Below are 144,179 nucleotides of genomic sequence, written 5' to 3'. Positions count from 1 at the left end.
TTTGCCTTGAGCCAGCTGCCAAAACTTGGACCACTGGCATGTCACTCATGGTTCGTCGTTTAAAATAGGACTGGTGTCATGAAGTCATTTTCGAGATAAGGGAGTGAACGCCCTCTTTGCCCACACCTATGATGGATGTTTATTACCTCTTCTTGCTGCCATAATGGTTTTTGGTGCTGAAAGTCCTATCTCTTGCCAGCAAGAAGGTCCAATTTTTCTGCCTCAACTTAACACTGACCAAAATGTCTAATTGCTCCATGATGTTTGGATTGAAGACACAGGCACCATTCAGCACTAGTGTAGAACATTATGACAGGGGCTCCTATAAAACTGTTAGTTAAAGATTGACTGGCAGCCACTGGGATAAAAATGACTCTTAAATAATATGTTTATGAGGTTGGTTTGGGGAAGCAAATTATTGGTGTTGAGGCTGGAGATCCAGTATAGATGAGACATTATAAACACCAGGGGACACTGTCTCCCAGGCTGCTGGGGCTGTCCTGAGAGCTGCCAACACATTAAGTAGGTCTCATTCAACATTATTTCTGACAATTGCTGTGACAACCTCTTGACACAACAAGGCGCTTAAAGCTTGTCTTTTTAAAAGTTTGGCATTTACACCATTTGATTTGAAGCAAAGACAGATGGAAAAAATGATACAATTACATGATTACATATTTGTAATTTTCTATATGAACATGATATTCTGTATTATGATAACTAATCCCTGAACAAATGCCAGTGTCACTTGTTTTTACACATTTATTATTTCTATCCTTTTGTTTTCCATCTTCTTACACCTGTCCATCCATTTTTACCCCATCAAAGTAACAGCAATTATGAATCACACAAGATCACTGTAGTAAAGAGCACTGATTAGTAAGATTTGTGTGTGTGTGTGTGTGTGTGTGTGTGTGTGTGTGTGTGTCATCAGGGAAGCTTTGTCAAAGTAGTCAGGCTGTTTGCTCAGTTTTAGCCACTGAATTGTCTAGACAAGTATGTCATGGATTGCGATGAAATTTTGTCCAGACATTCGTGATTCCCAGTGATCCCACCTTTTCCTCCAGTGGGACCATGAGTTTGACACTTTTCAAGTTTATTGGCAAGTCTTGACAACCATTGGATGGATTGTCACTTTGGTGATCAACTGACTTTTCCTTTAGCGCCACCTACATGTGAGACTTTTCACTTGCTCATGGCTCCCAGATGATCAATCCTAATGACTTTAGTGATCACCTGACTTTTCCTTTAGCTACATCATGAAGTGAACACTTGCGGTTTTAAGTGAAATGTCTCGACAACCATCTGAAGCATTACTATAAAATTAGCTGGCGATGTTCATGTTACCCTCAGGTTAAATTATATCACTTCAGTGTTCTCTTACTTTTCCACTAGCACCATCATTTGGTCAAACTCTGTTACTTGGAGATTTGGTTTATGCCAGAACACTTACACATGAATGACTTTGTCTTTAGTGCCAAATAGACAATGTTAGCTAATATGCTAGTATGCTAAAATAAGATGGTGTTAATGGAAAAGATCAGCATTGGTATGTTAAGATTGTCGTTGACATGTCAGCATCATGGATGTGGTTAGCATTTAGTTTAAAGCACTGCTGTGCAGCCTCATATAGCCACAAGCATGACTGTAGTAGCTAGCATGGTAGGCTCTTAATTTTGTCAACTTTTCAGTCAATAAAATGTTTAAAATGAATGCAGTTTTGCATAACCACAGATTGTGAATTCAAGATGCTGTGCAGTACAAGATTTCCATATGGTAATCTGTGGAAAATACTTTTCTCTACAATAAACATGCAAACAAAAAAATGTTCACCACCCTCTGTTTTCCATTCTTCCTTCAACTAAACATCCCTTTAGATTTCAGTGGGGGCCGGAATAAGTCCCTGGGGAGAGATTTTAATGTCCATAAATGAGTCAGATTTCGTGGCACGTACACTCTGTGTATTAGAGCACAGCACTGTAATTTAAACTATGCTTAGCAATTGAATATCAAAAGACTCTCAAACGCTTGCCAGATGCTGCCAGATGCATCAGATCTGCTTCCTCTGAGGAAGTGGAGGGAGACTTGTAGCTCCCAGCATCACTCTTCTAGTAGCAGTGTGGATTTCACTGACTGAGCCAAGCTTGGATTCTAAATGGCTCTGTGACTCCCTCCCTGCTCATTGCCAGGATTCTCCTGTGTTGGCAAGCTTGTGGCAGGGTTATTAGATAAGGAGACAGACTCTCTGGCCCCTCTTAACATCCCTCTCAGCAGGAGAAAATAAAATGATTTTACTCCCTCCTTGTTTACCCATAAGTGGAAATAGAACAAGACAACGAAATGACTACACACAGAGCAGCAGTGAGGCAGCAGACCTGTGATCCGGTGTCATCCGATTCAAGATTTAGGCTAAATGAGGTTTCAGTTTTTTTCATCTTGCAAGTGATTCACGTGGTCACATAATTGTTTAGCATGCATGTTATACAAGCCTTAGTAGTCACTAAGTGTCATCAAAAGAACGGCCTTCTCTATTGTGAAGTTCTGTTTTAAATATACTGATCATAGTTTCCACTTGGCTAACCACCTTTTATGAAAGTGTGTTAACCTACTTAACTGTGTCTGTGTTCTTTGGGTGCACCAGCTGCTCATTCAGCTTTAACACATTATTTAAATTGACATGACTTTTATGTTTTCAATTCTGTATACAAGGAATAGCACTAAAATGAAGTGAAATGAAACCTGATTTTCAATCTGTGTTTCAGCTGTAATATCCCAGCCTCCTGTAATTACCTGGAATGCCAGCTGCAGGCCTCCTGCTAATACAAAGCCTCAACAAACAGGCTTTCTCCTGACCCAGCTAGCCCTGGGACTAATTATCATCTTATGGAAATGTGGCTATTTCTGCAACTTCCATATCCCTAATTATTTCTGTTATTCCAATATCAGCCTGGCTTTGATGTCCCAAATCCTGTATTTAAATAGTGTAAGATTCCTATTCCTGTGCCCTCTGAGGATTGTTCATGTAAAATACATGGACTAAGAGTGGGTATTACCAGGGCCTCCAGGGGCTGGACATACCAGGTCCACAGCCTCCTTGTGTTTCTTTCTTTTTCCCTTGTTCTCTCCTCCTTATGGGGGCGTCTGCTGGGAGAAAAGGGACAGAGGTAATATGCATGTGAGTTATAAGAATATTGGGCTTGTGCAAATGCATCTTTGTCTGATATCTATAGTCGTGTTACCAAGGGAGGAGAATTGGGCTCACCAGAGCAGTCTGTAGGTTTTTATGAATCATTCCTCATCTCAAATATTATAACTTTTAAACTGACAAGGTGACCCATTAGAAGCAAGTGTTTTACATTGTTGTGACTGTCGTGGATGAACAGAAGATGTCTTTACAATTCAGAGATGCCTCATATTGTTCAGTGCACCGTATAATTTTAATTGATTGATCAAATTGTACAAACTTTTGGCACATTGTGAGTGAAAAGTGTCCAACAAAGACATCCATCATCAGTGCATAAAGAGAATGGTTTCATTAATTAGTAGGGTTAAATGGTATTGTACCATATGGTCCGGCGCCATCTTGGCAGACAATTTGTTGAGTGTGAAACTGACGTACAATCTTCTGAGAGAAATTCAACTCCCCCACGCCTCATGCTCATGCATGAGCTGCATTGTGACTTGATTCCATTCACCCGCACTGCAGGTTTGACAGAATCCCAGAAATGAACAACAGACATATGTGGAGTTATGACTGTGTGTGCTGCTCAGGATCAGCCCTGCTCTGGCACACGGGCTCCATTCTAAAAGATGAGTCTGTGTAAAACCATCATCATGTATTTTCATATAGATGAGCTATGGCTACCTGCGCTCCCAGCCATGCTTTTATTAATGGGGAGCTGTCAGGAGTGGGATGCTCTGCATATTCGCATATTAAACAGGCAGGGGGGGAGATGCCCGGTTTATTACCATTTGATATAAATCAGCTTAAAGCATCTCTCCACCTCCTGCTCCACCTCTTTTCTTCTGCTCTAAGGATGGTCTCCTCTGCATGTCCCCTCTTTCATTCCTCTGCAATACAAGTCTCTCTGTCTCTATTTGCCTCATCCAAGATATTCCTGCAACTGTTTCTTCTCATAACTATGATACATGAGAACCACAATACATTTTTGTAATAAGATACAGGACAACAACTCCCTCTCTGCTAAATGGTGTTTAGTCCTCCAGCCGCTTGCCTAAACAGAGTTGAACAGCATCCCAGCTGTCCTGATATAGTTGAGTTATGGGGACCGTGGCTACAGCGATTAAGCAGATGAAATTTAATCATAAAATTTCTTGAGACTGCCACTGTTTATGACTGTGTGCTTATTAAAATGCAACATGTTCCACTACATTTGGATTCATTTTCCTCATCGTGGCACTTTGCTGTTGCTATTTTGTTTTCTACTCCGGTTAAAGACATGGTGAGATGCTATATAATCAAGGGATAAACAAAAGTTACAAATAAAAATTACAGCATATTAAATGTCAGCAGTAGCACGAAACGCATTACAGTTCTCACAATTGAATGAAAAAGTGTGCTTCTGAATGAAAACATTGATTTTCTGTACCCTTGGTGATTTGTGGAAAACAGTCTTCAATATATTTGCAATTTGACTCCATTTCTCTTTTTTGAACAGATCATGATTTAGGATAACTGCTCAACACATTAGATGATTGATCAGAGTATCCTTTTCATTATTTTCTGTAGATTTTTTACTCAAGTAACCAGTAGGACTACTACCCCACACTGAAACAAAATAATATTAATCTGGTAGAGCTGCTACTTTCATTTACTGTAACCCTGCTCAGGGGATCCAAAGACTCCAAGGCTTCATACATCTCAAATAGCTTCATGTCTCGACACTCTTCCATCAGCTCCGTGTTTGCTTTTAATAAAGTGCAGAGTCTTACAGAGGCCTTTTGGAGATATGAGCCTAGAGAGTAAATGTAAGTTTAGCGTATACCTTACCCCGTGTTCCTCCTCATTCATAAATTCTTCATGCGCATCACATGTGACTTATGTGTCTTTTTTCTGAAAGGGAAATTAAAGGCTAAGTGGATTTGTGCGGGAACAATCAATTTAATTACTCAGGTTGTGACCACGCTGGTTTACAAAATACTCATCCTTCAAAAATGTCTCAGAATGACATCTCCACTATGGCAGTTTAGGCAAAGTACACAGAGCTTGTTTGGCTTCGGTGTTAAATGGAGCATTGTGCTGGCACCTGTCCCTAGGCAAGGCCTGGACCATGGCGTGCTTGCTCAGGCATGGCTATGACACTAAACAGTTTATTTCCTGGCACCTCTCCAGACGACCAAATTATAATCGCCATTTGAAAGAAAGGGAAAACAAGGCGAGCAGAGAAGAAAATATTCCTCATGAGAGGAGAGTGCAGGCCATGGCATGATGTGGCTCTAATCATATCTTTAGCCTGATAATGATCCTGACATGTTTTGTTATGGCCTGTGATACTGATGCCTCCACTGGCTTTAGGGCATATCACTGACAAATCACAGGGGAGGTATAACCTTTTCCTCTTTTTTATGTTTTGCGTTTTCTTCTCATGTGTTTGTCTCTCCACCATTTCCACTTTCAATCTCTCTCCCTGATACTCTCTATTGTCAGCTTGCCCTAATGAAAGATGGCCAATACAGTATGAATAGATTTCTGTCCACTAAAACTAAATTTGCCCTGTATTCAAGCAGTTCAAGATCACTTCACAATCTTTGTACAAATTTTCTTTGATCTTTGATTGACATGATTGACATAATATAAATGGGTTTCTCTCCATTGAGAATGCTGCTATGTGTGTCTTATCTGGGTCTCAGTGATGAAAGTTAAAAGATTAGGGACTCAAAGGGTCAGAAAGCCCTGGTGAAGACCGAGGCCTACATGCTCGATAAGAACGGCAACTCTTGCCAAATACCCTCCAAACAACAATGGTCTATAAATCATCGGCTGTGTCCTCTCCATCCCCCTTCCCCTTTTGCTCCTCTTTCTCAGGGCTATTTTGCTATACTCCAGGAACAAGAACATCTCCTATTTATTGGGAGAATTTCCCACAAGTATTATTAATTACACAACATGCTATTGGGTATGTGGGATTGATGCTTCTAGTGCCGTAGGTTCAACCACCGTGCCTCCTCTGACCTTGTCCGGTGAAGTAGATTTAAGGATATACAGTACCACTGGTGAGCCAAACAGCCCTATAAAATTAGACTCCATGATGACTTAGATTTGTAGTTTTTACATCCATTATTTTAATCCCATGAGCTCTCATCTATCCATGTGTCATTCAGTATTTCAATTTCTGCTTGTTTTTATAGCCCCCATCAACTCCATGTTCCACGTGTTAGATGTTCGGGGCTCTTGGAGAGAGCATTCTGTTCCGTGTGGTGGGCCACGGTGTCTAGCTTATGCATGTTTAATGTTGTTGAACATGAATGCACAGTCAGCCCGTCATAAACATGGCAGCTGGGACACATAAAAGGTCATAAAACTGTCAATGAAATTAGAGTGGCATGTCCACCAGTGCCAGTTTACCCACACAACACCTGCTTGGAGAAGAGGATGGGGACGAATATTTGCCATCACTATCAACCCCATGCCACAATGCAGCGCTGCACTGTCTGCCAATAAATGTACAGTTGAAGGATCGGTAATGGCTGTTTGTGCAACTCACAGCTCGTGACAGTTATAAGTGTTCCCAAGGAGACAGTATTGCATCACTGAAATGAATATGAATGCACTCCTTAAATGCGCGCAAATTATAACTTTTAAGCATTTTTCCGTAAGTAACTGCTGCATGCCAAGCACAGTCTCTATGGCTGAGTTACTTTGAAATCACAGAATTTGGTTGAATTTCATTGCGAAAAGATGTGTATTTAAATCTGTGGCAAAACAGATTAATTGTACCAAAGGGTCCTTTTTATCTTTCAACATGTGTGGGAGGACTTCAGAAAGTGCCCTCAAGTGTGATCTTCACTTTTTAGGTTAACTGTGTGTGCTTCCAGCTGCCACAGGGTAAAAATAACACTCTTCTTCTACACCATTATTCATTCAGCTCCATTAATCATTAGAGCATTATCTGGCATGTGAAAATTCACTTGCTGATAAGGAATGCATGACCCCAATATGAGATTTCCGGCTATTGTACAGCTAGACTAATTGATCGTGGTGCGTTTCTGGGACCGGCTCTCGGTCTGTCTCTCTCTCACTGATACTCTCGCTCACGCTCTCTCTCTCTTTCTCACTCTCCCCTGCAGTCGCCTCTTTTGATATATTTACTAAAGACTCTAAATCCGCCACAACATATATTATTACTTTAGGTGTACTTTTCTTAAACAAGGGAAAAACTGCCATTCTGTGAAGTCCTAAGGTATTTACAGTCCATCTCATTTCTCAGTTTTAAAGCTGGATGAATGCATACATTTGTTGCACCTTATTCCTCTACTTTCACTTTTGGACTGAGAGCTGTACTGTCATTGTGCAAAGAATAGTACACAAGGAAGAGTTTGATAACACAGCACATTTTCTTTGATAGACACGTTCTACAACATTTATTTGCAGCAGAAAATGGCTTTCGTCACCAGAAAAATTGGTTTGAAAGGTGTTGAACAACCATAGTTCACGCTCAAAAGGAAATCAGCAAATAGTTTTGTCCTTTTAGCCCTGCCAAAAACTCAGTAAGTATAAAGTGTCTGCCTTCAGCAGAGAAGGCCAGAGTTTGTGACCAGTCTCCAACCAACAATGAACAGTGGTTTTCGGGATCCTGATCAATGAAGCGCTCGCACAGTACGGCTCATTTCAACATGTACTGACAAATGGTCTGTTTTGCCTTGCCAGGTATATGAACTTGTCGGACTGAGACTATGCGGCTGCATAGTGTTTCATTGTCTAAGAGCTACCAGTACGTTGCTTCATTTCACGATGCAGGTTGTACTTACGGTTCACACTTGGTCGATTAAGCTCGTAGGTATTAATGATTAATAAACGTTGACATTTACCCCGCAATGTAGACGTAAAGAGACCGTTTTTGGAAGAAGGAAGAAAACACCTGTAATCTTGCTTATGTGTGTGATTCACATGTTCTGGGCTCGGTACGAAAGCTGTCAAAGGAAACTGACAGGAAAAGTGTGGTTACTTTCTGTCTTTGAACTTTCTATTATGTCAAAGGAAAATTACTGTTAATGTCACGGAGCTCTGTAATGTGTTACCACTGAAAGACAATTTCTTTTTTCCTCACATGACCTCATTCAAACATAAAAGTAGGTTTGTGCGAAAGTATATTCGTTCTGTTGATATATGTGGGTGGTCGCGTGTGAGTATAACATGATTACATAGCAACTCAGATTCTCCTGCTGACCACCCTTGTGGTCTTCACCCAGCCATGGCTACAGAGCAACCAATTTTATGTGGTTTGTGGTCAACAAACAGCCTTTGACCTCAGAGAAGTGGCAGGCATATCCATTGTGTGAGTTTGTGGGGGCAAGGGTGGGAACGTCAGACAGCCAGCTCTGATTGAGTTACTTTAGGCCTCAGCTCTATTACCGACTCCTCTCTTGTTTTGTTGAATTATTTAATAGGTGTCCACAGCATCCCAAGGACAGAGATCTAAGAGCTTAAATCACTGGACAACTCTTCATTTAAAAAAAAAGAACAAGGAGAAACTGCACACTGCAGTAACAAAAACATCCATTTTTCTATTGAAAATGAATTTTGACCCTTTGAGCTTTACAGGACATGAACTGTACAGAAAACAAACAAGAAAACTTGATACATGGTTTCCTGAAAAACTGCCAGAACTTTCTCCACATCAACCTAGTGAGAAAATTAAGTTCCTCGAATGTAAAAAAATAATAATTTTTCGTGCTTAAATGGAAGTAATTTTTTTTATCGTGTGTCAGCTAACAAGCATCCTCATCGCACAGTCGCGTATCTCTTACATTTGAAATGCAGTTGTAGTAATCTCCGCATCAAAGTAATCTTCTGTGAAGAAAACTTCTTTGAGAGACTGCTGCTCGATTGAGGGAGTCGGCTGATTTATGACATGGAGGCACCTTTCCAAGCAGGCCTATGAGTGTCCAAGAAAACTTTTCAACACATGGCTCAATTGCTTGCAGGTTAAATGACAGTGGAATAGCCAGGCTGTTAATTTTCTTAACAGATCCAGATGTTGGGAGTGTGACAGAGAGGGACTCAGGTTTCACGGACGCATGCGAGGAATAGTGTATCAGGGCTGCCTGAGCAGCTGCGTGTGCGTGTGTGTGTGTGTGTGTGTGTATAGTGATGCAGTGTGTATATACAGGATTGTTTGACTTTTTTTTCCCCTTTTATCAAACTGATTTTCCCTCTCTCTCCTCTCAGTAGAAGCATTTGTGAGCGTATCGGTACACATATTTTAGAGGCCATGCTTTATTTTCTTCAACACATCGGTGAGACATTATATGGCCATTCTTCTTCATGCATTCATCCAAGTTGAACTGAAGCAATGCATGTCTCAGTCTGCAAAAGCCTCCAATATAATGGCCATTTGCTGGTAATGGCAATGGATTACTTTATTGTATTCTGTTTATGATCTGCATTGATCGCTTTCCCTCTGCTCTGTGCACTGTGCAATGTCATTTGCCCACTCCGATTCATACATCCATTTTCCTGAGCAGTCCTTTTCAATATATATGAAGCATTTTCCCAGCTGCAAAACAGATCCTTGAAATCCTATTCGGAACATCAACATGGGACATTTCTGTAGTGAAGCCTGTGTGTAGACAGGCATGAAATAACATGGTTTAGATGTTTCATGTCCCACTAAAATTACATCATCAGACATGACTGTCCTTTGCTCCTGAGCTAAGTGACTAAAGCGTTGCTTCTTCCTTCATGTCTGCCTCATAGGCTTTACCATCTGTTCTCACTAAGTCTCTAAAAAGACAAAAATCAGCTCTTGTAATCAGTCCAGGTAACTCAAGTTGTGGTGAAACCCCTGTGTGGGTGGGCATGTTCATGAGGTGTGTGTACGTTTGAGTGAAGAGATTCACAAGGGTTTAACAGATTTCGCTGTCAGTGAAATGTCTACCATGAAACTTAGAAAAGTTGCAAAAATTCAAGTTTTTCTTTCATTTCAGGCTTCTTTTAATGTTCAAAGTCAGATGAGGAACACACAATTTGTATATTTTACATTTCTAAATAAAACTTTTGTTTTACTTGGCCTCCTTACAGTCATCTTGAAGAAGAATGGTGGATTGAAAAAACCCGACAATATTTATGACGAAGCAAAACAAAAAAAAGACATAAAACATGGGTCAAAACATAAAGAGTAAAGATTGTACAAAAACTGTAATTGGTTTTATTAAACATGCATCAATAAGTACACATTAACCTGTAAATTATGTTAAGAACATATATCCAAAATTGCTCATTCATGCTCTTTGTCTTCCAGAGTGACAGATGCCTTACATGAAGTAGTCTGGGCAGAGTGTGTGTTTGTGTGTGTGCATGCATGCTTGTCTGTGCATGCTTATGTGCATGCGTGTGTGTGTGTGTGTGTGTGTGTGTGTGTGTGTGTGTGTGTGTGTGTGTGTGTGTGTGTGTGTGTGTGTGTGTATATTTGTCTCATCTGTGTGACTGTCTGCACCCACGGCTGAGTGTCTGCATGTCTAGATGCATGTATGTATGTTGGCGTTTGGGTCGTCGGCTCCTGTTCATTATATTTTCATGAGTCATGCAGTATGAAGCCGACCATTCCCCCCATGCTCCCTGTTGCCCTCCAGTCCAATCCGCTCCTAGGCAGTAAGCTGCAGTACTCCCTACTGGCTGTATATCATCCCAACCTTCCCCTCGCTGGGTTTTCTGTTTGTTTTTCCAGATGCTCTCCCCCGTGTCTCCCTCAGAGACTATAAGGAAACGATTCTCAGAGCAGAGCAGTGCTGGACACACGACTTGGCTTCTTTAAAGGAGGGGGGAGGTGGCTGGGTTTTCTCTGAATCAATACAGTGGCTCTTCAATCTAAAGCAAAGAAGCTGAGTGGTCAGGAGATTGTTGCACATATGGTTGTTATGTACTAAGGTTAAGTGGATGCATGCACTGTACATATTGACAGTACAGAGTGCATATAACTCTAGTATAGTATATTCACCTAAGTCCTCTGCTTTGTGGGAGGCTGTAAAAATGGCACCACAGTGTGTCATGCAGAGATGAAAACAACAGATAAGGTCCGGTTTGTTCTGTCACAAGTGAATTCAGAGAAATCCTGCTCGTCATTTGTTTTGTCTTGGATCATCAGGGTAATGCTCCCGTTGTTAAGTAGCTCATCCCCACTTCACTCAATTCCTGCTTAGCACAGAGAGACACTCTGCAAGGTATTTATCTTTTCTCTAACTACAGTAGCCATCAGCTTAGTGCTTCATCTGATCAGGCTCCAAATGGTGTTGTTTTCAAATGGTTATTTATGCTCAAAGGCAGTCTTTGTGAACTCTGTGTTCATCTTTACTGCCTCCTCTGTTCGCTCCACAGTCACCATCACTGAAAATTTTCTTTCTTTTTTTTTTTTTTCTGATGAGCTCTTAATTCTGAGTAAGTAGTTTATCCTCAAGGAGGGATTTGTCACTGGCTGTGATTCCCTGGACACTTTTAGAAAACATATAATTATCATGAATGTGAATGGCCCTTTTATAGTCCATTTTATATTCTGAGCTGGTAGCAAGCGGCTGGCCGTGGTCGTTCACAGGGATCAAGACCGTAAAAACGCAAAGTTCACTGCTGCAGTTTTGATGAGACTATCGATGATGAACACGATATGATCTTCATGTGGACATACTCTGAAACGCGCTGATGAATTCTTTCTATTCATCATTTTCAGACATAATCATTGTGTTTTTTTTTTCTTTCACCAAACCCCTTTTTATGTCATAGTAAGGATCGGCAAAGTCTGCTTTCTCCACTGAGCAGCCCCACCTGGCCTATCTAAAGGCCACTAATAAAGCAGAGTTTAAGAGGCTCAGAAGTATCCTGCTGTAATACCATTAATTATTATTGGCATTTAAGAGGATGAGCGGGGCTGGTAGGTACACAGGGACATGCTTTTTACTGTACTGTGCACTCACAGGTTTACAGTGAGGCTCTGTCCTGCCCCTCCAGTGGCTCACAGTGATGAGTGTGGTGGAGAAGAATCAGAAGAGAGATAAACTGTACGTGTTTTTGACAAGCCCGTGCGCGTTTTGTTGAAGAGAAGGCTTCATATTCAATAAACTGGTCGTATAAAAGTCTCTGCTACTGGATTTTCAGCTGTATTTACAGCGCAGAAGCATGAAGAAGTTGGTTGTTAATAAAAGCACAGTCATTAGGTTAGATTTAATTAAAAAAGGCAGTGGTGTTACTTCATATTCCCCCTTCTCTCCCTGTTTCCCAGGAAATGATAAAGATTTAATCCAATTAGCTCGGCACTGTTTCACCAGACTGCAGAGGGGAATAGACTCTAATTGGGCTGAAGACAATTAGCTGAATTAATTCCAACAGAAGTCAGAGAATATTGTCAGATTTAAACAATATTCCCTCCGCCTGCCTCACCAGACGCTCTCTCATTTTATTTTATTCAAATAAGACGATGCAAGTTATGTTAAGCAGCAGCGTAACTGTGGTTCGTCTTCTTGTAGAGCAACTGCTTAGAACATATTTATTCATGCTGGTATGCTTTTCATTCCTACTGTAAATAATTATCTATGTAAACTTATTAGGACTCATAAAACAGATTCTTCGCGGCATATCAGGAGAGATGGATTTCAGTGTTCTGACGACCTTTGTATATAACAGCCACAATTGTATTATTTTTTCTCTAAATGATTCCTTCATTTCCCAATTAATTTAATTTTGTCCTCATTGGCTCCCAGCTCAGTGTCATACTCTTGGTGATGATGGAGCTGGACAGTTACTTAATGTCTAGCTTTCTCAGAGGGATGACACAGTGAGAGGGAATCAGGCACTGGTCCTGGATTTCAGAGCTTTTCCTCCCTCACCAGATCAACCACTCCAGTTAGGTGTAGCTCACAGCTGCTTTTGCACAGCAGAGGAATGGAAAGTAGACGGCAAACGAAGAGTGCGAATACATGACAAGGAGAGGAAGGGGGCACAGTAGGCTCTCGCTTGGATCAGAGATCAATAGAGATGGAGACGCGACGAGGTTCCCCGAGCGGTCAGGTTTACCTTCCCCCTCTTTTCTCTTCTAAACAAATGCATTTCAAACAGGCGCAGGGAGCACCCTTGCTAACAATGACAAACGACAGCACATGGAGTTTTCTCTCTCTATTAACATAAAGTAATATAAACCGAAGGACACTAGTCTATAGAGAGAGTTAGGGGCTAATGTTCCATATCAGATGTGGACAATGTCAGGACTGAATACAGATTAGGCTGTGTCCTTCTCTCCCGGGGGGAATTAAGGGGCTGACACCATTCTAGCTGCCAAGTGTATTATTATAACATGCTGGTGCCAGGCCTGTCTTCCCTGGACTATTAACCCCACTGTCCCCAAAGCACTTTCCCACTGTCCCTCAAAACCAAACCATCAGATAGCCTTTTGCCAGCCGCAGCTCCTTGTAGTTTCCCTCTTACCCCCACTCTGACCTGTTGTAAACTTCCTGATAAGGCTCTCCTCAGGTTCTGCACAATTCTTACACCAGCCCATGTAACCTCAGTGTATTTAATGTCTCTCACTCTCGTGAAAGTTAGAGACAGGTCATCAGTGTATGATGGGATCAGAGTTTGATGGGTGAAGTGACAGAGTGACTGAGCCTGTGCACTTTCAGAGAGCAGTAGGAGTGCAATGCTGTCAGCTTCATCTGTTTGCTGATGATAGATTGCTGTCCATTTTCAGTATTGGTAAGGCTCATTGCTCATGAGGTATCAGGTGGGTGGAAGGATTATCGGAATAGCGACGCTTTGAAGAAAGCGGAAGTTGAATATGTCCTGTCGCGGTTTCGTGGGTGTTTTTCTTATGCAATCTTTGTAGAAGTTGCTGGAAAACCATTCTGCATGTATCATTTGTATGTGTGTGAATGTGTGTGTTTGCAGTTTTATCAAGGTAAACTAGTTGACGTCAGGCCTATGAAGATATAGGTCTGTTTTTATGGATATACATGGCGTATGAACTCTGTTGGAAGATTAATGAAAGTGTTTTAAAACTGCCCCGATAATCAAGAAGCAGAAAGATGAAATTCATAAGAAGAGGATAAATGGAAAAACGCTTTTTTCCTTCCAGGAGCTTTTCTTCAATACTTATGGCCCAGAACTGCAGCTACAATGTAATGGGGAGGGGAGGCCAGCTGGAGCAGACCGGCACATGTGGACTCAGAGTAAATACCAAGACTGCAATTGTTATTCTAACAGTCATCCGTGCTGACTATTTTAAATATCTGGCAGAAGTAAATACTTTCTGGCATAAAATATCAGGTTTAATTTGAATTGATTTCATTGTGTTTGATTTGTTTTTTTCTTTTTTATTGTTGTCTCACCGAGAGAGGGAGAGAGAGAGAGCGAGAGAGAGAGTGAAAGAGAGGGAGGGAGTGAAAGAGAAAGAGAGAGTGACTATATATGTAGAGAGAGATGAAAAAAGCAACCATAGACAATTTTAGTTGAATAAGAAAATCTCTGCCTCATGCACTTCCTAGATTTAAGATTTTCTTTGTGATCGTCGACAGCTTATCAATAGTGGCATCTGTCTACCACATCCATGTTTCTACATTGCTATATGTAGCGCGCCTTTTTAGGTAGTGTAGCTGCTCATGGAAGGTATCTGCCGAACGTTGTTGTTTTCACGGGACTGCAGAGACATGGTGGCCTCTCCACACAGGAGCCAGTGTGGCTTCTGTTACCGCTTGTGTGTTTGGGCACTTTAATTGCCACCACACATGGAAACATATTACGCGGGGTGATGAGATGCTGGTACTGGAAAATTCCACGCAATAATGCCTGTGGGTGTCGGTGCCATGTGAGCGATAATGTGTGGGCAGAGGCTTATTTTCTCTTTAATACGGGCATGCCCACACTGGCACCCACAGAGCCCCCGTTTGAGCTCAATAATGAAAGAAACAAGCCGTCATGAAGGCTGGGGTTTGAGGTGTTGTTAAAGTCTTTGAGGTTTTCTCCCTGTGGGCCTCTGTCTGCTGCCCCGAATAAGAGGGGCTTTGTTAGATCAGCGACAGAGGCTTTGGTGAAGCTTGTTGGACAGGCCTTTCTCTGCTGGATTCTAGGCGGGCTCAATCCTGCCTGTAACTAGCCCATTTCAACTCTGTCTCACACTGTCTGACTCAGAGACAGAGAGACTGCACACAGGCACAGATGGACACCCACTCTCTTTTGAGATGTAGTTCTACCTGATGTAGTTCAGAAAGGTACAACATTGTTTTGATTAGGAGCAGTGATGTCACAGCTCAAGAGGGAACCCCACAAACATTTTTTTTTTCCCACTCTCCTCCACAGAGCATTCAATCTGTGCAGTGACCATTGGCTGTATAAAAAGATGGACGACATGACAGTTCCCCTAAAGTGAAGCCAAAACCTCTCAGTCACCCCCTGGTGGATGCCTGAAGTACAGGTCATGAATCCCACCCCCTTCATGTTACTGGATGGGACATGGGCCAAACTAAAAAATCGAAGTACACGTTCAATGCAAGTGTTTTTTCAAAAGGGTGGTGCGACGTCATGATGGACAGCTGAAGCCTGGTAGCGACTGAGTTGGGCGGGCGTAGGGGTGGGTCCTCGACACCACGGTTCCACCCCAGATCACTGCTGTGCAGACTGTCTCCAAATGACATCTCAGGTGCAAGATAGCAGCGCCCATAGTCGTGATATTCTGGCTACATTTTTGTGCAGTGGGAGGAACTGAAGACGTGACGTCCATCTTGGTCTGTGACAGTGACCAAAAGAAAGTGGAGAATATGCTGGTTTATCACAGTGTGGTACTGCTGGGCACAATTTTACTGTCTGAATGTAATCTTTAAATGTGCAAACCAAATGAGAAGAGACATCATTTGGTATTTTATGCAGTGCCTCCACTTATATAGAGTCTGCACAGTTTTTCCAATCTAAGCTGCTGAAGTTCTCTTCGTAGCCTCCCCTCTTCCTTCCCTTACTCCACTGGAGGGTCTTTCTCTCTCATTTAAACCTTCACCCCAGACCTGACATTGCCTGGACTGCACACACACCCCACCACATGCCCTCTGTCCAATCAAAGCATGGCTTACTGACCCATCTGTATCCCCTCTTGACCAATCAAAAGTGCCTGTGAACAGCCAACAGGAAGATGTCAGCATTCCTCTGCTCTCCTGGCAGGAAGTCAGTCTCCTTAAAAGCCTGCTGGGAAACGTTTTCCTTCTTCCCATCTTTTCCTTTTTCCCTCTCCTGACAAACAGTGATGAACAGGTCATTAGTATGGCTGCCACTCTGCCAAACAGAGCCTTCTTTGTCAACTCAGGGTCCCATGTGAGCAAGAGATCTTCCAGGGCATGTCATTCTTCATGCCCCCTCTGTCTGAAACTCCCCAGCCTTGACCGCTCAGTGGTGCAACCCCACACAGCAGGAGCATGTCAGCCATATGTCTCATTCTTAACTTTCTCTCATTTTTCTCTTGGCTGTCTGTGGTGCCCTCTGAGCTCTTGGGATAATCAAGATTTACCTGGCTGTGTTAAAATAATCTATGCTGCTGAAAAGGCAGAAGACAAGCATGTTTCCATGTAGTCTACATGAGCAGTCTGGAGAGCAGCGCTGCTTGGCAGATTATCCTGAAACGTGAACCACAGAGTGGTCCCTTCACGCTCGGTCTCAGGATCTGCTCATTCAATTTTCTTCTCCCCTTTTTACGTGACACGTTTACTTTTTGTGGGAAGAGATTGGTTTGGGTTGGATAGCAAATATCACTGCGTGGAATCAAAATAACATCAATGTCTCCACTGTCAAAGTAGTCTGCCAATAGATGTCATCATTTTTGAATGGTGAGTATAATGGTGGGTGAAGTGACCGTGCTACACCCTAACCCTGGCCTGTCAGAGTAAAGTAACAGTGTTACTCAGCTTTTTATACACATTGAATAGTGCTGTGTCAAACACAATGCTTTATGAGGAGCAGTGGGGATCTCTCAGTGTTGCATCTGATGGTCAGCTATAAATGTGGAGAGGGTGCGTCCAGCCAGCGGTGGTGGTATGTGTGTGTCTGTGAGTGCTTAGCGGGCAGTAGAGGGGCTTGGGGCAGTGCCATGCCCCCTACAGTAGTTTATCTTGGGCTTGTACATGCCCCCCTTGGCGGGGTCGATCCTCAGGGCGCCCTGCCCCAGCACAGCTCCATTAGCGGGTGTGCTAACCTTGCAACAATGCTGTGACACCCTCGTTTTTCATCCGGCCCTGCCTTCAGCCTTGTTTCTTCCCTCAGCCCTACCCCGGGGCTTCCCAGATGAGAGAGAGGTGAGAAGGGCTCTCTTGTCTGGCTGTGAGAGACAGTCCGCTGCCAGACAACTCAAAAGACCCTCAGCTGAGGAAGTTAGAAAGGAAGCCTGATATAGTTTTTTTTTTCTTTTAAAAGAAGATAAGAAAAATACACTTAACATGTTTATTGTAGATTCTGTTAATGCTCGACGTCTGAGCTGCAATGATAAATCCACCCATTATGTTTATCTTGTAACGTGTCAAGTACATACCTCATATTTGCTGATATTTTCAAATAAGGACTCAAGTTAAACAACAACAAAAAAAATGACTGCATGGGCTTTTTGATTTGCATGTTTCTTATCTATATTCATGAGCAGTGAGTGTCATTGAATCTGGATGAAAGAGCAGTTCAACCTTTCTGTGTATACTGGAAAAACTCACTGCTCCCTATGTCTTCATCCTCTCATAAAAGAAACATGAAAGGACCTGGGCTCCCCTTTATCGAAAGTGTCTTTTCAAGTGTTACAAAATTGCTCCCTGCTTGCTTCTCTTCCTGATGCCTTGTTTTTCTCTCTTTCTGCTGTCTCTTTCTTCGTCTTCAGTTAGGCATGAGTCCTTCAAAACCCCACCTTAAGACAAGTAGCATTTAGGTTGAAACTGGAGGGCTTTCTGTTGGTCTCTCCTGAGGGGCAAAAATTCTTTTTGTGGTGCTTAAGGCTTGACATGCGGTACAGCACTCTCTGAATTAAGGACAAGAGACATGTTTACATTTTAGTACTGCAAGCAGCGACTCGTTCTGTAAATGAAATGCAGATGACATGTCCTGTAAAATCGATTTAAGACAAGATCTCTAATCATCATCAATCACGTCATCACTGCGGAGACGGCTGCAGCAGCGCTGTCTCGGAGCTCTCTTTTTTTCCATTCATGCAGATCACACTTCATGAATACATTTATCCAGGATGACCTTAATGGCCCAGTTTCATGTGGGTGTAAAAAGGTGTGAGTATTTTAACTCCGAGGTTAAATAAGGCCTAGGGCATCGAGAGGGGTACGCGCTCTGAAATGATGATGAGATTTTAAACCAAGTGAACGCCTTATCGGTTTTCCATGTTTTGGTATTCCTTCTTAATGACCTGCTTCCTTTTGCAGGATAGTAATTCAGGATCCTCTAACTCACAGCTGTGGAAACTCAGATATCCTTTGACATTTCACCTCGGTTGCTTGATGAACTCTCACCTTCGAAGGATTAACAAACGTGTCAAGGTTTCTGCTCAACGTTCCACAAGTGCCAAACGCATACGAGACAACACATTTGGACTTGGACTGGTGCATTTCATGTCGCTGTGCTCGGGAGCTAGATTTCCATCAGTACTCTGCATACTCAGAGCTATTTATCTGGGTAGCTAAGCAGTCATCCATTCTTTCCTCTCTCACTGTCTTCTTGCATGCGTTTTGTGTATCAGTGAAAAAGCTTACTGCCTCTTCCTCTTGGCAGGTGTTTTGCAGTGATGCTCGCTGCTCCTCCGTACATAATCAATCTACGCAAAGCTTTTGAAGGCGGCGGGGATAGAGAAAGCAAGGCCCGCCTGCCTTCCTAACACGCGCGGATGATTAAATGGATGTAATGTATATTCCTGCCCGTTTTGGCCTCACTGTATTTTTTGTTGCATGTCTATTCATCCCAGACACCACCGTGATCCATCACATGCACTGCTGATGGATATTCGTGCCCTTCCCACACTGCCCTGGACATATACTTATTGTATCCTTTTACTGAGGCGGAGTGATGAACTCATGTGGCCCTGGTACTACAGTGGCAGATACTCAATAGGTGAATGAGCGAGGGGGTTATAAAAAGCTGAATTACAGCACACGATACCCACCACACTGTAGAGCTGAGTCCAGGAAGAAAGAAGGATGAAAAGACATGAATAACATGACAAATCAAAGTGCTCTGAAACGGCAAAATCTCAGAGGAATTACATGGTTGTTACAGTTCTTTACTTGAGCAGGATGAATGAATTAGTTTCTTTTTTTCCGCCACTCAGGATTGTCTGTGATAAAACATTCAATCAGAAGTAGCCCAGGGTGATACTATTTTAGTGCAGTGTCCTCCTGCATTCTTCTTTCTAGGGAATTTAGCCTGATTTATGGTGAAGCCTGGGCTACATAGATGAGGGTTTCCCTGCTGGTACGATATATCCATGTATGGCTATAATGAAAGTCTCCAGCACACAATTCAAAATTTGTCATTGAAATGATAAAAGAACTAATTAGGGCTAGACACATGGAGTTTTGTGATTTGTAAAAATGCACCTCCATCCATTAGTCTTCATCATTTTATAATGCATTAAGCATTTTTTAGTTGCTGCTGGAGATATATTAAAAACTTAAAATAAATATGACCTGTGCTGAGAGGAAGGATTTGTACAAGGGAAATGAATTGGGGCTAAGCCTTTTATCTGAGTACCTGCCCACCCACTAGCTGTTATCAATAAAATAATCAGATCTAGATGAAACTCTCAGATCTCTGTGCCTTTCACACAAAAACCCCTTTCAAGCCTTTAGGCGCTGGATTTAGCACATATATCTGACTCTATATCATCCACAACTGTTACAAATAGTGGAGATGTGATGGCCAAATCTAACATTAAAGTGCTTTCTCCATCTGGTATGCACTGTTTAAATTCAAAAGAGGAGAAGTGCCCTCATCAGCTCCAAATGTAGATGTAAGCCCCCTAATAAGGAGGCTTAGGTAGCGATGAGAGAGGGCCACACAATGAATTAGCTCCTGATTATTTGCTATCATGCCAGTATAATCTTTTATAAGCCGCCTTTTTGCCCAACCCTGTGCCGAACCCTGCTTTTACCCATACTGATGGGGCGACCTGACTCACTGCTCTCCTGCCTGAGGGCAATAGCTTAGCTGATAAGGGGAATGGTACAGAAAGAATGAGAGGGAATGCCACAGCTGTACATGTAGAGGAACTAGTAAGAGTAGAAAATCCATCTCTCGCGCTGACTTGTGAAGAACAGTCTGTACATTGACTGCCCTCCACAGACTGGCTGATCATGCCTGTATCCTGTACAGTATGTTGCGCCATCTGGGAGGTTTCCACAAGGACCTACATGAGGGTGAGAGGGTGAGGAGAAGGACAGGTGTGGCTGGTAGAGTACCCAGGCGACCTCGGCGTGCCCTGGAGAGCGTGGCGCCTATGTGGTTGGCACCGAGCTGCTGTGTAACAGCGTGTCCCACGCAGTCTCACCAGCCGGTGTGCCCTGGCAAGGAGCCGCGTCCTTCCCCTCTTCTGCCTTTGTGGCCGCAGATGTATTAAGTGTGATGACTTAATTCTTGCAAGTTGCGTGTAATTAAATATGCTCTGATAGTGGTGTTGATCAAGATCATACAAATTCATCTTGTAATTCTCTCAAAGCAGACTTTAAAGACTGTTTAAAGTGGAATGTGATGTCTCCCCCAGCATCCAAAAACAGAGGTTCAGTTTTTGAAAAACAAGCAGAAAATCCTCCAGTTGGAGCAGCTGAGAATGTGCAGCATAAGTTAGTATGTTTCCTTAAAAAATGACAGCGACATCAGTTCTTGTTTCATGGACGCTATCGCAAAATTTTGCAACAATGGAAGTTCACTGGCCAAACATTTTCTGCCCCACAGCTTTCCAGCAGTGTTACAGTGCTCTCCATTTCCTAGACATGGGGATAACATTAATTATGGTACTAGCAATTAATGACTTTTACAGGCACATTTGTTCTGTGCTTGTGTGTTTTTTCACTGTGAAAGACAATATCAAAGTGGGCTAGTCATTATACAATAGCAGTCCAAGTGTTGTACATCAGAGATTTAAAATGTCCAGAGGGGATTGCCTCTTTGCTAAAGACACTCCTCACATCTAAAACTTCAAGGACACCCTTTAATTTAAAGATCTGCTATAAATGATTAATTTAATATTGATGAATATTTAACATTTCTTAATAAATTATTATGTATGCTATCAAGCACTACATGTATCTGCATAAGCAGGACTCTGAGCTCTTTGGATGGCTGAGTCTACTGAGCATGGTTATCTGCCTCCCTTTGTGTGTGTGTGTGTGTGTGTGTGTGTGTGTGTGTGTGTGTGTGTGTGCGTGCGTGCGCGCGCGCGCGCGCCTGTGCGCCTGTGCGTGTGTGCGTGTGTGCGTGTGTGTCCATGTGTGCACCACGGGAATTGTCTTGCTCCGGTTGTATTTTGACATTTGATTTATGTTAGTGTGAAACCATTTTCATGCAAGCCATTATGCAATCTATAAAAGCGAGCGTGCGGTTTTCACTGAGCATGGGGACCTGCTGCCGCATCGCTGGCATACCAAGTGGCTCTTCTTCGTAAATTTCATTACACTATAGACACTGCCGCAACTCTGACCATAAGCTAAGGGTGCCATTGGCTAATGAAGGAGGAGGCTGCGGCTAAGTGCAGATGGATGCTGGCATCACTGTCGTGCGGTGTTATAAATATGTGTGCATATTTCTGAGAGATATGAGAGTGGACTGACACTGTTGCTTAGTCCGAGATGTGACTGCACTTTACTGACTTGTAAATAAAACAATATCCATTTGCATAAATAAAAGGGGTTAGGAAGAAAACCAATGAGTGGAAGAAGGAATAATTGCATGCATGGAGTGTCCAGCATACCCCCAGACAAATCACTAGAGGACTCATCATGATTGTAAATTTCCAAAAGTATTTACTGTATCCAATAACCCACTTTTAGAAAGTGCCTTGGCTTTGTTAAGAGCTATACAGTTTGACCTATCAATATTATCAAGGAAATTAAAATATTGGGAAATATTTAATTAATCTAGATGGTCTAACAAGGCATCATGTTGAAATTAGCTGAAGGAATGTTCTTCTTTTCATATTTAATCATGGAGAGGGTTTAATATGCACCATGCTGAATAAGATTAAACTGCTCAGAAAGAGATAAAGAGAGTGGCCAATCACCCCCTGCATTTAGAAACAAAGAGAACCCCAGCTGTAAAACGGCCCAGGGATAGGTGGAAAGAACAGAGAGAGAGACATCTCTTTCCCGAGATGACCTTCAATCATGACCTGACATTCATTTAAATACTTTGGTTTTTCTCTTTGTCTTTTTTTTTTCTTCTTCTTTGCTTATTCTCCTTTTCAAAATTCATCTTTCTAATGTTTTCAGCATTTAGTTATGCAAATAAAAGTTGCTTTGCCCTAACAGCGAGTACTTTTCTTTAGTTTTCACATTTTTCTAATATCATTTCTACTTTTAAGCATTTTCTTGGCATTGTGTTAGTTTGTGTAAACCTGCCTTTGAATTGGTATTAGATGGAAATGTTGGGCTTTGATTACTCTGGTGCATCTTTCCAATAGAGCTCCATTGTGAAGCCTGAATAACACCACTACTCCAAAGTGCATCTTAATACTATACTAGACTCCTTTAAATCAGTTTAAAGTCGCATACACAAGCCTAAGACCTATTCATCTACACTCCAGTCGCTTCTTGATACTGAAAAGAGATGCCTTTTACATTGGAAGGCAATACAATGACAATTAGATTATGGTGGCTGCACTTTGGTCATCCATGCGGCTGGTCTGACCCCAATGATTGGTTAAGCTCTGGCTGCGTGGCTCAGCTGGGAGACAGAGGTGGTGCTCATGGCAGCTCCATTGTTCAGTGGAGAACTTCTTTATGTGCAGCTGGTGTTGCCTCTGATGTGATTTGGCCTTTCTCTCCTCCTCAATTTGGATGATAAAATGCTTTCCTTTAGGGGCTGTCTGGAGTGGCTCATAGGCCTGTTGAGAGATGAAAATTAAAAGAAAGAGTGCTTTGGAAGACTTAGAAGGATGCTCGCCCACTGTTGCTCTCTGTGAAGTCTGTCTTGACTTGCAGGTGGAGTTAACATCGCTGTTTGTTGTTAACATTTGGCACTCTTTCTCCTTTCCAAAAGCCAGTGAAGATAAAAGCTGATCAAATATACAAGCGTGTTTTGTTTTATGTCAGTCAGTCCTTATCTGCAGTCCCTGTCGCTGCGTCTCCAGCAAATGTATCTGATGAAGAGAAATAAGGCGTCCTCTCTGATGCTCTACATTTACATGCTCCTTCTGACACATACCTCCACTCCAGCAATACCACAAGATTGAGATAAGAGAGCGCTCTTTTAACCACCCCCTCTGGTTAGGTCACTATTTCCCCATGACTTACTCAGTATCATATCACTGTGGTTGGGAAGCAGAAAAAGCCCCGTAAACAGTCTCGAATAAACCACATATAACTGACTGTCCCTCTTCAGTTGTAGTATATTGTTTTTTTTTTTTTTACTCAACCCGTGAGGCTCTCTTAGATTGGCTAAGCATCTGCCTGTGGTGCTATTTTGTATCTGGTGCAGGCTGTTCTTCCTCTCCTGTCAAACATACAGCAGAACACATAGGCCTGCTGTCAGAGAGTATTTTCCAGCAGCCAAAAGGTTTTAAGAAAGAGAGACAGAAGCCTCGCAGCATTCAGCCTGTTTGCTCCACACCTCTCAGAGCTCCGCGGTACGTGGGAGAGAAGCTGTCTGACAAGACCACCTCTCCTGCCAGACTTGGAGAGTAGGTGGGGGAGGATGAAAGGAGAGGGGAGAGGGAGAGAGAGAGAGAAAGAGAGAGAAGAGCCTAGAGACTGTTTCCCTAATCTTTATGTATTAACAAAAACAACATATTCACTCAAGCTTGCCAAAGCTTTCACAGTCTCCTGAAGGAGGAGAGTTTTGGACAGGATTTGTTTACCTATCTGATAGAGATTGTGTGTGTGTGTGTGTGTGTGTGTGTGTGTGTGTGTGTGTGTGTGTGTGAGAGAGAGAGAGAGAGAGAGGGAGAGAGAGAAAGAGAGTGTAGCATGACTCTTTATTGGTTTGAGTGTGCCTAAGTTTACGTCTATCAAAATGCATGTGTTGTGTCCACACAGTTGAGTTTTACACTGTAATTGGTTCATGTTTTTGAACTCTGTGCTCTGAATGGCGTCTCGGTAACAACGGTGTATGAATTTTTCATCGGGGGGAGCAGCCGCGGCTCCTCGCTCCTATCCGGGCAGATCTGTGTTTGTCTAAACTAAACTTACGGTGACATGGCATCTGCATCTGGGTGTCAACAGAAGTGTGAGAGTATGGGAATTCATTACCTCCCCTATCCCTCAGCCTCCGTGTGTCAACAAGCTGATACTTGATGCAGCTCATCCTCATACGTACAGTAGTTACCATGTTCTATTGTTGCTCCAAATCACTGTCATTCTTTCCCTAATGGGCAAAATAGATTTTACTAGCCACTCTATTGACAAAAGAATTAAGTGAAAAAACTAATTTTATCTCCCCCTGGAAATATGTATTTGATTTAGCCCGACACTTTCTCCTCATTTCCACCTCTCTTTCTTTGATTTTATTTTCCTCTCTGTCTGCCCAATCGTATTTCTTTTTCCTCTCCAATCTTTTCTCTGGCGGTGGTGGGGATTCTCTGGGGCTCCTCATGTTATCCAGTCAGTTGATAGTGTATGCCTCCATGCATCACAGCTCCTAACCTGTGATTGAAACATCAGACAAGGAGGACGGGGCCCTGGAGATGCTCCCGGCCTGACACCAGCTCTCAGCGCTTAGTTTTATCATACCCGTTGCCTGGCTCCCACACACATCAGGTATGCTCCACAGCACCAATGTATATTAATCAATGACAATATGATTACCTCTGAATGGGCCGTATACATTATTTAAAGCAGTGTCCCCTGGCTTACAGTGCGTCTGACTTTCAAATTAAACTCAGAGTCAATAATTAATGTTGAGATTAACTGAGAGCTGCTTCAGAGGGCAGGTGTTGAGAGCACATGTATGTTGTGTGTGTGTGTGTGTGTGTGTGTGTGTGTGTGTGTGTGTTTGTGTGTGTGTGTGACAGTGGGAGAGACACAGAGAGAGAAATTGGTGTGTGTGTGTGTGTGTGTGTGTGTGTGTGTGTGTGTGTGTGTGTGTGTGTGTGTGTGTGTGTGTGTGTTTGTTTGTGCGCACCCATGTGTGTATGCTATTGACATGGAACCAGTCATGTGGAGGAGTGATCATGATCTTGGCTCTGTTCCCTGAGGGATCATCTCTAACAGCCCCAGGCAGAGACTGTAAACTTCCTCATTTCTGTTTGGATAGACAGTCTTCCCTCTGTCTCCCAGACATGTGGATGACACTAACAGGAGCCGAGGACATGTTGAGGTTTTGTTTTTTTCTCACAGCGATGTGGGCAGAGTTATCTCCATCTCATGGAGGCAGGGGGTCGTGTTGTCTGAGCGAGAGCCTGGGCTCTCTCGCACGTGGATGGACTCTCTGCACAGTTCACGGCCCCTGAAATCTGTCTGGGTGATAAGCTGCCAGCGCAGAGGGGGAACAACAGCAGATACGGCTTTTAAAGCAGTTCAGCTGGACTGGAGGGCTTGTGTCTGCCTGCCAACAGCCTGATTACTCAATCCAGCTTTTCTTTTGCTCACAATCTGCCCAAAGAGCTCCTGGGGCTGGGCCTCACCGCTACCTGTCAATACCTGATACTGGCATAAATACTGCTGCTGCACAAAGATGGTGCACAGAAGGTTACAGGAAGTGTAATCTAATGTAGCAACATCTTCGACTCTAAACAACCTCTAACGCAGCAGCTGAAAAGAAGAAGCGAAGAGGTCGACTGTTGTCTTCAGTCAAACCAGTAAACCTTTAGTAATGACACTCAGAGCGTAGTGCTGTAGAAATGACAAGCAACAGTTAGCAAATCAACAAAAAGGGATGGAAAAAAACACTTTTTCAGGGTTTGTACAAAGTCTTGAAAGTTTTGAAAATGCTTAATTATGACTCTTGTGTTTTCAAGGGTGGAGATATGCTTGATTTTCAACATGATCAGTCATGTAACCCAAACATATTTTAATATTTGAAATGTAACGATGCTGTCATCATATTTGTTTGTGTTCTCTTGGCGTCGACATAGCTAGCATTCAATAATGATTACAAAACATACAATCAAAGTTAATCCGAACAGCTGGTAATATAAACAAGGTGACGATATATGTTGATTACTGTGGGTATAAAGGGAACTTCTGCAGTCCTGATAATGTCTTAGTGATAAAAAGTTCGCTGATTACAGCAAGTGCAACCTCAAACTCCCATCAGCTATACAGCAAAATGTGCTAAATTACAGAATATATGAACTTCATAGTTAGTGGCGGTCTGTTAGATAGCAGCAGTCAGACAAACATGAAACACATAAATCTTTTTAGAAAACATCAATTATGATTCACAGTTGTTTCATCACCTGCACAATTACAGCGCTCAGTGCCGTCATTTAAATAAATAGATTTTGGCTCTTGGAAATATAGACTGGGCTCAGCAAACAAATGCCCTCGACATGCAAATTACATAATTTTCCACAAAACACTTTAAGACTATAGGCCAAACCTTGGCTGAGCGTTTGGGTGGTTTAGATTCTCAGAAAAAACTTGTGTATTTTGCTTTTCCACAGTGCAGAATACAAAATACCTTCACAAACACACCGCTCCCTGCCCCCACCTTCCAACCCTTCACAAACACAAATCCCACACACATACTGAACCAAACCACATGCCACAGGCACACACACACACACACACACACACACACACACACACTTACTTGTGATCATCTCTCAGATGACCTCTGCTTTCACTATATGATGGATCATCCAGAGTTCCAGGGCATCTATTTTCCTTCCCAGGAAAAGAGACACCAACTTTGAGCTAGGACAGTTAGGACCAGATGTACAGCTTTGTTAGGACCAAGAATTTTCTTTGATTTCACAGAGAAGAACAAGGATGACCTAATGTTGTCACGATACCAAAATACTTCAATACAATACTTGTATAGATAAATAATACTCGATACCTGTATCCATACCACGGCACAAAAAAAAAGTCCTCGGCACAAAAAGTAGGATTCTTTTTTTTTTTGTTTAATTAACAACCTGCACACAGTGCTGCTACAGAAAGTCACTGAACACATTCCAACACATTTGTAATAATGCTTGAGAGCCAATTTGATTTCTTCCCTGATGTTTCATCTGTGCAGCCTTGGGTTGAAAATCTGATTGTAAATCTGTTTTTTAGCTTCAGTGCTTTCGATGCTATTTAATGTTTAATTAACAGAGATTGTGCCACTTTATACGCGTGGTATTGGTTCTTTTGACAACCTCAGAATGACCAATAAGAAGCTGTTTTTGTGTATCGATGTGTTCAATTCACTTCTCCCCATTAAAAACATTAAAAAAAACAACATAAGCTAAAACAATTTGGGATCAAATGTAGATGAAATTCATCATAAAGCCCTTTAAAGAGTACATGAAAGGAGGGACACATCACTTCAAAAAATGTTGAAACAGTCATTATGCACCATTATGCATCATTACAGACTGAACATAATGAATCATAATGAAAGTGATTTTTAGTATTTCCACACATGCGTTTCTTTTCCTAATAGACTCTAATTTATGGTTTGGGTTTTAAGGCAAATATCTGAGAAGTAGGTCAACCCACGACATGTGAAAACATTGTGGTCCAGTTAGAGTGTGTATTGCCAGCCAACGCATGGTTCCAAAAAACGTGATGAGGACAAAGTCATAACGTGCACACATCAAGATGAGAAGAAAAGAAATCTGCCTTTTTCTCATCAAAAAGTGACGTAAGACGTAGTAAAGGGAAAGCACCAGTCTATTCTGAACACACTGAAGGGCAACATCTTAAAAAAAACAGAAATTTTAAATGTAAAGATGAATGATAACTGTACTACCACAGTACTACTCATGCACTACCATATCCCACTCATGACTGACTTCAAAGTCTGTATGCACGCGATGTGTAATGTGCGTCAAAAGTCATGTTGTTTTTGAAGATACGTGTCAAATCACATGTATTGGAAGGGGTAACAGTTTATGTATCAATTTCAAATGGGTGTTTAAAGTTAAACACTGAGCTCATTTCTTAAATGACGTGTCGGTGATACAATGTTTACACCTCATAGTTATGTCTCTGCTGTAAAAGCATAAAATCAGCAGTGACATTAAAAACAATTCGATAAGGACAAACAGAAAAAAAGGTTATTCTTGAAATGTGTGCCAGATAAAGCCATAAAAGACATATATACAAAATATGTATATACATCTTTTATTTATACATTTGTAGTTTGATTACACATTTTTACTACATGTTCTTTTATCCCCGTAAGCCTTACGCTGCATCATAAAACGTTAAAACTTTTTTCAGACATTTTGATGTGTTATAAAGCACATGTCAACACAATTCTGTATGACCTCCATAGTTGATCAGTGGAAATATGTCTTCCGCTTTTTGTCTTTGCAAACAAGCGTCTCAGAGGCCTGGCGGAAGTCTGTAGCGGTTTACACCGGTGCATAGAACTGTACACAACAAGCACAATTTTCCAGGTTTCATCCTCGCCCTGCTAACCTATTTTTTCAATCGCAAAAGGTATGCTTGTGGTAACACAACAGACAAACGGCGCATCTATTTTTGACTAATAGGACAACAATTGTCCCATTTATTTGTGGTAGCAGAATTTTCTGTGAAGGCTAGCATTTCTCAGCTGAGACAATGTGGGGCCTAATAATTGCATAACACCATACACAGACAGTTGGAAGGGACGCCTTGTTATTACTTCTTATCTTTATTCTTTTCTATCTTTTTTTTTTTTTTGCCCTCAATGGACATGAATTGAAATCTGTAAAACTGAGAGGTTTTGTCTTTTTACCTTTTTAATCTTCCAAGATGCAATCAACTCAAAGCCCAGTTATGAAGTCATCTTTATGCCATAGACAGCACATGCTGTTATTTTATTGCTGTGTATCAACATTGGGACTGGGCTGATCCCTAAGCACTTCAGACCCTTTCCCTGTAATTACCTGCCTCTCACATTGTTCTGGAAGAGTTGAGGTGAGCTTCCTCCTGCTCCTCCTGCACACTTTGGGGCATTATCATAAATACGGCACATTAACACTTGTTCCTGGCTTGTCAGGATATAAATTAAGTCTGCAGGTGTCCCACCGAGGTTTACCCCTGATACTAATTAAGGCATGATAATTAGGTTTGTTAAATTCGGTCCTTTCAGCCCTGATACCCCCCTTGGAATACAACAATCACAGATTGCAGACAAGAGAAAGGCTTAGAGGATCCTCCCCTAGCTAACACACAAGAACAGACCAATGGGTGCCTGATAAAGTCGTTCTCCAGTGCTGGAGGGAATATGTGGGCTTGTAATTATGATTTTGCGCGTGACAATTCTCATTCATCTGACTTGAATGTGGTCTCATTTTGTGAAGGGAAGAGACAACATTTTGATGAGGTTCTTCCTCTTCATCTAGAGAGAGATAGAACTATTCATTTACACCAGAGAAATACCCCCAACCCCCCTACTTCTCCTCACTCCTGTCTCCATGACCTTGGCGGCTGGCATGCCTTATCAAGCAAGAGACAAGAACAAAGAACTAGAAGAGTAACAGAAGGTTATGGCAGCTCTTTAAAGCATTTCCGAGGCTTAAGCATAAGTTCTGTCTCTTATAAGAGTGAAAACAAAGTCAGTGTTGGCAGTGATGCTGAGCTCATTAGGTGAAGCCAAGATGTAGACTGAGGATTGTGCACCTTTACAAAGAGGTCAATAAAGGACAAAGATCTGAATACCATGAATCACTACTTTGCCTTCACAAAGGGCATCCGTGCTGTGGTGTAGCTCTTAACTTCTCCTGGAGGGTGCTCTCATTTTAATATAATAAGACAGAAGTGCTACTTATATTTACTGTATTGCATCCCAGAAAAGACCAGCGCAAAAAGCTATAATCTTGAGAAGAGTGGAGAGTGTTTTTCATTCATGAAATTAACACACTGTGACATCCGGAGCTGATTAATGACCCGAAGGTTGTTGTGATGTGTCACCGTTCATTGCCACTCTCCTCTGAGCCTGCACATGTAAGAGTGTCCCTCGGCTCCCTTGTTCAGCAGCACTGCCAGACTGAAATACGGGGAGAGGTGAACTGAGGAGCTGTGAGGAGAAAGAAGAAAAAAGGGATCGAGAGGAGAGGATGAAGGGAACAAGGGGACAGCCCTGCTGCTAAAGAGTCAGATGGCTCAGTTGTAGAGCTGTTCATCATCCTCTCCCATGTGACTGTGACCTGTGGACCCTTCCATGGAAGGATCGAGAGAAGAGAGGAAAGAGGGAGGAAGAGTGAGTGGGAGTTACAAACACAGACAGAGATAGATGGAGTGATACGGAAAGAGAGGCAGAAAAATAAAAAAAAATAAATCAGAGAATGGGAATGATCCCTCCCTCCTGTGCAGTCCAGATGTCAGACTGTGTGCAGGCCTCCCAGTGCAGGCCTTTGGGACGGGCCCAGCCTGGTGAAGCCCACTGACAGCACAGGGAGAACAGCTGTGCACAGGTTCTCAGCTCTGCCGCTCACAGCTCAGATGTGGGACAAACGGATAGTGCTCTTTGTTTACACATGGTCTTTGTGTACGTATCGTGCTTGTTTACTTGCTTTCTGTGTACGTGTTGTTTTTTGATGGTCTCCCGTGACAGCCATTGTTGTGCATGGTCATCGTTTTTTGAAGTTTTTGGCGTCTGGCAGCTGATGGCCCTCCTGAGGTGTTCAGGGTGCATGCCACAGTGAGCATTTTTTAAGAGCCAGTTGCATTTTAGACCTCTTATTGGGCAAGACTGCACCTGATGTCTGGAGCTGTAATTCTTTTACCTGAGATCTACTGTTGTTAACCTGTATTGTCTTTTGTAGTCTAGCCTTTGGTTGCATTCAGTGTTACAGCCATACATTTAAACCACAGTATCTCAAAGTTCTGATGGGCTGAGCTTCTGCCACCTTTTATGAAAGAAAAAGTTTGAGTTTTTAACTTAATCTGTCCTCATAATGACAATGACCATGACAAGCAGTGGATTCGATGTGTTCAAGAGACTACTGCTGTCTCTGGGATCCATAGCTGGATTTTCAGTCACTGATAGACTCTTGGTGACAGCAACCCAAAGAGCTATCCATTATGAATGAAGCAGGGAGAAAGAAGACTGAACTGAGTGAAACTGAAGAAGGCCAGGCAAAGTGCCTCACATCACTGCACACTTGACTGAGACCAGAGACAAGATTGCTTTAGTAATGTCTTACAAAGAACAATGAATGTCTACACTTTCCCCTTATGTAGTGGATGGCAACCGGGTCAGATGGAACTGGTTCCTGTTGCACTGTTCACTCCTGGGCTTCCTTTTCATGTTTAAATGATAACAGAAACAGAAACCAAATGCTGTTCACGTCATTTTCTTCTATTGGATAGTTTACAGAGTAAGTGGGGAAAGGAAATGGGAAACAGGGACAGGGTGACCTGCAACAAATGCCCTGATTTGACTTGAAGGGATGTCAGAGAACAGTTTGAGAATAGGACACATCTTACCTTTCATTTAAGTATTTTTTGCCCAAAAATGTTTTTTTATTCAGTGAATAGATGCTTTTCATTTTCTTTGTTTGATTTGATTTGTGGACGTGAATGTCTGCATGCGTGTGTGTGTGCAAAGTATTGTTGTATATTACATTTATTTATTAGTTGCTGTGTCTTTATGCGTTTATTGTAGTACACTTCACACAGTGCACAAGCACATACAGTGTGCAGCCGGCTAATAAGAGCCTGGAGGAGCGAGAGCGACCAAAAAGTGCATTGTTGCAGCTAAATACCTTCACTAACCATATTATCAGTGTGTGTGCAGGACCTGAGCGGTTCCTGGCTTTCTCCTCTTCAAATGTGATAACCTGTCCCAACCCCCCGCTCCCATGATAACTCCAAGGTCCAAGAGGGTCTGCTGGCACTGCATCCCTACAAGTGGAGGGGGCGCTAGGCCACAGGCATCCTGAAGACCGCCTTTATGGAGGGGAAACACAAGCGAACAAACAAAGGGGTCTGCAGCCAGGAAGCCTTAATCACTGCCACTACCATTAGAGTAATGAGGCCTGATGGACGCACAGTCTAGTGAGAGACGGGGGAGAGGCGGGGGGAGCTTTCCTCACAGATGAGGGCTGATAACCCTCCTCTCATTCTTCTGCTACTGCCACCGTACTCTCAGGGGCATATTAATGAAACAACAGTGCCCCTCTCTCTCTCTCTCTTTCTTTCTTTCAGGGGTTTCTTTTTCTTCCTGAGATTAGCAGGGTATTGTTTGAAGGAGCTCTGTTTTCTTTCAAAGCAGACCCTGGTGAGACATATCAGTGTAGAGCTTGAGGGAGATACATATGAGAGGAAAAGGTAACACCTGTAACTTCCATCAGAAAAATCAAGATGATCAGATGAGCTTAGCCAATAAAGACGTTAATGTCACGATTGAAGACTCAGACTTGAGAGAAAAAAATGAAAGCGATCCCTTTTTTATAAAATTTGATTAAATAGAATGGCATCCCGTAACTGTCAAAAGTGTACAGATATGTTAAAGATGCTATTGATTTTAACAGTGAGTTTCATAAATGATGCTTGACTGTGGTTATATGTGACCGTAGTGCTTTGTGAGCTGTGTTGCGGCCATCACTGTCCAGGGATTGCCTGTTGTGTACTCTCCTGTTTATGGATCTCATAGCTCTTTACAACACACTTCAAAAATTAATCACCCCAGAGTCCCATACAAGTCTCTGGCATGCATCTGCTGAACTGCTCTGGCCAAGCTCGCTCACACTGGAAGCAGCCACCAGTGAACAAAGCTGCTGCAACACCGCAGAGCATTTCACAAGATAATGAGGAAAAGATATAGATGTGGCTCTTGTTATATGAAATAGATTGTAATTAATTCACCGTGGAGAAGAATTAATAACTCACTCCTCTGTGTCTGGTGTAATGTCACAAAGCAGAGAATGACACTGATGGCTCGCCACTGCTCATGCTGCCTGCTGCCCAGCCTCCTGTCTGCCTGCGTTGGCTAATATTTCCAGCAGGTCTCAGTTTTAAAGCTCTCAGGTGGGCCTTTAAACGGTTGCTCAGACGACGGTGAAGGCCTCCCTCTGATTTTCCATCTCCCTCTCATCTTGTCCACTGTCCTTTTCAATGGCTGATTTATGGCCCACATAAGTGTGCAAGAGACGCCGAGATTTCAGAGGAAGTCATAAATAGAACAAAACCAAGGAAGAGAGGAGGGAAGAGGAAACAGACTGAGGAGGTGACAGGGACGTGCAGAGTGAAAGCGAGAGCGTGAGAGAACTTTTGACTGATTCCTTCAGTCAGTTTCACTGCAGAGAGAAGGCTTTCTCTGCTGCAGGATTTATTGTACTTGCTGTCTGTCTAGCTGCCTTTTTTCTTTCCTTCCTGTCAGCTGACCTTTGAACTGCTGATGGTGGGTCTGCCTCCCTGTGGTTTGTTCTTCTAATTGGAGTCAGGATGCAGATGCTCTGGCAGCTTGAGAGCAGCACAGTATGGATACACACTATACACACTACTCTGAAAAGATGTTTTGTTGAATGAACATAATTTTATTATGTCAAGTGGTTGCACGAAATAATTTTTTCTGAAGCTAGAAATTTTTATGATGTTGACTGAACTAATAATTTTTAAGTAAATCGAATTAAATCCCATTTTAAATGTACTTAAAAATATGCTATCATACATCACACAGAACCACAAAATGTGTTTAGACAACCAACTTTGACATGGTACAAATACTTAACATCTCACATCAGAGCAGTCTAATGACCCAAAAATATTTGTCTAAGATGAATGACTGTAAAATACTCAGTGCATAGATAGCAACACTGTTAACTTTAACAGTTACATTAATCTGTTTGCAAAAGAAAAAAAAGTATGTTGCTCTGATTGTGTAAACAACCATTAATAAAGAATAAACTGACACGTTAAGTCTCCTGATATGCAACAAGACAGAAGAGACAGAAGGCAACATTTGCTCTCAACATGTACAATCCTTCTTAGAAGACAAGAACCTGTGAAATGCAAAGTGCATAAACAACAGTACTTGTTTTAGCTTTTAACCCTTACCTTTTAAAAGCCTCTACTAAAGAGATCAAACACAAGAAAGCAGAAACCCGCTGTTCAGATACTGTCAACCATAGTCATAACCATAAGGATGGAATGAACAATGTAAACTCTGACACTTCTGTGTAGTGTCCTGATCAGAGACTAGGCAGCAGAATAGTTCTATCCCTGTTACATGTAAAGTGGTGGTTACCCTTTATAGAGCTTACTTTACAGCTTTTTTGCAAAAAACATACCTGTACCCTCAATTGAGAACATTACCAGGAGAAAAAAAAAAGTTTCAGCAACATTCAAAACCCAAACCATACAGAGTGGGCCACATCTGGAAAACAAACACGGTTTGCCTGACTCTGAAATGACAATATTATTGAAAGGCAATGTTTCATTGAGGCAGTTGAACTGATAATAAAACAAGTGGCTTTGTTGAGTATCATAAGATTCATTTAAGTGAATATCCTGTCACTCTCTTGGATGTTGGCCTGAAACAGACAAGAGGCGATCCTTCATTACTGCCCTAACACATATAACTACCAGTAAGTTAGTTTGTTCGTTGTAATGTTCTCACCACTGGCTGCGTGAATACTTCTATCCTGTACAAAAGCATTTCTCATCTGTGTGAAACACTTAGTGATGCTGCATTTGAGATCACATTAACCATTCATTCCACAGTTCACAAAAACAACAAAGCATCACATGCACTACGTAACTGTGGCTGAAGGATTTCTACAGTCCAACACTGATTTTGGTCTTTAGTCAAAGGACTTTGGGGGAAAGCTTTTCCCCATCCATTCCCATGCATATTTTTGAATGAATTCGTAATAGTGTCTCAGTTCCTTGGGGTAGGCCAGGTTCAGTGTGTAGATCATACCAAGCATCACTGCGCAAGCCTGGGCTGCAGATCCAATGTTGTCCAGGATGATTGCACCATCAACAGAAATTTCGATGTCATCATAATGTCCAGGATCTCCTCGCCGATGACGTAAATGCCCATGGCCCACTTCTGCATGTCTGTCAGGATGGCGTTTTCCTCAGATGCATATATAAGTAAATAGGATAAAAGGGAAACATTAGAATGCTTTGCCACAAATGAACATTATTTTTTATCATACATTGTACACCTGCACGACAGATGTTTTCAGATTTCAATCAGGGCACTGTCCATTTGTGCATCAAGTGTTTTATGGGCACTGTATGTTCCAAGGTGTGCTTTTGTGCTTCGACTCTATGCCTGGCTCTATCATATAAGCAACAGGAACAAAACATTTTACTATACTGACTTTCACTTTGAGGTAAAGAAGCACTAGAAACATCACTACTTCTCAAATATTCTATAATGGTGCACTGTAACAGCAAATTATTCTTTTAAACACAACAGACCACCTCTGCTGTACACTGAAGAGACCCAGTGGGGAGCCAAAACTACAGGACAAACTACTTTAGAATCTTAAATACAAGTTACATTCAGAACATTAAACTTACTGTATACTCATGGATTAGATGTCCGTCATCCTCACCAAGGTAGAGGCAAAGTGCTCTAAGGGCTGCTGCCCTTTTTGAATGAACGTCACTTATAGCCTGTGTGAAGACATTTCCAGGCACAAGAGTAATTACAAAAGTATTTGAACTTTTCAACCCACGGTGATACTAATAATAACATTATTCCTTTGATTACAGAATAATTGTGCTGTGGTTACAATGTGTGACATGTATTGGTGTAGGATGAAAGCGCTGTGCTAAGCATTGTCAAAAACCTTGCTCAGTGCAGGTGGTGTACATGAACTGTCCCACCAGAGAAAACCGGGCTGGTTTTGCTACCATGACGTGTAAACATGTAAAATATTTCTTTGGAAATGTGTCTTACAGTAATGATCCAGGCTTTACTGGAACAGAATATATTAACCCACACATATAGACAACAATGAATGAACGGTTGCCCCTTTAAGATCTGCAGATGTTTGGCGAGTTTCTGGCCAGTGACACCTCCCTTCTTCTGGAAAACTGATGTCAGCTGAGGCTGAAGACTGTCCAACCGTGCCATGAAGGTCGTCTCAAGTGGATGTGTTGTAATTCGCTGAAATTCAGCATTTATCTGTTGCACATAAAAAAAGAGGCAGAAGACAAAGAACACTGTGCTCAGTTATTTATGTAATGGTGATTCTTGTAATGCACATAGTGAAAATGCACAATGAAAAGAGGCACACTGGAGGGAAGCAAGCATGTATTTACCTCATTAATATGGAAAAGTGCAGGCCACCCCACTTTAATCTCTTCAGCACCTGAACTTCCATGCACCCCCTCTTTTCTTCGGTAGGAGAAAGTTTTAGACATCCTCTCTCTTACATCTGATGCCCCGTTTCTTTGTCTGACATCATTCAAATCATCTGTTTCGCCAGTGGGGTGTGAAGGACAATAGTTGACCTCTGCCTTTTTAGCTTAAATAGGGCTTACACCGTGGTGAAATTTAAACTACGACGTACCAATAATTATTAAGGACTTACCCAAACAATTCAAAATTCAGCCTGTAATGAGAGCGACATGCTTAATTTTTTCGAGCTACATTTAATTAAATAAAATACGATTGTCATATTTTTGACAATATATGTTGAAATTACTTATATTTTATAAGTGGAATGAAATAACACAACTATTTCTATTAAAATATGCTTAATATATGTAACATTTACTAGGGGTCAAAATCACTTTCTTCAGTGTACTCTTTTTGAGGTTGAACCAACACAGAGCAGAGAGACTGAACTGAGGAAAGTCAGTGTGGGAGGGAAGGTAAAAAAAGATGTGAAGAGTGGGATCTCTCGGTTTGTTTATATGAGCAGGGATTTTCCCTGTTGCACTGGTTAAATGTAACTTTTACATTTTTGCATGCAGCTGGCTTTCCAAGAAATGGTACTAGAGTTCCCAGTCATGAAAAAATTTAACGGCCAGTGGCACAAAGAAATCTCTTGCAAATCAGTTAAATAAATGTGAGCTCAGATTTTTCATGTGGGCTTGAGAGGACACCAGTTCACCTTGAACAACCCTTCAAAAATCGGCTAAGCCTGATAATGATCCCATGTCTCCGGGCTTACATCTCATAGACGGGTTTGCTCCCTAACATCATGCTGAAAAAGGGTTTCACCATCAGATAACCTCTTTATCATAATGATGAGGAGGCTACTGCTCCTGTGTGTCCAATAAAGCCATAACTAGGCTACCTATCATCTGTCCAACACAGGCGCTAATCCAGCATGGAGAGAGCAGCTAGCAATCACACACACACACACACACACACACACACACACTCAGTTTATTTGTCCCTGCTTGGTTTTTGCTGTTGGTTTGTCCAAGTAAACGTACGCTAGCATTCTGTGATGAAAGCAATAATGTACTGAATATCCTATAAAATTAGCTATTATTGCTAATTTTTAAACTTGTTTAATATTTGAATAGCTTGTTTTGGTGCTGTGCCATATAATGCTTTATGTGCAGTGTTAAGAAGTGTAACATTAGAAACAACTACATGGAAATTTCAGTTAAAGATACTGTGTCCACATGCAAATATAACACTGCTGAAAAATTCTCACCACTATTTAATGCTGATTCAGATGGACTTTGAAAGCAAAACCACCTGTGCAAATCAGGATGGAAAGATACCTCTGGCACACCTGCACCTGGCTTATGAATGTGGGAGCCGGTAGGTCACGCTGACCTTTTAATGACCTTTCTGTAATAAACAGCTCGATTCTACATGAGAGGAAGCTGCTCTTCCTCTTCTTGTCTTGTTCTTCTGCAGCTGTTAGGCCTGCAGCTTGATCACAACTGGTGCACAGCTCTGCTCACTCATGGAGAGACTCTCTGTGAACTGCAAGAATTTTCACGTATGCAGTATTTGCACATTGAGCTGTGCGCTGAAAGCATGTATGGATTTGTGTCTGCATTATGCGAATGTCTCTCCAGCGTCTTGATTTATTGTTTAACACTCTCATCAACTGCATTCCCTGCAGAGAACTTTTCAAAGGGAAGTATGAGTTTAGTAAGTGATAATATTGTCACAGTGATTATTGCAAGATAAAGTGAAATTCATAGACAGCACCAATCTAATATCCCTTCCAGTATCAAACATCGGGTAATGTATTTCATTTATATTGGTAATTTTAGAGGGAAAGAAGGAAAAAAAGGAGGATATAGTCTGTAGGTTGTTCTGTGAGGTGCTGCTTCTTTGTTGTTTGTGTATTACTGTTTTGGAGTGTGTGTGTGTGTGTGTGTGTGTGTGTGTGTTTGTGGTGCACAGACGGCCCATACATCACATCCTCTTTACAGTGTTTCCCTGTGAGTCATTTGCATGTCATTACAGCTTTGTTTTATAAGTGAGTGGCTATTAAGGAAGCTGCTCCATAAAACGCCTGTTAAAATGGAGGAAGGCGGCAATACGGATCTTAAAAAGCCAAGAGCATTCTCCGTTTTCTCACCTTACGTAGTTGATGAAAGGTGTGTGTATGTGGCAGAGGAAGAGAGAGACCAGATGTCTTTCCTTTGGGACTCACACATCTGCTGGGTTTTTTAATGACAGTAAAATTCATGCAATCCCATTTCTCTTCCCACTTTCTCTGCCCTCCCTCCTGCTGCAGTCCCTCTGTTCTTCCTCTTTTCACACATCTGGATTTGGCTGTGTGAGCCCTGGTGTGGTCTCCATCTGTGAAGGACGACACAACTGTTGGCAGGATTCTTACTGGCTGGGTTTGGACAGGGCATCCAGGGAGTCTGTGCATACCTCCTTGGCAATTTAGTTGTTCATATATACTAATCTGATAGTCTGCCCTTCCTGTATTGAGTAGTCCTATCATAGCACACATTCTTTGTATCTTTTTTCAGCCTAAGTGTTTTTAAGAAACAGTAGGGTTTTGTTTTTGTTTTTTTGCTGTTGTCTTTTTTTTTTTTTTTTTTTTACAAAATGCCTTCTTTATGTAAACACATGTACAGTATAGTACAGCCTGCAGTGTACAAGAATAACTTAAATTATTTAAAAATAGAATGCAATTTCAGGACAACCACAACAGATTTTTCCAGGAACAATACTCAGCAGAATGACTCCATATTTGCATGTTTGTTTTCTCGTGCAAGGTGAAACCCTTTTGCTAATGAAACACCACTGACTGGAGTGTGAGACCTGATTCCAATTAAGGGTTAGGTGGTTATGGGTGTAGTAGGCAGACCTCAACTTGGAATTGGAAGCATGTGGCTCACATCTGGATCTGCTTACAGTGTCAAGGAGGGCGCTTTCATGACAGCCAGGCACGTGGCAACAGAGTAAAAACCTTTGCAGAGAAAATGTCCCCGTAACTCACTCGTGAAAAGAAACCTTAGTGTGGCAAGCAATTCTGACAAGCCTCGCATTGTATTTATAACAGACAGAGGAGGAGGGGTTGTGCAAAGAGGAGGTGAGCTCTCTGCTGCCATTACAGAGATACGAGGTGTCATTTTTGATTTCCATAACAGATTCTATTTCCATCACACATCCATCCAGCACACTAATTAAAATGGTCTCACTTCACAACACCATCTAAATGTTTGCGTATGTCTTTTGAAGGTAATTGCAAAAGTGATGCCGTATACCAAAAATGCGTTGTAAAGTGTAGGAATGATGTGCGTTGCTCAGTTTTAACATGTTGTAAACGCGTAAGTACTAATCTTGTGTACTTAAAACTGCACTTTCCATGCTAATGTGTAAGTTACTCAGTGTACATTGGTGTCACCTGAATGTGACAAAGTGTTGTTTTTGCCTTAATGGGCCAGCAGACTTTCTTCATCTTTATAATTCCTGTCTTGTCAAACAGTTAGTCGGAGAGCTGCGGTCAGAGCAACTGGTTCTCATTTGTAGCACAAAGACTGGTCTGTTTGCGAGGGCTGAATTTGTGAGATTACATTCCTTTCCATCGTTACATGCACATGGTGTATTAAAAGAGGTATTTTAAAAGGCTAGTTCCCCCGCACTGCTTTTTCTCCTCCATCATGTGTAAAAACTCTTCTTTAATGTCTGTTAGGATGATATGCACTATATACCTCTTGTGTGTCTAGTTTACACTGTGTCCTTTCATGACTGTTCTTCACCAGCACTTTCTCTTTCTCCTTCCTCTCTTTCTAACTCCTCTGTCCTTCTCTCAGTCCAGTCTCTCCGAACACTGTTTCTCATAGCTATTTCTCTTCCTCCCCCTCTGCCCCACTCGCTCTCATGGACATGACAGTGTGGGGGGATAAGGGAAGAGTAATTATGGTTCAGTGAGGCTGCCAGGTGTGATAAATGACTAATAAGGGGAGCGGAGCCCTGGGTCCTCTAAGGAGGACTATTACAGTCTTATCAGCACAGGGCTGCAGCTCACAGCCTGGCCTGGGACAGAGGCCCTTGTAGCTGTGCTCGCTCCTCTCCTAACCCCTTCACCTCAGTCATCCTCCACAGCCGGCATCAGTCCAGCCCACCCCAGAGACAAGCTCCAGCTTCAGCTGCTGGTTGTGAAAGTGCACATTCATTCCTTGTCAGTGAATTTTTATTCCATATTCTTATTCCAGTGTGAGCAAATTTCAAATGAGGGGACACCGTCAATATGGTTTTTGTGCTGTTGATTATAAACCTTAGAGAATATAGTGTGATTCTGACAAGGTCAGCAGTAAGAAAAAAAAAAAAAGTTCTGGCTATGGTTAACAATAAAATGTAAGCACAACTATTTGTTTTTCATTTTGTCAATGTGGCAGTAAAGGGAGTGCAGTGACAGAAAACCGCAGATTGTACATATGATAAATAGTGAGACCACCCTCTGTGGCAAAAAGCAGCTCCACTGCGTGCATCTCTGGCAATAACTACATGCTATAGCATTCATTTTCCCTTTGGTAAATTAAATTATATCTCTATTTATAACTGTGGAGAGCTTTGCAACTTCTCATAGTTGTTCTTCTCGTTGTTGAATTACAATGGAGTAGACAACACAACCAACAGAGGCTGTGGAAAATGTCCTTACAATAACCTATTCCCTGCAGCCAAAGCATGGAATACCTTCACATTCCACCCAATTGCATAAGCTGATACATTTAAATCACACGTTTCCTGTTTATGCCAGTCAAATTGTTATCTCGCCTTATGGTAAATAGCAGGAAGAAATTTTGTTTTCTCTTTTACTTCTGATGCAGCCAAGCCACACAAGTTCCCCATGTAAAATGTCCATAAAGGGACTGCCGCTCAGGGCACACAATGTGTACATTCTTAGGCAGCTGAATGATATCACGTCTGGTTTAAATTGCCTTGCAGTCAGTTTTATCTGATGCTAGTATGGCTTTCTCAACATTACAACAAAAAGATGGTGTTAAAACATGATAAGACGTCACTAAAAAAAAACTTCAATGGGACCAATTCTGCTGTATTCTCATCTGTCTCCTCCCTCCAATCCACACAATAAGGAAATTCATATTCTAATGGTATGCACTTTTACCAACTGGAAGCGGCTGCATCATTCTGTTATGATGTAATTTCCTGTCTTTCGCCCTGCATTACTCTCCAAAAAAATCACTTTATTCTGACTTAAGCTGAGTTATTATATACAACTGCATGAAGCCTAAATTTCATGACTTCATGACAATATTTCTTCATTCCTAAAAGCCGAAATAAAATGTGACCTAGAAAAACTTCATTTTTTTCATTCTGTTCTTTTCATTTAGTTTAAAAAGAGTACGCGCAAGGTAGGACTGCAAAACATGTCGTTACAGCATCAACATTTCAATGTGTAAGTGTGCAGTAGTCACTTCAACTTGTCAGACTACAGCTTTTTTGCTGCCTCAAATAAAAGGAAATCTTGCAAGGTTCTCAATTTTCCATGACTAATCTACGAGAGAGGTTTGTCTGAAATAACAAATTCCCGATTTCAGGGTTCTTTGATACACTGAGTTTGTTGACAGTGAGTAACAGGCAGGCTCTGAATTTAACTCTTTTGAGGTTGTGGGAAAAACAAAACAGAATCTTTACCAAGTGGATTGAACTCTGAGACGGAGGGACGAGTCTTCCACATGCACACACTCATACTCACACCAACAGTGCTCTGCATGCTTGATTTAATACACCTATTGAAAACTGACTTGAGTCGAGTGCTCTGTTTGTTTTTACATTGCTGGTTTTTGGTGACATATCTTATTGTTATTTGCTGTGCTGTTTTCTGTAGTTTGACTGAGCTATTTTATTTCACTTTTATAATTATTGTGCATCAGATATGACTCGGCGCCCGTTGGCAACTGTATTTTTTCACATTGCAGTGTCAGTTTTTTCCAGTATCAAGCAGCCCTAGTGCAAGACACAGACTAACTCAGATACAGATGATGGATGCAACAAAAAGTTCCATCCATCCATTGATTTTCCACAAGTTATGCTAGCCCACACAAAGATGGCAGGACATTATGAAGAGTAGCTTCGACCACACTTCCTCAGCTCCTGGGTGATCCCATGACAATCTGAAATAATGCCCATCTCTTCAGAGTAGGTGCAGCATGTCCTTGAGTTTATTCCTTAGCGGGGTGTTCCAAGAAACCTCCACAGGGAGTCTTGAAGTCATCCTGATCATGTCTTAATCACCTCAACTGTGTCCTTTTCCAGTAAAGGAACAACGTGTGTGACTGAATTCCTTTGAGTTCTTCCAAACTACCCCAGTGCAAAGAAGAGTTAAAAGCCTCATAAAGGCAGAAGGACCAAATCATCAGTAAAGAACAGACATGCAAGCCTGAGTCTACCTAAATGGACACTCCCAAACTGAACAATGTTCCCCCAGGCTTGTGTCTATCTGTATAATAATAAGTGACAATATTATCCACAGCGGTTGACATGTTCTGTCCGAGTACCTTGTTTATGCAACAGCTTTACCCCAACCACTGACAGTTTCACCTTTGATTTTGAAGATATAAAGCTAATGTACACAATAATATCAACCTTAGCTTTTGTGGTGGAGAGCTTGAGTTTTCCATACATGGCAGTGGTTATGATCTGTATGTTCTTAGTTTGGTCGATTACAAGCTGTGTTATAGTGTTAAGTAAAGGGCTTGATGGCAGCGTGGCTCAGCCAGCATAAGTGTGACACTAGAAACTGTATACCAAAACATTACATCTCTCAGTTAAAGAGAGCATGTTTGGCTGCACATAAGGGTTAGCATGCACTTACTTTTTGGTGCTTTTTTCTGTAGAATATTTGTTGATTAAGCATGTTTCAAATGCTGCTGTTTGTCTATTTTACCTATGTTTGTTTCATCTGCCCTAAGAAAGAGACACTAGTCAATGATGACTTTAGGATGAAGGATGGATAGCTTGTTTTGCCCCAGCCTTGAACAAGTGGGTTGATGGCTGCTCACTCATCTAGTGGAGGCCATCATTTTGTGAACCATGATCCTCAGGAGAATCAAGTAACCCCATGAGCATGATAATCTTTGTAAACTGCACAATGCCAGAGAAGTATAGAAACAATTCTAAAGAGAGTAAATGGCTTTTCTGTGCATTTACCTTCGACTGTTTGCCTGCTTTCAAGTACCATAAAGAGCCAGTGCCTTCCTGTTTAACCACAGGTTGAAGAGCATACAGTTGCTCACTGCATCCTCTCTGGACTGAGGTTTTCAGAAGGAATGAACGACAAATGAGTTAAACATGCACCCGATCCTTTAACCCCCCGTCTAAAACTCACGGCTAATTCATAGCCCCCTTGATTACCCAGGGGAATTCTTTTATCTCCTCCATTTCATTCCTGAAGCGTTCGGTGGACATTTTAATGGCTGCACTTTCATCGTCTGTCAGATATTTAAATGGAGAAGTGCGTGTGTGTGGTGAGGAGTGAGGCAGTGCGGAGGCCTCCTCAGATTCTGCATGTCAATCTTTAATGCCAAGAGATATGGACGAGCTCTGACCTCTCACTCTGTCATTCTGCCTCTCTCTTGCATAAATTGACCTCCTAATAATCATTTCCTGCTCCTATCTGCTGTAACGAGTGTTCCAGAGTACTTGGCAGTCACATGACCCAAAGAGGGGCCATTAGGGTTGAGAGATTGACCCCTCTGCAATGGCTAGGCCATAGAGCATCTCACTGACATATGGACCACAGAAAGACTGTTATGGCAAGTGAATTTCACTCTGCCTGTTATGACCATGAACATCACAGAATGACACGCAATAGAAGGAGGAACCATTGGTATAATGGAACTGCAAGAGCGAGTCATTCGCCATTACCGCTATCTATTGGTAGTTAGAGCGAAGTAATGAGTGGCTGAAGAGACGGAGTGAGAAGGAGAATGAAGGGTGAGTGTGGTTCATAAAGTGTTAAGTTCCTTGTCAAAATTGTGGACACGTCCATATTTCTTTGTCTTGCATTGCTGAGGTATTATTCAATATTTTGGCTTGAGTGCCACATGCCTGTTAAGAAATTGTTCCCTGATGTTTCTGCCTTTTGAGCACTGCTGCTTACCAGGTTTAGCACCGGTTTAATGAGTCCCCAGTCCCCTGTCTCTCACCTTCCCAGGCCACGCTTCCACAGCCGTCTGCATATGGCTCCACACCTGCCCCATAGCAGTGGCTGTTCACAGATGACCAGACACTTCCTGCCCGGGCGAAAGCTAATTCAGCCTGTATTAGCGCTGTATTCTTTTTTTCATAGGACTAATCAGATTATTTTGCTTGTCTCTATAATGAGGCCCAGTACTTCTCGTGCCACCTCATCCACAAGGGTTTACATATATGCTCTGTTTAACATTTCTGTGTTCCAGCCACGATCCTTTAATTTCATCTGATTTGTCACCTGATGTCATAAGCCCATCTTTCTGGCTGTGTAGGACCTCAAAGGCAAAGCAGACAATTTTACTCCATCTGAATGGTAAGAAGGAAGGATAAAACAAAAGCCTGGTCTCCTGCATCTCCCCAATTCTCTAAATATATACTCCCAATTAGCTCCAGCTGCAAATTCTGCTTAATTAGTTTACTTAATCTTTTCAAGAGTAATGGCCACACGCCGGTGGTCCTCAAATGAACATTTAATCCTTTTAGGGGCACTTCTAATCTTTTCATATTAAAAGCTAAATAGTCAAATGTGAGTATCGATCTAATTACACATGGATTGCTCTGGAGAGCGCTGAAAATTAAATGTGTTCTGCATGTAGCACCCAGTCCATGTTGATATGTCAGCAAATGTGTTGTATGTGAAGCACTGAGCGAGACCCCATAGTTAGTATTAATTCAGCATTTAGTGCTACACACTGTCTGTTAAAAGATACCTACAGTGTAAATTCTTTTTAAGTTCCCAGAGTGTTAACCCCTTATTCACACCTTGTTCCCTTGTACCTAAGCAAAGTGCATTTTGACAGTCAATATGAAACATAAAGGCTGATATAGGTTTTTTATCATTCCAGCTCTGGATGGTTAGCTGCCATATCAATTAATGACGGTAGTTGTTGTTGTTTTTTCTTTTCTTTTCTTTTTCCCTGTAAAACATTTCGTGTATTGCTAAAGGACACATGTTTTGTGCCCTTGGTAGTAGGCGGTGCACTGGACTGGAAATGTAATTGGCTTTGTTTATTTTGTCAGGAAATGCAGTTTTGTGCTTATGTAAGTGAATAATGTTCAGACAAATATGTATCCCAACTTGGCCGGCTCATAGGAATACCACAGCTGTGCTGTTGAAAAATAGATGGTTGATATAATCGCTGAGCAAGAATAATGTGTGGAGGCAAAGCTCAACATCTTTTTAAACAACTGTATTTGCTCTGAATAAGAGGGCCAAGCACATCTGTAGATTTGACAAATGACAGCAATGTTTTGAAAATCATTTGGTTTTCTAATTTGCCTTCAGATCATGTGCTTTTCTGTTATGCGATCATGTGTTTTCATCTGTGGTTATTTTTGGGGTGAAATTGCATGCTTGCTCTGTTCATATCGTAAAATAAGATCACAAGGCAGAAACAGACAAGAAAACTGTCTACAAAGGTATCAGGACACTGAAAAAGTCAAACTACAAAAGCAAGAGTAAGATTTAGGCTTTTGTCGAAGAATGACATTTGCACCTCTTGAATCAAACCATACTGAACTCCTCACTCCACTGGAAGTAAAACAGTTTCTTTGCTCATCAGCTAAATAGTAACATAACCAGGATATGTTACAATGATATCTTTCCTGAAATACCTTTGTGTGTTTTTTGATGGTATCCGTCTGTTTTTCAATGGAAAATATATTTCTGTAGTAAAATCTGATAAAAGGTGAATAACAAATAATAATAATAATGGTTTTTTCAAAGCAAGCCCCTCTGTTTCAACTCTGTATGTTCAAACTAGGGTTTGTTAATTTGTGCCAAACGGTCACAGTACTGGGCACAGTCTGGTGCACGCAGCCGCCTGCAGACTACGCGGTATGTAGATTAATGCAAATTTGGTGGAACCAAAGTTCCCAAGCATGAGTTCCACCCAGAAACTTTTAGCCGCATACCGTTGCGAGCATGTGCTGAGGTTCAGCAAGCTTACTAGCAGCCATTGTTGTCTTCTGCATTCTCGTTGGGCAGTAATGCAGCTTAAGTGCAGGTTGATTTAAAAAAAAAAAAACCTCAGGCAGGCCTGATGTTTCCTGTTATGCAATACACGATACAAGAAGTTATTTTGATGAAATTATTTTTCATAGAATGTGGAGATGAAAGACTAGCAATAGATGCCTTGTAGATAAAATACATTCACATTCCTGAAGCACAGCCGGCTGGTTTGCAGAAGGATTTTCTAAGATGTAGAGTCTATGTGAGATGTAGGAAATGGGCTAAGACATGCAAAACCGCTGGTGTGGTCCATCAAGAGACCAACAGTGAGATGCTGATGAGGTCTGATGGGAGTTGTGAGAAGTCTGGAACATTAAACTGTTGATTCCTCGAGTCTGAGAGAGCTCCCGGCCTGTCAGTGTTATCTCCTTCTCCCTGGTGGGAGGAGACGTGCTCCCTGGGAAGGGCTATCACCATGGACTGGTGTGGAATCTGATTCTCCTATCACAGCCCCTGACCTCACTGTTATATGATAGAATGTGAAAGTTAACCTGGATCAGTGCCTGGGGACAGTGTCTGCCTTTGTCAAGGGAATATGATGTTTCACTGCATTCGAAGACTTCTCCCTCCTCACACTATCGGGCTTACACGCGTGTGGATGTACACACACACACACACACACACACACACACACACACACACACACACGCACATAAATTGACTGCCAGCCTGAAAAGTAGGTTTCTGAGTCATTGCAGGCCACATGCACTTTTCTCTGCACTCCTGTTTATTTGTCAAGTGGCATCTCTTCTTTCATCACTCCCCTGTTTACTCACCAAACGACATACTTCTTTCACAAAATGCTTGCGGGTGAAAAACAGCAATATGAGAGATCAAGAGAAAGAGTGGAGTACGGCTTTTACAACCACTTGTCTCTTCTGACAATTATTTCCTCGCAGTGGTGATTCAGCTTTAAAAATGTTCATATTTGGTGCCCTAAACACCTACAGTAAGAGTGGCTGTTCTTTCTGAGGAACAAATCCTCTCTGACGCTGAACAGTTAGAGAAACTAAAGTGGATTCAGTACGTTTTATTTAGTGCTGTAGGGTTAGGATATTGTTTAGAACCTGCAGTCTTCACTGACTACTGCTATATCTGTTGAGCAAGTGTCAACACTGAGTGCAAAACGCAATAAAGATTATCACCAAAGCAGAACAGAAAACCTGAGACTGTTCCAGTTTATCGCTTTAAACTTTTACACAGCACAGTTGTAACTTTCAGTAGATGTGTGGGAGGACTCACTGCTTCTAATCCGCTGGGAGGATCTGTACATGCACCGTTCTGTAGAAAGGTTAATGAAATTACGCACAGGGGCTGGTACCGCAGCTGCAGGTGTGCTCTCTCACACTTAACGGAGACACTGGAAAACAGGACGAGCTGACTCCATGTACTTGCATTTGCAGATTGCAAAATCTGCACATTTAATGGTTTGTACTCACAGTACAATTGACCAGATTGAGAGAAACACAGAATCAGTTTCACTGATCATGATAACGTTGAATATTCCTTCCTGTGTGCCTCTTGTGTTGAACTTTCAGACCTTGTCAGGGAGAGTGTTTGGTTCTGTGTGTGTATGTGGCTCATCAGTGACATGTTGCCAAACATGTTGTAGGGCCACAATCACAGGTCCTGTGTGGTGTTAACGGTTGTACAAATAAGAACATTGTGGCCGGTGTTGGTGGTATTTTTGCTTCACACCACAAAGTTCCACTCACAATACATCAGTGCTTAACATAATCAAAGACATATTTAAACCTTAAGCCGAACATAGTACTTTTATGATTGCATGCCATATCTTTGGTGACGTTTGTCATAATGTCTTGTTTCCTGCAGCAGGTCGAAGGGCACATAGTGATGACTTCGCCTGTACCCTAGTGGGCAAGAGTGAACCAAGGATTAGAAAGAGCCAAATACCAAAATGACAGCAGGACAAAGATATTTAGTTTCACTGTCTTCAGTCTGTTCTCTATTCTTAAAGCTGTTTACAACTATGTCTGATCCCAGGGAACAGATGGTGGTCTCCCCCTGTCTGTGTTTTCTTTGTTCATGTGTATCGCCATGTGCTTATGCATGTTCAAATGTTCATGTGTCTGTGTTTTTGCGTGTATTTCTGATCTACCTCTTATTCACTACACAGCTTTACCTTTCTGAAGCTAGGAAAACACTGGAGCTTTCTAAAAGCCTTTGTCCTGTGTCATTGTCTCAGCAACAAACTTGTTAAACATGTTTTTTTGTTTTTATAGCTGAATCCAATGTATAGTGTATTAACAGAATAAAAAAAAAATAGATTTGGCTTCCTTGTAGATTATTTACAGTGTACACTCTCAGCAGGTGGAAGGTGGTGGCCAAATAACAGTTAGGTAACCTGCAAGTGAGCTGGCAAACAAAGACACGATTCTGACAGCATATGAGGGCTCAGCCAGTGATGAAATGGCAGACGAGACTGATTGTCATGGCATGGCCTGAAAAAAGAAAAGATGTAGCAAAAGTAAAACAAAATGAATAGATGGAAGGGGAGAATGCTGATACTGAAAACAAACGAGATACAGTTACATAGAGAGATTGAGTTAGAGACAGGGAGGGCTAGAGGGATACAGGCAGTGTTCTAATGACTTCACACCCCATTAGCCACTTAGTCTGATGCGTCACACCTCATTATGCTGCTGGAGCAGCAGTGCATGAACGCGTGAAACCGTCCACTCAGCCAGACCTGTCCACCCGCTCCAAACGCTCACTCACTTACAGCAATTAGAGTGTGTGTGTGTGTTTGTGTTTCTGTGTTGCTTGCTTGCGTGCATGTGTGCGTAAAGCTAAGATCCAACTGGCCTGCCTGTTTCTGAAAGCAAATAGTTAAAATCGATTATTTTAAGCCCAATGAAGACCTTCTCAACGGAGAGGTAGCAGCTCCCGCTATGTGGCATTTCTGCACAAGTTCACCATGACTACCCCGCAGCTCAAGCTGGAAATGCTGCAAGCAGGCCAGAGCAGCGCTTTCTTTATCAGCCTACATAACGGAGGAGGACAGAGTAGCGTGCTTCAGAGGACTCTCCTTAATCACTCTCCCTTAAACACGCCAGTGCACATGCATACACTCTTGCACCACAATGAACATGCACACACACTCACACACACACAGGATAAAGAGATGGGAGAAAAGAGAGGTCTCCCCATGCCATTCCCTGCATGGGCAGCCCCAGTTGGCAGAGTGTGAAGTGTTCCTCTCCAGGACAAGGCCTGCTAACTCAAATCCCTGGCTAGCAGCCACACTCCTCTCCATTACAAACACTGGGCCCATTTATCCAATCGTCCCCCCTCTTCAGTCACACTGCCACCCCAGGGGGAATGCCACATAATGGTGCTGTAGCCACTGTAACTGACATCTCTATGCGGTTAATGTTTATTGTTTTTCTCTGCTCAGTTTGTTGATATTCAACAAAAAATGAACTGCGCACGAGAAAAAAAACAGAATGACTAGATAATTGTATCGTTGTGCCAAGCTTTGTATAATTCATGGATCGCAGACAAATATTTCATATTTAATCTGAGTAGTCTCCTGTTTGCAGCCAAGTTAGACTGTGTTAATACCCAGGAGATGAAGGAGCTACTCTATTATGCAATTTACCTCTGACTGGCATTTGACTATGAGGTTGAACGCTTGGATTATTTTCTCTCTCGATCTCTGCAGCTGACCTTAAATGATCTGGTCTTTCCCCTTTGCTCAGCCTGGACATGTTTTGCATCATGCCAAAGCTGAACTACACTCTCATATCATTTACTCTTTGGATTTATTTCATGTGCCAATTTGATAATGTTTAAGCGTTGTTTGCCTGATCTCAGCAGCCTTTGCTTGCTCAGACCGTGCTGCGAACAGTTTCCTTCTCTGCGAGGCTCCTCCCAAGGTGACATTCAGTGTTTTTTGCAAATTAGGTTTGGCTTGAGCTTTTTATCACTCATTCCTTTGTTCTAATTGAGAGTTCAGATTTTCGGTGTCCTGTGGCGTTATTGTTTCTTAATGTATAAATATACTCGACTTGATGTATCCTGTCATCAATTGCCTTTAAGAACTGATTGGAATGCTGTGCAGGAACGCTTCAGGGCATACATGGCTAGCAAATAATACGAAGAAAAAATCTCTCAAATACTGTATAGGCTGTGCAGTGTACACTCCAGCTGTTGTGTTAGCGGTGACTGCTGTGTCATTACAGTGAAATGCACGTCAGTCATGGAAAAGATCACAGCTGGCTAACTTTGGTAAATGTCCAGATTGTCCGCACAGTTCTTGTCACTGAAAACACCACGTTATCATTGTTGTTTTTCAAGTGTGCATCATGGTTTTTAGCGTCACGACCTCGGCAGTGCATCGCCATCGCTGCAGTACATAGAAAATGTTAGCAGACCCAATGATTTGTAAATGTCACGTACTGATCATCATCCTGAAAAGTTCCTGTCTGTATAACAAAAACACTGAACATAACATTTGAAAAAAAGACAGACTTGTAAGATAAATGAAAACTCAGAGCACATGTTGATGATTTTAATTCGGTCTTTTGGTGCCGCAGTCTAACAATTGTTTGGTTTTTCGCACTAGCTGAGGCTCTCCTGTGACCTTCAGCAGCACACCACGAGATAATGTAATCATGGTCAGGGAGTCTGCTGTCAAACATGTCTCCTCCCCATGATGAACGCATGCTGTGCGAGCATGTCAAACATCACACACCTGAACACCTGTCTGTTTCTGTCTCCAACCCCACCTCAACCCCCATCATACAGGGTGAGTGAGGGAAAGGACAAAACCGGGGGGAGGGGTTGTTCGCGAATGCAAGAAAAGAGAGGAACTCCTCGTGTGCCAAAAGCAACAATGCAACTCACAATAATTGCATTGTTAATTTCCTGAAATGGAGCTTTAATTAAAGAGTCTGTGTCAGTGTGTGGTTCACATTGTGGGGTACATAAGTAACATCATTTGTCAGCTATCAAACCTGGCTGACTGGCAGCTGTGACAGTGGGCACAGCTTGCAGTGTGTTGGCCCCTGCAGTGTCCTGTTACTGGGTCACCGATGCCTCGCTGCGACGCGCTGCGCTGCAGACAGGGGGTGGCCTTTAGTGTCAGATTCTTCTGTGACCTCCCTCTTGCATCCTCGCCTCTCCTCACCCTCTTCATCGCTGCCTCCTGTTCTCCGGGGTAAAACAGGGCCAACTCATACCAGCCAAAGGAGCTCGCGTGCAAAACATGCCTCGCATTTCATGCTGGGATAAGAGTTTAGAGGAAGTGGATTGATTGCATCGTATGCACATGGATACCTGTCTGTTGTTGTGTGTATGTGTGTGTGTGTTGTGAGTGTGAAATGATAACAGGGTGAATATTGCACTCTGTCATCTTCAGAAATCCCTTACATGGGCAGGCTGTGACCTCTTAACCTCTGAACTTAACCCTCGCTGCTGGGAGGAACCAGCATCAACAGGGATGTGATGAACATGCCCCTGCCCCGTCCAGATGTACACAGAATAAATATTACACTTTATTTTGAAGACACAGGCGCGTGGGGGAGGGGCGGCAACGTCCTATGGTCAAATATGCTCATTATCCCTCTCAGTTCATTATTCCCTCCACTGCCTCCATTCGCCGACCCTAAGCCTCCTCTCTCTCATTCACTCTCTCTCTTACTCTTTCTCTCTTACACTCCCGCTTCTCTTTTGGACAGAGGTACGGGTGAGATCATAATTATGTTTTGACACATGGCGTTAGCCCCTAGAGCGCTCGGATTTTAACTCAAAGTGGGAGTTGTCAGTGCGACAGCCCTTACTGCTCTTAATTGGAGGGGAGGACCAGGAGGCCCGCCCACAGACCAGGGTGGCAGTTTTAATGAGGTTATGTTTGTACAGGAAGTCAGAGTTGTGACAGGAGGAAACTGTCATTGGCCTGTTAAAGAGAGCGGCTGGCATCTCAAAGCCCACTGTGTTCGTCAGTGAGAGGGGAAAACCTCTCCACTCCTCTCTCTACAGGTGGAAGCAGGCAATTAAAACAGAAATGAGTAACTTAAAAACACCCAGGGCAGCCACACCAGCTTGAGTACATCGCCAATAAACACCAATCAGGAGAGGAAAAGCTGCTGATAGAATAATAATTGCTAAATGAAATACTTATTAACCCCCTTGGCCTCACTTCAACAGGACTCAGTTGAAAAGGAGCAATAATTGCCCGAACTAAATAGCAATTAACACAAATCAGCACGAGTATGGTTGTGTTGTGTATGTGCACACATATGTATACAGTGTCCATCTCTGCCTGCGCATGCATTCTGTATGTTATTACGTGTGTAGGTATATGCATGTTTGTGCAGTTGAGTGATTTTGCTGTAATGTTTTTCAGCCTTTGCTTTAGTCTCAAAGGAGGAAAGGGGGAGTGAAGGTGTTGAAAGCAAAGCTGCAGACTGCTCTAGCCAAAACACTGGCCTCAGTGTTCTCCAGGTGCACCCTGTTGAGAAAGGGTGCTGCTGCCAGAGTTATGTGGCTGTTGGTAGTCTGCCCTGACAAACAGGCAGTGTATAACCTTTGATCTGCACCACCCTCAAAGTGAGAATCCCCCAAGTTCTCACTTCTGCGAAAAGTCCGTTTACAAAATGTATTTCATTCTTTCTTTAAGTTGTAACCAAAGCCAAAATATTGGCCCAACGTTTTATTTCAAACAGACGTTTATTTAGAATGGAGGCTGTGTTTATTTTCCTAAGTAGTTTTTGAACAGGGTTGAGTTTCACCGATGCTTTTAAGCACACACACGATCTGTGCCGGCGTCCAACCAAAATCATCACAGAGATCACAGCCGTTTCCTCTCGGTGTGTCCCTCTACAGACCTCTGGATGTTTCAGACACACCAGTTTGTTTTGAGGACAAAACTAACTTTGCAGGCCAGGAATTTTGTGGGATGTAGAAAGGCGTTTTTACAAAAAGGAAAAAGAAAAAATAGATGGTCCAAGTTTCACACTGTTGGTACTTCGCTGGGCGTAGTTCAATTTGTGAGTGTTTCAAGAGGAAGATGGTTTCCCTCATGCTTCCTCTCTAGCCGTATAAGAAAACAATTGTAGTGTTGGTGGAGAAATCTGAAGACACTGTTTATGCTGTGCTACTTTGTATGGCGCATGTACACACCCTCACAGAGCTGATGCTTAGTTTTGACACTCATTCACAGCCTTGGTTTGCTTCACTTGGACCTTTATATCATGAACTTAATGGACTCTCTTTGTCCACCTTGACAATATGTGGCTTCACACAATTAGAGAGGACTCCTTCCTGCCATACTATAGATAAGCATCACCTGCTGGCTGTATAGATTGGAACAGGCACTCCAAGGTTGTCTGGAGGTCTTTCTGTGTTTAACTCTGCATTCACACAAACACCACAGAGCTCGCTCCTCCGAGGAGATGGAAGGGACGTGGGAGAATGTGTCATGACCTTGTGTGGCATGGGTCATGAGGTCTAAGATGGGGACGAGGCAGAGAACATGGTCCTAACTAGGAAGGGACAAGGTCGCTGTGTTTTTTCAATGGGTAGGAGGAGGTCATTTAGTTAGCTGACAAGCGCCGCAGCAAATGGGCTTATTGTTAGACGTGGACACCAAGGTGAGAGAGGGCAAAGTCCCATTTAAATCCAATCTGAATTTAATGCTATGGTGAAAATCGTTCTTTCCCATGTTGCACATCAAAGCTTTCTGTGAGTGTTTTCTTGTGATCTGATCGGAAAAACAAGAGAGCAAGGTGCCTTTTAATAGCGACTCCATCAGGACGCTAAGATCTAACAAGTATATCGAGTGGCTGCTACCCCAGCGTGGAAGGCTCCAGCGATACCGTGTGATTCAGCTTGTGACCATTGTTCTGCTGTCGACTGAGTCTGTGACAACTGACAAATATCAAGATATGACTCTTGAAACTGAAACAGGAGCGAGAAGAGGCGTGCACTACTTGAGCAGGATTGCTTTGGATTGCTAAAATGAATGCATGTGTGTTTGAGCCTATGGCTCAGAACTGAACTCATCCCACCTACAAGGTATCTGTCAGCGCACTGCGATCAGGTCTGATGTAATCTAACCACAGCTCGGGCTGGCTCTGCTCACATTCACCCCCGGAATATTGTCATGACTTTTTGCGGGGAGCGCTAATTCCGAACTCTTGGAGCTGCTAAATCGTGAGAACTGACATGCTAAAGCTGTTACACAGCACTTCCTCCAAGTGATGGAAACGAATGTGCTAGAGAAGTGAACGCGCGCGTACTTCACCAATAACATACAAAGTTCTGAGCACATCATTCATTTTAAGACTGGTAGAAATAAGGATATAAGTGTTTTAATGTTGTTTGACACGATGAGGAAACAATTAAAAAGGTCATAACTCACCAGTTGCAGCCGACAGAATGAGACACCCTCAAATCTGACTAAATGTCAAGGTTTTGGGATTTTTTTTTTCACCAAGAGTTAAGGTTGAATCATTGCAGCTTCATTAGTCCAAAGGTTTCCACTAAATCTTTCTGTCACACTGTTGTCAAATCACATTGTACTGTACAGGCATTGCGAGTCTCTGCAGTGATCACTTCTGGTTAAACCAAGAATCTGTAATGCTCTAAGGTCCACTTAGCCTGGCTTCACTGACATTAATAATGCAGAACATTTTCCTAATGAAGGAACATATTTTTTCTTTTCCATTTTTCTCTCAACATGTTGGATAACTGTGTTAATCAAGGCTTTACTTTCAGATTGCCTCTCTAATGGCATATCCAGTGGAAGGAAAAGGTCATGGTGGTAATAGACTGATGTGTTAGTCCTCAGGGAGATTCTCTCTCTCTCGTTCTGCTCAGGCCCAGACAGACAGACTCAGTCCCAGACATCCTCATCTGCCTCCCACTGCGCTCAGCCCTGCTCGCCAGGGTTTCAATCACAGGGCCAAATGAAATTATTAAGAGGTGTTAAACTTATTAATCATTAAATTAGCTAAATGATCCTCCAAGTACAGCCCAGATGAATGACATGTCACTCTCTAATGCAATTTGCCTCTCCGGCAGGTGAAGGTCAGGAGACGGCCCATAGCATGGCAGTTGATGGCTTCTTCTTCTTCTTCTTCTTTTTTTTTTTTTTTTTCCCAAAATTCTCATTTCATCTCTTTCTTTTTCATGTCCACTCTAAAGCTTTCTCTGGGCTATAAATGGAGACTGAGCACAGTTACACTACATTACACGCTTTAAAAAACACAAAAAGCAACACATGATGTGGGTGCACATTGAATGACAGTGACATGAATGAAAACAGCAGAAACAAACAAATGTGATAAAGAATTAAATTCATTAAATTCTTTATCAAGAATTTACAGTTCTAACACTTCCTGTCATCATTTCCCTTTTGAGAACAGACATGTACCAGTTTCGATTTCCTTCTTATCTTGATTAGATTGCTGGGCAAGAAGGCGAGCACATGTGAAACATACCTCCTACATAACACCTTCAGTATGTGGTGACATTCTCTTGATATCACATATATACACATCCCTTGAGAACTAGAATACAGGGACTACTGAGTTGATGTCAGCTATCTCCCGACGCCTCAGATAGCTGAGAACTCCATGTGTCACCGTTCACTGATGATGTTTTAAGTGGTTTTGAGAGAAACATGCAAAACGTAAAGATTCACCTGCCAATATTTATCACCATGACATGCAGGGTTTTTTTTTTCTTGCTCTCAGCTTGATAACAGATCCATATTCAGCGCTAAGTTGGTTTCATGTCTTTTAGTCACTTACGCTGTGATATTATGAGCCTTTTGTCCTCCCCCCTTTTGGATTTATCTTCAGCAGAGACATTCAAAATACGACAGTGCCAGGCAATCAGTGAAGTTATTACAGAATTTACAGAAGGCTAACAAAGCGTACCTCTGGTCCACCAATTACAGCTGCAGTTAAGGTCAGCGCTGTGGATGAGCAGGCTGAGTGGATTGGGGAGGGGTTTGCCGAGGGGACACTCAAGGTCAAATCAGCTAAACATGAAAGGCTTTGCACTGAAAAGCTCTTTACAATTAAGCATTTTAATTTGAGCTTCAGTTTCAGTTGAATGTGTGATTTTCTCTCTGTTGCTGACACCGAAGACAAAAGTGTCCAGATGTGGTCAGACCTCCACGGATGTCCTTGTGTGTACAGGCCTCATAAATGTTACTGCATATGTGCAAATTTAACATCCGCCATCCATTCCAATGCAATGTTTGCTGCCATACCTGGGTGTGTGTGCGTATGTGTGTTTGACATACACACTAGTAGTGCAGATTACAGTCCTGGGGGATTTAAATATCATTTTAATTAATCTGCTCACCTGAATTTAATGAGACATGTCCGAGGGGCTGTATGCATGTGTGAAAATGTGCATACGTGTGTCCATATATGAGTGCCTCAGAGTGTGAGTCTAGGTGTGTGTGCTGCATGCGCATCTGTATGTTCAAGTGTGCAGGCCTGTGACTAATGAAGTTCATTGCTGGACTTCAAATTGCCTCCTTCGTTTGGTCTGTGCATATTAGCATATACTACCTGTACGTTAGTCAGAAAGACAGCGACAAGATGAAAGTGGGATCAATGGCGAGGAGACTTTGTGTATTTAACTGAGAATGAGAGCTCCTCCACAAGGAAGCTGCTTTTATATCACAAATGAGTATCTAGAAATCAATTTTGTCTGATATTAACACTAGTATGATTATATAATTAGTCTGTGATCAATATGACATTGATTCCAATGCAAACAAGGGATTAGAGCCTTCTGTGTTCTCTGGACAGTTCAGTAGACATGATCTGGACATGTTCGACAGGCTGACCAGCTGGCCTGCACAACCTTGACCAAGTTTACATCAATACATGATTGAACAGAACACAGAGGTTATGGGAAAATATAGAGTTAGAAGTTACCAAAAAGGAAACGTCTTTTAACATCGTGTCAATACACATTCAGAGTTTGGCATAATGGTGTGATTTTTACTGACTGGATAGTTCACGATAGAACAAACTGCTGCAGTAATAACAAGGAAAGGAAAGAGTAGAAGTTTGCAGAAGCAGATCAGTGCCCGTGTTGGCACGTGATTTCAGCGAACATGGTGCTTCTGGACAGACATTTACACAAATGGAAGAATACTTTGCAGGTTAACACATCAGCATACGTGCTGGTCATTTTTTAGGTAATTGGCTTCTTCAGCGGTCTGGGAAGATGCATAAACAAGGAAGAAAGGAAAGAATGATAGAAAGATTAACTATCATCCTTTAAAATCTAGTGGGGCTGAACGATATGCAAATAAATCATATGGAAATGATTTTGACAGATATTAGGATTGTGATATGAGTCAGTCCGTTTTTGTGCGAAGGTTAACTTTTGCATTTCATTTTCACTGAGAAAAAATATATAAAAATGATGATTTTTGCTCGGGTGTGCAACAGACAACTGTGTTCCCTTCTGTAGGGAGAATGTGATTTGTATGTTGGGGCGTCTCTGTAGCACCACAGCGCTTTATTTATAACAGCATGCTGTGGTACATTTTACCTTCAGCAAACAATTGCGGCTCCTGCGATTTGGATATTGCTCTTGGCCAAATTGCCCAAAATATTTCAGTTAATTGTTCAGCCCTACCCTAATATTAAATATGGGTATGTAAATAAGGGTTATGTAAAGATTTAACTTTTACCTTTATGTAATTTTGCATCATGCAACATAGTTATGTATATATTGTGTCAAATTTCCTGTCTAATTTTCAGGCCTGGAACATTATTTTGTGTGTTTTCCGTTTGTGTTCAGCGTGGATGTTGTCAGAACACGGTTGTCAGTGTGAAAGACGACAACAAACGTGAGCCTGCTGCCAGACGTTACACAATAGACGTACACAAAACCCTCTCTCCCTCCATCACAATTGCCTGTTTCTCTGTTCTGCTTTTGTTTTGTCCAGCCTCATTTGTGATGGCATTTATCTTGGTAAAGGATACAAAAACCTCGCTCTTGTCTGAATGAAGAGTCATTTACAATCATTTACATTAACAAAAACTGTATTTTACCATTACAATAAACTCAGACAATAGCATATATCCGCCTTGTTCATTTTGAGCAGCAAATGAACAGAGGTACACGCGCTCCCATTGTTCTGGGTAAAATGTGCCACAGACGTAATCGTCTCCCCCGGCACTTCGTGTATTAGATAATGAGAAGATGCTGATAAGTTCCTCAATACAATCTGCTCCCCATTGGCTAATCCACATCATTCAGTATTGTGAGGATCACAATGATGGTTTATTATTGCTCATTCAGAGCTCAACAATGATTTAAACATTTACAATACAGGAACAAACACACTGTCTCAGATCACTCATCCATTTAAGAGGATGCCAGTTCTGCTTAGTGGCAGCTGTGTTGCTGGGGGGTTGTAGATCATTGTTAGTCTCAAAGCTCTTCAGTAGATGCCTACCTTTGAATGTTTTGTAAAAAGAAAATATACCAAGGGTGCCTGAATATGCCGTGTGTTTGCCTGTGAAATGAGATACAAGTGAGCTTAATTACACACTTGAATACGTATAGGTTTACAGTGAAACACAGGAAATGAATGGAGGATGGAAGTTCGACGTGATGTGGCCGCAGTAAATGTTCCCATTTCCCCAGGATCTTATAAAGACAGAACATCTTCTGTTTAGCTCATCCATCCCTCCTCTGTCAGGCACCTGCGGTATTGAATTTCACTGACACTCAGGCCCTTAATGAGAAGCAGAACGACACCTTCATATTATAGCTTGTGCCCTACCTCTCTCCATTTCTATGACTTGCTTTAATAAATTACTGTCCAATAAGAACTTTTATGATCTTGGCATATGTTGCCTTTTATAGGTGAAAATAATTGCGTTCCCAGATCACCCTGCCCATTCTGAACATGAGAATGAGACCAGCGGAGCCTACAAAATGAGATAGTTTCACAGTGTCTGCACAAGTCCTTCTCATTTGGGTCGTTATGCCTCCGCCTCCTTCTTTCTCAGTTTCCTGGTATACCTTCACAAGCACCCCACCCCACCCCCCCTTTGCCACTCTCAACTCCACTCATGCCTAGAGAGGCCTACGCTTGCATGCCAACAGGCACTCTTAAACCCACAACACCATCCCCCAATCGACTTCACACACTCACACACACACACACACACACACACATAGAGAGGCTTGTTTTTGAGTTCCCACTGAAGTGTGACAGAAGCCACTTGACAGGTGACACACACACTTGATGTTATCGGGTCAGGGCCAGAGATTCAGCCTCTTGAGTGATGAGAGACTGTCACTCGCATTGTTTATCTACGCTACAGGAGGGGAGAGAGGGGAATGTCTGAGAGAAAGCGAGTGCTTCTTTCTTTCTTTGCCATATATCACTCAGGGGGAAAGGACGGGGGGGAAGAAAAAGGCAGAATCTCGCCGCTCACAGAAGACAGAGTCTACAAGTGGAATATCTGGCCACGACCCGTAACTCCAACAGCTCATGGTATACTTGATGATATGGTTCATTATAGGCAGGGGTTTCTGCTGAAATGTCAGAGCAGACGAGAACTAACCAGTGCCTAAAATAGACAGGCTCTTCAATCATTTAGAGAAATGTGCTGGAGTCGGCTCGCAGATTGATGTGGCTTTGTTATCGGCATTGTCAATTGATTACACCTAGGGCGATAATGAAATAACTAATTGAATGTGTCCTCTTGTAAACAATTTGTTGAAACGTACAAAACACAAACAGCCACGTCTTGCCTCGCTCTGTGCGAGTGTGAGTGGCTTTTAATTAATTGAAGACTGAGTCTGATAACCTTCACAGAACCATTAACCATGCCTTCAGTTGCAGGCAAGGAATAATGTCATTGATAAATCACAAAATGCTTCAACAAATATCACAAAAGTTATTGGTATCTGGCAAATAATCTACAGCGCAGTTGCATGTTTGGCGGCTGAGCAGCAAAAATGACATCTAAAAACTGACGACAGTACGTTTGGCTGAGGCCAAGGTGAAGTGGAGCTTCACCTCTCTGCTGCATCTTACACAGCTGGGAGCCAGGGGTCAAAGGTCACTGTTTCTGAGACTGCGGTTTCTTTGTATTTCATCATGGATCTAATGAGTGAAAAGACCCAGCACTCAAATTCCCTCGTAGAAGAGACAGAAATGCCCCTAAAGGCATCTAAACCCTCTTCATTCATTTCATCCTTCACATCTGAACAATATCATCATGGGAAGTATGCACAATTTAAGAGGACAGTTCAGAAGATGACACAACATGATCTCTTGTTACAATAATTATTTATTAAATTTAAAATATCTTTAGCACAGGTTAAAAATTAGACACTTCAATCTACCATGAGCGCCTTGGGATTTTACATGGTCCTAACATGGTTGAAAATAAACACTCTTAGAAACCAAAAAGATTTCCCCCTACTTCCTCCATCGCTGTCTTCATAAAATGTCACATTAGAGTTGCTAGGGCAGAGGCAAATTTGGCATATAGACAATCATTGTTTTCACTGGACATAGTATTAGAAAAAAACGGTCAAAGATTTCAAAATCTCTTTCCCTTGCAAATCATGATTTGGAGAATTTGGAATGAGTCAAAATCGCTCGTTGTACCAGCTTCATAGGTCGTTTAATGGGTTTGCATTCATTTATCAGACACAAATGTATGCCATTTTAAAATAACAGCACACTTTAAAGCTGGTGATACGTCTTTTTGGTGTGATAACTCAAATGGCAGCCCACTTTCTACTGCTTTTAAGCATCGGTTTTGCCATGGCATTTTATTGGTTGTGTTAGACACTAAGGGCGTGTAATTAATTATTAAGTGTATGCATGTGAACGTGCAGAGGCAATGAAAAAACTACAGAGTATGGTCAGACTGCCATCCTTCCACTCATCTTCTTATTCTCCAACCCGACTTTCCCACAAACCAGTGATTTATGGTCCTTTTTGCCTCAGCCCTACCTTATGAAACATAAAAAAGATAACAAGTAACATGAGCAGAGCACTGTAGTAAATGGCAGGCCAATGCATTAGTTATCAGTAAGAAAACATTAACAGCAAAGACATATATTTTCTAGTTTTGAAGTTGTTTACAAACCATATCCGTGTTCACAATTTATTATGTTTTTGTTCGATTTTTTTCGTCATTACATGCCATATGAGAAGTCTGGATTACAAAAGTACCTGAACAAATTGCTTGTATATTAGCATGCATAGCTGTTTGGTATTTACATCCTATTTACAGACTTGAACTAAGAAGAGAAGGATCTACAATACATTTTCTTTCATGTGTTTCATTTACATTTCTAGGGTGGAGAACAAAAAGCAACCTCATAGCGATTTGCAGAGTACACAGGACATGCACATAAAATAGAACGTTTGCTTGACTGAACAAAGAGTGTTGTTTTATTCCCTTTCACTGAAAAAGGAATAGCTCAATTCTGGAACAGGCTACGTCTCTGACCGGTGCTACTGCATTGCATAACACAGGTCTTTTTTTCCCCTTTGTCTGTATTGCGCACCAGTGTCTGAGCACAGGGGGCTTGGAAAGGTTAATTTACGATGTTAACCGTGCCGTGAAGGGAAAAGCAAATAGGAAAGAGCATGCACAGCACCACAGAAGGACATTAAGCTGCGGCTACATCTTTCTCTTTCTCACTCCCTCTATCTGTCCAGTGACAACAGTAGGGCCCCCCGATGTGTACAAAGACACAGGGCTATCACCATCCATCATTGCCCACATACTGAAAGGATCTTTCACCAGTGATCAGGCTGTAAGCAGGCGCACACTACTGTCACCTCGGTATTTTTTTTTAATTTATTTGATCCTAGTGTCATTCGTAGCCACAGGAAAATGCCCGTATCAATGCAACATGTGCAAGAAAATAAGAAAAGACAACTTAATGAATAGGTTTAATGTAACAGAAAGGAGACGACATAAAGGAAAATTCTGTTTGCTACAGTTTACAGCAGAGCTAATAGAACAAACAGCTTCAAAATATGGCATTAGATCATATGTATATGCGCATTTTACTTTTTTGTAAAATGTTTGTAGACAGAATGGAAGACATGGATATATTTAGACTGCAGGTAATATTTGTAAACCAGGGGCTAGTAACCTACTCATGGGGCACTGCAGTCATTAAAGATATTGCTCATTTAGTGAGAATAACATCAGTATCACGTCCTCCGTTCTCCCCACTACTACAGGTCCTGTGTCCACCTCCAGCTCATTTACACTCAACCTCTAATATAGGCAATCAGCAGCACTATACCCTCACTGGGGCTCCATAAACACTTGATTTCACAGAACTGCCTTTGATAAAAGAGGGAGGTGACTGCAGCAGCATGTTAATGTGCTTTCCCATAAAGCTTATCTCTGACTGGGGTCACGGAGGCCAAGTGGCAAGGGGCTGATCGCCATAGCAATAAGACCCTAGAAGCCGTTACTGCAGCTTACGACCCCTCTGACAATAATGGAGCCAACCAAGGCCTACCTTTGGATAATCAAACCCCTCATCCAGGCCCATGTGGGAAATAATGTGGACATTTACTACAGTACAATTGAAATGAGGGCCGAGCGCAAATTAACCTCTGGTAACAGTGAAGGGGCTCATTTTGATAGGAATCATAAATTTTTAATTGCCCACCAGCAGCAGTATTTTAAACGCATGTAAAAACAAAATCATGAGCTGACCCTCGCTGCTGGGACGTGGCTACTGTTGAAACAAAGTTATTCCAGAAAATAAATCTTCTTTTCTTTTTCTTTTTTTTTTTTTTACTTTTAAAAGCAACACGTTTTTAAAAACATCAAGTGTCTTTTTCTGTGAGTAAGCTGAGCTGCATAAATACGTTTCCTCTATTTTTGTCAGGTGTATATGTGATGATACTGTATAATTTAGTGACTAAAGACAAGAGCTTTGAAGAAGACTTTGATAGCATATGGTTATCCCCTGCTGTCTCACACTCTCTACTCTGCAGGGGGCCCAGAAGGGACGTATGGGTAACTTTCTGGACTCTACAAACTTTTCACTTCTCTGTAACTGAAGGATTACACCCTGTTCACAGCAGGGAGAACAGCATGCGTCCTAGCATCTCCCCTTGAGTCTCCATTCTGCACCGTGAAGACAAACCCTTATGTCCCCCCAAAACAGAACCGAGCTCAGAAGGCAGAGCAAGAGCGAATCAAATCAGCTTCCCCGTGTACTTGACCCTGAATGAGCGCACGCAATCTTTTCACCATCACAGTAACCTTGGTACGGCGACCAGAGAGTCCATTCTGGGTTTTCCATATACATTAGCTTCATCAATTGTGTTTCAAAGCAGGCAAATTGGAATCTAGTTAAGCTGTTTTTCCCGCCGTTAATTTTCCCTCTTTTCTGGCTCAGGTGCAGGAGACTAAATCAAGCTGTCAGAAACCAGACTGCACAGCTAAACGGTGCAGGCAGAAATGCCACCTGTCCACAGCTTCTGGCGATTTATTATTTCCCTATTTATTTATTTCTATAGTGGCACTGTGGTATTTGTAAAAGTCCCCAGTGCTTATGACAAATTCCTGATGTTTGTTTTGATACATTCACATGCAACCCTTACATAAAGACTTGGGCTATGTCACCACAGCTAATTGTTGCTAAACGATGTGTTTTCCCCATTACCTAATCAGATGCCCAAGATTTGGTTTACAGCATTTATCAATGGTATTACACTGGTCAGCTCAGAGCATTTACTCCAATTGAGGCATTTTGGTTAATCTGATTCTTCCTACCACCAACCCCCGCCCCCCCCCCCCCCCCTTCCTCAAATCTTCGTGGTAGCCCATCTCATCTCAGCAGCTTGATGGCTAACTGCTCACCCAGAGCATAAGCTTATGTGCAGGCCAGAAAGAGGTGGGAGTAAGGGCTTTAAAGACTGTATTATTCATCCCTGTCATTAGCTGCATGGCATAAGGAGGTCTGCTCAGTCTTTGCTGCTGTCTGACTACTCAAAGTACCCTCATCCACTGTATCTCTGTGTCCAAATGCACGCTATTATGCTGTATGCGAGGCTACATTTAAAGCGTTTTTACCAAGTTCTCTTTAAGTCAAAATCCCTAAACGAGTAATTCTGACTGATGTGAGGATGTGCACACAATACGTTGAGCTCCTACACGTGAATCATTTTTTCAATGGTCTCGGGTCGGCTTGGAGGTCAGGATTAAAGCAGAGCAGTTGACATGGGTTGCCTCACTGTAATCCTTTCACCTCTGACACCCACTCCCACTACCACACTGTCTGGCATGAGGTCAGTGTTAATCATGACACCCCACCAGACACAGAGACACACACAGGAACAGTGTGTACTGTGTGTGTGGTATATGTATGTATGTGTGTGTGTGTGTGTGTGTGTGTGAGAGAGAGAGAGAGGGGGGGGGGGGGGGGGGGAGAGGAAAAGAGCATGGATGTGTGTGGCTCTTTGTATTTCTACTCTATAGAGTTGATGAGTGGGAGGAGCTGCTGGTTCCAGAAGGTTTTTTTTTTCCTTGTCATTGTATGTATTCCTGTTTCATTTTTTTCTTTGAAGAATATTCTCAAAATTTCTTAACATAGAAACACAGGGGTCTCCCGGATAATGTGGGGACTCTGTAGATGTGTGTTATGGCCATCAGGTTTAATTATTTCAGCTTTAATTCTGAGATTGCCAAAAGTGAATGAATTCAAGATGCAGATTGCATTTTTGACTTTTGACTGGCCTAAAATGTTACACCATAACAGCATTTCAACAAGTGAAAGCTACATTCGTCCTGGTCAAATTGAAATCATTAGTAGTAATCCTGGTCCAAATGTAACACGTGTCTTATTTACCAGTAGTCTATGTAAGACTGCACAGTAGTTTATGTGGGCTTGTCCATATGAAAGCTCTAAACCACATCTTTAGCCATCAGACCCCCACGAGACAGAGGGTCTTGACTGTTATGTCATCGTCAGACTGGCCACCGTTGTACCTATTGTCTGTCTTACAGCTTGTTTTTCTCCCAACTGTTCCGTCTCTGTTTACTCTGTCACTTGGCCCTCTGTGTATCTGCTTCAGTGGTTCCACAGACGAATGCAGTACACACAGAAGCCAGCCAGTGATGACACTAATGGAGTGTTTAGTTAGGAGGACATAGACTTATTAACCAGTTGAGAGAATGGCTAGATGGTAATCAAATAAAGCGGAGATAAGTTAATAAGCTGTACGTGCAGTGGAGTAAGATACACAGGATTTGTCTGGACTGACATGTATGCTGCTACTCACTGAGATACTTAAGTACAGTATGTTCAGCATGGTTCAGCGGAGATAATACAGTTCCTGTTGCTCATAAAAATTAAAGATTTATGTGAATAACTCTAACTTGATGCTACAATATGCTGTTTTCCTGTCTGCTCCTTGCTCTTCCTGTGGTCTTGTTTGTGCATCAGACATGGGTGAAGCATCTCACTGGCCCAATATGACTCTGACCCCCCTTTGCTTAATCCAAAAACAAGATTGTGGAGCTGCTTTATCCTGCTCTCACACTGGCCATAGAGATGGATGGACCGCTTCGCTGAAAGAGATTATATCTAACCAGAACAAGAGGGACATGGGAGAGGGATGGAGAGAATGAAAATAGGAAAAGGCAGGGTATGGTCTGTAATGGTAAAGAAAGGTAGGAGCCTAGTGCCTGAGAAAAAGGGGGGGGGGGGGGGGCAAGAAGAGAATGAGGATGGCTGATTAAGTGGGGCCCATATGAGGGAGGTAGAGGGAGAGAAAGGCAGTGGACGGGCCCAATAGGGGGTAAATCTGAATCAGGATCGGTGTATATCCTTCGTGTCCCTGCCCCCTCCTCTCTCCCACATATCCATCATGTTAATATACCTACAGCGTGGCCCTCTGGGTAATATATCTTTGACCTGTGATTACGCTAACAGCTTATTGTTTGCACACTGAACAATCCCATTATGTTGACGATCTGTTTACATACAGCCTTGCTGTTTAGATTAGCATGGTGTGTGTGAGTGTGAGTGTGTGTGTGTGAGAGAGAGAGAGAGAGAGAGAGAGAGAGAAAGGATGTGCCTCAATGTGTTTGTGTGCACTTTTACACATTCTGTATATGAACATGTGCATCCGAGCATGTTTACGTATGTACTGACCCTGGTCAGGGTCACTGCCAGATAAAAGTGAGCATGCTGCCTGACAGTCAGGGCTGAAGACCGCAGTACTTGCATTCGGACGCACAGAAACCAACAAATCAACCTGTCACACGGTGCCTGCAGCTGCGCAGAAATGGGGCTTTGTTTGACTTCTAAGAAAGTGGAAATGCTTGAGGCTCAGAGAAGATCAGCACTTGCTCAATGTCTTGTTTCCTACCACATATAACGTCTCATGTGTGAGTGACATCTTCATCCTTTCAGTATTTCAAATCTTCTTTAACTAATCACTGCTAAGTCATAAGTCCTAATTTCAAGTTTGTTTACATGTTGACTGTAAATACCCTCATGTGATTCAGTGTGCTCTGACAGCACTTGAATTAAGATGATTTCTTCATATAAATTGGCTGCATGGGGAGCATGCAACTGACAAGTACCTGTATTCTGCTAAGATAGCTTTTTCTCTCGGTATAGGACATAAGATGCACTGACAGGAGTTTGATAAGTTTGATCATTTTCAGAGAAAAAGTGACCTAATATCTCACAGCTTAACATGATCTTTCACATGAGAAATTGTTACTGGAGCCATGTCCAGAAAGAATACAGCTGTGGTCAGCAGACACTGAAGAATCATTGGGATAGAAGGGTAACAAGTACTTAACCACAAGGCTGAACATCTGGTCGAGCTGAAGGCCATGCTCATTAACACAAAGTTAACCTCAGACAGGACGTGAGGTCATGACAGCCTAGAGAGCTGCATGACACTGTAACAGTCTGAGGTCAGGGGGTTATTGAACTCTCCAAGGTGGCTGCCAGTCAGAAAAGAATATTCTATAGGTGGACAGACCTGGAGGATACTTGAACGTAAGCTCAGTACAACCTTAAATTTTGGTCGGGATAGTCTTTTTCGCTCTCAGCCTTTCTTCCGAGCCTCGCTTCCTTTCTCTGCTCCCCTCTGCTCTGCTCTCGGACTTAACTGGCAGTGCATTTGCTCATTGAGATGTGCAAATCCCTTTGACATAGGATGAATAGACAGTTGCTGGCAGGATGCCCCATGCCACTTTGTGTGCTGCCACTTAATTGGAGCGCCCCAGTTTGCCTTCCCTCCTCTCTTCTCCTACCCACGCTCACCGTGGCCAGGTTCTGTCTGACATCAAAGGCAAGGTTATGTGTCCCGTCAAAGAGTTTAAAACCTATCAGCGCTGCTGTTTGGCCAAAGAGGACCTTTCACAATAGGAGCGGGAATGGTAAAACTATTTCTGCCATGTTACTATGCATTTTCTCAAATCAAAGTAGTAGATGTAAAGATGACAAAGAGCTTGCGTTTGTTTAGAGAGTCAATCCAGTGACCACCTGCGCAGCCTCTTCTATGAATAATGGTCACGTTCCATCTACAAGTCATCATGCAAAGTACAGCATCTGAGACTATACATAGTGGATATACTGTACATATATACAGCAACATATCTGAGTGGCGCTGTGTATGATTGTGCATCTGTATGCATGCGCTCGTGTGTGTGAGTGTGTTTGTGTCAAAGTGAACAAGTGTTTATTTTGCTTGCCCAACTGCCGTGTGTGTCCATCAGTAGCATTCAACACTGAGCGACACTCTCCTCATGAGGCTCTAGGGACATGCAGTGGAGAAGTGGACTGTGGGGACAGTGGAGGGGTCGCTGATAAGTCAGGATTTTCTGGATGCACAGCACACACTAAGAGGTAGAGGATGCACGATGGTGGAGATGAGGTGTTCTTTAATCAAGTATTTTCCCTGTTGTCCATGCAGAGGTTTTTCAGTCTTCACCAGTGATGGGGTAACCTTTGAGGTTGTCTGTTCATTGGCTTGGCGTGTTGTCTGCCGGTCCATTTGGTTATCTTCATAGTCCACAGAAGACGGAGGTCAGAGTCCTCATGTCTACATTGCAATCACTGAGGTGTTCTTTTCCCCCGTGTGAAGGCTCAGGATTGGAGCGCTGTTACAAACCATGCAAAGATAAAGGTGGCCCTCTCAGGCTGACAGCAGCTTTGCTGCAGCAGTTACAACCCACTCATGGGGAGGGAGAGGGCAATTATTGCAATGGGAAATAATAGATAGGTAGATATTGGGAGGAGATTGTGAAAAAAAAAATCATATAAAATAAATGATCAAACGTTGAAAATAAGATTTAGAAGTGCCAAGATAGACTCATGGCTTGGGTGAATTGCTTGCTTTTCCTTCTTCAGCCTGACTGTTTGTTTTTTGGTGGAACTTATTGATGATACCAAAAAAATTGCAGCTTTCTAATCCTTGTAAGGTTGTCAAATAATAACATTATCTATAGCTAATGTCTTTATGCATCTATTCAAATACATAGGAAAAGTGTCCAGATCGCTGGCACTATGTCTTTAACTACCAGAAAACAGGTATTTTAAACTTTTAAAAAGCTTGTCTGAAATGTCCACATGTTGAGATTTGTCATCTACTAAGGGAGTGGTAAATATACACTATAGTCTGTTCCATGCTGTTGTCTTCATTCAACTCTATTTACATGTACTAATATGGATATTGGAGAGGAAGACTAGGCTGTTATGTAAATAGAATAAGAAGAATAGGAAGTACAATTTTTACAGTTCAAATATCTCCAAAGAGTAGAGAAATGATGTTGGAAATGATAATTACATGGTGTCTGAGGATGTAAGAAGAATACTGACTTCATATGGAAAATGTTGAACCATGAGTGCTCTATCCACAGTCATGAGGGTTTATGAAGTTGGTGAGAGCGACTTGGTAAGTTTCCTATATTAGGAATAACAATAGGGTTTTATTATGATCTATTTACAGAAGCATGCATCAGTGATCTTCCCACCAAAGAGAAAATAGTCCTTCCAGTGTATTTATCTGGCGTTGTCAACCATCTCATGAGTATGAGTCTGTTTTTGTGTTTTTTTTTTCTTCTTTTTTCAGTGTTTCATAGAAAAAAAGCTGGAGGTAAAATATCAGGGAGGGAGACAGGAGAAGTACGAGGCCTTTAAGAATTTCACTGTAGGGATTTTGTGGGATTTCAGCAGGTCTTGTCTTTTGTTCTTCAGTGAAGTCATTTTTGAATGTTGTGCTTTGCAGGTGTCTCCGTGCAATTGGTCAGCTGCTCTGATGTCATCGCTGCTCAGTCGTTAGGTTATCTGTGAACAGAAAGAGAAAGATGGGTCGGGGAGAGAGGAGGGGTTGGACAAGGAACAAGAAAAAGAAGTTTTAAAGTGTGAATTAGACCACAGTTCTCTCACATACTTTAGTGTAGCGCTTCCATGAATGCACACACATACAAAGTGCACCATGAGGCAGTGAGTGAACTCCACAGGACCCCCCCTTCCCGTCCAGGGTTTATGGTGACACGCAGTGAGTCACAGTCACTGTATTTGGGGGGGTTGGGTGGGCTCTGCTGTCAGTGGTGCCAGTGTAAAAACAAAGGCAGAGTGACCACCCTGTGAGTGTACATGGCAAGCCCACTTGGCTGAGATTCAGAGTGACAGTGGCGTCAGCATGGGGGGTGACTCTTTAATCAGCTTCAATTAAGGCCACGGAGAGATGAGCAAATTCAGTGAGCATGAGTCCACTCTGTGTCTGCTTCCCTTTACGTTATTTACTTTCTTCATGTTAAAAAATGTCAAACACACACACACACACACACACACACACACACACACAAATGGGGTTCTTTATTCTGTTTTTGTTTCGTAGAATACACAAAGTTTGGTGAGACCTCTCAGCGGCCTGTGCACTGTGTAGGCATGATTCATGTAGCCAGAAGGAGCTCATTGTGAGTGGGCCATTAGACACAGAAACCATAGTGGAATTCAGCTACTATCTACTGGAGATCCAATTACATGACCCAACTGTAAAGGGGCCTAGCCTGCACCCATTATAAATCACCATAAACAAAGCAAGTATTGACATGGTATCACATACTGTTACAGCTCCACTCATGCCTGTAAAAATCTGAAGATGTTTTAATGGTATACAACTAATTTGTCTTAAGATGGTGTTGTTTATTAGCTATAAATTGTTGAATTCTTATACTGACCTAACATGATTTTAGTATTCCCAAACACATGGATAGAGCTGGAGACAGCTTGTGCAGTGTGCTGATAAGAGAGTCAGTAAACTATGATTTATTCCATCCGTTATTCACAGTATTATGACCACTTATTTGCAGTATTACTGTTATTTGGCCCCTCTCGCTGTGTGCCTTCCACCACTTACAACACGAATCACTGCAAGCTATATGTCTCTGTTTTGTCCACCTTTTTACGCAGCAGTGAGCCATGTTCTATGAGCTAATATCCTCACAACAGAGATCACATCCATTGCCCTGGGGCGTGCTACATCTACTCCCAGAGAACAGCAACAGTCAAGACTGTAGCCTTCAAGACTGAATGTGGTCCCGGGGTGTGTGATAACAGAGTATGTGATGGGAATGCAGGGCCATTTGGACCTCCAAAGCCAGGTGTTAGCACTTCAGCTCACTGCCTCATCAATAATTGACAGAGGCAAACCAATCAGAACAATTTGCTCCCCACAGCGAAGTGCTAGAGCAGCCTAACACCGGTGAATCATTAATGAGGCAATTAGCTGAAATGGTTAGACAGTTAGCCCTCACTGGCAGCGCTCCTGTGACGCTACTGCGACAGGTCTCCTTTATTCCGGAGCTGCGCATGGTGGAGTGATGTACAGGCCAACACAGGCCGAGGGAGAGACACGATTGCGCGGCAGCACTTGGAGACGACGCCGAGCCTCCTTAAGGCTGGAATCTAACTTGTGTCAGTGATGCCAGCTCTCCATCTGTTGACCACTGCTCAGAGGGCCAATAATGGGAACAAACCCAATTGGCCATTACCATGGGAGATTGACCTTTATTGGTTGTTGTTACCATTGCACAGACCAACAGAAGCTGTCTCCCGGGTGATTCAAGTGTGGGAGAGCCTTTATGGACATGGATAAAATCGACCTCAGTGACATCACTCAAACATGGGGGAAGCAACAACAACAGTAACAGCATAGATGGAGTTTGCCTTTGAAGAGCAGAGATCCTGGATTGTTGTTTGAGAGGAAAATCAAAGCCCCAAGGGAGCTGCTCACAGAGCCTCATCGATTGGCCATATTGGAACCATTTCATAGTTTATCAATGCTCCTCTGCCTGCTCTCTCAGCCCTGGGTCCAGTACAGGCTCAATTAAACCAGCAACCTTGATGTCAGGAACAAACCATTCAAACACCACATGCTGCACAGATTACTCCCAAACACACTCCAGCACACTCTAAAGTAATTATTTTACACAGTATCCATTTTGTTTAGACCAGATGAGATTAAAGTGACATTGTTTACCATTCCTCATTTACAGCTTTTCCCTGCAAAAAAAGGGGCAGTATTTCCCTTTTAATTTAGCTTCCCAATCATCCTAATGCATTCTCAGTTTCAATATATCTTTGTGAAAGAGGGATTTGGATTGAGAGTGAAACGGCAAGAGCGATAGAAAGGGAGGGCGCAAGACTGATAGAGAGGAGAGGGAGTGATGCATACTAAACTCGAAAGGTTCATTGTCGTAATATAACCTTATAGTATGCAATGACGGTCCAAGAGTCTGCAGGTTTCCGTTCTAAACAAAGACGACAGAGTTAGATTTCAACAACAGACACTATACAAGTATTCAGAATGCTTTGTATCAGCTGAAATACTACTACCAGTTTCAATTTTACATTCAAGAACCGAACAATTTTAGTGTGCATGCAAGCTATTTTACATGTTCGTCATTTTTATACTGAGAGTTTGTGTTTGAGTGTAATAGTGTAAATTGAAATATGGACTTGGGGCAAAGGGTGATGATGACAAACATGTGAAACTGCCATGAAGAGATCATTACGAACTATTTTGACTTTCTCGGGTACATCACCTATGTGTACTTTAGAGGGTTCACTGTGGAACAATCTTTTGCAGTTCACATGTGAAGTCCCATGTGTGCAGAGCAAAAAAAAAAAAAAACTTTTTACAGTCACCTATTCTGGCTAATAACCAGATTCAACTGCAAGTGCTTTATTAATACACTGCTGTCAAATTAGCTATGATGACATATTTTAATCCCAGTGGGAGATAAAGCAATTTGTAGAAAGAAGAAAATAGCTCCAGTGATGTGCTCTATTATTTGCCCCCGTTTTAACATTCATGGGCTCGATTTCCTGCAAAGTCTCAACTGTTCCCTCCAGCGTATTGGTAGGTTATGCTTCACAAAGCAATCAGTTTGGAAAATAATTTAGTTTGGCGATAGCAAGCAGTTCACAAGAGCTATAGAACATAGATAATGGTTATCTAAATTAATTTGATCATCGTAAATTTAGATGTTTTATCCCAAAAAACACTGTCAATTAAGAGTCTGAGTGCTCACCTCAACCTGAGATCACAGCTTATGACATTTCCACATAAACAGTGAAATTGATGTACAATACATCTGGAATGGATCCTTTTCTTTATGAAAAGCTTTTATTAAGAAGTTGTATCTATTTAGTGTTTTGTTGTGTGTGTGTGTGTGTGTGTGTGTGTGTGTGTGTGTGTGTGTGTGTGTGTGTATGTGTGTGTGTGTGTGCACGCACGCGCCCTGATATTTATGACTTTTGAAAAAAAAAGAAAAAAGGAGTATGAGCAATTGATTAGTCACAGGGTCAACCTGTGTAGCTGATATTGACACTTGTGCAGATATTGTAGACAGATAGTCTCTGTTTAATGATTGCCATTCACTTTTATAGCCCTCTCAGGATGCCGTCCTCAATAAATATTTGCAAACAGGAAATTTGCAGTATGACTTGAGAGAGTCATAACCCTAGCACCTATGTGTTTTGAGATTAACATGTAATTAACATAGTAAATCAATATTTATTAAGCAGTAGTACAAAACAAATGAGCAATGTAATCAGGTCATATAATGAGTCACTGGATGAAGGAGGGTCTTTTTTAAGTAGCATTCTGCCATGCTAAGATTTATACGTACAGGCCACTTAGATATCTACAAAATGACTTTAATAAAAATCAGTAATACAGACTGTAACTCACTTTGCACACACATACATGCATCACAGACAAACACACACACATAAGCACATTCACGAATGCAGGTACAGAAACCTCACCTCACCCTGAGACCCCCTTCCTTTCCAAACCACACTTTTTAAATGTGGAGTCTACACTAGTTCATTTACTCACCACAGTTCTCCCGCAGTTAGCATTTTAAGACTTTCATGCTCGCAGCAGCTATGACTGCAGAGCGAAAACGCCCGAAAACACCCCCCACCTGAGCACAAGACAGGCCCCGCTGTCCATATTTTCCTGCATCTGCTGGAGTATGAAAAAGCAAAGATGTTAAAAGCTTAATGGACAGCTCCTCTCGTTGTTTAAGAATTGCTTGACGTATAACTGGCTGAAGAAAACATTGGTTGGCCTCAATTATGCATTGAAAATAAAGTTATGAGCTAGTGGCTGAATTATTGATGCTGGCACCGGGAACAAGAGCATGTTGGCAATGTGTCACTGCTTTTTTGCTGATGCTTCATCTTGTATTGATAAGTTTTCATCTAAAAAGGCCATGAAGTCTTGATCTGTGAAAGATGGAAAAACACGCCACGAGTATTGGAAATCTAATGCAACATTACTGGAAAACAGATAACACAACATCGAGTAACATAATGGAAAAATAAAAATTACACAGAGAAACATGTCGCTGCAGATGTTACATTTTCTCCATCTACACAATTAAAACGATACACTTTTTAACCACCTCATGTCCTCTGTCCTTACATTGTGTATGTGTATGTGTATGTATGTGTGTGTGTGTGTGTGTAAAATAGGGCATAAAAGCACTAAGGCTCTCAGTCTGGGGACTGTCCCGTATGGCTGACACACTTCCTTAGATGCAAATGCTTGTGGTTCATCTGCTGATAGCCTCTCTCAATCCTGTTTGTCTGACTAACTCAGCTTCAGTTAACTATGCTCACACACACGAAGCACACACACACATAATACACACAAGCATTGGCATGTGCAAAGTAAGAAAAATAGTTCAAATATTTGTTTTTAATAATATTTTTTTTTGCAGATTTAAAGGCATGAATTAGCATACAGAAATTACAGAAACTTTTGTTCTGTTATACTTTGACTGTGACCGACACCAGCAGACAAGTCAAAGTGAAAAGAGTGAGAATGCAAGAATGAAAACAGAGAAAGTAAGTAGGCATAAAAAAAAGAAAATCAAAATAGTCACGTATGAACTCCCTTCATTTTTGTGCAAAGTGAACAAAAGTCTGCTCTCCAGCGAGGTCAGTCGAGCAAATGATTCCAAATGACCTTCCACTAAATAAAAGGCTGTTTGTGTTGAACTTCAGCATCTGATGCCAAACAGACAGTCCGTATTAGTCCACAGGGACATACAGTATGTTTTTTTTTTTTTTCCATTTTAGATTAGAACAGTGGTTTACTGGTGAAAGTCTCATACTCTGCTTATCTTCCTGTTTATCCACAGCTTTTGTTTATTCTCTCTCTAGATCATCGCGTTGTTCAGTGTAGGCATAAATCCACATACTGAATGTGGTTTTATTAACGTCCTCACTGACTGAGAGGTGCAAAGTTTCCTTATTTTGGAGTCAAGTGTGACTTGAGTCGTGTACTGTGGCTTGCCTGAGTGACTGTGTTCATCATCGCTCTTTAAGGTCACCATCCCTCTGTGCAGCTCAGAGTGAGGCGCACTGTGGCAGAAGCTCTAATCAGACCCACCCACACTCGTGCACACATGACCCAAAATGATCACTAATCGCGACAGGTAATTATTAGTTAACGCGATGGATTATACGACTGCAGTGGAAATTCCCTTTTAGTGTTGCTGGTGAGTCAAGGAGTATCTTATCTCTGAGGATATTTTGAGTTATTCCGGAGAGCTCTCTCCATTTCAAGGGGGTAAATTTACTGTTTAAGAGACCATAGTGGAGGCACCGATTACCCAATCAGATCCTGTGTTTATAGACCAAGCCACAATGAGAGCGGCACCGCACTCATTTAGTGTTTCACAATCTGCTGCCGTTTAGCAGCCTCTGAACGCACAGTGAAGTGAATGTCTTACAGCAATTGTTGAAGAGCTCGAATGTGACTAATGTTTTCCTCTCTTTGTCCTCTTTTGGTTGTGTTTTAATCTTTTCATTTGAGGAAAAACTGAGCTGCCATTTCATCATTCTCTGCTGAGATTTTTTTTTTTTATGTAGCACTACAAAAGCTCGTTTAATTGAATTTCACACATATACACTCTTCAAACAAAAAAAACTTGTCAGATATAAATGCTTTCATCACTTCTCTCCTCTTTCTTTTAGTTCCTTCAAGAAATATTCAGCAGGATTGTGGAAATGAATACGCTGTTAAATCACTTATATCTAAAGGACATAAAATTGAATTTCTTTGCAAATTAGAGTACGTCTATATTTTGTCATTGTTTTATTGTGTTTAATTCTGAATTCTGCCAAAATGGGCATTCATTTCTCATTCATTTCTCATTGTTTTCTAATTTGCTTTATTAGAAACATGTCACTGCCCCGTTGTCTGTCATGTCACATGTCACGTTTTTTATTAAATTAGTTCACTTTTTATAAAGAAATGTAAATGTCTTCTCTAAATACACTTTCTGGAGTTATACAGAAAAGGTCCCTTTGACTGAAAAGTGAACAGAGGTTTCCTTTTTAAAGGCTTTGTGCTGATAAAGTCCTCTAGCTCTTTAAAAGAACTCAGACAGATGCAACTGTCTCTCGACCTCGGCCGCTGACATTTTCAGCAGGCATCAAAAAAAGCTCAATGAATCATCTGTCAACGTTTAAACGCAGGAAGGTTGAGAGGAGTTAACAAAGACGGGGAGATCAAAAGAAAAATACAGAAACTGAAACTGAGATGAAAAATGAGCGCCTGTGATATTTCTCACAGAGCATTACGGCTGGCCTCAGCCCGCGGCCGAGTTCAGGACGCTCGCAGTCAAACGCTCACGATTGGTGCAGTGCTGCAGCGAAGGGGATGCTGTAGTGGATGTTTGAGTCAAACTACAGGTCCCATTTACGCCTCACTTCGACATGCCCGTACCTCTCCAGCCTACTCATGTGTGCGTGTGGATGTGCAGCGGAGTGGATATATTTTCTGCTCTGTGTCAGTTTCACGCTGCCGTGACTCAACTTCTGTCGTGCTTCGGTCTTTCATCTCCGTAACGGTGACTGCTGAGATACTCGTACTTTTATTTCCGATAAATGACTGATTTTATGTTTAACTGGCAGTTGGAGGCCACTGTTAACCTTTCCACACCTCCACAACGGTGTGTTTTTCACCTCATTTGTGAGGTATGAGATGTGTTTGATGTTAGCGAGCCGCCCACTCCCTTCCCTTCCATGGTCCCTTAATGTTAGCCTGTGGAGGAGCCGCTGAGGAGATCAATACCCATCAGACTGCTAAAATAAATACATTTATCACACACTGATACTTGCTATAGCACGCCACTACAGCATGTTCCGTCTGATTGGAGGCAGAGATACTCAGGCTCACCCAGCAGAAGCTACCGTCAAACTCTCCTCTGTCGCTTCTGTTAAAAGGAAAAAAAAAAAAAAAAAAAAAAAGAGGTCTCATTTCCAACGGTGTTGAGCAAGAAGATGACAGAGTGCTGCTTCTCTCTTGCTAAAAAAAGAACAATGCTTTTGACTGCATTTCGTCTTGCTGTGGCTGGAGCAAGCTCTCTGGTTTTAAAATCTCATCTGAGGAAAATGTTCCTTCTGTCGTCCCTCTGCTGCAGATAAAGAACAGGCGTTTGAGTAATTATGGTGCATTATCGCCAAGGAACGTTTCATTGCTACATTTTAAGCTGTGTAGTGAGCGGTGACAAACGAACGACCATTTTAATTTCTATCAGGAGGAAAAACACATGGCTGGAGCCAATGAAGTCAGCTCTCTCATTCTGCCACTGACTGAGACCATCTGGACCAAATAAAGTTTTTCCCTTTGAATCAACAGCTGTTGGAAATTACACAGCAACACTCCTTCTCTGTATATCAGTATATTTTTTTTTTGCACTCCTTTTAAAAGCAAACCGTGTTTGTTTTATGGTTTCGGTTTAGTGCCAGACTTGATCAGTGCTCACAGAACAAAACAAAATAAAGCACGACTTTCTGAATGCACCTGTTTCCCCTCGTTTCTTCTCTCCGTGCGTGCCTTTGACTCTGTATCTTTCTCCGCGTAACCCTGCCCTGTCTGTGGTGGTGATCGAAGGTTTGAGCGTGTCAGTCAATCTGTCAGCGGCTGACAGTTTTACAACACATGCACTACAATGATGGGTACCATCACTCATGTAACGATTGCCCTCCACGCTGAAATCAAAAGACAAGACTGAATGAGAGGGTTGAAGAAAAGGAAGTAAAGGCAGTTGAGTGAAAATAATGGCCTTGCGTGTAACGAAGACGAACAGTGACAGGAAAAAAAGACAATTTTATCTCAGTGTCTTCTATGAAACTCTATAGTCTTCTTTTTCTAGATTTTCAGAAGGTTTTGAGCTCAGAGGCAGATTTTCCCCTCTGTGCTGCTGAGGTGGAATCACTGTGGTTTTCCTTTTTCCACTGGCCAGTGAAGTACATGTTCCACTCTGCTGGTAGCGGCACTCTTTAACACTTTTGGTCCTGGATTGTTATTGCAAAACCAAATCACTAAAATATTTTTGACAGTGATTTTTAAAGCTGTAAGCCATCTATTATGTGTTTTAAACAGTTTTACTGATGTTAAAAATCCTCCACAGTATTCATTTTCTTCTTATTTACTAGTTCACTGTCACAGATGGACAAGCAAAGCAAACATGAACCGTGAAGCTTGACTCAATTAATGCCTGCAAGCTTCTTCATTTATACTGCTGCATGTGCCACTAACAGAGCACGTACATTTGCATTTTTCTTTTTTTTTTTTTAATTTGATGGACGAAAGAAATAAGCACCGTAGAAGTTTTTCTCTTGCCAAAATACAGCCACTTAGCAAATTATATATGTAGCAAAACAGGAAAAGGTCATGTCTATTACGTACTACGGTTTACACTTTATGACAGAGAGAGAAACCGTTTGGCTGTTGACTCATGCGACAACTTTTTTTTTTTTCTTTTCGTTTTCACATGGGGACACAGGATAGGTTCACTTGTCTGTTTTGCAGGTGACAAAACAAGCTTCACAGTTTGCTCCTTTGAAGGAGAAAGTAGTGAAAGGAGACTGGCTAAGAAGCAGCAAACATGCACACAGTCCTTTGACTAAAACATTTTTGAATTATTTAACATTTTGATCAGTGAGTGTTTTAATTAAATCAGTTACACTTTGATTCACTGCTACTTATAGGCTAAACGGGTTGAGATCTGCTTTCAGCATTAGTTTTACACTTGACAGTAGTGTAGATTAATTAAAAGAAGCCGTGCCATAAATTGAAATACAGCACGAGCAGGAGTCTCTCCAGAGACCCAGGGGAGGAAAGTCCTAAGCGTTCCCCAGAAAGCAGGAGGCAAAAGCTGCCCAGAGGAGAGAGGCAAACGAGCCAATCTGTTTGTCTGTTTACGGGGGAACGGCAGCAGAAGCATCCTGCCGCCCCGCGCTGTCATATGGGAGCCAGGCTCCCACAAACACTTGTTTAATGACTCGATTTATTCACCCCGTCACCATATCTCCATGTTTGCCTCTCTGTTTTCTCTAATGGTCTTGCCCATATGCACCTCCAGTTTTGTGTCCCCACTGGTTAAGTTATAGTCTGGACGAGCTCGTATGTGGATGGTGACACATAAGGCAGAACTATGGCCTTTGAAAAGTGTGTCGTGTCCCGCTACAAACTAGGGGCAGGGGTATCTGGTAGTTCACGGTGACCCTCTCACGATGGGGTCGGTTGTGTTTTGAGCGGCTGTGTGATGTGTGTCAGTGACATCTGGGCCAATGTTTCCAGAGCATCGATCAGACTGTAGCTCTGGAAGGTCTCTCAAAAGCTTTATTCTTAAATCTATGCTGACAGGCGATGACATGATGGAGACGGGGCTGCTGAATTGATTGTGTCCTCTCTCTCCTCTCGCTCTCCCGCTCACACTCCCACTTCCCTCGGCCTCTCTCTTCCCCCTCGCCTCTTTGTCCCATCACTCTCTGCCTTCTATCTCATCTCCCTCCCTCCCCCGCCTCCTTTTTTTTTTCTTCCTCCCTCCTTCTCTACTCATCGCCTGGATGTGTCGAGCACAAGATGTCAGATTATTTCCCAGCAGACACTGCGCTGTGTGACAGAGGACTGGAGCTGTATATCACTGGATGACACTTCTTCTGCCTGCCCCCCCCCCCCCTCCGCAGACAACATCAAATATTGCCAGGCCTTTTTGATCACTTAAAAGGCTTGTATTAGGAGAGGAGCCGGTGCTTAAACAAAAGCAAACAAAGTGTTTCATCTGTCATGTTTGTCAGTGGGCCATATGTGCGGCGTAACAGCTTTTCTATCAGAGAGGTGGTAAACCACACGATATCACACATTATGGGACTCCAAAAGCAGCTCAGCACCGACACTTTGAGATGTCACAAGAGGCAACATGGCCATTCTTCAGAAACTCATGTTTTATGTTACGTGTTAGTCTCCATATTTTTATTTATTTTTTGTTTTTTTTGGTTCTATGAAGCAGACAAATCTATTGAAAAACTAAATTCAAGCTTAACTTGTGGTGATAAAACATAGAACATAAAACAATGATAAAATCCCTTCAGCTTTCAGATTTTTTATGTTCACTAAAACTGGGCTTTGGTCCATACCTTGTAATTCTAATTGAATGCGCTGAGGGGGTTTGGCACGGGGTGGGGTCGGCCCAGTATCCAGGCCAACCGCTCAGCATATTGTTTCTATGGCACCTGTCCCCCCAGATTAATAACTCCAAGGTCTGCGCTGGCAAAGCATGCATGGATACCAGAAATTACAATACTAATTCAGGACTAGGGATTTATACACCAGCCTCTCTTAGGATTTATGGCGAACTGAGCAAGAGAGCAGAAGAGAGAGAGAGAGGGGGAGAGGCAGGGGGAGGAGGAGAGACTAATAATGCTACGGAAAGTGATTAGCTCAATGGGAGAAATTGTGCGTTTGTAGTCGTGCGATTATTATTGTGTTTCTCATCACATAATGAGTTTGAACAATGCAGTTAATGGTATTATTGGCGGGCCACCAGAAACGGGGTGTATATAAGCTTGATAGCACTTTTTCATCAATAAATCACTCCAGTGCACATGGCAATATTTAAATCTATGTTATTAAAATTGTTGGAACAACACTATCAGATTTATGTTTTGTTATTTTATTATGGATTGATTATCATCATCACAGGCATATCTGATTTGCGTGGAGGCAGCTGGAGCGTGGTTGGTTTAATCCATTTTGATTGCTCTGCAGAGGAATGCCACTGCTTTGCTTGAATGGACAGCTACTTGCCGTGTGCTTCTGATGATTGGCTGAGAGGGGAAGTAAACCAAAGTGTTTTGCTTTCTTTCTTGTGTTCCTCCATATTTGTTAGTGTTTCTCTCTACCACAAAGAGATATGTTAACCTATAAAAAAAGCTGTTAAATATCTCCATCCTCTTTCCTGGTATTGTCTCAAAAGAAAATGAATTACAATGGAAAAACACATTCCTGAAAACGGCACGTGCTATTATTACCACCTCTTTTACTATACTGCAGGTCATTTATCTTGGCGAGACTTGAGACATAGAGTCTTTGTAATCGTTATTAGTTTGATGAAAGCATTATGAATCATTAAAACAAAATCCAAAAGTGGAAGAAAACAAAAAAAAAGAGGTGCATAAAAGGCAAACTGGCTCGTCCAAGTAATTTCAGCTGCATTAAAACAGACACAATGAGAAGAAAAGGTGTTAAACCAGAGAAACAGAGCAGCGAAACAGAAGGAGCAGGAGTGTGACGACCACCACGTAGACACACACTCTGCTCTCTGTTTACAAAATAGCCTGATGTGAATCTAATTATAATCAGTGTGTTTATTCTGTTTCGTGATGAATGTGTAAATTTAGGTAGTCCGGACAATGAGGGAAGAGATCAGTCTCAGCACGGAGAGGCATTCAAGTACGTCCGCTCACCGATACGGCAGCCGAATTACCGGCTCTCAGAACTGTGACAGCCCTGAAATTACAATTGAGTTTCACTCTTTCTCCGCTTTCACTCCTACCTCCTTCTCCCATCCTTGTTCTCCCTTCCTCCGTCTCTCTCTCTCTCTCTCTCTCTCTCTCTCTCTCTCTCTCTCTCTCTGTCTCTCTACCTCTCCCTCTCTCTTGTTCTGACGGCTCAATAACAGGTGCCATGCTAAGAGAGCTGTTACAGCTGTCCCTGAGTGGTTGTGTCAGCAGCAATGTTAGGGTTGAGCCTTCCAACCTGCTCACCATGCAGGAAAAAGGAAAGAGAGAAGGAGGGAAAAAAAGTCTCTCTGGTCCCCAAATGATGCCCGCTGGGAGCCATCGTGCGCTAAATTTCGCCGGGTGGCTCTCCCCCGTTTTCTGTCTTGTGGCCCCCGGACTCCGATTTACAGACAGAGCCATATTGGGCCTTTCTGCATGGTGGGGCCCAAGCAGCTGTGTTCAGCAGAAAAAAATGACAACAACAAAATAAAGAAATAAATAAACAAATCAAGAAACACATAAGAAAAGCGTCGTTGCAAATGCTCGAATAAGGACTTTTTGTGTGCCATCTGCAGAAAATGAACCGTGTAGTCGGACCTTGATTGCAGTTCGGCCTGACGATTCAAAAAAAAAGCTCCAACTGTTGGAAAATCCTCCCATCCGCATCAAAACAAATTCATAAAAGTTCTTGTGTGCCTCCCTCGACTTGAAGAGCCAATTTACTCTGCGCGACTCTGCTGATACTGATATCTCCTGCCTTTAACACAAACAAGGCGATCTGTCGTCATGATTGCTCATCTTTAACTCGCCTTTAAGCGCACTCCTTAAGATTTGAGAGGTTCTTGGCAAAATCTATGCAAATGAAGCTGCTTTGTGAAAAGACGCATCACTGTGCATGAAGCCTGGAGCGGGCAATAATCACAGACGGATTGTGTGCAAACAAGAGATGCTAAGCACCTCAAACCTCTGCGAGCGACAGAAACACACGGAGGGAAACACACCGCAGGGTGAAAGAGATAAGTCAAGCAGTCAGGTGATTGCTCAATATTTTTTCCGCTGATGAGCAGCAAAGCAACATTCCACATCCACATGTTTGCCTTTAAAACTTTTAGATTCTGTGCATTAACTCTGGAAATGAAATGAAAAATGTAGGTTCGCCATGGCGAGGGACGAAAAAGAAGACAAAGTCAAATGATCGGGCTTTTGATTTTACCTGTCACAAGCACACGAGCACGTGGACTCGGCATCTCAGCGTAATTTCTAAACCTTTTTTTTCTCCTCTCTTTTTAGACGGGAGGAGGGGTGGAGATATGTTAGCATATAGGTAATCTAAATTTAGCGTCCATACCATCATGGGGCGTTTCATTTTACACACACACAAAAAAAAATGATAAATTTCAAAGGTGACCTGATGGGTTTCATTACAGCTGATTGATCGGCTTTTGTGAGGGTGTCACGAAATGGGCAGAGGAGACATAGTACACCTTCAGGATCCTACGTAGACCGTCTAACCAACGGCACCTATAGACAGCAAGCTAGTGATGTGCAGTACATCTGAATGATGTGTCTGCAGGTTTCTTGATGCTTGCTCTTTTAGAATTAATTAAAAATACTCTTGTTTTGCTGCCTGCAGTTCGAACTTAAAATTTGATCCGAATCAGAAGAACTTGAATGTCAGTCACAAGGCAAAGGAAGTTTGCCATGAGTAAAAACAGCAGCGCAAAAGCTATGGAAACAACAGACAGTGGACCAAGTGCTGATATCCTTTACTTTCATGCCAACAGTTCTTTCCAAAAGAAGACAATTCATCAAAATTATTTTAACAAAACAAGGACATACCAGCTGTAGAGTTTAGTTTGAGTTTAGTTTTGTTTCTGTGTCGTGCCGAACATCTGGCCTGTCCCACATGGGATTACAGTACACCACTGGATTACAAAACATGCCTCTTCCGGTAATACATATAGCAGCGAACATAAATTAAATAAATGACCACATTATGAAGTATTATTTTATACTCAAAAAAAAGAGACAAAGATTTAAAATAACTTTTAAATGAACACATCCATGAACCGAAAGAACTTCGTCCAGGTAACCAATCTAAACGTTTCACTCAATCTTTGTGCATCATCAATATTTACAAAATCAATATGTTTTTTTTTTATACTACCAAACAAAGTATTTCTTAAAGTGAAACTCAATTCGAATGAAGGACAGTTAATACATCTTAAAAAAGTGGACAAACTGATATATTAATAAAGTTTTTATCAGTCCAGATATTACAAAAATGTTATTTATAACTGCTGTGTATTAGATTGTTAAATAGTTTTAGGTCATTTAGAGCAGATTTAGCATTTCTAACTAACGCTCCACTTAATGGAATAAATGAGCTCAGAGAAAAAAAAGTCTTGTTTCACAGGAATGACGGTGAAAGTTCGGGAGCAGTTATTTTTATGGATGTGTCTGCACTCTTTGTGAGTGTTTGGGAACAAAGCGGGGATCTGTGAATCTCTCCTATGAACTAGTAAATAACTCCTGCAATTCATCATGAGAACAAGAAGGAAATGTCAAGGGCACAGGAGTCCCTTTTTTTTTTTTGTCGAGGTCACACACAAAACATAAACAGTAACACGCATGCAAAATGCACACACACACACATACACACATACACACACACATTTACTGTACATGCTGCATTGTGACCACACTGCGCTACATAGAAGTTGAGGCATTGACAAATCACTGAGACCTGAAAGTGGGGCCGAGGTGGGACTAATTGAAATGAACTTTAGAAAAGGGGGGACACCTAATTAAAGATGAACTTTCTATCCTGTGTTTGTGTTGACATCATGGGGCCTAAATTTAAGCTCATCTTTGTTTGGCCAAACCTGGCGATGCAGGCAAAAGCACACTGCATCTGAACACAGAGAAGGAATAAGGTCATCGCTTTTCCTCAGTGAAAACATATTTTTCCTTGTCTCAAGTCACTCGCGACACTTTTCTGGGGTGTGTGATAGGGGCCCATTCATTATCTGCCGCTTTTCCTCAGAGAGATCGTAGCGCATATGGCGTCTTGTGTTGGGTGTGTGTTTACGTGTTTATCCGTGCTGGTCTGGGCTCGGCTATCGTCAGCAGTGTGCTTACTGGCATACATACGGCGTGTCCTTATGCACCTGCGTACGCGGGAGTGAGGGTGGGTGAGAAGGGTGTGTGCATACTTGCATTTGTTTGTGCCATTTATCGCCTGTTCTATTTTCTGTATTGCTTAGTCGAGGACACGGCCCAGTGCAGGAGCTGTGAAGTTTCCCAGTAACAGGCTAATTCCTCAGTGGCTGTTTAGAGTGTCTCCAGCAGTGCTAAGTGTTCTCCTCTCTGTGCCTGATCAGAAAACAGGACCACTTTAGTCAGTTTGTTTAAGGTCCCCCGAGAAGGCTCTCATATCCTCCCTCTACTCACCTCTTGCTTCTCCCTGCTCTGTCTCTCTCGCACTCACGAACACACAAACACACTCACGGTGCCACTTTCATGCTCCCTAACTTTCATGGCATATTAGATCAACAGAACTTGACATGTGTACATGGCTCAATTGGTAATTTTGCCTATTTTATTGTTATCATTATTTTTCAAAATCCCTGTTTTATGATAAACTTGTATTTTACATAAATGAGACGAGTCCATAATTTTTCTGTTTGCAGTTCATGCTACAATTACTGAAGCTTGGTTTCCTTCGACAGGAAGCGTACATACGGAGCTATAGAGTTGGTGCTGCACTAACAGAAATATTCAGATGTGTGGTGTGCATCCCTAAAAGCAACTATTTGCCGCTACATTTGATGGAAAGCTTTGAGTAAGCACGATGTGTTTGTGAATCTAAGGAATATAAGTTTGAGGTTAGGTTTTGAACAGACTGCAGCTAAATTCTGTGCCAAGGATAAATGTTTATGTGGGGTATATTAAACAATACAGCAATACATAAACAATGCATAAATTTTTGTTTTACTCAGTAAATTATACTCAAATGTTGTTTCTTTCACATAAATTAACAATCAAAGCCAGTAACTGCACAACTTCTGTTAATCTTATTGTCTGTCTTTCTGCTTTTTCTGCAAATTTGATCCCAATCACTGCAAAACTTCATGCAGAAAGAGTAACTTTAAGATGGAGAATATCAGATGTATGGTCCTGGCAAGCATAATAGCAGCTTTTCATCCCACAACCTGTGTGCGGACCTGGCTCATGAATGCACAAGGGTTATTAATGAAGGATAGTTCACATCAGGCCACAGCGAATTTCATCATAGTGCTAAAGGTGCTGTTTAAGAAGTAAGCTTGATGAATTTTATTCATTTATACAATTAATATCACAATTTAATTAGATATCATTGTGTGAGATGTTTGTGTTTGTGTGTGTGTGTGTGTGTGTGTGTGTGTGTGTGTGTGTGTGTATATGATCTTCACCCGGTTTCATCCGTCTCCACATACCGAGGTAATGTAGTGCCCTCATTACTGCTCCCCCAACACAGCTGCCTTATACACACGCACACTCTTACACATATGCACACATATGCTCACTCATACAATAATTACAGGTGATTTGGACACACTTTATTAACACTTGAATCATATTTTATTTCATTTTTTTTATACTTGCCTTGCACGCTGTGTAAGGATTAAGGATCGGCCAGTAAAACTGTATGTTATTCAAACTGCAGTATAGGCGTGGAAATTCCACACTGTTTTAATAGAATTGGAAAAAATCAACATTTGCAAGGGAAATTCTTTGCATAGAGAATTTATCCCACAACATGAAGACTCTCTGTTTTCTGTGGCCAGGCCTGCTATCCTTGTGTAAAGGTGAAGTTTCCTCACAGGAGCTGACAAGTGTGAAATTACGATAGGAAGTGCTTCATACCCTGCCATTTACCTTCATTCATTACCATGGCGTACACACACACACACACACACACACACACACACACACACACACACTCCCTGCAGTCCACAGCTCACTGGCTGATATGGCAGTCATTCCTTTAACCAGAAGTCGAGGAAAATACCACACATATTATTCATGACAGTTTTGCCTTCAGAATCTCTCAAACTTTGGTGGAATCCTCAAAGGCATCTGCTTGCCTTTGGAGTGTTATTGAATGTAGAGGAACAAAGGTGCAAAGATATTGGAAAGGAGGTTGGAAGTAGAGTTAGACCTACATGGATTATAGCTCATCTATACCACTAGTCTCCAGCCCAGGAACTAGATCCATATGATGTTCAAAGGAGCACTGGACCACAGAGATTTTCTACCAAGAGGTGAGACAGGTCACAGGGCACAGCATTGTCCTCTGAGGGGATTCGCTTTCATTCTCTCTCTTTGAAATTATTTCATTGCAAAAGGCACACAACTAGATACACAAAGACACCTAATGTATATTTACAGGCTAAAACCATGGTGCAGTTTTCCTCTCCAAACATGGAAACAAGTCTCTCAGGATAGGATAAATAAAAATTGTCGCTCTGTTTTCTCCTCCCTAGTTAGTGTGTTGTCTGAAGGTTATCCAGCTGACTCTATGGCCACAGGAACTGAGGAGACGCCGGGCGGTCATAAGTCTTTGTCTTTGAAGACTGCACGCTGTGTCCGTATCGCTGTTGCAGCGTAATTGATACAGGCTCACGCTGTTGAGCTTAACGGAGCCCCATCATGGCCTTCCACTCAGATCTCTCACAGCTGTAGGGCTCAGAGTACTGAGCTCCCACAAAATCACACAAGCGTGTGCAGGCGCACATACACTCACACTCGCATAACACCCAGCTGGCTTCTGGCGAGATCACAGCTAAAGAGATCCAGAGCGGAGCTGGTTAGACTAACACTAATGGAGATGAGCTGCCTGGTTAGCTCAATGGAAAATTGAGCAGAGTTGATGCTTATTTCATCACAGCAGTGGGCTGTTCCCCAGGGAATACACAGTCAACTTACACTGATTTTAAATCTTTCTGAAATAAAGAAAAAAAATATTGTGGTGTTTGTGAGGAGCTGGCTGGCCCACTGCAGACAATGCTTTACAATTTGAAGTGTGCTGTGTGATTTTCTTCTAACTGGCGTGCACAAAGGATATATTTGTAAGGACACGCTGTGCTCAGTCGGAGTTCTTCCACTGACAAGCGGCTCTTCTCACTCGGCTCCTTAGTAGCAAATGCATTAAATCATGTCACCAGCCAGTCCGATGAAATCTGGGCCACACCTGAGTGCATATATGCCCTGCCCAGCAGCACTGTAGCGTAGTAAAAACTACCGAGGATCACTGGCAAGCAGGAGGAGGTCCTCTGCTTTTATCCCTCCGCCTGACATTCTGTGACATTTAAGAAGTCGTTAAAGGTGTGAGCGTGTGGAGTGGGAGAGCACAGCTCCTCAGGCAGAGAAAGACCCTCAGCGCTGTCACCAAATAAAACCTTGTTGGATGAACTGATTATGCTGTCAGAAAAATCACAGCATTACATTACACTCACCTCAGAAGATATATTTACTGTGTTGACAAACCATGTACGGTGGTGTGCGCTGTAAAGACGCCTGTGGCAGCTTAGTGTTATAATTCAGTCCCGTGGCCCATGCAGATAGGAGGATGCACCACAATTATCAGACGGAGTGCAGTCCATCCACAGCCTGGACTGTTCTGCCTGTGTTTGTCATGGCCGGTCTTGGCTGTGACACAAACACAGAGGGTCCACAGAAGATAAGAGTCTCCTCTTTTATGAGCCTCTTCCTCTCCACCAACAAACAGCTATTAAAGTGCGGCCTGATCTGGCTCCTGCTGGTGCTGCTGACAGCTAATGTCCTGCTATTTGTCCATCTCTGGCATCCCTCTCCATAAAGGCCTCGCTGTAAAAAGCCCTGCTGACCTACATCGTTAGGGGCCGACCCTGTCTTTACAGCAGTAAATGTTTGTTTAGGGGCAGTCCCCTGTTCTGAAGTAGCGATTAGCCTTTGGTAGAGAGAGGAGCCCTCAGGTTCAAAGCCCTTCCTCCACTGACAGGCTGTCAGCTCCAATACTAACAGAAAACACAGACAGAGAAATGCAGAGGCAGAGACAGGACAGTGATTACAAAGCCTCAGCTCTCTGCTCAGGGCCCTGCACTGCTTCTCTGGAGGGAAAAAAACACTACCCTTCTCAGCCCAATGAACTGACAACTAGATGTGTACAGGCACTGTAGTGGGGAAGTGGAAAGAGCTCCTCTACCACAAAAGGTAGATCAACATGGTTTGCCCAGACAGCACACCAGAATGCACAGCAGCTCTTACACCTGTGATAAAAACAAACCAGAATGCTGGTAGAGTGTTGTGGATGTTAATTATGTGAGAGTTACATCCTTCCCGTCTAATTGTCAGTTTAACAGTGCAACAGACCAGCCTCAACTCCTTTACCTGCTCTTTATAAAAGGCTAATTTCTGTCAAACTGAGAGTGATTAGCTGACTATTTGGACAACGTAGAATCAACCAGAGCAACAGTGTGGGCGACACTTTCTGCTAAGGCGTACATATTCTCTATTAATATGATGCTTATTAGCATGCATATTAATAGCATATTCCCTCTTTGTCAGTCATTATAAAGCACTTATTAATGCCTTATTTTGGAGGTTAGGGTAATAATAAGCAACTGAGTAATAGTGAATATGTGTACCTTAATATAAAGTGTTACCAAATTATTGTGCATGTTTGCAACACAACTCCAAATTATATTGACAGTCATTGTAATTGTATGTTGCTTGATACGTCGAATCGTACAAACTTGCGCTTTTTGATGGCAGTATTTTAAACTTTAAAATTTTCACCATGCTACATGCTTTTACCCCACTCCAAAGTGATCTAACACGGCACCACTGTTGGGTGTGGTCGAATAACACAAGTGAAACTGGGTAGAAAGTTTAGATCAGAAATCAACGGTGCAGCACTGCTCTGCCATGAAAGAGTGAGGCCCATTCATGATGAGGTGTGTGTGTACAATTGTGCCACTTTTAACTACAACCCTCTTACTTTCCATCACACTATTTAATGTCAAACTAGACAGTTTTGAGTGTTTTCTTCTTCATGTAATGTGTACATTTTAAGTCGCAGTGCTCATTTCAAGACATTTCAGGAGCCCAGGCTCGTAAATCAATCATCTAAGCCTTTTTTTTTTTTTTTTTTTTTTTTTTACATCTTGTATCCAGGGACCTCACTCTCCTCTCCCATAATGCACAAAGCCTCATGCATGTACTGTGTGACTCTAAGTAGTGAGAGTGAAAGTCAGCCAGGTCACAGTTAGACCTTTACCCATCAATCTGAGACACACGCTCTCCACACGGGGAGGTCCTGACATTCCCACAATACACGCAGAGGTAATGGAGTCCCAAAGATGCCTGAGGGGACATAAGTCACAGAGAAAAGAGATGGTGACAGAGTGACAAAGGCCCGCTACAGCTTGGGCGCCTCCAGCCTCAGGTACAGGCCCAAAGAGGTAGCTCAAGTCCCAAATCCTTTGTGGTAACCAGCTCAGGTCTGTCCTCAGCCACGTCCCTCATCACATGCAGAGAACAGGAGGGCTTTATGATGGATGTTATAAAGTTGATGGCTAGAGGTTTGGGGGTTTAAATGGGGAGCACATCTGTAATATCCTGTGTGGCCTCTCAACTGTTACAGTATACATTTAAAATCTCTCTCTGTCTCTGTCTCCGTCTCCAGGATGACAGCCACAGGCCTACATGCTGCTCTTGTGAGAAGGCACAGAACACTCTTAGCGGCTTCCTCCCCACAAGACAGATGCATAACACAGAAACCTTCTTCATCTGTACAAAAACATCCCCCACTACTTGTGCCTACAACTGAACATGTACAGATTTAATAGCAGCTTTCCACATCATAAGCAGCTGCACACGGCTCTTCTTTGTGCAACCACAACGTGTAGACATAGTGGCAACACCAACGAGCCCTTATCGGCTTGCTGAGGACATATACGTTCACATTATGCATTTAGGCACGCATCAACAGACCAATGCAGTGATGTCTTTTACAATAAATACATTTAGTCACTACAGTAAAGAACATTAAAAAAATGGAATATGGCCATATTGAGAGCTCCCTTGCCTTTATAGCCACTTTTGATGAATAATTCAAGTAGCACTTTGAATTATTTACATAAAGGTTATAGTGTAATGTTATGCAAAAAACCTAGCTTGCCTGTTAGTGTAGCGCTGTCTTGAAGTTATGGGGTGATTTTTCTAACCCCCCATGATAACATATGCTGTTCTACATGCCCTAGCTGTTGTTATGATATGGATTTCATTACTCTAACTATCAACACCTGGGAACACCATGGCTTCTAATACAGCACAATTTTCAGGAACATTAATTCTTTTTTGTTTCTTTTTCTTTTTTTTTAACTCACCGTGGTCTGACCCAAACCTGCCAGGGCTAAAGCCAAAACTAAGCGCTCAGACATCTGGTCCCTGTAATCCTCTTACAACTGCCCCCCACACGTCGTCCTCAATGGTGAGACTGTGGTGTATGTGACATTGTGACATGGCAATTAACTTATGTCCATCGATTGTCCAAAAGCAGCTTACCCTAGCAAGGGTCAAGGAGCAGGCTTAGACTCTAAGCATTGAACAAGACAGGAGAAGATAGGTCAAGGGGCAGTCACACCCATCTGACCAGAGTGTATATACAGTAAATGACTACACACATGCGTTGACTCTAGGTGTTTGTGTTTCACTCGAATATTTAAATACATATTTCAAGCGATGAAGAGCATGGTTGAGTAACGCATTAGAATATATGAATATGAGTATGAATTCTAAACAAAACTGAGGAAAGTATTAGGTTCATTTGTTTAAAAATAGACAATAGACAATAGTCACACTTTTTGAAAATACAAAGAAATGGTTATACTTAACATTCATGTAAAAATCAACCTAAAAATGCCTATCCAAGACATACCCAAAGTAAATTGATAGCTGTTCCTAAACCAATTGGAGTACATGCATTGCCCTTTTGAATTAAAACACTGAACTTTTATCCAAAGCAGCCAAATAGATGCTTGCAGATGACACGTATCTGGGACTTATTAGCTGGAAAACACAATAGGACCACAGCATGAAGCCTTACCCTAGTCCAAGATCAATACAAACTGATAGTAATACCACAGAAACTGAATATTTTTATGTTTTCTCTAATGGTATATTTTCGTATATTATTTACTATCTATCTCATATTCATCGTAAATATATATTTATATTCATGAAATCAAAATTATGTCCATCAATATGCATGTTTAAGATATTTTTACTTACTATTCTATGTCTTCATATTGAGGCCATTTACTATATTAATCATTTTAACTTGTGCGTAATGACGCTATTATCACTGACATCCTTGATTTGAGGTCCCAGAGCTATATATAACTCCCAGTCATCTTCAAAATTGTCTGTGATTGACTCAATGTTTACACAAGAAGAAAAGGATGCTTTTAGTTAAACTGAGACTGTTATTGGCTCCTGGTTCCTCTGGTTGCAAGGCTACATATGTCACATAAGTGTTCATTTGAAACCTAAGACTCCAGAGAGTAACTGGAGACAAGATAATGCCCTTCAGCATAACATTTTTGTCAGAGTGTTATCAGTCTGTGGATCACTGAGAGATGTAACTGGTGAGTTGCCTCAATGTTATATCAATTTTAAACATGATTTTCCATCTGCTCTTGGTGTTTAATATGCTTCCTGTTGGGATTGTCTCTTGAAGTGGTTTGCATCAATTGATTCACAGGAATCTAAGCTTGCTAACAGTGTATAATATGAATATAAATGAGAGTATGTGTCAACAGACAGGTAGAAAAACAAACAAGAAATGCCCGGATGGCCCACAGGTGGGTCATAGGAACAGTAAGGAAATGGTAAATGGATCAGTAAAAAGGATTATAGCATCATGCTATCCTGAATGATGTTACAACTTTAATATGTTTGATAAAATGGCATGATATCCTTTATTTTATTTTACTGTCTGTCCATTAGATGTGTGTCAAGCCAGATTTTGTGAAAAGCAGCAAGAGAATGACATGGGTCTGTTACACTTCCTTTCTGTCTTTCTCTGTATCAAATAAAATATTTCAATTATTGAATTTGAAAACTCCAACTGATGAAAAAACACAAGCATTAAATCTGATGGACAAAAAGTTAAATCTAATCATCCCATCTGAAATTTGTTAGTTTGTTAGTGGAACATTTAATAGGTACTTGGCCGCTTCTCTGTAGTGGCTCATATGGTTTCATTGGTTTACAAGCAAATACATCAGCACAAAAAAAAATCAGCCTTTTGGGCTCATGTGCACATCTGTGTTTTCTTCTGACTCAGCCAGTCGAGTACTCACACATGTGAGTCATGTTAAAATTATATGTTCATACAGCTCTTGGTGGCTTTTAAATCTGTAGTGGACCTAATGTCTCAAATTTGAAGATTTTTTTTTTTTTGTAATGTGTTTGATGCTCGGTGAATTTCCTTCATTGTTTTACACCCATTTCTTTTTGTAATGCTTGTGTGTGGGCAATGTGGATCTCTATACCAGAGAGCTGCTTAACCCAACACTGTTTCTGGGGTTTTGGTAAGTGATTTGTGGCGAAAGCAAAGCATTTGTTTTATATTTTGTTCAGAGATTATGTTGCTCATAACAACACTGCGCTACATAGTACATGGAGTTTCAAGAATGAACATAATGACACACACCCCATTAAGGCATCTTTATTCCCGGGTATCTATAGAGTAAAGGCACAGTTGTTGCCAGTGAAGAGTAGAAAAGAGAAAGGAGAAGTTTGTGAGCAACAGGAAAGCTTGAGTGAGTGCCCTGAGATAACAGAAAGGAAACTGCACTGTCCCTGCCACGGTACACGACCCTGCTGTCATCACTCACAGGAACATCCTCCATCATCCAAGCTCACATCTCAACGTTTTTCATTTATTACATGTTTCACATGTTAAGTGTGCAAACCTCCAGGGTGCAATTTTTAGCAGCGGCAAACTATCAACAAATCTTTGTTCCTCCCCTGGCAGAGCGCTTAGTAGAAGCGATAAAAGCTTTTTGAGAGAAACAGACTGGAACAATGGAGGGGACTATACTCTAAACGGCTTCCTGTTGCGCTGCAGCACAAGATTGAGCACTGCTTCAGAGGAGCAGAGAGAGAGAGAAAGGCGTTTCATATCATGGGCACAGAGAGCGAAGTAAGGGATACACGCAGTGAATGAAAGTGAGAGAGACACTTAAAACAAACAGTTTATTGACTCTGCTGGGGAGAGCTTGTGTGAGAAGTGAGAACAGTGCAAAGATGCATGCGTGTCTACAGAGGCATGTCTGTAGTCGTCTACACAAGCATCCCCCAGTCCTCACAGCCACTTAACACCCTGCCCAAGGGAACTCAAGCGGCTGTTGTTGCAACGTCTCAGGGGTAAAAATACTAAAGAGCCAGACACTTTGAACAGAACTGTGTTTTAGATGTATCTGTATCGTTAAATGATAAAGGACAATATACATTTGGCCATTAATGAAGCACCAATCCGTGTGGAGCCATTTCTCATATTCATAGAGGTTAAGACTTGCTGAGACTGTGTTCTCAGATGAAAAGATGAGAGGCAGAATCAGCTGTAAAGAACTGCTTAGAAGATATGCAAACACTGCTTCCACGGACCAGGCAACTTTCCGCTCTTTGCATCTTTTTCAGTCAGGATTTATAGTTTTGAAATCTCAAAAAGTAACGCAGGATTCGTTTTGGGACCTCAGAGATAACACGTCACTTTGCTTTGTATGCAGATTTGCATCCATGTCTCCTGAAAGTAATGTGCATATTCAACTGATTTCCATTAGCATGTACGTTTAACTAAATCTAATCAAATATCTGCTGTTTGTAAGACTGTTTCCGTCCTCCTTTTTTTTAAACCACGTTTTAATTCGTGCATCAAAAATCCAAAGTGGAAATGCCAAAGTTGAAAAAAAAAGTTGAAATTTAGCAGAAGTTGGTGTATTGATAAAATAACAAAGTGTGTTGACTATGACTTACATGAAGCGTGTGACTTAAACATCACTCAAACTTCCCAATTTCCTTGAAATTTTGTCAAAATTTGGATTTGATTTAGATGGAAACTTGACTATTGTATTTCATTTGTTTTCTTGAATTTCTGGCTATTAGCACTAAAGCATGATTGACACTTTTTGCCTTTGTACAGGCAGCTCAACGGTCTCGAATGAAGGGATGTGTTGATGTTTTCAGTATTTAAGCAAGAAAAAAGTGTGTTAGTGGCCTAAACCTAACATGTGGCACACCTCAGCTTTTATTCCTTATCACCCACCCCAACCTCCTCTCTACAGTTTTTCCTATTCATGAATAAGAAAAAATGCAAGTGAACCAAATCTGAGGAGAAATTCTGTTTCTCCAAAAAGTATTTGATGAAGAAACTTAGTAGTATACAAATCTGTGTCGTTGGAGACGGGGTTCAGATTTGACATGTGTCGCATGGAGATATGCCACCAAGCTTGGACTGCTTTAGCAATCTATACTCCTGTAGCTCCACAGTCCCCTACCTAATTATAGTCAGCAACTGTTAATGACTGAAGGAGTGAAATATTCTAACCCCCATTTCTCATCCCAAACTGGCAGAGTGTCCCCCTGTAGGAACCCGTAGCCTTGAAGCAGAATCCTTGACAGGGCCTCACCCAGCTTAAATACGGGGTGTTCCTTATTAGCGCAGTGCCCAAGATAGGACTGTGAAGGCTGGATAGGTGAGAACTCCCTCAGGGGAAATAGGAAGGATAGATGACACTTTGGCTTTGACTCAGACCTATTTGGATTTAGTAGCACTTTGTCACTGTCTTGACTTGCAGACATAAAAATGGAGCTGCCACTAAGGCTCTGCCCCACACATCTGGTTAAGGAGAAAAGAGCATGCATACACAGACTTAAAAAAGAAGAAAAGAAAATATCAATGTAACTTTAATCACATCCAGGCCTATAAATGTAACTCTGCTGCTGTAGTAATGGTAATCAGAAACAGACTGGTCCCGTTAGGAGCCAATCTGCTCTCTGTTTTTCATTAAAATGCTGGCCACTACTTCTCACATCTCTGTGTGCATTTAAATAGTTAATGGACTGCCCATCCGCTTGGCTACTGTAGGTTGGGGGTCCTGGAGGAGGCTGGGTGGAGCTCTTCAAAAGTTTCTTTTTCAGATCAGAAAGAGTGACTTTACCATCTTGCAATATTCATGATGTGTTTAGGAACTCTATACCCTTTCCTGGCTTTGAAGTTAAAGCAAAACCAGATTCCATCCGTCTGTTGAAAACCCTTAATCCCTTTGACTGGTCAGTAATTGGGCACCAACATAAATACATACAGTATATATTTATATATTTTTTATTTCATTCCTTCTTGTTGTTGTTTTTCTTCACGCCTTCAGAGAAGGGGCGTACCTTCATGTGCTAATTCCCGTCTGTGGAGCCATGAGTTGTGAAAAATCTGCTTGTCTGTACACTCATCGTGTCAATTCAACTAAAAATTTTAAATACGCTGACCGAGTCCTTTTTTTTCCCCTGTTTTTTTTTTCTCTTCATCTAAGCGTGCTGAATATACGTCTGGTCATACGTTCACTGGCCGTGTTCAGAAGGAATACTGGCCATGGGTTCAAGTGAAGTGTGTAGTCACTGCTCTGTGTGTGAGGATCAGTATAGAGTAATTCTATACAGGTCCAGGATACCAGGTAGGAAGTCTGAATTCTAGCACTGGACCCATATGGAGACTTAGTACAGGCAGCAGGACCTCTTTGAAGGAAACTATAAAATATTAAGGGGAAGTGGATACCTCACTTGGCTTAATGCAGACATGAGTCAGGCTACACATGGGCTCATAAGATAAATCCTCGTTTTCTTTCTTTTTTATCTCTTTCTCACCCTCTCCTCCCCTCGCTCTGGGTCTCAGTCTGTGTGGTAAGAAAAGGGTCATGGAGCTTTGAGCCACACAGACTTCAAGCGTGTCTGTCTGCTGTTGGCCGTCTTCCCACAGGCAGAGGGTCAAGTTCCTCAGCCCCTCCACCCCGCAAACACCAGCCCCACCTCTTCTTATTTCTCTTCATCGTATTCTTCATTTTAGAGGAACCAAATCAAACTTTGTTCTGCTTACTCAAGTACAGTATGTGCAATAAATAAGATCTTATTCTGATTACTGTTCTGATTTACCTTTTAGTGGCCACAAAACGAGCGATGTTCCTGATTTTCAGCCTTCTCTTCCCTCTGCTTCGATAAATACAGGAAACTGTTCACTGTTCAACAGATACTGCTAATGCTGCACAAATTGGTAATACTGTTTAGAGCTGAAACAATCAGTTGATTAATCGATTAGTCAATCAACAGAAAATTAATCTGCAAGAATTTTGGTAATCCATCATTTGTGAGTTTTTTGTAAAGCAAAAAAGCTAAAAGTTTACTGATTCCAGCTTCTGAAATTTGCTGTTAATACTGGTAGTAATAAACCGAATAACCTTTAGGTTTTGGCCTGTTGGTCAGACAATAAAAGCAGTACGACGATGTGGCTTTGGGCATTTTTCACTGTTTTCTGACATTTTATGGATCAAAAATTAATTGAGAAGACAATTGGAATAGAAATCGATAATGAAAATAATCCTTAACATATACATCACTGATAGAGATTAAAGAGAGGGAGAGAGCAGAGTGTAGATTTTGTGGCAGTCTGAAACTGGACTGAGTTTAGTTTCTCAGCACACAGAGCAAAAGAGAGAGAGAGAGAGCACTATACAGAATACATCCATCAAACTGGTGCCACTGAGCTCTGGCTGCTTTTAACCCTACAGCTATCTACCCCTCTGTCTCCATCCATCCATCTCCCCTCCTCCTCTCTCTTGCAGGACTGCTCAAAGTTACTGATACACAGTATGCCAAGCCAGATGGTCAGCCACACGGTCGAAGCATGTACCACTCGGTTTCAACACCCCTCTAACAAACCCTCCTCCCTGCTCCAGATGGCATGCCGTGCCTGGTTCTAATGCCACAGGGGGACTGCGACGGTATCAGTGTGACTCGAGTCCCTTGGGGCATGGTCCGTGTGCACGTGTGTTTGGGTATGCGCATGTGAGTGGGTGTGCTTGTCCCTTAAGTGCTCTTGTTTGGTTGTGTGTTTTCGAGAGTCCCGGCAATCAAGTGCGCGTGTCTCGTGGGCTGCTGATTTCTCCCCTTTGGCCAAGTTTGGCTGCTGTGGTTCAATATGGAGTTCTCTCACTAATAATCCTCCCCACTGAGCCTCACTGTTTAAGTAAGTGATTTCAAAGGGGGAAAATAGGGCCTGTGAAGACATGTCGTAGATTTCCAAAGACACTTCAGTGCTGGACGTGTCATCTGTGGTGCAGAATATAAAGAACATTTTCCTTTAATGTAGTTTCTCTCACTGTAGCCTGTCTAACAAATGAATAAGCAGAGTGGCAACTTTTGCAAATAGCACCGATGACTGCAGAGATTTGTTTTCATTGTTACGGCTGTGGAACAGCGCTAAACTTAAAAGAATCAGCTTCAAACACAAAGAACAGGAAACTACATCTCAAGAAACATAACTGAACTAGTTATCACACCAACTCAATGATACGCTTTAAAAACAGCTACAGCCATAGTACATTTATACTGCACAAGAATAGACAGATACGGTAGAATTGCTGACCCCTAAGGAGCCCCTCAGGTTCACTGTGCATCAGTAGAGCACTGTGTTCATCCAGGCAGAACACTGAAGTCATGTTTCAATCAGCCGTTTATGCCTTATCATCTGCGGCTCACTGGAACATCAGGTTGGCTTTTAGTTATAATGCAGCTCCCACTGTCACCCTGCTGATTTCTTCATGCTGACACCACTTTGCAGGTGCGGCTCTCTCCACCACCCCAGCCTGCTCCAGTGTGCTGAGGCTTTTCTGGCACTTTTGACATTACTGTGATCTAAGGTCCATATTTATGGCAACATGAATTCTCTTTAGTGTTCAGGTGTGTGGGATTATGTCTTCCAGAAAAGTAGAAAAGTTCTCGTTGCTGCTGTTCTGCAAAGTAGCCATGTGTCAAAATGTAGTCATGACAAAATGTAGTCAGGCCTCTTCCCTTCTTCTTGAGGTTTATGTTTAAAATCCGCCAAAAACAATCATATTTATTTAAAGTACCATTTGCAAATTCACAAAAGGTAATTGTAGAGCATATTTCAGTGTAGACTTCTGCTTGATTCTGCAGCCCAGGGTGAAATCTAATTTGCTGAGGTAGAAGAGATTTTTTCCATTGTCAACCTAGTGTTTAATTCTGCTCAGTGTGCAGCGCCAACATTGTGCAGAATCACCTGCTCTTTAGCATTAAATGAAAAGGAAACAGACCAAAGGAGCTGCACGGTAGTGTTTGTGTTTATTGTTAGAATAACCGGGGCGGCTATCCCCTGCTGTGTGTATCCTCCTGCTTTGCCCTGCAAATGTCAAGGGGCTTTGAAAAGCAGTGAAAGGGGAAACCAGAGGAGGAACTGATCACCCTTCTAAATTAAAAAGCAGTTATGAATAATCCTCGCTGGAGACTCTACTTAAATTAATGCCTCAATTAGATTGGGAACATTAAAGGTAGTAATGATTCCACTCCTCTGTATTGTAATTTAAGGCCTGCTTGCTCTTTCCTGGGAAAGCAGCTCTTTGCAGTGAATGTATTAGAGTAGATTAATGAGGGGAGGATATGGAGGTGACTAGCAGTGAGAGCCAGGCCACTCTGCACCCTCTCTTCTCACACACCCTTAATGGCGTGGAAAGAGGAGGTTTATCAATCATGCGGTCTTTGTCAATCAGAGATTGCAGGATACTTTTGCCAAAAGTTTTGTACATAACTCTTGAATGTAACTTTTCAGAAACTGCGCCAACTGGAACAAAGAACCACATACAATAAAAAATGCTTATGGCTGCCACCTGGGAAAGGGCACAATTCAATCAGGGCCATCACCTCACTGCCCTGCTGTGAGTCACTCCGTGGCTCCACCTGAGCGCTGGGGTGGGGTTGTAACGATCGCTGCGTGTAAGTGATCCATCCCTAATCGATCCAGACTGTCAGCATGGACTAGACATTCACCTCTGCCTGTTATCTCTATCTGTAAGGAAGCCTGTCTCAGTCACGGCACTGACCACAGCCTAACCTAGCTGGTCAGCTCCAGTCACATCCTACTATGGCCGAGAAGAGCCAACCATGACTTCCAGCCAGGTTCTTTTGGGTTTGGATCTGGGTCTAAAGTCAGGTTTAACTTTGGGGAAATTAACAGCGGGGGGATGTCGGCTGGCTTATATTGCATTAACAGGTTAAATCTACGGTGACCTTATTTTTGGTGAAGCAGCATGATAATTGGAAGTCCTGCACAACATAGGGGATTACCATGTTTATCCTCCTATAATCCCCATAAACATTAAGACACAACAAGCTACATGCTGATTAGCTTCAGGCAGGAGCAATCAATCACGATAGATAAATAGCCCCCTGGCTTTCTGTCCACATGAAAGGCAGGTAGGTAAACAGCTAATATCTCGCTGCTGAGGACTTTCTGTGGCTTTACCACATCTACAGGCACCATGTGAAGTGAATGAATACCCCTCACTGGTTAACGTCTACAACACAGCCAAATCACGCTTACAACAATAAATCTTTATATGCTGCGTTTTTCAGTAACATTTTGGATGAAGTTTGTAACTTTAAATTAAATTGGATTTTTTTATGCGAGTAATTCAAATAAATAGTCAATTCTTTCCGTAACTCCTAGTTGACAATCAAAAGTGTAAACATTTATCACATGCAGCAGGCCTGTGGGTAGGATGGCTCCTTTGGCAGACAGGAGGCCATTTTGCCATGCTGCATATTTGCCCATTCAGACGGGGAATGGGCAGAACCCCTCAAGCAGAACATATTCAGGGGTGCGTTTTGAGGACTTCATGTTTGCAAATGACTTGCAGGTACACACATAAAAACCCCTACCTGCTCTCGATAAAGAGACTTGTTGAAACCCAGACAAGCGCGGCTGCTCAGCGACTCTAACCAGATGCAGGATGGAGGAGACAGGTTGTGTGGGGAGATGGAAGAAGGAGGCGGGGGGCAGGCATACGCTCTCTCCTTGTCCGTGCGACGCCATGATAAGGAGACACTAGAGCTTGTTTACATGCAGCAATGGGAAAACAAATTGAAAATTCCTGCCGGGACGCAGATGCATATCAAAACAGGATTATTTTAGAAATAATCGCCCATGCCACAAACTGTCACCAGCTAATCTCCACTTTGTTAGAATTCAAATTACTTTCCCATGTTTACATTGCCATTACTGCAAGGGCAGAGACTAGGGACTCTATGGGGGCCTATTTGCACAAGAGTAGCAATAAAAAAAAACAGATAAAATAAACTTTCCATAAATATTCCAGACCAGAGAGAATGCTCAGGTCCTATTGGTGCAATAGGAATATTGAATAGGAGAAGCTTTTGGAATAATGGAAACCGAAAGGCGCAGCTATAAAGCAGAGGCAGCAGACAGATTGAAATGGTGATGGTCAGTCAGACTGGGGGTGAGATAGACTGGCAAAGGGAGGAACCAATCAGAAGTGGTCAGGAAACTGTTGGAATAGCCTCTGCTGACCTCCACCTGGCCAGGCTCAGCAGGGTCGAGCCAAGCAAATCTGGACTTGGCTAAGGAGAATAGAAGTGCATTAAGTTTGAACTCTGTCGGAGGCAGAGGCGTCTCTCGTCTCTGGATCAGGTTGCCAGTGTTTATCACTTCTAGCTGTGCTGGCACTGAGGGCAGACACACTATCCCTTATCCAGGGCTGTCAGTCAGCGGACCGAGCCATCTCACACATAGCATCAGCCTGCTTCAGCACTGGAGGGAGCCATGGAAAAACACACAAGGCTCATTGCCCCATATCCAACCGATCAATGGGGCTTGTCCTTAAGTGAGAACGGAAGTGCAAACCTGTGCGAAGCAGTTCTCATGTATCAGAAACCCCGCCAAGTCATTACGATGTTAATTTCTGATTATGCAGGTAAAAAAAAAGATAAATACAAATTTACACTTAACTGGACTGAAAAAAAGGCCTGCTAACACTCAAAATCAAAGACAAGTAGTCCCCCCTTCAGCAGCATTACAGATACAGTCAGTCTGCATGCTTCTCTGTAACTCCTTTCTCGTGGTCAGAGTCTCTGCGCTAGCCTATTTGTTGCTTTGCCGTGCTGTCATAGAGGTTGGCCTTATGGTTCCCAGAAGGATAGGGGATGTGTCTTGTGGTGAAAACCACACTGTGTGACAGACACAGAGGAGACATGAGGAAGGCAGTTCTCATCCATGTTCACTGCAGCAGTGGTCACATCAAAGACTATTAACTTGTTTTCCCTGTTGTTCTCCAAAGGCGCCGACATTCTTATCCTAAAAAATTCTGGACAAATTCACAAACAAATTCACTTAAGAATTACGCATGCACAATCTACGAAAAACATTTTTTTTAGGCCTGAATATCGCAACGGGTGACCAAACACATTTTGTGAGAGTTAACCCCCGAGTGTCCAGTTGACACTGCTGGGCTGTTCCCGTGGAGCATGCAGTCTGAGAGGAGACGCTGTGGTGGTGACTCGAATCTACGGCTCTGCTGTGACTTTGCTCTTATGTTCCCAGCCCTTGCCTGAGGCGGCAAACGGCTTTGCTCACTAAGGGAGAGAGGTGGTGGAGAGGAGGTGGGTGCGGTGTGGGATGGGAGGGGAGAGCAGACAGAGGTAGGTTAGATTAGGTTTGACAAGGTAATGCTTTGAAAAGGGGCCTGTTAGATGATTTATTCTCAAACACCTCTCCATAATGGGCTAGTGCGTGTTTCTATTAAGGCTGATGGAGACGGCGCTACGCTCACTTTCTTAGACACTCAGTGGTCTGCTGTGCTGTCTGTCCCTCCTTCATATCTTCAGTCTCTTCATCTTTTTTTCCCACTTCTCAACGACTCTCCCTTATGCACTCCCACAGAGATGCACACATGCAAGTTCTCCCCGCTCCTCCTCCTCCTCCTCCTCCTTTACTTTCTTTAACATTAGTCACTTATCAAAGATTCCCAACAGATATTTTGTCAGTTGGTTCAACTTTGGATCTGTAACAGCAGAACAGACACGCAACATCATAACTCAGGAGACAGAGCTTTGCTGGAGCTCACGTCTTTCTGTCCTCAGACTCAGCGTGAGACTTAGCGCCTACTAGCTGCGTGTGACTGCTGCTGTAACTAAGCCAACAGAAGCCTGTCTTTTTAAATTTTTTACTTGTCGTCTCACCCTTCAGCTGCTGGGCTGCAGCGCTCCATGTGGGAGGGTAGCGGTTTAGAGTACACCAGAAATGGAGGAGGACGGAGGAGGCAGTCAGATAGAAAACATCTCTGAACGGGTGAATGAAAGATGATGGGTGTACCGCAGATAAGACTCCAGAAGCGATCGAAACCTTAAGCTGTTTGTTTAATCTAAATGGGAAGAGGGCTGCAATACAATGCATGAAAAACCCATTCTGCACAACATAAATTATATATAGCCCAGGGAAACCAACATCAATTTGTCTTCTAATATCACTACTTTTTATTGTCCTGTTTTTATTTTCACTTTAGTGTGCAAACCTCCTCCATTGAAAGTCTTTACAAAGTGACTGCGTGAGAGTATATGCTCTCGCTCGGTGTGTTTTCACTTTCCACTCCTTTTTACCTGCTTTTGTAACCATCTCTGAGGCCATGAGTTCAGAGCATGACTTCCTGTGACTGGGGTGAACCAGGCTGATAGCAGTGGTTTCAGTTAAGTAGGGTCAAAGTTGACAGAGGAACATGTCAGAGCAGCCGGTAAGAGAGAACTGGCACTGGTTGGACAAACCAAACAGGAAGCAGCGTTTCACTCTGTGAAGCTGACAGAGATATGGGCCTAGAGAGAGCTACGACGGGGTTATGGTAAGATATGGATGCAGGCTTTAAGTCGTGGCAGGAAGGAACAGAAATAGATACCATTCTTTCCGCAATGCTGGGAAGGTGCAGCTCATATCGGACAATCACGTTACAGAGGAAAACAAACAGAACTGTAAGACAAGAAATAAGCCATTCTAGGAAGCATTCTGGACACTTTGAATACAAACTGGATGTAGAAAGAGTTCTGTTGAGGGTGATCACAGATTGCCTTTTGTCTGCAACCTGTGACAGATCAAGTCCACCAGCAGAGACTGAAGTCAATAATGACCATCTGCTGTACTCTGAGGATTAAAGAAACAGCGCAGAGCCTGTGGTCATACTTTATTTTGGTAATAAAAGTGGTGATTATTCTTTTTCATCCCAGTGAGTTTATGTTTTATTTTGCAGCCACTTGGCCAGTCTTCACTGTGTCGATCGTTTTCTTCTCACTTCTGCTTTTATTTACACAAACTTGTGCACCCCATAATCTAATACACTCACTTTTACAACGGCCGACTCGACTGCACATGCTAAAATGAATGGAGGGCTTCATTTTCATTCGTGCACCATGCAGGAGGAGTGGTGTGTTCATGTGTCCTGACAGTGCTGCTGTAGGTGGTGCGCAAACAGCCTGCGGTGTTTAGCCCACAAATACTACACTGCATCCTAATTCTCATGTATCAACACTTGTTTATGGGCCTGAAACCAGTACTTCCAAGGCAATTCAATACACCTGTTTTGCAAATAATACATTTTTAGAAATGTCAAAACAATATAACTATAAATAAAACACCTTTCCACAACACACACAAATGCACACGGCAACAAAGGCAGCACACCTACACAACTGGATGCATTAGTGTTTTGTCTCTAACAGCAGAAAGCCTGGGTCACTATGTACTATTGCAATAAATCCAGCTAATTCATTGTCAAGACAGTTTGCTGAAAACCAGCATTCATTATGTAAGCTCGCTCAGCGGAACATGTCAGCGGGCATTTTAGATGTTCGCAGTCTGTTAGTATTTTCGTTTGCACAGCAGCAGCAGTAGCTGCAGTCTCGTATTCCGGTGACTTTTCAGGTGGTGAGAAATGATACGGTATCTGTGGCAACAGAAACTTCACTGCTTGCCTCTCTCTCTCTCTCTCTCTCTCTCTCTCTCTCTCTCTCTCTCTCTCTCTCTCTCTCCCTCCCCCTTTTCTCGGCCCCCACGGATGTAGGGTTTGCGCTTGCAGGTGCGCGCGAGGACACGTACATTAACACCAGCCAGCACTCACACGGATCACTGTGAACCTCATTGACCACATTTACCACAGGTTTGGGACCCCCGGTCCAACTGGCCTCAGAAGCTGTGAGAAGCAGGCAGAAGGGCAGCAGTTGCTCTTGTGTAACAGAGGCTTATGGGAGTTTTATTAATCAAGTACAAATGCTGTCTGAGGGGGCAGCTTCTTACATAAAATGACACTGTGTTTTAAAGAAGAGGCCTGATCGTGATCTGTACGAACGCGCTGTAGATTAAAACTGACCTCCGAAATAGATTTGTAATAATGCAAGCTCAATACTACTCGACAATGATGATACTTTTAAAGACACATAAAGATGAAGCTGCGTTACTGTTTTTTTTGTTATTTTTTTACCTTCAACCACGCTGAGCAGAGAGCGTGAGGAGCGTGAGAGAGACAGAGAAGAGGAGGGGGAGGTGGTTTGAGAAAGCGGGGAGAAAAGTAGGATAGAGAGTGTGTCTTGGTTGGCTCACACATTACTAGAAAACAAGGCTGGAGCGGTCACAACCCCCATACTGTGTTCCTGAGGGAGGCAGAGTGTGATGGTGATGAAACAACTGATGATTCACACTTTACTGTCAGAGGTTGTAAAGGCAATGCTCGCTCACACCCTGAAAAACAGCGTGCGATTGCACCATCGTTGCTGGCATTGACTCATATCTCCTCCACCATGTCGCTCGGCCAGTTGCATTTAGTCATGACAACAGGGATACACAGCGTTGTTTTTTTTGAAAACTGACGTTGCTGCACGATGTCCCGACAACAAAATGTCTTCCAACGCTCGTTCCTCTTGTTTTGTCGGTTTCGATTTGCATCTAAACTGCGTGACTTTGCGTATGGGCTGCATGTAAAGGTGTGTGTGTTTGTGCCTCCATGCACCTGTGAGTGTGTGTGTCTCAGTGCCTTCCAGTTGCAGATGGTGAAGTCTCTGTTCTACATCAGTGGGATCTCAGTAGAAACAGATGCCCGTGTGTGTGTGTGTGTGTGTGTGTGTGTGTGTTCCCATTGTGTCTAAACCTGTCTGTGCTCCTCGCCTTGTCTCTGTCTCCTCTTCAGCCTGCTCCCGTTAACTCCTTACCATGAGGAGGTTGGGACAATGAGGATTACTCTATAAAACACTGTTAAACTTCCTGCCAAGTGGGCCACCTCCAGTCACAATTAAAGCTTGGAAAACAGGGGCAAACGCACACAGTAAAAAAAGTCATTGGCCATGTTAAAACAGTGCTTTGCCTAATGGTACTTGTTATGGCAGAGTTTACCACCGGCCCATGCAGTGACTCTGGAAATGACAGTTTCATTTCATATTCACACTAATGGTGAAACTACCCCTTTGGTCCATCAGATTATTTGGCATTACTGGCTGACATGACTATGGTACATTTAAGCAAAACATCCGATATTCAGATTTTTTTTTTTGTTTTTTTCTTGTGGCCTTTGCCTTGCTCGATGAGGGGTGTCCTGAAGGCCTGAGCATAGCGTGTGTCTTCCAGGCCCAGTAGTATCTGTCTAAACACTGATACAGCTCTCCCAGAGCTTCCTCCTGTCCTCCAAAGACCTGGCTGCTAAAACAAACACTGACCCATCCATCTGTCAGCGACATGCCACAGGTATGTGAAAAGCAGGAAATCATCTTTCTTCCAGTATGTTCATGCGTGCTTTGGTCCCTGCCTGTGTCCACTAGTTTGTGCTAAATTGTAGTTACCTGTTTCTGTGACTTTGTCCAAATATAATTTAAATTTTATTTGTTGAAGAGGGAGGTTTGTGCCAGTATGCGTAACTATCAGTGCATCCAAGCTTTAGATGGTTATAGACGTAACACACTGTCACTCATGCTACTCTGAAGAGGAAGACACCATTCAAATAAGAATGAACTCCGAGGCGTCCTGTCCCTGTCCCCCCTTGCTCTTCTAACCCTAACCCAGGGAGCCGTGAGGGTCTGCAAGCCTGTGTCTTTATGGTCCCCGTGGGCTCATAAAGCTGCCAGGCCCAGGATGCAGTGTGCTCTCACTCCACCAACCATACCACTGCCTGCATCCCTCCATCAGTAGAGGCTGCTCATGTCAAGTGAGGAGCTGGATGTTTGATAGTTGTCTCTGGCATGCTGCTGGGTGTTAAGATAACAAAAGCAGGTAGTTTCTCACCCCCTCACTCTGCGGCACCCCTCGAGAAAGCTATTTACTATTAGTCATTTCTGCGACAGGGAGGGAGGCAGGAGTGGAAAAGGACGAGGAGGCAGAGTAAACAGGATCATAAAAAGTTTTAAAAGTGGGCAGACAACAAAAGGGTAATGTCTTTCTTAAATGTCTTTCAGTTTTTGATATGCGAGTCCTCCAGCGCACATCTTCTACTTGCAACAGCACCGATATCCTCTAAGCCTGTCTTGGTGTCAGGACCACTTGATTATTTGTGTTTTAAGTTCTCTATCTCATTTAGAAAGGAGTGTGTTGGCCATGCAAAGCACTCAAAAGCCCCTCACAGACTCCTCCACAGATGAAGTGCTGAATGCTTGAAGGCCACGAGAGTAGAGCCAAGAGCCCAGAACAGACTCCCATGGACCAGGTTAAGTTACAGCACAACTGGGGATGGGCCTATGCACTTTCATCACACACAGACACACACACACACACACACACACACACACACAAATACAAGCAGTGATAAATTGCACGCAAGCCTAACAACCGCAAACCAAATGCTTGGGTTTGGTTTTAATGGGTGTACCAGGTTCAAGCTTAAGCTGGAATGCTGTTGACTGACCAACTGAGTGGAGGATCATATTGATACAGCCCTGGGTTAGGTTGCTCTCTAATTAGCAAGCAGGCGGACATGATACTACACAGGTAGTGTGTGTGTGTGTCCTGACTCCGAGGTCAAGCTATCAAAAACACAATATGCATTCAACATTGTTTTCAGAGCGCTTCCAGAATTATATGATTAATTCAAGCAGGGTAAAATTAACCAATACAACCACTTATTTCACCAGGGTGTATTCATCTGGGTATCTGTGTGACTCACCGAAATGTAGAAGGAGACCAACACACACACACACACACACACACACACCCACGAGCCAGGGGGTCATGTGAGGATAAGTTAATAGCATTTATGTATTTTTTTATAGTGGAAATCATATTTATCTGAGACGGTGTGAGTGTAATCAAACAGGGCAAAGATTCACCACATTATATTGTGCATATTTGTGCACAAAAAACACTAGAATACCGTGTGTGTGTGTGTGTGTACGTACACTTTGTCAGGACCATCATTTCACCTTCTAAAGCAACATGTGATGACTGACAAAAGAGAGGTTTTGAAAGGGGTTCTGTATCAGTGTAAAAAACATAAAGGAAGTCAGGCTGCTGTAAGGAAAGCAGATGAAGAGAGAACGAAGGAAAGAGTGTAATTCAGGAAAAGCCAGTATTCTGAGCCTGTGCTTGGCAGCCTGTGTGATCAATATAAATAGCACCAAATGGGCTGTTATAAAATTGTCGAGAGTTGTAAATGATCCCCAAAGACAAAACTGGAACATAAAACAGCACAAACTTGTATGCGCAAGCACAGACATGCAGCCAAACATACATCTAAAGTATGCACATGTATCCGGTGTACCCCCTCCCACCGACACTTTCACGCTCAAACGCACACACGCAGCTAATTTCTGATTGGCTGAGCACTCAGAAATAGTATTACTGACCTATGTGTGTGAAAGAAGGAGAAAGTGAACTCAACTGAATTTGCTTTTCTTAAGCAAATTACTTTTTTTTTTTTTTTTTTTTTCAAGCAAAAAGTACTTGGCAGGCACACACCCAAGTGAACATGTATTTTGTAAGAATGCATGCGTGCACGCACACACCACTGCTTTAAAGCTGACCCAAGGCAATACTTTCCCTTCAATAATGCAAACAAACATCTTTATTGCTTTGTTTGGTGGATGGCATGATTTATGAGAAAAACTTCCCATCAGCAGTATTTCAGTTGCCGTATACCAGGGGACAGTGAAAGGGGCTGAGTGTAGGGGGGAGAGGAGAAGGAGATGCATGTCCTGCACATGCTGCCCCTTGTGGTCATAAGTGGCATACTCCGTTGTAAAAGTCATTAAGCATAATGATGTTTTGGTATTGTTTATTTTATAATGATTAATTTTTAGTTCACATCATTTTGTTTTTCCTTCTCTCCCCTCTCTCCCCATTTAAACCCATCCATTTATCTCAGGTAAGTCGAGAGACGGAGATCCAATGATTATAGGGACTTACTGTATTATAACTCAGCCAAAGATTAAAGTGAGAAACGGGGGTGGAAGGATGAGAGAAGGCTAAAGTGCTGCGCTGGCATTTTATACACACAAAGACTTTTTAATGCATATGCATCCCCCAATTCTTCTTCACAAATGGGTGCACCTTGAGCGAATATATTCCAAGATATCTTTCCAACTAACTTTTGAGGCAAAACAAAAAAGGAAAAAGAAAAAAAAAAGACTGAGTTGGATTCCGGCTGACAACAGAGGAGCGTGTGCGTAACCACTGGATGCACTCACTTCGCCAGAGTGCTCCCGGTGACGGTCGCTAACAGTAGCCGTGGTTCGGCGGATATCACACAGACTGGCTAATGAGCATTAGCATTATAGCTAAGAGACGCACAGGTAAAAACACAGAGGAAGGAACCTCCTGAGGATATGTCTAACTTTTTAAATCCCTCTTTTTTCCTCTCCTTTATTTTCCCCCTACGGACCATTAGCCAGTAGATCCCTCCCACCTCCCCACTCCACCTCCCTCCCTTTTTTCTTTCTTTCAGCGCGGTGCAATTAGCGCTCTCATTGAATATTGAAGGTATGAAGAAGAATGGGGCTTTTTAGCCGTTTCTCTTCCGCTAGGACCATAGCTCTGCTGAGGGATGGCTGAAGGCTTCGACTAAATCAGGATGCTGAGCTACAGCAACAGCACTTAGAGCCAAACAATCACTGATCATTTATTTAGTCAGCCTTATTTATTCATCCCCGTTTGCTGTTGCTCAGAGCTGTGATTATTTCACTTACGATTATTCTCATGTGATTCTCCTTCCTTGAAGCAGACAACTGGTCTGAGCTCCTCAAATTAATGAGACTCCTTCAGCTTAGTTTGCCAATTCAGATGATTTTATCACATCTGATTGTTCTAGGTGGAAATCAAAAGCACCAATTGAGGGAAATTTTATTGCAATCATAACCTTTTTACCTCCTTTCCTTTTTGCACCATATCATCATGATCTTATTTTCTAAAGTGTGTTGCTCTTGTGTTACAGAGAGCTCGCAGGGTGGATCATATCTCTGCTTTGTGTAATTCAGAACAGAGAGAATAGCCCTACTGTACTGACTTGTGTTGCATGGAAGTTTGCCTGAGGGCTGTATGGCAGGTTACTGGCAGAGGAGGGAGTGCAGATCTGCCGGTTGACTTTCTCAGGACCCAGCACACCAGTCTGCCCGCACAAAACACAAGCATTGTCTATAAACCCTTCATGCCCTATGGCCACACAATCACACATGATCCTGATTAACACAAGCCTGCTCCAGCCATGTATAAACATCCACATCCACAAACACTCTGCAGACACATGAAAACACATACATGATTTCTCCTGGATCTCGCACAATCACGTGCGCAAACACCACCAGACATCGATTCTCACAAATGCTAGATTACAACGTCTCATTCTCTCACAGTCTAATATCCGTACCCAGCTCACATTGCACTCTATAAATACATTTACAGTCTTAACAGGACTCAGTATCAGGTCTGGTATGCTGCTGAACTCCACCACTTGTTGGTTGTGGGGCAGATCTCCCAGGCTAAGGCTCTGCTGGGTTACAGATCTCATAGATCTACAAGTGTTAGGACTTGTCACTATGAACTGTTCCACCATAACAGCATTCTTAAGGCTCACTGCACGTACACTTGTTTTGGTTCTATTTTTAAACCGGTTATTATTATGGTATATGAAGGTGTTATTTCATCTTAATTATTCTTATCTTAACATTTCTTTACATTTTGAAGAAATTAATGATAGCAAGATGTCGATGTGTTATGTCATGCTCTGTGTTATGCAGCAGACACGTACAAGGACACACACACACCAAAGACACGCACACACACTCACTGATAAAGAAAGGAAACTATTGCCGTCTTGTGTCTCCTACCACTTCCTTTCATATAGCCGTGCTCTGTGGTAAGAGTCATAATGCATAACATAAATGCACCACACATAGACAGAGATGCAAATGCAGGAATCAAATACACACACAGAGTCATTTCCAGGAAGTCACATCTCAGTGCTGCTCAACTGGCCACAGGCAGCAGACAGTTATCACTCTCATTTCTTGAGATTTGATGTGCCTTCTTATACTGAGCAGCACTTGCTGCAGACAGCTTCATTCAACCACATTCAAACAACCACAGCAGTAGCAGAGATATGTATCGCAGAAGGAGAGAAAGAAATATAAAGGAGACAAGTTGCAGCCAGAGACTTGCTATAGGCAAGGGCCAGACCACAGTAGGAGACAGGCTCCAGCCTTCCCTTACAGCTCCATCAATGTTTAATGCAGTGGGGCAGAGAAGGGGGCCGAGCCTGGGCTGCCACCCTGAAGGAGGAGGTCAGCACTGGAGTCGTCAGGCTGGAGGGAGACCACAGCAATGCTAGAGTGTGACAGCAGACAATTGTCTGTCACACAAGGAGTCTAGAGGGAGACACTCCATCTCAGAGGTCACACTCTTTTGCAAAACTTCATCGCAGCCGCTCAGCCGTGGCTCCAAAAAGGGATGTTTATAACTACTTTATGTTCAGAAAAATCTGTTTTTTGGCACAATGAATCATTGTTCATTGTGAACATATGTGGAAAATATTCACTGTCAACATGCTTCATTCATGTTTTCTCTACAATATAACTAATGCTTTTATGGTTGAAGTAGCAGCATTACTGACATGCTTATATGTACACCGAACATGTTACTGGGCACTGCAGTTGTTCCTCCAGTCCGTACCGGCCACAAAGAAGTCTCTCTGTAAAGGGATGTTGTTCTGAGTGATGTATGACAAAGTCCACAGTCCTCGTTTCGTGCAAAAATGCTTCCTGAACTTCAGCTGAAGCCGATATGAGACGTCAGCTCTCTGAGTGAGACAAATCAAGTAGTTATCTTCCAAAGTTAAAGTGTTGGTCTAAGGTCTTTGTTTGCTTGCTGAGCCACAAGAGAGGGTGAGTAACAGAAGGTGGTGACCTTTCATATTTTCACGGTGCATACAGCAATGTAGGTATTGCTTTAAGACAGACTTAAAAATGTTAACCTATCCATTAAGGTTAGGAAACATCATGGTCCTAAATTTTATACTTAAAAAGTAATTCTGGACTTGAAGCACAAGACAGGACGTGCCTAACTGTTATTAGCACCATTAAAAAAAACCCACTTATTTCTCCCTCAGCATAACACCATAACAACATCTGAGACACAGGACACAAATCTTGTGTCAAAGGTCAACTCTGACCATCAAGAGTTCACGTCTTGGATTGGAAAAATTGTCTTTCTTTCAAAACATATTTGGCAAAGCAACTTAGTAGCATATAGATTTATTTTGTAGGAGACAGGCTTGAGCATGGGCCCAAATAATGGGCCAAATCAAATGATGATGATTCCAAACTGACGCAAAATAGTATGTGTATGAAATTGTTTCCCATCATCCTAAACTGCCGTGAAATACAGTACAGACGTACAGTATTTACCCGAGACCGTGGAGGATAATACTTTGCGAGTGTGTGTTAACGCAAGGCTCACAAAGTTTGAGCTTGCTTGTAGGAGGACATCCTGCAATGATAAACACACAGCACCAGTCTGCAGCCGAGCAGACTCTGTGATCAGAGCATGAAAAGGCCCACTTTCTTTAGGTCCACTCCAACTCAGTGGGATACACCTCATAGTCATCTCCTCTCACAGTATGAAAAGCAAACACACACACGCACAGCGGAAGCATCCCTGCACACATTTTAGAGCACGGACACCTACAAGCTGTGATTACCTGGACTGGAGTCTACCCTCCCTGTCATTGGGGCCATCAGCCGAATGAGGGTCAGTGTGTGTGTGTGTGTTAGGGGGGTTTTGAGGGGGGAGGGGCAACATAAACACAGTCACATAGTGACCTTCATCTGCTCTGTCCACGGAGTGGGCTGTGACTGTGGGTTGAGACGGACACAAAGGACAGAAGAAGACAATGACGGACTAGATTACAGGTAGAGATGAGCAGCAAGGAGCAGTGAAAAGCCCTGAGTAAGGGCCAGAGAAGAAATAGTGTGTAACATGATTTTTAATTTTTACTATACATATAAAATAGCTTTTTTTTTCCCAGCAGCACTTTGGATTTATTTGTCAAACTGGCAGCGGCTGCGACACGCCCAAATCGTCTGTCAACACACACAAACATCCAGCAGTGTACATATTAGCTCAGGCGCGTGTCCTGAAGGGATGTCAAACCTGCGGCATCTGTGGTTGGCAGGCAGGGAGGGATGGAGAAAGGGAAAAGGAGAGGGGGAACGTGGGAAGAGGGAGGGAAAGTGCTGACTCTGACACCGTCTCTGTGTGCCGCTAACACAGGAACCAATTAGCTAGGAGCCAGCTTCCGTTGCCTGTGCTGTTATAGGACCTCCTCTCTGAGTCCCCAGGGCTGACTGCAGCCTCAGGGCTGTGGTGGCACATATACTGTATACAGTAGACAAGCTATAGGAGAGACACAGATACTCGGCAGACATGCTATGGACGGGGCTGTGGTGTGGCCTTCCAGACGGAGAGGGACAAACAGGAGAGCAGACAGATGTGGCAGGTCAAAGAGGGCAGTATGTAAAGAAGCTGCAGTTCTAACACAAATTACAACAATGCAGGGGAGCAGGCTGTAGGTAAATTCAGCAACACACACGCCATGTTTCCATCGATGTATTTTAATGCAAGTTTTGAAGTAATGCGTTAGAAAATGTTGATGGAAATGGAAAAATTTGGAAACGTTTTTATGCTCACGAGGTGGTTTTTGCCTTTTTCGAATAAGTTCTGGTACAGCAAGCATTGAACTCACACGACTGTAAATGCATTTCCTCTCCATGTTGACAAACATATTTCACTATTTCTACAGCCTCTGACAGTGCCATTATAATAAACCACAAGCATCGACCCACCCCAACACGTCAGTTTCAAAACATAATACCATGCACACTCAAACAAATGTCTCTTTCATTTCACATTTCTCATTTCACAAACACCCAAATATTCATTCATTCTTACATGCTCGCACATCTACAACAGCCCAAAATTCACACTTACGTATGTGTAAACGCATACATACACACACACACACACACACCCCCCTAACCTACACACACCAGCTCACCGTCCTGCTCAAAGAGGGCACCGGGTGACGCAGTCTTTTTATGACAATTATTGATCCTCTGGAGCGCAGTAAAAACTATCCCCAGACAGACAACAAAAATAACTGTAACCATATAACAGCTTCCTGCCAGGGGAACAGATCCCACAGAGCGGCCACGTGACTGGACTATTCCTGGAGCATACCGTAGACCCCTAGCAGGCCCAGGGCACTGACCAGGCATACGCTCACATACAGGACGAGGAGAGGAGAGGGGAGGAGAAGGTTATAGGAAAGTGTACGTTCGGACTTTGTCAGTTCTGGCTGAAAAATGAGCATTTTGCGTATTTCTGTTGGCTGAGAGGCTTTCAATTTGATTGTTTTTGTGCAGCTCCTCTCCCTCACCATATGGTGCTGCTCACTTTTAATTATGATAATATCAAAGTCTTTGTCTTGCATAGTCCATTTATGTAATAACATTTTCTCAATGCAGTGCTCACTACATACGCACCCCCTCCTCCCACTCCCACACACACATTCCTCTGGTAGAGACACGACTTATCAAATCTTTCCCCTTCAAAAACCTAAACATCTTTGGAGTATTACACTGACAGAACACAAAAGGAGAGGAAGCGGAATACAAGCCTTATTTCAAGTGTAAAAATGTGCTTTTGTATTCATTGCTCTGTGGTTGAATTTGTAACGCAGGGAACAATGAGCAAGATAAGTCAATATTTCTCCCTCAGAACAATTTGGCTGTCGGTAGAGAGGAATTACTGTTATAAAGCTGTCTTTTTATTCTGCCACCCTGTCATGAGTAGAGCCAGCTGAAACACAGCTCCTGGACGGACGCTGAGTACCTGAGATGAATGAGATGATGACAGGGGCAGACAGTGAAAGCGGGAGCCCAGCAGTGGGTTGTTAGCCTAAACACTGCACACTGAAGGCTGTGGAAACATTTTTCTCTTCTTCTTCTTTGACGTAATCCCAGAGCCCTATCAGACAGACTCGAGCAGGCCTTCGTCGCTGCTGCCCTTGGATACATGTCAGAGCGGATGGCTTAGTGTAGTTCTTCAAAAATCCATATGAGACATTGTGATCCTGGAATTGGCACGTGGGGGTTTGGTTTCCTCTGTCTCTTCTTTTGACTCAGGTTGGTGGGAAACTGATGCATTTCCTGTGGACTCAGCCTGTCATGCGGGGGGGTGGACAATAAATCCGCTAAAGATCAGTAACAGTTTGTAAATTAGTGTGTTTATTTTCATCTAGAATAAAAAAAAATGTGGATGTACTTAATATGAATTAGTCAAGCTACTTCACAGTCCTTAAACACAGAAGTGCCCCCTCGGGTACATGTACCCCTGGTTGGGAATCACTGGGTTTTTTAAGGGATTGGTAGAGATAAAAAGGGAGGGACAACAACAACTGAAGAAAAATGAATTTAGGATGGAGCTGTGGGGGGAAAAAAGTCTGGATGTGAAGGTCCTTGTAAGACTTTGGATAATAGTCTAAACATGTCTGGCTAGCTGTGTTCATGACCTGTGGGCGAAGAGAAGAGAAAAACTCCGCATCAGAAAAAAAAAGGGGGGGTGTGCAAGACGTGGAAGCAGAAGGGGTCTGGATATGGTCGGGCCTCGGATACAGAGCAGTAAGCTGGCTGTCAGACAAACAGCGTTCAGTCTTGTCAAACTCTAACACTCCACAGTCCACATTAGGCTCTGGCTCGCAGCCAGCTCGGTGACAGAAACCTCTCATCAATGCCATTCCTCATCTGTCCTCAGAGTCCCATTGTCTGCCGCGCTTCGACCACTGCAGCTCTGATCTCAGTTCAGACGAACATATAATATATCCACTGAAGTACTGAAGTCATTATTCAATCACATTTTCTATTTACACACCGTACACGTAGAATTCATTCTGAGAGATGTCATTAAATAGTGCACACAGAGTAACACACAGAGCGAGCAAAGAAAAGTGACATTACTGATCTTTTTATTCCGTAATAACTTATCGTCTGTCCGTGTTATCACCTCGTTAGCGGTTGCGGCGGTGCCTCCACTAAATGAGACGTACACTGAGCAGTGTGCTTTGCAGCCCTCGTGCCCCTCGAGGGGAGCTTTCGACTGGGGAAGGTCTGTTTGATCTCAACACTTATCTGCTTCATTTCTGCTCTCTTATGTGGTCCTCGCCAGCCATCACTTTGATTTGTGGTCAGTCTCAAGTCAAGTGCATTAACCGCACACACACACACGGATGCGTGCATTTAGCTGCACTAACACACACAAATACACACACCATCAAAAAGAAATGGTCTCTTTGCAAACCTCAGGTGGAGTGAGATGAATGTGCTTGCTCGCAGGGTGTTTGATATCATTTCAGAAACTGTTTAAACTGTATTCATGTCCTGCTGAAAAAAGCTCCAGCATGCTGTCGCCGCTGTGTTGCATATTTCAACAGGTCCAGAGTGGATGCAGTTTTTTTTTCTTCTGCCAAAGTGACTCATTTGCTCAGTATTCACTCTTGAGACAAATCTGTAAATTGCTCCCTTTCTTGCATCCAGATGTCCAATCCCATAATTATTCCAAATTAGAGCAACATTTTATACCAAAACAGAATGATTCACAGCTCGTTTAACTCCTCTTGAAGATTTCACAGTGAATCACTTTTACCCAAACAGAGAACAGAAGCTGTAGTCTGTGTCTTCAAAAGCAAGGATTACACGATGAGTTGATCCTTAAACAATGATTTGACACACCTCTGTGTGTCATACTGTACAAAGCTTAATTTTTCATGTCCAAAATGATGAATGAATGAAGAAACTGCATCCATTGCCCTGCCACATTTACAATAATTACTGACCACGTCACTATTTGTCCTGCTTTGATACAAGAAGCAGCTTCAGGATTTCTTTTTTCTGCTCCGTTCACGCAATGTCAGCAGAATGGGGAGCAAAGGAAAACCTCACTTTATTCTGACTCTGGAACATTGATGCACATTTCCGAGATGGTTACCCGTACTACAAAAGTAGCTATGATTGCTGTCTGATGTGTTTGTGGTGGTTCGTTAACTAGGAAACCCATAAAAATAAACAGCTTAGGTCTTTTAAAATTAACTGAATCGATTCTATTGGGGTTCATTTTGGATTTTATTTAGACGTACAGTACAGTAACTACGAGTCATTCAGGTTTTGCTGCCATTTTGCCGGCAGTCTGTTGACACTTGTGTAGTCCTTTTAACTAAGTAACTATCAGAAAATCCTCATGTTTACGAAATGGAACAAACGTGGTGATTGACACAGTTTTAACACTGGTCCCTAAACCTGTCACACAGTGAAGAAACACTCAAATAAAAAGAATTAGACAGCGGATAACCATCCCACAATACGAAAGAGGGTCAGTGAAATTGAAAACACACAATTTCCCTGCTCTATATCCTTTTCCTGCACGCTACCCCTGTGCATCTGTATGTGAAATAGATTCCTATACCATCCAGAGCCCTTCACGCTGCTTGCCGGCGACATCCCTAAAATATAAGGAAGGTAAGTATGCATGTAGATTAGGTCGAGCACCGGAGACGCACCCCTAGAAGGAGTTGGCCTGTTTTAGTGGGGAAAAGTATTTTCTGTTGGAGAAGGAGAAGCACTGCAGGGTAGGCTTTTCTGCAGTGTCTGCAATAAGAGTGTTCATGTCTGGAGGTGTCTCCTTTCGATGGGGTTTGTTGTGAAAGACTGGGAGGCAAGACGAGGAGTTAGGAGGTTTTGGGGGTGCTGGGGGCTTCTGGTAGCAGGTTATCTGTTTAAATAAAGCCCTGCAAAGCTGTGTGATCAGGGAGGAAAAACACACACCCAGAAAAAAAAAAAAAAAAAAAAAGCTAAAAAAAGAATTTAAAGGTGTCCATGCAGACACACTGACACAAGCATAAAAAGCAACAATTTGTAGAAATTATGTGTAACATGCACGAGGTCACGTGCAAGCAAACTCAACAGGTGTGTCTCTTTTTTAACTAAAGCGTGACGACGTGTTGTTTCCACTCTCTGGAGATGCCATGTTCAGTTTGTCTGCTGTGTGTAAAACATGTTTTAGAAAGTTGAGCAGTAGTAAAGGAACCAATTTTCTGTGGGAGCAGGCCGACTCTGCAGGGAAACACCAGATTTCTTTCTGTGGTTTTGATTCAGAACTTTTTTGGTTTTCACTCAGCAAAATTAGGGCAATCAGCACGAGTTTACCGTCGCAAATGAAACACAGTCATGCAAGACACAATGCTCATATAGGCTAGAAAAAAAAGCGTCTGCTGCTTTGATCGCTCTGTATGTGTGTGTGTGTGTGTGTGTGTGTGTGTGTGTGTGTGCGTGTGCGTGTGTGTGTGTGCGTGTGTGTGTGTGTGTGTGTGTGAGGCCATGTAATAAATGTGTTTGTGTTTGCCTGTGCTCACTATCTTTATGTCTGCAAGAAAGCCAGCAAGACCAAGAACAAGAGATAATGAGAGAGAAAGAGAGGAAGAGACACTGACAGACACACAGAGAACGAGCGTGAACGTACTGTAGATAAAAAGAGGAGATTTCAGATATAGCCGTTAGCAGTTCAGCCATGATGGTGGCTGAACACAGCTGTCAGACCCAGATGGTGAGGTGCTAATAACATTCAGAGTTTTGCAGCGCACCGTTTATTTTCTAATAATAAAACTGTTAGCGCTTGCTAATAGCATAGCCACTGCCTGCCAAGCACACGTTCCGGCTGACACTCACACCACTCTGCTGCCATTTACGTGCCGTACTGCGGAGCCGAATGAGTCTATAGTAGGCCCTAACACAGCAGACCTACAGACAGACAGACAGAGACACACACACACACACACACACACACACACTGACCAGCAAGCTGTTATGTGTAACCAAGCACAGCAGAATCACCTAAGGTAATGAACAAGTGGATGGGAGTGTTATAAACATGAAGAAATAAATAATCATGTGGAGGTGAGCGTAAACACACACACACACACACACACACACACACACACACACACACATCCTGATGAACACATTTGAGAAAACTTGTCTTGTCGAGTGTGTGATTTTCAGTAACCTGTTTCAGACATAGCGAGATGGCCTCTGGCTCTTAGAATACATCACATTTAAAGGAACAGCTTTTGCGTACTACTTCAACAGTGATACATGATACGTCGCTCAGTTCAAAATGAGAACATCCAGATTTAACAAAATGTTTTTACAACTCAGGTGACTTTTCGGGGAAGCGGAGGCAGTCTGATCGTAAGATATTTACGCCAGTCTCATTTTCTAAGAATAGTGAAAGTTCACTTTCAAACCTTTCACAGCTGCTATTGCGCAGTCCTTGAACAAATCAGCCAAATGTGCCGAAACACATATTCTATCAACTACCAGCTCTGAGTAATATCTACACTAAAGATCGTGTGCATTTTAATGATGCCTGTTTGCTTAAGTTTAGTCATTAAATCCAGAAAATGAAGTGCAGAAACATCAGCAGGCGCCAAATGAATGAGAACCATTGAACATACTCAGATACCGCCAAGAAAATGAACAGAATGATCCAACAAGTGATAAATGAAAAGAAATTGTAAAGAAAAATCAAACTCATGAATGGGTTATATCTGGACAGTAGTTCTGGGCAGAACAGCCAGACTCCCAGGGACAAAAACAAAAGGTGCTATTCTTTGAAAATGCTGACTCATCAGAGTGTGTCCTACAATAGAGAGCCACTGTGGCGTGACACACTATGTCACTGACCCTAAAAGACTGCTGTTTCCTTTTATAGACTTTCCCATTTTAGGTTAGATCGATAGTGTGCACCCAAACCAAATCCAAAAGAATTTTATCGGCCCGTTTTGTTATTTGATTTCTTTACACTCCCTCTTATTAAGTCATATATTCTGTCATTTTTACATGCGTTCAATAGCTGACAGTAGGCAGTAACAGGAAATATGGGGGTGGCATGCAACAAAGGTCCAGAGCTGGAATCGAATGTGTGGCATCATGTTTACATGCAGTGGGTATGCCGCTCACTTTTTTCTAACTCCTTACATCTTAGCAGTTCATTGAAATGAAAGGGAGCTGTATATGTGTGTGTGTGTGTGAGAGAGAGAGAGAGAAAAAACAAAGTACAAGCCACGTTTGTCAGTATCATACGAGGTTGTTTCACCTCGCAACTTATTTATTACATTTTTCAACAGGAGCCAATTTCCTGTTAAGTGTCATTACAGTGTTTCTGCACACACACGTACGCCTGCAAAGCATCACAATTAATTGGACTTCATTTCCGGGAGATAATTTCCGACTGTTAGGCAGGCTGTAAAAGCACATCACCATGCACATAATTACATAGGAAGGCAGGAGCAGCCTGCAGAATTTATCTTCCACCCCAAAAATGAAAGGCTGGTGAGTGGAACTCTGCTACAGTCTTTGAAGAGGCGTTTATGTCTGTATGCTAACGGTCTCTAAATGAGCTAGCACTGTCACATCACTGAGATGCAGCTTCATTTAGGTGTAAACTCACTGAGTCAGGGCTTCCGTATCTCAGAGTCCCTCAAAATACTTAGCAAATGAATAAATGACAAAGAGGCTGAATTAAATTACATCACCCTGGTGGACAAAAAAACAATACAGACACAATACAGAAATAATAAACCCGAATAGCAAAAAAAACCCAACATGAATTAACTCTAAATTAACTCTGCATACTGCGCTAGGTCTCCAGCTGTCTCATGCAGCTGAAAGCAGAAACCTGTGTCTTGGGTAATTGAGCTCCCCTCTGCCAGAGTTATCATTTTGCTTATTATGCAGGGATATGTAACACAGCAAAGCGGCTAGAGTCTCTCTAGTTGGCTCAGAAGTGAAATTGCCCCTGTGCTGCAAGGTTTGAAATGTGCAAAACTAAAGACAAGATGTGGAGGACAAGTAGCTCGCCAAGTGACACAGCAGGGGGCTTTTGTTAAAGGTCTCTCCAGTCAGAGTTTGTGGAAATCTGGAATAGAACAGAGGGATGAGAGAAGGCGTGTTGACTTAAAAAGGAAATTAAATGATTCGTGGAAGTCTATGAGGTGGATGAAGCACTGGTGGGTTGTTAACATGGAAAAATCTGGTCTGTCTGTGTGTATGCCTGCTTTTCTGAGTGTGTGTGTGTGTGTGTGTGTGTGTGTGTGTGTGTGTGTGTGTGTGTGTGTGTGAGAGAGAGAGAGAGAGAGAGAGAGAGAGAGAGAGAGAGAGAGAGAGAGAGAGAGCACATGCACTGGTATGTATGTGTGTGCGACAGAAGGTTCCGGGGCTGCTGTGTGCAGTACCGGCTGGCAGGGTGGCTGTCAGAATGGCCCTGTTTCCTGTGTCAGCTCTAAAATAGGTCCAAACACAGCAGAGATGCACGACACACTCCGGCTATTTACAGCACTCACACAGTGTGTGCGCAGGATGCTGCCAAGTGTATGGAGGCAGACACACTCTGTGTTGTACTGTATCTGCTCATAGACTGCAAAAAGATGAATTCACTCTGAGGAAAAAAAAACAAAAAAAACAAAAAAAACAAAAACAAGCAACATGACGGGCAAAGAAAGAAAAAATAGCCTTAAATTGTGAGACAGACAGGTTGATGTGATTTTGTGGACTGTTTTACGCATCAAAATAAAAGGTGCCTATGTGAGCCTGTGTGTGCGTGCCCTTGACCCTTCCATATGTGGGTGTTGTGAGCGTATCGTGTACGGTAAGGGCACTGTGCCCTGCTTATGTCACTGCACCCACCTCCTGTTCACTGGAACGTCGCCCTCTGTGTGTCCGTGACAACCAGCAAACCTCCCAAATGACGCAGACATGCTGCCACCTTGCCGCCTCTCTCTGGGCATGCCCAATGAAGCTTTCCGTGTGCACACGCAGATAGGTAGTCTTACACCGCAGTGCATAGAAACTGGTTATTCCATAGGTCTGTAATCACGTCACATCATCTCATTGAAACTCGTTACCTTTATGATTTTCTCAGTTTTTTTTTTCATATCCTTGTTTCATCTCTTGCAGACACATGCATGCTGATGGTGGCAGCCATGTGTGAAAAACAGTAGCGGACCACAGGTTCACACCATCCCATGCTCTGACACTGGGCTACCTGACACACTGTGCCATTTCCGAAGACACACATGCACTCTTCCACCCATAACAGCCACTGACCATTTCCTGCCACAATTGTTTGCATTAAGCAGCAGAAAAGTCTGCAGTCAGACATCATTTTACATCAAGGACAGTGTTAACAGTGTTAACTCAGTGATTCCACCACAGACTGTACATGAGGAGGGGGATACTCAGTTTATTTGTCTGTTTAGCCATCACCATAAGGCTGGAATCCTTAGCTGCTGGCTTCCCAGAGATCTGCCTTGTTAGACGAGGCAGCCATTTACTCACTGACTCAAGTCAGGTTTGACGTAGGCTCAATCAAATCGTCAGGATACACATTTGACAGTTCTCTGTTTTGAGAAGGTCCGCCCCCGCCGTTCCCACGCAAAGCACCCATGACATGATCAAGTCCCATCCACATCAAACGTGCCTCACCTATCGCGTCTCTCCGTGTTTGTTAGTGTGTGCATGCCCACTACCTGCGTGTTGTGAGCCTCATCTGCTGCTATTTTTAGTTTTGCAAGTAGCCCCCATAAACTTTAAGTTTCAGTCCTGATCTAGTTCTGCATTGCTACCCACACGTTCTCTACTGTGCGGTCCCTCTCCTCTCTCTGTCTTTCACTTAGTATGTTTTTAATCAAAATTTCCATCCCTACTTTCAATTAGGAAGCCAAACACTTAACGATCATTTCTCGGTTGAGGTGAGAAACAGAGAGAGAGAGACAGAAGACACCTAAAAAACCAAAACATAGATGATTTTTGAAAAAGCCTGTAATGCTTTGTGGTAAAAACAACGCACACTCGTACGTTAAAACGTTTCCCAAAATATATCTGGAAACAGACAAGAAACATGACAAGCTCACACTTGAGCCGGTGCTCAATTTTAGATGTGGCTACTGCCCTTTCAGAATCTTGGTAATGTCTGTTGGCCGACCTGTGTTTGCATGCTTGTGGGTGTGTGTGTGTGTGTGTGTGTCTGTGTGTGTGAGTGTGAGCGTGTGAGAGTGCATGCATCTGTAAGTGTTTGTGCGGGATCAAGAGCTGCAAGTGGAAGGAATTGAGTGGAGAGGAGGCGGCCATATGGTAGCAGCTATCAGTGTACACTGTGTCAGTTTTCAGTCATGAGGGCCTCTCGTGCATTCTGGCTGAGGAAGAGGAGGAGGAGGACTTATCTGGAAGCTGATAAGACGGCTCGGGCCTTTCTCAAATTATCCCGAAATTATTTTAATTGCTAGTGAGAGCAGTGCAGCTTTGAATTTTATCTCCCTGTTTCTCTTTGCCTCCATCAATTTCTTTGTCTGTCACTATCCCGCCCCATATGGCTCCCCTCCTCCTCCCTCCTGACTCGCTTCAACTCATCCTCTATCAAGTTTTCCCCCAAATTTCTTTTTATACACATGCAACTGTCAGCCTCCATCTGGGGCTGCTGGTAAGTGAGCGTGAGCGCTTATTTCTGTCAGTGTTTTTACACATGTATACGGATGTGTGTTCATACACAGAGGTCATAAGGTCAATGTTTAACACCCAGGCACTGTATGACCAAGCCGTGAACCGAGAAATCTCATATTCGTTGATTTCTGTGTGCGTGTGCGCACGCAGTTGTGTGCACTTGTGCTCCGTGAACCGGAGAGCTCGGGTCAGATGCCTCCAGTGTTGTGCTTAAAGCTGCTTTGAATGGGCCAGGCTGTGCTCATCTTCTGTCTAATCTTCCCGCTCTGGCGAGTGTAGGCAAGAGGGGAAAAAAAATCCATAGTCTTTTCATCCTCCTGTGACCACTGTGCCTGTGAGACAGCAGCCGTGGGAATGGAGATGGATACAGGCAGCCCTGCCTCTGACCTCCCTCTACTCCAACACAAGGGTGGAGATAAACAGGGCCACAAGGATCGCTAACATCTTTCTTTCTCAGGCGCACACAGACGCATGCACACACACACTCATACCGACACACACACAGCACAGCACAGACATCTCATTAAAGCAATAGTAGGTGAATGTTGCAACAGCAGTGTGCCACTGGGAGAGAGGTCTATTAGGGATACTATCAAGAGACGAGGGAAGGAAATGAGAGTCGGTGTGCTGGTCCTGCACGCATCTAATTCTGGTGCGGCATATGTGTTTGACGTATGTCTAATTTTGACCCAGGGATTTGGCCAAGGAGCCGAGTATTAATACTTATTGGCTGAATCATTATGATAATGTAGTGACTGGAGAGTTAATAAAAGAATTGCTACAATACATATCTATTACCCAGAGCGGGAGTGTGTGTGTGTGTGTGTCAGAGAGAAAAAGACTTGTTCATGCGCAATTCTGTGTGTATGTCCGTAAGTGAGGAAGACAACAGAAACAGACGGCAGGCGGCTCATCCTAAATTACCCTACCCTCCTCTCTGTTTCCTGGGGATTTTGGAGTGATACTCCCCTCTTGCTCCCTCGCTCCCTCAGCTGTCACAACCCGTCACCACAACTATTCCACTTCAGCCGCAGGGACGGAGAGAAAGCTTTGTCCCTCTCCATCACCCTCCTCTCACATCCCTCTCTCTAATGGTAGTTGTGGCATACTGGCTTGCACATTGAGAATGCATTTATTTGAATCCTTTTTTTTTTTTTCCCGACCATGACCTATCAGTTTAAGGACAAAACAGGAAACTAATGATGTTTTAGTTTTTGCTCATAAGAGTCTCATACAGCAGAATGTCAAATTGGAAAGTAAACACAGGGCCATTCCTTTGGTCATGGCTAGTATCCATAGAGATGCATGTGTCTTATTATGGTTTGTCAGGGGTCATTAGTGTAATCCAAGTGGACAGAAGTTTATACTGAGAAAAGTGCGCCATAGTATTCTCTTTCTGTTTGTATCTTTTTTTTTTTTTTTTTGTATCTATATGCAGCCGCTTCCGATAATGTCATCCTACACTGCTCTCCGCTCCTCGCAACCAGAGACTATCAGCTGTGAACTCATTGCTCTGCTTTAATGGTCAGGTCGCAGAGAGGAGGAAAAACCTAAGAGCTTTGGAAAGCGGTGAAGATGTTGTGTATGTTCCTTAGAGAGGCTGCGCAAGTGTGACAGAGAAAACACTTAGTTGTGAGAAAGCGTGAGCAAACCAGGACTGTGGGACTTGATTTCTGTTTTTGTCTCTGCCACAACATTCTTTCCCAGGGGTCACACACCCTTCTGAGCCAACAAAAGCACAACAGTGAGGTGACCAACTGAGTTCACAGCTTGGTCTGGCCCGGCGCGCCTGTGTTACACTTCAGAGAGTAACCCCGCGACACATGGCCATTAAGCGAACATGCCTCTTTGGTACAGTAGTGACATGCAGAAGTGTGCCGCTCCTCAGCCTCCACCCTTGAAGGCCCACTCACTACATTGTGTGCACAGAGAGCCCTCCTCCGTCAGGTCTCTGAGGCCATGTACTCTCCAAGGGTGACACTACCCAAACTCTGTAATTATAAAACGAGCAAAGAGCATTCCTCAGCCTGGTTAGCCAGAAGTATGAGAGAGAGGGACAAATATTTACTCCCCCCACCCCATCCTTCTGTTCCTCCTCCTTTAACGCACCCACACCCCAATAATTTAACAGTAAGAGCAACTCAGCCTTGTAAACACAATAGTTATGTCTGCGCTCACAGAGCCATGAAGCAGACATACAGGCTCCACTACCCCTGCAGCTACTACTAATACAGACTCAGCTCCTCTCCTCTCTCCTCTCCTCTCCTCTCCTCTCCTCTCCTCTCCTCTCCGTAAAGCAGAAGTTTGGATGTCTTGACATCCAGCTTTCAGAATATTTTATTTATTTCAAGATTAAATGAACAATGACAGAAACTCAATGGGATATTGGTGGATTTTCATATTTCTTTGTAACTGGACACAATGCCTTTCACAAGATCTGGAAAAATAAAACAAAACTCAGTGCAACTATAAGTTTTTTTTTGTTTTTTTTTTTTACTTTCTTCCATATCAGTATTTATTCTCCGTCTCTGTGGAGGCTGCATAGGACATTCTGGGAACCTCTTACCTGCCAAAGCTATCAAAGCATAACACTTAGTCAAATAATACTTGAGATACTGAAATAAAGTACGTTAAATGGCTAAAAAAAATCAAACTGAGGACCCTGCTTCTTCACACTTCTCTCTATGAAGTCTGTCTTTGTTGTCCACAGACTAAAGATCATATGGGTGATTCAGCCTACAGAGCTGAAATCAAGTGATGTGTCGGGCATATACAAGCAGATTAAGGACGTGCTGGCCTTAATAAAAACTGTATATTTATTAGTGTGATACCAAATATTGTTTTAATTGTCTGAGCCAAGGGAAACACAAGCCTTGCTGCTGCAGAGCACAGCCCACACAACTGAGGACATGTGAATGTGTCTCAGACGTGTATTAATAGGACACTCTACCAGACTGTTTGTCTTAACACTTTGTAAACAGCGTGATGATATCTCCGGCTTTGATTTCTGTGCCTGTGCATGCATTATGGTGATCCTATTTTTTTTTTTTTTTTTTAATTTAATATCCTAGCTTGTTTTAATTAAAGCCCTAATGTAGAGAAGAACAACTTTTGGTGCAAGCAAAACCTGTCTGACAGCGAGAAAGTGAGAGAATCATTGTCTCTGAGGCTATTTGTTTTTGATGTTAACGGGCAAGCACAATGCATTAAGCCTGGAATGTAAGTAATGTGCACTTAGACATAGATCCCCGGCTACACTGTGTGGACAGCAAGCGTTTAATGTGCAGCAATAACTCTGTTAGGCTGCTGCTTCTCACTGCCTCTCTTTCACCCTGCATCTTCTTCATCTCTCCTCCCATTGTCACACGCTCTGTATACATTTGTTAATGGTGCGCTAGTGTGAAAGATGAGAGAGGACACTGCAGGTCTGTTCTTCTATTTACTTTGTGCCATCCTGTCTCCCTCTGGTCCTGTTTGTCTGACTGAAGCGGGGTAGTGACAACACTTCAGAAACATTTGATATGATGCAAAGGCACCGCATGGCTTTTATTCTTGCTTCAGAAAAAAAATAAAAAATACTGAAACATGTTGTGAAGAGTGGAGCTGAACTCTATCAGGATAAATGCAGGCCTGGCCTCCACAGAGGACCCGCATCCTGGGTGAATGACTGTGAGAGCTGCTGTATGGCAGGATGAAGTGTGTTCATTTCCTTATTTATTGACTCACTCGCTTTTCTCTGAGTGTTTGAAATTAATAACAGCCAGCAGAAATCAGACAGAGGGATGAAAATCAGCACTTTCCCTGCAGTGAAGCCATTCATCAAGCTAACGAGGGGGAGAATAGGAGTGGAGGAGTGGAGGGGAGGGGAAAAGTGACGTTTGGAGAGGGAGCAGGGAGCGGGAGGGAAGCAGGTGCAGTGTGAGGCAGAGGGGGGAGGATGGCAGGAGGGGAGGGAGGGACAGTGACGTTGGGAACAGAGGCGAAGGGAAGGAAGCTAAGTTTGTTTGGGAGGAGGAGGAGGAGGAGGAGGAGAGTCATTTGGAGGATAGCAGGGCCGACACAAGAGGAGGAGCTGTGTGTCACTCTAAAAAGAGCGGTAGAGATGGAAAGAAAGACAAGTTTGACATTGGAGTATAAATAGAGAGGAGGGAGAGAAACAGAGAACGCAGACGGTTTCCTCTGGACTGAATGACTGAGGCATAGGCACAGAGATCAAGGCCGTATAGAGACCAACGATGATGGGTTTACATGTTCTGAAGGTGGACTGCACATTGTTCTGATGGCACATTTCTCTGAATCTGCAATAGTCTGAAAAATGTCCAAAATGACCTGTCCAGTATTCCTCTGATTGACAGGTGTTCGTTCCTTGGTTTGGTTAAGATTTAGATGGTTGGTTTGGATTAGAATAAATATCACTGTCAGAGCCAATCAGAGGCAGGGTAGGGACGGAGCTTCATGGAATATGGGAGGGAAAAAATTATAATTAGATTATTCCGATTTGAATTGGAATAATGGGCCATCAGAACAATGATACGGCACCTTTTTAGGTCCATGGCTTTGCTAATTACTAATGAGTGGTTCCTGCAGCTTAATAGACTTTTATAGCAGCTGTGTCCACAATGACTGGGCTCTTTAGACCTCTGCAAGCGGCATCTGGTCTCCACTAACAGTCAGCAAACTACCAGCTCCGACAGCGATATTGCCTCACATTGATGAGAACTGAGGCAGATACGATACAGAGCTCTCGTCCCCAGCAGCAGTATTTTACGCCCCTTCCTTTCGCTGATGGGTGATGATGAGCCTGCCCTCTCCTCCAAGCCTTCGCCCTTGCGATGGCTTGGTCCCATGCCGCTCCACCTCCCTGACAGTCCACCAGAGACCCGACAGTATCTCACACCCAGAGCAGGGCTGACTAAGCACTTACCGCTGAGCCTCTCTTCTCAGAGCAAGAGAGGAGCGCCATGCTGAGAACTCTGCCACAGGAAAATAATTAGCAAAGTGGAGCTCTGCCCAAACACGCTGGGCTAAATCTAGTACCACTTCACAGACAAATGCAGCCATAAATCTTTCCCTTTCTTCCTTTGCTTAGAAAGTATCATTCTCACAATCAGGAGTAAAACGTTAGCTTCTTGTTTAAGTTACATGTTTATGCTTACACACTTTAATTTTATCCTTTGTAGAGCTAATGCAGGATAAGTGTAGGTTAACTCCAGTGAACCAGTGAGTATGTGCAGGCTTCTGATGATAAAGTGAAAGCTACAAGCTGCTTTGCAGTCTTCTCACGAGAGTCGGTTCAAGCTATCATACTTGTTTTTGGTGCCTCGTAGTGACGCAAACTGTGCCCATCTCACTGTACATGGATATCTGTATTTTTAACTTTAAAGTTAGACCACAGTGTCTTGGTCACCAAGGCTAAATATAGTCCGCTCCTCCTGAGCAGTCTCCAGTTTCTCACTCCTTTCCGAGAGGCAGGTGGAGCAGAGAGGAGGAGGTGGGAGGAGGAGGGATAACACCCAGTCTTGAATAAATCATCCCTCGACTTTTGACCCATATGAGCAGGAGGTTGTTTTTGCACTTCTCCACTGCCCCCCTTCTCTCTGTGGCCTCTGCACCCCCCCCCCCCCCATCTCATTCATTTTCTCCTCTACATGACAGGTCAATCTGGATCGATTTCATCTGCCCTCGACGACTGAGACCAACATCCTGGCACCCAGAAATAGAGCTCTCTGTGACAGAAGAGCCTCCGACCAACCGCTACCGTTAGCACGTAGCTCCAAGAAGGGTTGAGCGAGGGAGGATGGGGCAACGAAACTATTTAGAAAACATTCACAACCTGTAATTAACTGCGCAGATGAGCTACGCTGATATGAGGAAGCACCTGTAAAGATGGGAAATAGATCATCGTGACTCGATGTGGTGTGAGGGTGACACTGTTTCAGTGGGTTTCGCTTAAAACCACCCTGCCATACAACGGCCACACAGTTGGTGGCCTTTCCTACCTGTTACAGTATGCTTATGTGATCGCACACGCACATACACAAACACACACAGGCCTGCTTCCCCAGTCTATATTTGCACTGAGCTCTCTTTCTCACAGCCTCTTTCACACACACGTACAGTACATGTGCACACACCTGGTGTTTTATCTTTGTCAGCATATTCTGGGTCCTTCAACTCCCCGCTGGGCTCTGAACTCCAGTGTCTTTTTGCATGGCAAACCCCTGAGGTGTGCCTGCCTTCATAACACGCACACCAGTCGCAGGTGAGACACACTGGCAGTCTCATCCCAGTGTTAACCTCTCTTTATCGCCTCGCCAACTCAACATCTCACAGTGTAAATACATCTGTGCCTGGAAAAATCTTTTCTCTTGTCCTCTCGTGGTTGAGGCGCAGTGACACAGTGTCCTGCTGGTGTCTAGGCAGTCCTGGCCAGAGTCAGGACACTCTTTCCCCAGGCAAGGACACAGAGACCTGGCTCTCCGTCTCCATCACTCAGCCTGTCCTCCTGGAGCTACGTGGCCAGACTGCTCATCACCCCCCCACCCCCCGTCTCCTCATATGCATGGATTTGCATAAAACAAAGACATGGCTCTGCCTGCAACGTCTGCCATGGTTGAAACCGCTAAGAACAGGATCGACCAGACCACACCGCACACAGCCCCTCTAAGCTGGGCTGGCAGGTTGTCAGAGCGCAACATCAGTATAGCGCAGCGGCATGGCAAGGGAACTGAGATTTACGAGGCTGACTAAGATAGACACCCTCATGGTTTTCCACTTTCATTCGTTTAACATCCGTTCCCTTGGCGTTGTTTATACTCCACACCCCGCAGCAGTGAGCAGAGGGCACCTAATTCACAGTGATGACGTGGGAGGAGAATCGGAGCACTTAAAACACTTCATCTAAAGATGATTTGTCCTTGTCTTCCTTGATGGCTTTTGTCCTGCTTCCCCTCCTGAAGTTAAGTGGAGCTGGAGAAAGGCCAGCTCCTGATCCCACACCCCACTTAGACACAATCAAGTAAATAACACTGGATACAAACACGTGTGCGCACAGACACACACGCATGCATTCAACTTCACCAAGGTGGGAAGTCATGAGTACAAAAACCTAAACCCTTCTCTCATGTCCCTGTGTCATGACCAAGCACATCATGGGGGCTTGCTGTGGAACAATCAGTGAAACCATTACAGGAACAATTGGGTTTGCAATATACATTTGCCCAGGTTCCTCTCTGTCTCTGTGAATTGATTTCAGGACTGGAAGCTTATTCTTCACTCTGCCTCTCTCCTGCTGTCCGAGACTCTGCCCGTTTCTCTCGGCCTTTTTCGCACAAAATCTGAACATGTAATTTACATTTGAATGAGTGGCTATAATCTGCTGGTTGTGCTGTTGATCCAGGACGACTGAAAACGTTCTGTGTGTGTGTGTGTGTGTGTGTGTGTGTGTGTGTGTGTGTGTGTGTGTGTGTGTGTGTGTGTTTCTTCTTCGTGCATTTAAATAAGGTGGGGGAGTACGTACAGTAGTCAGTAAAGTTATGGCATTGAGGAGATAGAGAGAGATCGAGAGAGATATTGTCAACATAAAGAAGACGTGTGCTCTTTAGCATATGAATAGGAATTGACAAACCACGGTGCAGTATCCATTATGGAAGCCTTACACACACCTGCAATATGCTATAAAACACTCAAAACTATATGTGGTGACTGTATCCACTCTCTATTTAATATTAGAGTCTAATAATAATGCATAATTAATATGGATTTCATTGTGTAGGCACATAATATGAAAATAGAAACAACATTACCAGCAATCATTACGTCTGATATTGTTTCTACAGCGGTGATCATTTTTTTTAAAGGATTTGTTCTACAAATCTGACTTCACCCACTGCTGTGAAGTTGAAATAAAACAGGGGAAACAACAGAAAAGATCAAGAAATAAGTGTTTTACCTCAGAGAGCCACGGGCACGGAGGAATGGGGCTTGAAATCACAGATGGAGGAATTTTCTCGATGACCTGAGGGAGCAGATAACGTTGGACAAAACAAATAAGAATAGATGAGTGAATATTAAGGCAAATACACACGCTGTCTTCTTCTGTATGTGTCACTCTGTCACACACACACACACACACACACACACACAAACAATCACAAAGAGAGATCCGTTCTGAGCGAGATTCACTCTCACCTTGTCTGTCTGGTGAAACACAGTACATGTATCATAGTAAGCGTTTGATGCGAGGGAAATGTAAAAAATTTGCATGCAAATAGATTCTACAGTCAGAGCCCATGCATCAAAACACTGTAACCACAAGAGACAAAACTAAAATATCTAAGCATACAGTGTGCCGTCGCACAGTAAAGCAAAACAGCTTTATGCTTTTGCTCCTGCTCATTTCATTTAAAGACCTAATTAATTGCTCTAAAATGGAGGAGTGTAGACAAATAAAACAGTGGAGGATGGTTACTTCTGCCTCTCCGGCCACCTCATGACAGACACTTTCACAAGCAACCCCCCTTAAAACACAACCAAGTAAGCAGGCTGCTCCAGCCTGGTCCAAATAGAGTCACTCATATTCCCTGTGAAAGCTGCTACTCGCATGAAAATATTAGCTTAGCTTTTAGCTCCCTGCCACCGATGCCAGGCAGGGTCCTTTTAAAATGCTGTGGAAAAATGATAGTTGTGGAAACACTTTGGCCATACACTGCAGTGAAGGAAATTTTAAATCATTGGGTTTTCAAATAAATGCCACATAACTCAGTTCTACAGAGTATACAGTCACAGACAGGGAAAACAGCAGTGATGCAGCGTGATGTGAGTACCCTTTGCATCTAAATCAGAGTGTAAACTTCCATGAGGGTAACAGGTAGCGTTTTAAAAACTATGTTAACTGTGCAGAAAAGGCAAGAACATCTGCTGCAAAATGACTAGAAGGCCAGGATTACAGTGGACATGGTGCATATTGACACTTACAAAAATATGTATGTTGTACGGCCTGCTTTACTTCTGCTGGCATTGTTGACTTTGTCTACTATTCGTCATGCTGAAGAGAGAAACATGGAAGAAATACTCTCCATGCTTAAAAAAATATTGCTGAATATTGATCATTGTTTGCTGTAAATGAGTAAATCCTCGCTGGTTTGTTTCTTGTGTGTGTTGCTCTGCTGCAGCTCTGCGTCTTAATTAATTAAAATGCCAATGAAACAGTACATTTATAAATTGAATCTGTAGTTTAAGTCATATATCTGTTTTTTCTTTTTTTTTATTGCAGAAATTTGAAAACCGTATGCCACTTTTAAAGACTACAATCTCACTTACAATTTTTCAATTTTTTTTTTTTTTAACTCTGTCACCTTTTGTGCAATGGGACTGCTTAGAGATGGAGTTGCATTTATTTAAGTCACAGGCTCTTGGTTTGGGTCCATTTACAGACATATAAAATTACCCCAGCAGTCCCGACCACCTCATTACCAACATAACCTGCAGCCAGTCTTTCAAGGACAACTCTCTAATGACACCACGCGTATCCGCTTAATGTCTATTTGAAGCACGCTGTGACTTTCTGCCACAAAGAAATAAAGAAATGTATAGCGAGAGCAAAGCGCACTCTGATAAAATAAGCCTCTTAATTGATCCCTGATGTCTGTTTAATTCTAAAGGAGTGTGTGTTACTGTACTGTACGTCTCATATCCAGTGTAAAGTGAGAGGAGGGCTTTTTGCCTCTGTATCTGCTGTGGATCTGCACAGACTATTCGCAGATGTGGCTGCCACCTGGTTGTGCTGAGACACCTGACTGCTGTTACTCTTCACTGCCTGCACGTCCAGTCTATCCTCTACCTGCCTGACTGTTTTTCCACAAACAAACTCATAAATTAAAGCTTGCAATTTGTCACTGAGAACAGTCACCTTAAAAAAAATCCTGACTTTACACTAAAATTCAATGACTTGATGATTTCAGTGTTTATTTTTTTTAAAGGGGCAACGGTGGCCCTGTGATGGACTTGCTACAGGAATATGTATGTGCAGAAACATTTTAAACATTGTATGTTTACAATATGATCAAGAGATGTTTGAAGAGGTTCAACCTTAGCAAATATTAAAAGAACATAAATGATAAGAACAGGAGAAGAAAGAAAAGCCATGAAAAAGTTTTTGCCCTTTTTATCCTGGATGCAGACTGTGCTTGTTAGAAAGTTATACTAACCAGGATCTTTCACATGTGCATCATGAAATTTATTATTTCTTTGCCAACTTTTTTTCTAAGTAGAACAAGCAAGGAAGTTTTCTATTTTTTCAGTTATTAGTTATCTTTCCCTCAGAAAACACCGAGGATTGCCTGGTATTTTTCAGAAGTAATGTTTTTTTTAATCTTTTTTTTGACCTCAATTAAAGTATAAACTTGAGGCTTTAGCACACCCAGTCTGACTCAGTGGACATTCAAGAAGAAGAACAACGAGTTTTGTTTAAGTACCACTGCTTATTTTGTTCCGTTGCATTGCGACACCCACTGTCCTTGAATGATGTGGGTGTGAGAATTAAATGCGCTCCTGCCCGTGATCATTCTGGGTGCCACGAACACTACTGGGAAATGCCCGTTACACTACTGGGATTAGTTAAACCAGTACAAAGGCTGCTTTATTTTTATCATTGATATTTCCGTTTGACAGTGACTCAGTGTTTCGTCTGTTCAGCGACAAGAAAATGTTTAGTAGCATGAAACTAAACCGGCCAGACTTCAGCCAAGTGCTTCATCCGCTCTGTTCTACTCATTTTCAGGTAATATTTTGTTCTGCATACTGCGTGTAAGTACATAAACACCTTTTTTTTATTTAAACCTACCTCATGTGTGTCATTTGAACACATTCCCTAATGATATAGTTTTTACACACAAAACAAAAAGTTGTTTTTGTGTTAAAGTGATTCAGTTTTGTTCAAATCCTCATAAATGTACCATTGTAACAGAGAAAAGAATGCTGTGAGAGTGTAACTCTCTATGATGGTGGTGAAATACAGGAAATGGGTAAAAAAAAAAAAAATAATAGCAGTCAGTCGTCTTGCGTTCACTGTGTACTGTACCATGTCAGATGTGCATGTACTTTTCATTCAGTGGGTTCTGGGCAGAGGAAATGAGCGTGAGCTCCCCAGGGCAGGGATTACTCTAATGACTTTGAGAGCAGTCTTGTGTGCACTGTAACTTTTGACCTCTGCTCATCCTCTTCTCCAAAAGACGACGAGGCAGACACACGCACGCGCAGACACACACTCACACATTTACACCTACGAGCAGACGTATTGTCTGCACAGGCACCAGTCGACCTCGCACAGTGTCCGGCGTGAGTTAAGAGATGCAGAATCACACACAAACAGAAACACAACGGATCCTCTCCAGCCCTTCCTGTGGCACCATCTAAAGCCAGTAAGACCCCCAACCAGCTCTTATTTTTGGGTCTGTCAACTGGCGTACTGCTATTTGAGCGAACACCGTGCTGCATCTTATGCTGTCAGCCCGCATAGCGCCAACGTTCCATATGAGTGCATCACTGGAAAATCGATAGATTTATCACTTACATAAGCGCCGCGCACTGGTGCCACAGATATAACAGGAAACATCTTTTGCAAATCAGATCTGTCTCCACGCAAATGTCATTTAGCGTGGAGACTGAAGTGTTTGAGTCATATAAATGCCAGAATACAGAGGAACACAAGGAAGGCCATGCTGTGGATCTGTGCACAGCCATTTGTGTATTTGTGTGTTTCTGCTGGTGCGTGTCGGCTGGTGTGTTTTTATTTCAAGTGCATGGACATTAGAGGTCTAACTGATCCATCCCAATACGGAAATGATCAAAATAAACAGGCGAAAGAGTCTAACAGTGAAGCCTTAAACAGAAACCAATTTTCATTTTTTACATGCCACTCTAAACACATCAAAAAAAAAAAACCCACCACGCAAATGCACGGCCTTTAGAGAAGCAAAGCCGAGCTCCTAAATAAAGGAAAAAAATGTTTTCTCTTTGAAATGGCAAGTACAGAAACATGTTCTTTAGAGGGGGGAAAGCAAACAATTATCCTCCCTGAAGTCATTCAATACATTGCTGTGGTTAATATGAAATATCAAAATATAGCAGCGCTGCTGCTTAGATCAAATAGATGTAATTAGATAAATTGAGGAAGAAGGAGAGCGGCTTGGCTGTAAATTGCGTGGTGTGTGCATGCTAAGACCCAACACTGGCACAGCTGCACGGAGCTGCACTCACGATTTATCATCTCTACATCGCAGGAGCCAGTGGCCCACACCACTATTAATCATCAGCAAAATCATTTAATTCAGCCCAAGCCCGACTATTGTCTCAGTCTCTCCCCTCACTCTGGGCAAATCAGCCACCACAGCAGCAGCAAGCACCTCAGAGGAAATCACACACAACAGAGAGGACACAAGTGTTGGATAAAAACCAATTTTTTTTTTCTTTTTGACGAGCCGTGTGGCAGATCATCACTGGCAGATGGTGCAGAAGATGGCTTTTTTGTAAATTTAACAAGTGTGAAATGTGTAACTGCAAAGATTAGTGTTCATAGTATAGAATAACAGCTGATCGCTCAGTGCTTTGTTATTACACTGACAGTGTGGTTCATTTTTATGAAAGGTGCCCTTTGTGCTACGAACTGTGGCTAAGTTGCAAACAGCTGACAACTCCAGACTGAATCTGTCCTCAGAAACCGTAGTGTTTCTTCAAAGTGTTTTTTGGCACATTGGTCTTCCTGTTTCAACAAACAAATTGTTCTGGAACAGTGAAACAAGATGCCCACAAGGCTATTCCTTGTCCTAGAACTTAAAAAAGAACTTTTCCCCTTGTGTTTCAGAAAAGTAGCATTTTCAGTTAGTGCGAAAGTTACGTTGAAAGAAGTCAAAATGAGACATCTGAACACCAACTGAAATGCAAGATTGGGTACAGTAGAGCTGAGCCTCTTCGGCCCACCGCAGCGGCTGACTTACGTTGGCACCTTCTCCAGCACCCCCTCACATGCCTGACATGACTGTGCACCCCCTCTCTGAGAGTGTGTCTGCTCAGCCAACATCCAGGCCCTCTGACAAGCAGGATGAAGCGAGGTGAAATTGGGAAAAGCTAAACAATGACAGGCTGATGACAGGGAGCACACAGTGTCCGAAAAACACGGATAGCAGACACACATCCAAAGATCAGGAAGCATGAAAAAGGAGCAAATGCAGGGTGCAGATATAGAACATGCCCAGTCAGAAGGAACGATCATACAGATGTCATCTGTACACGCACTCATTCAGGAAAACACACACACACACACACACACACACACACACACACACACACACACACACAGTAATTCACACTGACACCTATTGAAGTTTTCAACTTCACAGACATGCATGCACACACCCATACACACAAGCACACACAGGCACAGAGAGAGAGACTCAAACACACACACACACACACATGTACTAATGACAGGTCACATTTTACATTAAGATTAACAGGATGTAATTATGTTGTATAAATCATGTTGGGCTTCCATAATCACAAATGAGGATGTAATTCATGGAGCAAAATATTTTAAATAGAATTTGCAACGATAATATTTCATCACACACAGTAATTTGATTGGAGAGATGATTCAGACTGGAGAGGAGGCTGAAAGCATGACACAAAAATGGCAGCAGATAAGATTTCAGTCTTGGCCTGTGTTTTTGGAATCGTCGTGTTGTGAAAAGGATTTTTCATTCACAGTTAACTTGATGATTTTTGGACAAAAAAAGAGAAAGAAAGAAAGAAACCTGTGGCGTGAGAGCGAAGGTGCGTTCAAATGTAGGCCACTGCGTGTCTTAATCTCTGTTCGTGGTCGCATCAACTTATCTGTAACAGCGGATTTGTATCTCCACATTTTTAACTGCAGCACTCAAGGGTCAAAATGGAAAAAAGCGTCTCAACCTGAACTGCTTTCCAGCTCTTGCTCTATCCGTGTGGCTAAATCTGTGAGTGTTTCTGACTCGTTCAGGGTGGTCCGTTATGAAATAAGTGTTGGGGGGGGAAACACGTTAAAAAGGGCGACAACAGCCAATATAAACAGACTGTTAAAATGTAGTGCAGTAATCACCATCATGTTTTGACTCTACTCTCAATATGTTTCAATCACCAAAGCAAAAGAAAGAAAAAAAAAAAACCAAAAACTCTCAGGACACGTCAAAAGAAAAGTGAGAAACTTATTGAAGACAATTACATACATTTATTGCATATCATTTAATTGTATGAAATGAAAAAAACGAGCACATATGAACATCACATATGGTTAGTGGATGAAATAATTTTGCACAGCAAAATATATATATACTATATATAAGATGAAAGATTAATTAACATATTTTCAAGATTTATTGGCGAATGGTTCTCCCTCATTTTTGTACATGCAGGGTGTCAATCCCTGACGATCTAACAATGTCCAGACATTATTGATTATAATAATTGTTATTGCTTTGCAAATATTGAGTTCGTTTAAGACAAAACAACAGTCTCTCCTGAACTGATAATAAAATGTGAAAATGTTACGATTAGGTCGTAACAGAAAGCCAAACTCATCTTCTCGAGATGTGGAGAATACCAACTCTTCCTTCCACTTCCACATTTATGACAGGCGAGATTTTTTTTATTTTTTTTTTTTCTAAGTGCATTTCAGTCCTGAATACGTCAGTTCGTTGAAGACAGACGTTTCCAAGAGCATGGCGATTAACTTTGACCTCGTCCAACAATACCTTTTTGAAATGCAATCATGAAACGTGTGGCGGGGAGCAGTGGAGCCCTCACACCTCTGTCTGAAGCACATGCTGCAGAAGCGCTGTTTATGCACTGCACAATACTGCTCATTGTACAAACTGGAGCCGAGCCAATTTCTCTAAACCAATGTTAAAAAATACTTTTGTGCAGCACTCTCCTTATTAATTATCCTAGCAATCTATATGCTTCAACCTGTAGCACGTTATCTCTTGCAACTTGCATTATAAAACCGTGTACTTAAATTACGCTTTAAAAATGGTTCATAGGTTGTCAAATGCAGAATGGAATATCTTTAAATAACAATATAGGCTTTAAGCAACAGACTAAACTTCCAGGGAAGGGACTGATGATTTCCTTAATAGTGCAGTCTTTTCTCCCCTCACCCCCCCCCCTCGCACCAGGATCCCCGCCGATCAACTTCCATCAGGAATGCATAACGCATTCACTGCAGCCTAATGACAGCCGATGGTGGTGCACCTCAACGCAGCTGAAATGCACTTGTATAGATTACAAGGGGTGGGAAGTCCTGTCACTTTTTTGTTGCTGTCCCAAAAAAGTGAGGAGGCCATAAATGAAGTATGAATGCCATGCTGGAGTCATCCGACAAAAAAAGGACATCTTCAAGCACAGAAAGAAAGAAAGGAAAAAAAAAACCATACATGTCCAGCATGCAGGGCAGTTCAATAACACATCTCTTTAAAAACAATGAATAGTTTGTAATGAATAAAGTCTTTTGTTGCTCAACACAATAACAAGCAAACGCATGAGATGAGGTGGCGTCAAACGGCAGGCTCGCAATCCTCCAAGTTTGGCAGACAAAAAAAAAAAAAAAAAGTAAAAAGACCAAAAACATACTGTCGATGGATGCAGGTTGGACAGGAATCTGTACACTGAATTAAAGGTAAAATGATGAAAAAAAGGGCAAGTTGATGAACTTCAGAGGAGCATAGGCTGGCGTGCACACTTCGCACGCTGCGGCATAAAGTTGGATCAACTTTCAAAAATCATATTTTACTCAAACACTGCAAATCTAATGAACAACGATGAAAAACTCCTGACAGACAGGCTATGCGTAATATACTGAGTATGATAGCAAAAAGTGGATCAAAGTTTTCTCAATATGCCTCTCCAAAATTAAAAAAACGCGGATGACAAAGCCCTCCAAATCTAAAAACAGTCGCAGACGTGAGCGTACTCTGGTTTTCAAAAAAGAAAAAAAAAAGAGGAAAAAAATGTATAAAATGAAAAAAAATGAAAAAGTTGACAAATTAGTTCTTGGTCTAGTTGGCATTTGCGCCAAATGAAAAAAAAAAAAAAGTTTCATAATGAAAACTTTTTGTAAGCGGGGGTGAGTAACTCATCTGATATTCTTTTTTTTTTTTTTTTCACGATAATGTCGAGACTCACATGAAAAACTCCGGGGATGAAGGGTTGTTGTCGCTGCTGGATCCATTTTCTCTGAAGCCGTTGCTGATGAGCTTCTCATACTTTTCTTTGTACGCGTCCCTCTCCCGGACCAGCCTGGAGATCTCCTGCTTTAGGTGATCGACCTGCTGAATGAGTTGCGTCTTCTCTCCCTCCAGGACGTGCCGCTGCTGGACCCGCTTGTACCGGCAGGACTGAGCGTAGCCTCTGTTCTTTAGGGTCCTCCTCTTCTGTTTCAATCGGATCACTTCTTCCTTGCTGACCCCCCGTAGCTGCCGGTTGAGCTCCCGCACTGACATGGTGACCAGCTGCTCGTCGGAAAACCGGTCCTCCAAGCGCATGTGTGGGTGAATTGTCCCAGAAGTGCCGTTGGACTGGGCGCCAGGTGTCTGGTGGTGGCTGCTGCTGTGGTGGTGATGGTGGTGGTGGTGGTGCTGCCCTCCGTTCTGAGCGGCTGCCGCAGCGATGACTGCCGACACCACCGCCGCGGCGGACCCCATCTCTTCCCCGGCCATGGTGCCTCCTGCTCCGGCTGCGCCAGCAAACTGCTGTCCCCTGGCGTAGCCATCGAAGGACTGGAGCTGGTGACTGCTGTTGATCAGCGCCTCGACTGCGTCTTCGGGGCTGAAGCCCAGCGCCTCTGGATTCAACTGCTGTTGGTAACCGGACATCCAGTAGAAATCCTCTATGTGTGTCTTCTGCTCGCTCCCCGAGCCCGGACTGGGTGCCGAGAAGCTTGGGGAAGGGGGCACCGAGCTGCACGGCGTGCTCATCGGGGTGGAAGACAAGGATCCCCCGGCGATAAGGCGACTGCACTGGCTGATGTTGCGATCGGGCTCCACCGGCTCCTTTTTCACTTCAAACTTCATCAGATCGAAGTCATTAACATATTCCATGGCCAGGGGACTGGTGGGCAGGTCGGAGTTGCTCATTGCCAGCTCTGATGCCATCCTCTTGCTGCTGACAGTCCTCCAAACGGGGTGAAGCGCAGCTGTCAAACTGGGCTGGTTGGGAAGAACGTGAGCCAGTTTGATTTTTAAACGTTTGCCTTGAAACTGGGAAAAAAAAGAGGTTTTCAGCGTCCTTTTTGCAGCCGCGGACTTGCAGGCGTGTGAGAGGAGTTTTTCTTTGCGGAGTCTATTGCACAGACACAGCAGTGCCGCGCGCACGAGTAGCGGAGTCCTTTTTCAGCATGTGAAATTCGGCGGTTTTGTATTTCAAACATTTAACACTTTACGGTGTCCTCATGAGCACATTGCGCACGCAGAGAGGGAGAAAAGCCGAAAGTAAGTGAGTGCAGCCTCGCACGTTAGAAGCCGCGGACTGGTGGGGCGATTTTTTAGAGGGATCACACAGCAGATGAGTTTAAGAGCATTGTAGCTGCCCTGACGTCAGGCTGAAAAGGGAAATTGACTCGGACGAGGAGCCAATAGGGTCGCACACTCCGAGAGCTAATTAACATATAAGTGGCCTACAGAAACAAAACTTTTCGCAACTGTCAAAGGCCATCAGCTGACTGTCAGCTGGGACACAGGCTCTTAACTCTTTGGCGACTGTTGCCGTAATTCAAATCTCCGTTTTTATATGGAGCGACAGTTTATTCTCGTCGATTTTATTTTGATTTCCTTGGAATCAACTGAAGTGTGCATGACGGGAATTCATTAACATGGGAGAGCTAATGCAGAGCGTTTCGAGAGAGGAGAAAACTAACCGATAGATAGATAGATAGATAGATAGATAGATAGATAGATTAAAAATCTATAAAGCGTATCAGAGCTGTTCACCTCTAAATGAGTGGATATTATTGAACTATCTGCTTCTGCAGGCTGATCATGTTTCTATCTTATAATATCTTTGCTGTTTTTAGTGCAGCTACATTACATTTTGTTTGTCTCCAAGAAGAGTGAATGACTTCACCTTGTTAATGCCAACATCTAATATTTCTGTCACTTCACAGCACAAATAACTGTATACAACACAAATGGAAGATATGGACGATGTTGAGTGGAAACTTAACAGACAACTGAGCAAAACGTATGAAAGGTGGATTGAAGAGATTTGTCATCCCTCTGCTCACCATTATAAAACTCAACACTGCCACCTTTTGGACATGTCCGTGCATGGGATTCCCCTTTCAATCACTGTACTAGTACACACACACGTGCACAGAGACACACACACACACACACACACACACTCATTTCAAAGAAAGAAGATTTTAAAAAGGGATGCCAAACACACTGTTTGCACAACACACACACATCCAAATGAAGTGTATCTTTATCTTCTTTCTTTCATGAAGACACCAATACTCGTTTTCTTTTCTTCTGTGATTATCAAGGAAGTTATGTAAGCAAGTCAAACCTGTGTGGAAGAGTCACGTCAGTGGACGTGCATGTCAGTGAACCCAGTGTTCCATCCAAACTGATATTATGCACAGCCATAAAAGTCACTTTATCTGAGCGTTCGCGCAGGCGTTGCTGTGGAGGCATATAAACCAGGCGCGTACATTGCACTTTATCTCAGTTCAGAGGTCTCCAATTGACTCACACAACAGTACCACACGACAGTCTGGGTATCGCTAGTTTCTATATGACTGTATGTCCTGTGTAGCATAATGGGGACATAATGAGCCTACCCATCTGCATCAAAGACTGTAAAGAATATGTGTTCAACTCGCTATTTTTATTTTAGCCAGAGGATACAGTGACCCCCGTGATGCTGTTATCTCAGAACAGACAACTTAGTTCATGGCTGGCGTGAAGTGATACTGACACATATAGGTTCAGCAGACTGGCTTGCGAGTGTAACTTATGGTGAAGTCTCTGATATAATGCTAATTTATACAGCTTGATTCCTATGCATTAACCTGAATTCATCAGCAAGGATGGCTTTAGCGTGGTGTTTATTTCAACCCAACTTTATCTGCATTAATGGCAAAATGCAATTAACTGATGACACATGGCAGTTTACCCACTCAATAATAATGCAGTTTGTTTGGGAAAAGAGTGATGTAAGCTATGCTAAGGCTTGGTCTCGCTGGCCAGCCAGTGTTGATTTCTTTTGCGGCCTCTCTTGACATGGTGCTGACAAATAACCATTTCTTTCCTGTGACAAAAGCCTATAATCATAGTCTGTCTCTCTCTCTCTCTCCAAGTCTATGATCTCATCGTTGCGACGATTTCGTATTTTTAGATTCCTGGGTGCACACTATTTAATGATAGGCCAAATCAGTCACATGCCTGCTGCCAAAAGCTGGGGAAGATG

General features: G+C 42.7%; 1 protein-coding gene across 1 annotated transcript; it reads right to left on the bottom strand.

The window, feature by feature from the left end:
* Positions 1-70,209: 70,209 nt before the first annotated feature.
* Positions 70,210-142,253, bottom strand: mafa (MAF bZIP transcription factor a). Its single transcript, XM_076726900.1, has 3 exons — positions 140,895-142,253; positions 132,634-132,699; positions 70,210-70,427 (listed from the first exon to the last, which is right to left on the bottom strand). The coding sequence occupies exons 1-2, from the start codon at positions 141,860-141,862 to the stop codon at positions 132,672-132,674; spliced, it is 996 nt and encodes a 331-aa protein (XP_076583015.1). The 5' UTR covers positions 141,863-142,253; the 3' UTR covers positions 70,210-70,427; positions 132,634-132,671.
* Between the last annotated feature and the right edge of the window lie 1,926 nt (positions 142,254-144,179).

This window comes from Chaetodon auriga, chromosome 1 (assembly GCF_051107435.1).
Source record: "Chaetodon auriga isolate fChaAug3 chromosome 1, fChaAug3.hap1, whole genome shotgun sequence".
NCBI classification, from domain to species: Eukaryota; Metazoa; Chordata; class Actinopteri; order Chaetodontiformes; family Chaetodontidae; genus Chaetodon; species Chaetodon auriga.
Note: the sequence above shows the minus strand (reverse complement) of the source record. Positions and strands in the feature narration are given on the sequence as shown.

What these genes read in the sequence shown, in the direction of transcription:
- mafa (XM_076726900.1), bottom strand. Translation starts at nt 141,862, where the DNA reads ATGGCATCAGAGCTGGCAATGAGCAACTCCGACCTGCCCACCAGTCCC. An exon ending in TCATCCCCGGAGTTTTTCAT is followed by an intron (nt 132,700 to 140,894) that starts GTGAGTCTCGAC and finishes CTGCTCCCTCAG; the next exon opens with GTCATCGAGAAAATTCCTCC.